The following is a 144,179-nucleotide window of genomic DNA, read 5'->3' on the forward strand; positions in this document are numbered from 1 at the left end:
ACCAGGCAGATCTGTTGAGTCCTATAGCCAATTCAAAACTTTGTTTTCAAAAGATGACTGATAATTAGTTTATAATTAATTCCCAATGATGTATTTCACAGAGTAGGCACTGTATCTTTATGGTTAACTCTAGGGAAGAGAAAACACAGCATTGTCAAGCATGACATTAATATGATAAAATGACCTCAGGAAACCGGAATTCTAAACAATGACTACAGAAGAATAAAAAAATCTAGAAAATTGCAGTTATTTAATTTAATGGTATACATTGGCTATGATTACGATATGTAATTTATGTAAAGCATATTTTTAAAAAACTAGTTTCAATTGATCTTTATATGTATGTTAAAACTGAGTGCATCAGCCTGGAGACTTGTCAAGTTTGTTGTTTTATCTGCATTTACCAGGCTCCGGTGCTGCTCATCCGTGGACTGTAGCCCCCAAGGGCAGATGCCATGCTTCTGTTCATTCCTGTCACTTAGCATTTGGTCTATTCTCAACCAGTGTTAGTTGAATGAAAAAATGGACTTTTACCTCCTTGCCATAATCCTAAAGCATGCCAAGAGGGCATGAGCCTCAGCTTTTCAGAAAGAACAGACTTGAGTGTTAGCGAATATGTTCTGGAAAACGTTTGTCATACTGATACATCCAGGAGAGAAAGGACAAAGAATTTCTTCTTTTGTCCCTCTTTCAGGAAATCCTCACGGAGATTTTATTAATACCTTGATTACTTTTAATAGCTTGGTTAATTTTATGATAACTCGATTCAAAGTGTGCCTTCACATACATTTGTACACATCTCAGTGCAGCCACAAGAATCCTTGTAACCCGAGAGTAGAATTTATATTATAGCTCATGTGTGTTTTTTTCCTTTGCAAATTCTCTCATCTATTCTGTTTCTGAGAAAATTCTTTTAGTAGCCCCTTTTATGGCCCAAATTTACATCTTACCAGGTAGATATTTCTTTGGGCTTTAGTGAAACTCATCTGGGAAATAACAGGAAAAAAAAATACACCTCTGAAAGTGAGCTACCCCCAAGGAATAAGGTTCAGAAATGAAATGTGATCTCATGGAATGCAACTACCTAAGTAGCTGTAATTCAACCTGTTTTGTTTTCAGAGTAGCACACACCAATCAAGTGGTTGCATATCTCAAAAAACTACAGAATTTATAATTTTAGAAATACGAAAGAGAATTTGCAATGTGATCTCAGTGGCTGGGTCACTTCTCCTTGTCAAGATTTTTATCTGATTATAAAACAAACAACCTACTTCTTCAAGGTATATCAGGGCCATGAAATCATGCTCCACCTTTGCCCTCTTTCATCATGTCACCAGGAGCTGGAGTCTGGTATAAGAGAGGCCATGACAGAGAGTTAATTTCTGCCAATGCTCTCTGGCCTTCACTGCAAGAGATGGTTATTTAATTTTCTTCTGGGCATTTACGTAGAACCTTGATGGTGCTTCTTACCATATTACTGGGTCTGCATGACCGCTTTACGGTGAATCTGAAACCATTGGGAAAATGGTCTCAGAGTCCCTGACCTTTGCTGGATCCTAAAATTATAGTTTGGAAGCTGTGAGAATGTTGGTGAATAAAAAGAAGCATGTGTCTTTTGCATGAATTAATTTTGGGTGAGATTGCAGGATAAAATGATGCTTGCTCAGGAAGTGCCAGTGCCCACCTACCCACCCTGACCTCGGGGAGCAGCGCTCAGCCTGACATGCCAAGAACAGAGCTTTGTTCCCGTGTCTCAGGTGACTGAAATTCTGCCTTCTGCCCAGAGCCCCTGCTGGGGCTTCAACCAGCAAAGCAAAGGCTTAGGAAACATTTGCTCCCATCAGCCCTGATGGTTGTACCTAAGATGGAATTTCAGATAGCCTCTTGTTTATTTATTTATTTATTTTAACAAGGTGACCACTTAGGGGACCCAGGTTAAGCCCGTCAACAGAACTATCCTGAAGAGCAAAAGTAGCAAATGACAGGCTATGACTAGGGATTGAATTTGGGGAAGGCTGGATTTGTGAAATGAGAGCCAAAAAAGTTTTCACCTTCTAGCCCACAGGTTAAGTTACTGAAAATCAATCATCACCATTTCTACCCACTTGTATGTTTCTCCTACTCTGGAGAGTAATCTAACTCATCATTTGCAATTAGGGCCTCTGAGTTCTGTTTGTGTTTGCTTTTGCTCTTCGCTTTGCTACTTGTCCGGCCGTTTGCCTTCGCATCTGACATCTGTTGGTAATAGAAGCCTTTGTCTTCGGCGGGCCCGCCCCAGTCCTCTTGGCTCTCACCCTCTGTGGCGTAGGAGAAACCCTCCTCCACTGAGAAGGGGTCATCCACGTCGTAGCGTTGGTACGTGCTTTGGTGCAGGGCCTCTTCTCGAGCGCTGATTTCCAGGGTGCTGTTCCAGATGCCATATCCAAAATAAATGAGTAGACCTGTTGGGCGAGGGGAAAGGTACAGGTGAATAAGCAATTGCTTTGGGATCCTGGGACTAGCAGAGAGATCACCTTCCATGATGAAATCAAAGCTGGGGGAGCGGGGATGTATTTTCTTTGGTTTATGTGGTGTTTTGAAAATACTTGAATTAGATACCTTTTAAAAATTGGGAGATCTTGCGTTAAGCAACCCATATTAACAGTTTTTCCTAAAAAAGTCAAAAGATTTGATAACACTGCATCCACATTTCTACATGGTGATTTTTGGCTGGTGGTGAGAACTAGCTGCCTCTTTAGACAGGATACGGGGTCTCTAGTTAACCTCAGTCCCCACCTCCCCTGCTGACATCCAGCTCATTACACTCATATAGCTGCCAGCCAGGAATTTGCATTTTCTACCCTGGGTGAAATATTTATAGATCAACAGTTTATTCCCAGCCTTCTTATAAGATTTTGTTATTCTCTGCCTCCACTTAGGGACTCCATCTCTTGTTTCACCTCTTAGCAGCATGCATATATTATCCTGTGATTTACCTTGCCGTTTTACACTCACTAAAGGCGTAATATATCATGGCCACTTCAAGCTCCCTGCTTTCTTCTGTGTGATCTTCGAGTGTCTAGTGCATGCTATTATTATGTCCCTTAGAACATCTGTTGTGTGATTATCTGCACAGGGTCATTTCTGTTTTATAGACTGCAGAAAATTGGCACTTAATGTTTGTTGAATGAATGAGTGAGAACTCCTGACAAGCATGAAAGGTCCAGTGCGACCTCTGTGTTGATGTCATCCCAATCAAGGGAAAGAAACTTCCCCCCTCGTTAATATGTAGCATTCATATATGCTAATGTTTCATTTCTATGATTAAGAAACATACATAAAAGTCGTTTATGAGTTCCCATTTTCTTTTCCTTTTCTTTTCTTTTTTTTTTTTTTTTTTGAGACAGGGTCTCACTGTTGTCCAGGCTGGAGAGCAGTGGCATGATCTCAGCTCACTACAATCTCTGCCTCCTGGGCTCAAGCCATTCTCCTGCCTTGGCCTCTTGAGTAGTTGGGACCACAGGCATATGCTACCACGCCCAGCTAATTTTTGTATTTTTGTAGAGATGGGGTTTCACCATGTTGCCCAGGCTGGTCTCAAACTTTTGGACTCAAGTGATCCGCCTGCTTCTACTTCCCAATGTGCTGGGATTATAGGCATGAGCCATCAGGCCTGGCTTGAGTCCCCATTTTCTATCTTGAATAGACTCTGAAGGTTCAGGGCCTGGAAGTCTGAGAATCATAACCTTGGAGTCCAAAGAACATGATAAGTAAGAGTGTGGGCTCTGTGTTCAAATCCTGCCTTCATCACTATTAGCTGTGTAACCCTGGTCCCATTAGCCTCTCTGTTCCTCAGCATTCTCTGTAAAACCTTGAGAGCTATAGCAACCTTCTTAACATGGGAGTGCCTGAGGATGAAATGAGGTACTTCTCAGGTGGTTCTCAACCCTGGCTTACTGCACTTGAAAGCTACCCGGGGGCGTTTTTTGAACCACTCTGATACCCTAGCCCCATCCTGGAGATTCTGATTTAATTAGTCTGCAGTGTAACCCAAGCATAGGTATGTTTTTAAAACTCCACAGGTGATTCCAATGGTCAGAGTGTCCCTGAGATAATGAACTATGCCTGATGCATGTGTTCCACTGCCCACTCAGCCCACATTATGGCCTAGCCACTGGGGTCCACACAGTATGCAACCTCCTTCCCGGGCCCTAACATCCTCCTCTGAGTAGCACCAGTCTCTTTGACTTTGCTAACCCTGCAGGCATCTGCTGGGCTGGTTTGCTTAGAACCGCAAGTCAAGCCTGCTTTGCTGCTGTGGTGCTTGAGAAATCTTGCTCTCTTTTGAATTTGAAGTGTGCCTTTTTAAGCTTGAGTTTCTCCCTCCTTGTCTCAAATGACTTTGTCCCCACTCCCTCCCACACTCCCCAGTGAAATCAACTTTCCAGGAGCCAAAGTAAGCAGAGATTTATGGTCCTAATTGGTAATAAATCCTGGAGTTAATTATTTGCAGCTGTAGCTATTAGTGCTCAAATAGTGATTTCATCTTTTAAAAGCAGGGTATTTACTCTTTCTTGTCTGTAGGTGGGGGTGGCCATGGGGGATAGTTATTATCCTTGTGTAGAACAGGGTATCACATTAAGGCCTCTTCTAAGAGTGCCAGTGTGCTGGTTCTTGGAGAATGCCTCTGTCTGAAGCATGTTTGGGATCTGAGAATGGATTTCAGGTGACCAAGCAGGATCTGTGCACACCTCCTTTTGCACAGCTTTGCTTTTTTTTGCCATATTTTCTTCTAGACATCCAGGCAGATGCCAAATATTGCCTCCTACTAGTGCTTGGTACCTATTTTGCCAGTTCTTTCCTTTCTGATGCCTTTCTCTGCCTTTACTTATAGATGAGTCATTTCCCTACTGAACTTAATACAATCTTTTTCTTTTCCCTTTACCCCAAACGTCTCTCCTCTGCCACCACACAGGTCATTGCTCAGTCACTGGTTTGATGTCACTCATCACTGGTTTGTTGATTTCAACAGACCTGTATGTTGATTCCAACCTACCCTGCCCCCACGAGGTATTTGGGTGTCAGGTAGATTCATATTATGAGAATTCTCTAAAAACCTTGACTCACAGATATTTAGAGCTGGAAAAGATGCTATAGATCACCTATGCATTCTAAAACCTTCATTTTACATTAGAAGAAACAGAAGCTGGGAAAGAATGAGTGACTTGCCTGGGTCTGAGAAGCAGAGGAACCAGCTTTATAGATAGAGGGAGAAAAGTCTCTGGCGTGTCTAGTCCTTCACACCTCCTTTCCCCTCCCCCAGGCTAGTTTACAGACTGTGCTTACTGCAGGAAATACGTGGTAAGAGCTTAGGTTTACATTTGTTCTTTGAAAGTGGCCAGGCCTGGAAGGAACAGGTGTGTGTGTGTGTGTGTGTGTGTGTGTGTGTGTGTGTGTGTGTGTGTGTCTGTGCGTCTCACATATTGACTGTGGTTACTTTTTACTTTGTGAAGACAATCCATGGAAACTTGCCACATAAATATTTATGGGTCTTTTCATGTTTGCCCTGAACCCCCTGGAGTTTCAAAGGTGTGTCACTCTCTTCAAAAATGCATTTCAAATGTGAGTACTGTGAAACAAGAAGCAACCATGTGCATGCAGCCTGGTAGAGTAAATAGTAGCTGCAAAGCCATTCCCCTGGGCTTGGCATTCTGTGTGTCTGTCTTTCTTGCTGGCCCTTGAGTCAATTCAGGAAAAGTGGTGTGAAGCTGAGAAGGATTGGAGAAAAGAAAAATGGAGGGGGACAAAGAAACAGAGGGGACCAGATGAAGGGAGGGAGGGAGAGAGAGAGAAGAGAAGAGAAACGTATTACCATCTGTCCCACATAAACAAGGGCTTTGTGTCGGAGAAGTAAACAGAGCCGCTCCACGCCTCCTGTGTGGAAGCAGGGTGTTTTGTTTCTGCTCCTGTTTTTTAGTTGGCTTAGAGAACGAAGAAGGAGGTAGTTTCTGAAAAATCTGTGGGGATTCTGGGAATCCTGAATCATCTAAACTAAACTTCACAAAACACCTGTGTGTGCTGGGTTAGGACAGTGATGGATCATTGATGTTGCACCTTTCTCTCAAGGAGCTCAAAATGTTACGCAAACAGTATCTTGTTTAACCTGTCCGGGAAGGTGTGTGCATGTGTGTGTGTGTGTGTGTGTGTGTGTGTGTGTGTATGTGTGTGTGATTATGTGCACAGCACACTTCACAGAAAACGAGGGAAGGTCCACAGCCACACAGGGAGCAGGTGGACAGTGAATCTTTCCAGGTCTCGCCACGCCCTAATCCAGGGCGCTTCTCTCTCTCTTACATCTCCCGTCTACCAGGGATGGAAAACAATTTGGCTTAACGTTTTATTTTGAAGAACATATACAAAAGTGGAGTGAATAGGATCATGAATCACCAGCTCCCCTCACACTCCTTCCCCTGGCCCCTTCTCTACAGATCGTTTTGAAATAAATCCCTTCTATCATAGGTTTACTTTGTAAATATTTAAGTGTGCATCTCTAAAAAACAGTATTATCACATTTAAAAATTAATAATAATTTCTTAATATTATCTGATATCCAGCAGTATTAAAATTTATGTAAATTATTACCTGTGTGTGGAAAACTCTTCACCTTCTGAGGCTACACATGTATTCCCATGATGCCATCATTGCTTCAAGTAGTTTTTGGCCACTGCTAATCAAGATGGTCACTGGGAATGGCATCATATTCTTTTGTAAACTCTTACAGAGGGCAATCTTATATCTTTTGAGGGTGGATTTGATTTTGCCATAAGCCAGAAGTCATTTGAAACCAAGCCTCAAGAATAAGATGGCTAATTCATAAATAATACTATTTATTCTATTTGGATATTTAATTTTGCTGTACCTTAAAAGCAGATAACTTAGATCCATTGCTGCTAAAAGCAGGTGTGATGTTAAAAATCAGAGGGCGTCAGCCTCTGTGCTGCAGCAGTGTCTCCGAGGCTCCTCTGTGGGGCTGGATTTTTTTTTTTTTTTTTCGAGTTGATGGGTTATGGTGGGGGTGCCTGGTGTGTTCAGGAAAGTGACTAGTTAGCAGTAAACACAGAAATGTTTCAATATTCTGGCTGGGCATGGTGGCTCACTCCTGTAATCCTAGCACTTTGGGAGGCTGAGACAGGTGGATCACCTGAGATCAGGAGTTAGAATCCAGCCTGGCCAACATGGTGAAACCCTGTCTCTACTAAAAAACAAAACAAAACAAAACAAAAACAAAAAAACAAAAATTAGCTTGGCATGGCAGCAGGCACCTGTAATCCCAGCTATGCGGTAGGCTGAGGCAGGAGAATTGCTTGAACCCAGGAGGTGGAGGTTGCAGTGAGCTGAGATCGTGCTATTGCACTCCGGCCTGGGCGACACAGCAAGACTCCATTTCCAACAACAACAACAACAACAACAACAAGTGTTTCAATATTTTAACAACAGACACAGTCGGACTGGGGCACGTGGGCTGCATGCTTGCCCTGGTCAAAGGTAATGGTGGTTCGTCTTGTGAAAGTCTGTTTGCAGTGATGGGAAATGTTCAAAGGGAGGCTTTGGCTTCTTTTCTAGACAGAAGGTCCCCGGTGGAATATGTGCCTATGAGAAGTCCAGGCTAGACAAGATCAAGAATCATGCCTTTAGCAATTGAATGGGCTTTCTTTATGATATTAAACACTTTGTGGTTATAATGCACTTCATAAAAAAAAAAAAAAGCACTTTCTCATCCATCATTCCAGGGAAGTTAAGAACCGTGTGATAAATCAGTAATTGAAACAGCACTGGGACTCATATCTCTTAACTCTAACCCGAGGGCTGTTCCTGTCCCACCCAGGTGCCTCCAGGGAAGGTTTACAAAAGCTAAGCTTGCCTTCATATACTAGCATACCTTGGCATCAGCAGATGACATCACTGCTCACCTACCTGTGCTTATCTATCCTGTGCAAATTAAGCAAATGACCCCAAACCTACAAGTAAGAGAGGTGGGAAAGCGGGGGGGGTTCTTGATCATATAGGAGAAATCCTAGAACAAAAACTCAACTCTGAAAAGACTGGGTAATGCAAACAATAACAGCATATTTCCAACTCTGAGGGCACACACTTTGGTTGCAGACCAGGTACCCTATCTCCAGAGTCCCTGGGAACTCCCTGTCCTCTCCATGAAGCTCCATACTCAGGACCAAGAGAGGTGGGCCACCTGACCTCAGGCTGGGTGGAGCTGCCTCTTCCTGGGGTGCACTTTCCAGCAGGAAGCTCTGCCCACTGCAGATAGCGGAGGCACTTTGTTATACCCAGAGGGCTTTTATTTTGACTACTCTGGGATCAACATTCCAAAAAAGACATTTGCCAAAGCAGAAAGGGAGACTGGATGGTAATGAGAAGGCATCCTTCCCACCCATCTCAATCCCCACCAACTCCCACTATTGCTGATTGTTTTTTAAAATACCACCATGAGCCTGTTGACTATAATAACAACAGGGCTTGTTTAATATGGTGTGGCCAGGAAGAGCAGGCTTAGGATGACGCTGGGCGGAGATTCTCTCCATGACCCTGCAGCTGATCTAATGGGAAGTCATGCGACTTTATGTCTCAGTTTCCCATCTGCAAAATGGGGTTGGGGATGCTTGTTTTATTTGAGGTATATAATGGCCATGAGAAGTAATGCAATCTTGTTAAAGAATATGAAAAAACCTAGTAGTCTGAGCCAGTAGTTCTAACTCAACAGAAACCCAAGAGATACGTGTCCACGTGTCCACCAAAAACATGTACAAGAATGTTCACAGCATCTCTGTTTGTAACAGCCCTAAACTAGAAACAACCCAAATGTCCCTGGACACTAGAATGAATAATATATTGTGGTATATTAACACAGTGGGAGACTAGACAGCCACAAGAACGAACAAACTGAAACTACAAGCAGCAATGGGTGTGAATCTCACAAACACAATGTCGAGGGAAAGAAGGCAAACATCCCCTCTGTTGTGGCTTGAATTCTGTTCCAGGTAAGCTGTGCATGCCAGCTCTGTGCCCTCCACCTCTTCATTCTTTGGGCTCACAGGAGAGCCAGTGTCTCAGCTGCCACTGGTTGCAGAGCCGTGTGAGTGCTCTGCCCCCTCTGCGTCCGGCAGCGCACCTGTGCCAGCAGACAGCCTCACGGTTGCATGACCTACCTCCACACTCTACCTTCACCCTCCCTCCATGGAATCCCACCAGCCCTGGTGCCATCCTCATCCTGGCCTTCAGGATTATTCTTGCTCGTCTGAGCACAATTTTGACATTGGAAGAGCCAGTCGTTTTTTCCTCTACCTCCAAGGAGAATTTCAAGCTTATTTATGGGACATGTCATCAAGAATTTAGCTATCAGGTCCCAATTCATCGCTCTTTCCTTCCTTCCTCTTCTCTTTCTCACATGGCTGCTTTGGGTCAATTTCCAGTTGGATTTCAGATAATAGCTCAGGTATAGACCATAAGGTGTGTCTTCTCTTTGGGATATTTCTATTCTGAGATAGGATTCATGAGGTCCATCGTCCGTATCACAAGTCCTGTCCTCTAAATCTGTAGACAAGAATTTGTTTTCCTCAGAGAGACTGAAAAAATTCCTACATGACAACATGGCAACTCCCACGGTAAGGGCAAGCTATTCTAACAGGCGATTACTTTATAATAAAAACCCACAGGGAACAGCAGGCTGGAAGATGCCCTGGAAGATACTGTGGTGCAGCATTCTCACTGAGCCCCTGTTAGTTCCATGTTCCCTGAGACTCTGCCTGACCCCTTGAGAGGTTCTTTCACAAAACCGCATCAGCTAAAAGGAAGATGAAGGCTGCTTTGTGCTCACTTTGCTGGGATTAATACACATTTGCTGTTTGTATTCCTTTTCTTGTCTGAAGGAAAAGAAACATGTGCTGGATAATCTTGTTGGGGCTTGTGCCTCATTTTACCATCTGAGTTGTGCTCTTCTGAAGGTCAAAAGCTTAGCAAAACATTGTTACAAAAATGCCGTAATTAAGATTCGTTTAGAAAAGCTTGGATAAAAAAATGTGTCTAAGAAGATTATCAAGTTATGACTCAGCCTAATCATGTAAATCTTCAGTTTCATAAGAGACTCCATTTAAAAATATCTCTACTGTTCTGCCCCAGAAAGTTACACTATGTATAGAGAGATTAAGAAAAATCTGATATCTTGGAGGCTCCGAAGTTCAGAGGTGACATATTTATCTTATAAGACCATTAAGGATTTTATAGCCAATTTGGGATTGTGAGTTGGATATATTTTATATATGCAAAAAATTGTTTTTGGAAAACAAGTCTTTGTAATTTAATTAAATCATCTGCCCTGCTTGATAAAACTCTTCTCCCCTTAGAGTAGTGGCATGCATTTGAGTCAGCTGGAGGGGGGCTTGCTAAACCCTAAATTGCTCTCAGAGATTCTGATTCAGTAGACTTGGGATAGAGTTCAAAATCACATTTCTTTCTTTCTTTCTTTTTTTTTTTTTTTTTTTGAGACAGAGTCTTGCTCTGTTGCCTAGGCTGGAGTGCAGTGGCATGATCTTGGCTCACTGTAACCTCCGCCTCCCGGGTTCAAGAGATTCTCCTGCCTCAGCCTCCCGAGTAGCTGGGAACTACAGGTGCCAGCCACCACGCCCAGCTAATTTTTGCATTTTTGGTAGAGACGGAGTTTCACCATGTTGGCCAGGCTGGTCTCGAACTCCTGACCTCAGGTGATCTGCCTGCCTTGGCCTCCCAAAGTGCTGGGATTACAGGCATGAGCCACCACACCCAGCCTCAAAATCACATTTCTAACTAGTTCCCCGATAACATTGGTGCTGCTGGTCTGGGGTCACACTTTGAGGACCATTGATCTAGATCATTGTCAACTTGGCTGCCTATTAAAATTGCCTGGGGAACTTAAAAAAAATTCCTCAACACTTGGCCACCAGACCAATTGAATCAGAAAATCTCTGTTGTGGGAGCCTGGGCTTAGAATGTTTCAGAAGCAACCCAGGGTGATACTGATGTGTAGCTAGAGTTGAGAATCTTTGTTCTGGGTGAAACTTAGTCATATGACCGCCTTCACAAATCATGATACTAAAGCAGTTAGCAGCAGGTGCCCAGAAATACTAGCAGTCCTTCCCAAATGTGGTTTGCGGGCTGTGCATCGCAATCACCAGGTGCTTGTTGAACTGCAGACTTCTCTGCCCTCTGGCTGGCCAGTCCCACTCTGCAGGGTGGCATTCTTCTGAGTCGGTGAGTAGCAGTTTCTGGAGGGAGTTTGGAGTTTGTGCTATCAGCAAGATTATAAAAGGCGCTCAGGGAGTTTTCCTCTGCCTGATAGCTGGAAGGGCAGCCTGAGTCGCTGCAGGTTCACATCGTGCTTTGGCATATGATAGCCAGTCTGTCCATACTTGTGGACAATGAATCATTTTAGATTTTTGAAAGAAAGGCAGGAAATACATGTTTCTTATTGTTTTTCTCAACATTTTCTCATTTAAGCCCCAAAGAATAACCAGGTCAAGGCTGATTAAATTATCTGCTTTTTTACAGATAAGTAAACTGAGGCCCAAAGAAGTTAAGTAAATTTCCCAAAGTTATAAGACAAAGGGGGGGCGGAGCTGTGATTTGAAGTTGGTGTCGTTTGACTCCAAAGGTGAGGACCTCTGCCACCTGACTGTTTTTGCAAAATGCCTCTGGTGCTTCAGGAGCCATAAATATTCTGCAGAACTGGCTGTAGAGTTTTCAATGCAAAATGAAAACCTGGGTCCTCTTGTTCAGAAATTTTTAAGAATTCAAGATGGCAGCAGCAGAGCATTAAACCAAGCATGAGACCTTGTGCACAGCTGTGTGCCCATGAGGCCAGTTCCGATGCTATGTGTTAGGCTCTATCGAACGTTCTAATGAAATGAGTCTGCTCAGAGCCACCCTGGTGGGGTAGTAGGAGCCCCAGATTTGAGCATGGGTATGCTGAGTTTTAGTAATAGCTCTTTGAATAACTTCCTGTTGACTTTGAGCATGTTATTTAACTTCTTGGAGGTTCAGTGTAGTCATCCATAAAATGGAGAGGGGGAGAAGTGGGAAGGTGGTGGACTACATCCATATTTCTCCAACTCCAGTTATTTATATACCATATTTTTAGTATATAACCATTTAGGCTATAACCATGGCCTCTGGCCCCACACTTCCTGAGTTCTAATCTTGCCTCTGCTATATTCTAGCTATGTAACCTCAGGCAAGTGCCTCAGTTTCCTCATCTGTCAAATAGAGATTGTTGTGAGGATTAAATAAGTAAAATAAGTAAATAAAGTAAAGCCCTAAATGGCTGATATGTGATGAGTGCGATGCAAGCACTAATTACTACTATTCCTATGAGTCATATGGTACTTATACTAGTAGTACTAATGTTTTTTTCTTTAATATGACTCACATTTTAAATTTAAAAAGTCATCTATCATCTCTTTCCAAGTAATAGTATTTGTGAAATCACCAGATTAATGTGTATGTGTGGTTTTTCTAACCCAGGTGAAAATGTAAAATAACTATACAATATTTTTAAGAGCTCATTCAAATGCTTTTGAATATCAGCTGAAAATATTACCGGTGGGATGGGCACCACACTGTGGGTAGCATCGTACTAGACACTGAAGGCCCTTTTCAGCTTTAATAGTCTATGAATAAATAAGTCTGTGTGTATTTGTGTCTGTGTCTTGAATAATTTGACAAATACACGACTAAAATATTTCTACCCACTTCCATCACTTCTATCCACAGTAGAATCTGCATTGGCTAGCTACATGTTCCAGTGGGAAAATGTTTAGAGATAAGAGATTTTTTTTTCAATTTTTTTAAAAATTAAAAATTTATTTTTTATTTTTTTGAAATAGAGTCTCGCTCTGTCTCCCAGGCTGGAGTGCAGCGGCACGATCTCAGCTCACTACAACCTCCACCTCCTGGGTTCAAGCGATTTTCCTGTCTCAGTCTCCTGAGTAGCTGGGATTACAGGCGCTCGCCACCATGCCCAGCTAATTTTTTTATTTTTAGTAGAGATGGGGTTTTGCCATGTTGGCCAGGCTAGCCTCGAACTCCTAAACTCAAGTGATCTGCCCTCCTCAGCCTCCCAAAGTGCTGGGATTACAGGCGTGAGCCACCATGCCTGGCCAAGAGATTGTAAATAGGTTATAAAAAATGGTTAAAATCTTGATGAGTCAGTGGGGTCCTCTCAAGAAATCCTCCTAAAGTCTAACCAGGGGGACTTAGAATAGTGAAAAATTGGGACAAAATGCTTACAGGAAGCCATAGATCAGCCTTCAGAAGCAAGGAGTCAGGCCTCTGGGGAAGATACATGCCCTTTCCATTGGTTGCTATGTTTTTCCCCACTTCTTTCTATCTATATCTTAACTTATAGGGCTACTTCGAATTCTAACCCCTCCAAGTTTTTTTCTGGCAATTCTGACTGGAAGTTTTCCTTTTTCCCCTTTGAAGAGTACTTTGTAATCATTTAAGAAGTATTTTTGAGCACATACTGTGGGCACCCTGCTCCAGGCACAGAGGACACACGTTGAACAACTGTATTCCTGACCTCTAGGAGCGGATGCACCGCCGCTCATCACTAAGAGTCTCTGTGGGCTGGGTGCAGTGGCTCATGCCTGTAATCCGAGCGCTTTGGGAGGCCGAGGCGGGCAGATCACGAGGTTGAGAGTTCGAAACCAGCCTGGCAAACATGGTGAAACCCCGTCTCTACTAAAAATACAAAAATTAGCCGGGCATGGTGGTGCTCGCCTGTAATCCCAGCTACTCGGGGGGCTGAGGCAGGAGAATTCCTTGAACCCGGGAGGCAGAGGTTGCAGTGGGCCATGATCAAACCACTGTACTCCAGCCTGGGTGACACAGCAAGACTCCACCTCAACAACAACAACAACAACAACAAAAAGAGTCTCTGTGGCCTTGCTCGGGCTAAGTGACTCATGTGTGTTTGTCTTGCCTCTCCTTTAGGCAGGGTTTACTCTTGTATTCCCCAGAGCTTCTAAAGATCCTCTTTAGTTAAGAATTTGTTATCCAAAACCTCCAGGGTTACCAAGTTGTACAGGGGACATACAAATAGTGACTAGGGAACTTTAAAATGGGTCTCTTCTTACACCTCTCAAGTTGTTACTAGCATCGATCCCCAGCCACCTCATGAACATCAGAGATTGTCCTACATGATAAACATGTACTGCAAATACAATAGAAATGGGTCACAAAGTAAAATCAGAAATCTTAGAAAAGGTACAGGGCTTCTTGAAGTCCATGAAAGTGAGTTGAGAGAAAAATTTGAATTCACACCCAAAATTGTGGACAATTGAGGACCTAACAGAGTCGTATTCGTTATTAACAGCAGGAGAGAGAAAATCAGTAAGGATGGTGGCATGATGGGTACTTCCCAAGTGAATGATCTGAATGTCAAGGGATGAAGAAAGGACCTTGGGAAATATGAGAAACTTTTGAAGATTTTACAAAAGTCAGTATGAAGTGAGAGATGTTAAATGATGCCATGATTCAGTTTTGTCAGAAAAATGATGCCAAAAAATCCACACTTAATTCACACTTTGTTCATTTAAAAATGAGAGCGTAATTGCTATTTTAATTTAATTTTGTGAAATCTAAGATAAATACTTTTTGTATTTTTCAGTTTACAATTCTTAGTTTCTACAATAAAATTCCAATCAAATGCCCTGACCCCAATTATACTATGCTATTTTTATCCCCTTAAAAATGTGGATTCACTTTAAGTGGACTTTTTATGGTATTAATTATCCTAATATAGGAAGAACTTTCAGTAATTCAGTAAGGCGATGAATTAATCAACATCATTTTTCCAGAACCGATGACCAAGACCATTACAGGCAGAAAGGGGACAACTGGCTTTATTGACTCTCAGGCAGAACACAAAGGTCCATAGAACCAGCCAGATTTCTCTAGGAATGGAGTTGCCTAGTCCAGCTAGGAGGTAATTTTGGGATAAGCATGCTTAAGACCTTAAAAGGGAGCTCTCAAGGCTGCAAAAGAAGTTGCTTACCCACAAAGCACCAGACCGCAAACCGGATCCATGTGATGGTGGAGAGCTTTAGCATGAGATAGATGTTCACCAGCATGGCAAAGGCAGGCACAAAGGGGAGGCAAGGGGCCATGTAGGGCAGCTTCTTGGGGTTCTCTGGCTGCTGCAGGATCACAAACACCAGGGTGCTGATCAGCAGCACCATTAGAACAACCAGAAGGATGGCCCACCAGCTCTGCTCTGAGATGTAGTCAGAACCAAAGATGATGAAGGAGCAGAAGATGAACATGAGGATGAAGAGCAGGAGCACACAGATGGTCACTGTGTGCCCAGTTGCTGCTGTGGGCCGGTCCATTTTGCCTGGAAGGCCCAGCCGGATTCTCAAGGTGTAATAATGAGGCCCGATCAGCTTCTTTAACTTGATAAGATAAATATTTTCGGATTCATCAGCTTCTATGCCTGTGGTCATGTCCACGGTGCCGTAATTGGGGTGGTTGATGTTGTAGGTTGACTTGTCTGATTTCCCTATGAGCATCTCATTGTCTCCCAAGGATGGTAAGTTCTTGGCCCCACATGTGTTGGTGGCTGGGCCAGAAAACTCATCCCCTTCACTCACAGGAGAACAAGCTTCCTTCTCACAGTCAGCCAGAATGCCCTCCTTCTTCTTGGTGTGCTCCTCAGACAAGAACTTGACAAAACCATCAATGTCACTCTCGGGTTGGTATCGAAGAAGCAAGACACAAACAGAGACCAAGGTGTAGGCCAGGAGCGTGCCGATAGACATCATCTCTATCAGGTCTCTCAAGCTGACCAACAGTGCGAGGAGCGCCGCCAGGAACCCCGACACGATGCAGGCCACAACTGGCGTCTCTGTGTAGGAGCTGACATGAGCCAGGAACCTGGAGGGGCCGTGCAAACAGAGGGTTAATGGTGGGCTACAGTGACCGATTCCAGTGCAGCCAACACAGGGAGCTAGAACTATCAATAGGCTGGTGTGATTAACTCCTCCTGGTCCTGCTCCACCAATTTACTTCTGCATTCACTACTTTAAACCCAGCTGCGATTCCTACCCCAGGATTTAGTGTATAATTAAAAGAGAATTCACTTTATTTTATTTCATTATTATTATTTATTTTTTTGGTGAGATGGAGTCTCACTCTGTCCCCCAGGCTGGAGTGCAGTGGCATGATCTCAGCTCACTGTAACCTCTGCCTCCCGGGTTCAAGCGATTCTCCTTCCTCAGCCTCCTGAGTAGCTGGGATTACAGGTGTGCACCACTACACCTGGCTAATTTTTGTATTTTTAGTAGAGATGGGGTTTCACTATGTTGGCCAGGCTGGTCTCAAACTCCTGACCTCATGATTCACCCAACTTGGCCTCCCAAAGTGTTGGGATTACAGGCGTGAGCCACCGCACCCGGCCTAATTCTTTGATTTTAAGGCAAACTTCATTAGTAAAGTTCCTAATTATTATGTAATGGAAGGGCTGATTGAACCTAGGAGGTCTGTCTTTCAGAAATCTAGATTGAAGCCCAGGCTCTGCGTGAAAAAGTGATGGTTAGAGGAAGTCATGGACCTGCTTGGGGGTCCTCCTGACCTGTGAACTAGCATCTTAGCATCCTCTTGGAGCTTGTTGGAAATGTATATTCTCAGGTTTCACCCAAGACCTACTATACCAGAATCATAGTGGGGTGAGGCCTGCCAAACTGCTTTAAAAGACCTCCAGAGGATTCTGATTTATGCCAAAGCTCTAGACACCACCTATGACAAAAGTTGGCAAAATAGCACAGTAATTGAGAAACTGTGCTCACAGATACAGGTTTATGTCCAGCTAGTTACTGACTGAAGAAGAGACCAAGAAGAGCGACTGAATGGCACGTGCAGTAGGCTCCTCTCCCCTCCTCTCTCCTCATGGTCCCTTATTTTTATGATTCACACAAGACTGCAAATGTGCTTGAAGCCCCAGTATCTTTCCTCTTAGTTTCTTTGACAGCAGAAAAACCTTTTGGATGTGTGAAGTTGCCACACCTCCATCACCCTAGGGCCCTCTTGATCTGTTCAGCACCCTAAACATAGCAGCTCTGACCTGGTGATGGCTTCAGAGGGTATGCAGGGGAAATGAGTCAGAAGATGATGGCTGCAGAGACAAAGTCCCTGAACCAGCCCCCTCTGCACACCTGAGGGCTCCTTGGCCTCTATGGTTTACTCCTTGCTTTGTGCACTTGAAGAATGCCTTCTCAAGCAGGCCCCTCATGCTGGAAACAAAGGGCTGAGGCCACATCCCCTTTGTACCATGGGCAGATGAGCCACTTCATGGCCAACGTAGGGGGCAAGGACTGCCAATATACTGGTGTGGTGAAAAGTCTGGCTTGTGCACATGTACCCTAGAACTTAAAGTATATAAAAAAGAAAAAAAAAGTCTGGTTTTTGGAGTTGGATGTTCTGGGATCAAATCCTGACCTGCCACTCAGTAGCTGAGGGATTTGTGGCAATTTTGTTTCACCTCTCTGAGTCCTAGTAGATGTCTTCATATGCAAAATAGAGTTATTGTGAGGACTAAATGGGATACTGTATACACAGTATACAATAAATGGCCACTGGTGGTGCTGCTATTGTTAGGTTCTGTTCAGATGGTCTTATCTACTCTTCGTTGATTTTTTTTTTTTTTTATTTCAGAGGGGCTGTGGAAAGAGGGGCAGTTACCAGGCCTCAATGTGAGGGCAGGCCTAAGATGTCCCTGGTATGGTTCTTCCTTCTGGAAGCCACCCAGTACAGCAATTTGGCACCCATCATCTTCACAAAGGAGCAAGCAATGTCAACTGGAAGGAGGAGGACAGTGGGGCAGGGGGGGCACACATCAGCTTGTGCTGGACTGAGGGACCACAGAGTTAAACTGAGGGGCTGCTTCAGGGCCTGAGCTCTGTTCACTCACTTTTTCTCCAGGATACATGACAAGGTCCACAGTCCATGTGAAAGGCACTGACATAAAAATCACAGTCAGGCTGACAGTGGGTAGACGTTCTCCCTGGATAGACACGGCAGAGCAGGATAAATTTCACGGAGGGTAGCCCTTACCTGAAAAGGAGCCCATCACCAGCCATGGCATAAATGACCCTCGGCATCGGGAAGAGGGACCCCAGCAAACTGACTGTCAGTCCTGCAACGGACCCAATGGCCACTACGAATTTTGCAGCATAGAATCCATGAGCCACAAACATCTCCATGAGTGGGGATTCCGTGTCAATGGCGTAATATGGCACCATCAGAGTCAAGATCATGCTCACCTGTTAAAACAAGAGAAGACAGGGCTGGAGGTACAGGGGAAGAACGCATGGCTGGAGGCCCCACGGGAGAGGAAAGAGCCCTGTCCCTGGAGGCAGAGGCTTGCATGGCAGCTTGGATCCACCACTTGCTGGCATGTGCCTTTACTGTAGACCAGTCATCTGGCCTCTAGGCCTTTCTCAATGTTTTCTCCCCACATGTGAATTTAGTGGAATGGGCCAGAAACTCTCTATCTCTCTGGTCCTTTGATATCTGAGGAGTAAGACGGCAGGTATTTCAGCCCCATGAAAGCAGAGCTATGCCGACAGTTCCGTGGAGAGCAGATATTTCCAGAAGGAAGGAGCTGCAGCCAATGCCCTGCAACCAGGCCTGGCAGGGACCATGGGCACCCTGCCCACGTGGATAAGGCTCTCATTTCTCTTATGCTTTCTGGTCCTCAGGGTCTTATCCATGCTCCCTCTCACTGTGAAACACCAGAGATAAAATCTCCAAAGATAAGTGATGAAGAGGCCTATAGCCTGTTAACTATTGGGACCCAGATAAGGACTCATATTTCTATTTCTTCTCTCTAGCTTAGTCCTAGGAGCCAGGCAGGCCAACAAATAAATGATGGCATCAGGACAGAATCAATCCTACTGATTATATGGCTGTCAGGCAACTATGGCTTTGCTTAATCAGGAATCATTTACTGTGTGTGCTATAAGGGTCCACCCCCAGAGAAGAGGGAGATGTGAGGGAGGAGCAGAAGAGGAAATAGAGAGCAGAATGTCTTTGCTCTTCCCTCTACCCTACCACCCCTCCCTCAACACTCTACCTATGGGGAGAAATCGGGGTATGGACAGGACAAAGCCACTGGTATGCGTGTGCATCAGGGAGGCAATAAGCACTTAACTGGGGGCTCCCAGGACCTACTCCCCTCACATATTATTGATCTGCCCGACAACCCCGCCTTCAGAATTGGCCATAGGCAACGGAGCCACCAGTCATATGGCCAGATATGTCCCCTGTCCCCTCCCCCTCTCCGCCCAGTCTATGAAGGCCAAATTGACATCAAGAAAGGAATTCAAAGCCTGAAGGTCATATGTAGACCATTTCTTTGCCTATTCCTTTGGAGCCAAGGTCCTCCAGCAGAGCCAAGGGCCACCAGGGAGGACAGGATGTCCTAGCACAGCCCAGCAACCTCGTTCTTCTCATGGTGGTAGAGGGGCTTGCCTGCTGGCCAGTACAAGACCAAACAACTCCTAGGGCGTGTTTAAGGCCCGTGCAGTATGAAAGAGAACGTTTCTCAGTAACACAACCACTTGCAATATCCCCTTTGGGGATGGGGCAGGGTGGGCTGGAGGAGAGTGGGACTGAGCCTTCTCCAGCCTCAGGGAGTCTCCTGAGTTAGATCAGGATGGGTAAAAAGTTGGTGGATGCATAGAAGTACTCTGTGGTCTATAAAGTGCTATTCTAAGGCAGGCACTGCAATGATTGACTTTATTGTGTGTGTTGTAAAGGCCTACTCCTGGAGGAAGGGCAGGAATGAAGGAGGAGTAAAAGGAGAAATGCAGAGTGCCCCTGCTGTTCCTTCTGTCCCGCAACCCCTCCCTCAACATTCTGCCCACAGGGATAATCATGGTATGGACAGGATGAAGCCCCTTGCGTGTGTGTGCATAGCGGGAGGCGATAATTGAGGCAACCATAAAACCTCTGGGTAGGCAGCTGAATGTCTGTAAACGACCCCCAAGTTTGCTCTGTGTTTTTCTCTGGCTTCTAGAACAATCCTGTTTTGCAGCTTGCCTTAATGATCAATCAGTCTGGCTTCCTTAGCTAGTTGCTAAAGATGTCTTTTTGGGAAAGAGAAACAGCAAGGCTGATCAGCGGCAGCAACCCTCCCATCCCCCCGACCCCCCACCAGCTCTTTCCTAATTGTGGTGACCCAAGTGAGTCCGCCCCTCAGGACCTGAGAATGTTTGTGGAACCACACACTGATTGGCCTGTGAGCCACTTCTCTCCATTGCCAGGGGCAGAGGGGGATGTTGGATGCAGCTGGGCCATTTCTGTGATAGAAATTCTGGGATGGGAGCTGAGAGAGCAAGCATCAAAGCGTGAGGAGTGTCGCGGGGCGTGATCCTGAAAAAGACAAGGCTGAAGCCTTTATTCTGGGACTCCCCTAGTTAGGGAAACCTGAAGGTGAGTTTAAGCTGGTGTAACAAGAGAGAGCAACGGCTGAAAGAAATGACACTTTCCTCCCCAGATTTAAGGGGAAGAGAGTTTGTAGAGGACAATGTATTCTCTCTCCCCGCTGTGCAGGGAGCCTCGCCTCTTTGCTGCCGGGAAGCTCCCAGAAGACAGAAGAGCATTGAGGAAAGTGCACAGAGGCCCACAATGCCTTTGCTCGCACACCCACCCGTTACTGCCAGCCTATGACCTGAGCTCCTTGGACGGCAGCCTATTCCCTGCACACCAGCCCCTGGGGCAGCAGCAGACACCGAGAGCTTGTGAGGATGGAGGGGTGGGAATGAAGGCCAAGGCTGAAGTGAAGGCCTGGGGCTTCTCCTCTTCTTCAGTTTGGAATCCTAATTTTTTTCTTGTCATGGGGAGTGGGGAATGGGACTACAGGGGATAAAAGACAGGTACACAGACACCAAGAAGACATAGGAAAGGACTCCTTCCTGACAGAGAAGGGAGCTCGGTGCCAGAGCCACATCATGAGGAGAGTCCCGCAAGCATCTGGTACTTACAGACACATATGCTGTCAGGCAGATGACCAGGGAGGCGGTGATAGCATAAGGGATAGACGTGTTGGGATTCTTGGCTTCCTCTCCAGTGGTGGCGATGATGTCAAAGCCAATGAAAGCGTAGAAGCATGTTGCTGCTCCTTGCAGCACCTGTGTGGATGATGGCATTTGTCAGACTCAGAAGGTCAGGGTGGCACCAGGGCCTTAAATGTGGAAACTGCCCTATGCCCTATGCCCTGCAGACATGACTGAGTGGCTGAGGGAGTAACATGGCGGAACTCGTGCTAAACACGCAAGTTTTGATCTCCTACGCTTTCTAGCTGTGTGGTTGTGGTCGATTCTCTTACGCTGTGTAAATAGAGACAAGAAGAATTGGCAGGTGTGGTGGCTCACACCTGTAATCCCAGCACTTTGAGAGGCCTAGGTGGGTGGATCATGAGGTCGGGAGTTCGAGACCACCTTACCAACATGGTGAAACCCTGTCTCTACTAAAAATACAAAAATTAGCTGGGCATGGTGACACGCACCTGTAATCTCAGCTATTCAGGAGGCTGAGGCAGGAGAATTGCTTGAACCCGGGAGGCAGAGGTTGTAGTGAGCCGAGATCACACCATTGCACTCCAGCCTTGGTGACAGAGGGAGACTCCATCTCAAAAAAAAAAAAAAAAAAAAAAAAAGGCTTCTGCCTTTTAGTGTAGGGGATTCAGACACTTCTGCATAAGGAAGAGTTATCCTACCTAAATTACTGTTAGTACCCCTGACAGATCAGCTCTATAGTAACTTCCAGATCTGAAATGATATAAAAGATTTTCAGATCTTCAGATATTCTATTGTCTTCACTGGGAAGACAGGGTAAAGACAGTTTATTTGTTGCTCCTTTTGGGACTTGAATGACCTAGTTGGGCATGAGGCAGGAGGTCAGAGTAAAGCTAGGGGATAGTATCCAGTCACGTCTGCTGGCAGTCTGTCTGCCAGGAGTCCACATGGCTCTAGGGGTGTTTGGGAATGTATTATATATGTCAAAATGTCAGTGAAAACCTTCCATTGAAGAGTGGCTACTTTCTCTGAAAGAACCTATTGAAGTTTAAATGAGGGTTACCCACCTTGGTATTTTCATTGTTAGCTTTAAGTAAAAAAAGGGCCTCTTTGAACGCTTGGGGATGTCCTTTTAGAAGGTGAGAGATGTTTTTGGACTTGTGTGTATGCGATGAGGGAAAAAAATGCAAGCCCTAGTCAGTGGTCCAGGAGGTGAGACCCATTGTAGACTGGACCATTTTATTTTTCTTTTCTCCACATTCAGTTTATAAATGATGAAAATCAAAATGTGTGCCAAACTGACACTTGTCCAAAATTTTCACTCTTAACTTCCTCATTGACTTCTCAATAAGACAAAATACGAAATACCAGAACCTGTAAGGTACACCACAGAATCAAAGATCTTCTCAAACCTTCAGAAGCAAACTTTGTTTATCTATAAAATGAGCTGGTGTTTCCTACAGTTTCTCTCAGCTAGGATTCTAATGTTTCAACCCTCTACTCCCAGGTTCTTATCCTGGAGGCCATGGAATTCAGGGCATCTATAAATTTTGCTGGCAAAGAATTACATATGTTTTTTCACTACCTTCTAGTTGAATTAGCATTTTTTTCTGTTATGAATGTAGGTGTCAAACTAGCAATACCTGTGCCTGTGTCACCAATAGCAATCAGATATTTTCATTTCATATGAGAATTGTTGTAGAGATCTTGAAATATCACTTATGCTTATTACTACCTTCAAATTATGATAATTATTAGACATAGATGTTAACATATAAATCCCAATAGAGAAGCACATTGTTACTAGATTATAATTTAAAAATAAAATAAAATTAAAAATACTTAATACTACATTTCAACATAATTGATTTCCTTTGAATTCCTATGTAATTAGGCTATTCCTTTAAAAACACAATTCTCATAAGGGATCTACAGGCTTCATCGGACATCCAGGTGGTCCATGGCACAAGAAAATTTAAGAACTCCTGGTCTGTTCTAATAAGCCAGGTAGAAAGAACTTCTCAAACATAAGTGGTTCCATCTCTAGATGGCTACTTTCCAGAAGAGAAGAGACCTCCTGCTTTCCCTACAGCAAAATTTTTCATACAAGGGTGTGGAAAATGTCTTTGGCCTCCAGACAAAGAGAGAAAATAGATCTCACCTCATCATACATGGAGGTTCACAGGCTTGGAAATGTGCTTGTTTTCACTTATCTAGAAAATATTACTGGTCTTCAAGGATGAACGGATGCTAGACTGCAGGCTCACTAAGTAGTCCTGATCAAGAAAAGCCTCACTTTAAGATAGGTCCTTCATTTTTGACAAAGGTGCCAAGAACATACACTGGGGGAAAGACAGTCTCTTCAGTAGATAGTGCTGAGAAAACTGGATATCCATATACAGAAGAATGAAACTAGACTGTTATCTCTCATCATCTACAAATATCAAATCAAAATGGATGGAAGACTTAAATCTAAGACCTCAAACTATAAAACTACCACAAGAAAACATTGGGGGAAAGTCTTCAGGACATTGGTCTGGGCAAAAATTTCTTGAGCAATACCCCACAAGCACAGGCAACCCAATAAAAACAGAGTTATTCTACACATTCAAGTCCTCTGTGGAAATAAGCGGGGTTACAAATAAATCAATATATTGGCTATCTCTATGTCTTAAGGAACTCATTTACCTTTTTGTACTTTGTTTTCATCCAGCATTTTCAACCGCAATCATAGGCTGTAAGACTACCCCTAGGGGATGTTTGGAAAGATGTTTGGAAAATCTCCAGGACATTAGTCTGGGCAAAAATTTCTTGAGCAATACCCAACAAGCACAGGCAACCAAAGCAAAAATGGACAAATGGGATCACATCAAGTTAAAAAGCTTCTGCATAGCCGAGGATACAATCAACAAAGTGAAGAGACAACCCACAGAATAGGAGAAAATATCTGTAAACTACCCATCTGACAAGGAATTAATAACCAGAATATATAAGGAGCTCAAACAACTCTATAGCAAAAAATCTAGTAATCTGATAAAAAAAAAAAAGGGCAAAAGATTTGAATAGACATTGCTCAAAAGAAGACATACAGATGGCAGACAGGCATTGACAATCAGATAAATGAAAATCACAACTACAATCACATATTATCTCACCTCACTTAAAATGGTTTATATCCAAAAGACAGGCAATAATAAATGCTGGCAAGGATGTGGAGAAAGAGGAACACTTGTACAATGTTTTTGGGAATGTAAATTAGTACAGACACTATGGAGAAGAGTTTAGAGGTTCCTCAAAAAACTAAAAATTGGGCTACCATATGATCCAGCAATCCCACTGCTGGGTATATACCCAAAAGAAAGGAAATCAGCATATTGAAGAGATAGCTGCATTCCTATGTTTGTTGCAACACTGTTTACAATAGCTAAGATTTGGAAGCAACCTAAGTGTCCATCAACAGATGAATGGATAAGGAAAATGTGGTACATATACACAATTGAGTATATGCAGCCATAAGAAAGAATGAGATCCAGTCATTTCCAGCAACATAGATGGAACTGAAGATCATTATGTTAAGCAAAATAAGCCAGGCATGGAAAGACAAACATTGCATGTTCTCACTTATTTGTGGGATCTAAAAATAAAAACAATTGAGCTCAGACATAGAGAGTAGAAGGATGGTTACCAGAGGCTGGGAAGGATAGTTGGGGGCTGGAGGTGGGGAGGTGGGGATGGTTAACGGGTACAAAAAAAGTAGAAAGAATGAGTAAGACCTACGTTAGAAAACACAACGGGGTGACTACAGTCAATAATAATTGTACATTTTAAAATAAAGAGTGTAATTGGATTGTTTGTAACTTGAAGAATAAATGCTTGAGGAGATGGACACCCCATTCTCCATGATGTGCTTATTTCACATTGCATGCCTGCATCAAAACATCTCATGTACCCCATAAATATATACACCTACTAAGTACCCACAAAAAAACACCCAGAAAAACAGGTCCTGCTTTCTCTTCCTTTAACATCCATTCTTCCCTTCTACACACACAGACACATATATGTACAAACACAAACATGCACACACATACACAAATACATATAAACACACATACACATGCAAACACATATACATACATATATATGCATTACATACACTCCTCTTGTAAATCATTTAGTGACCTGGCACAACAACCGTATAAATTTGGGCAAAGCAATCTTAGAAAAAGGTGAGAGGTTTGTGAACCATGCCATGTAAGGAAGAACTGGGGACCTGGGGATGTTTAATTTGAAGAGCAGAAGACTCAGTGGAAGATGCAGAGGACACCATTAAATATGTGCAGTACTGGCAGTTGGAGTCAATGTGACGCCCACTGTAGGCTTCAGAGGAAATCCTAGAGCCACGCACATGGGCGTGATTGGCTTTGGTTAGGAGCATAGACTTTGTAGATTGTCAGGCCCAGGTTGATTCTGCCACATATTAGCTTGGTGACCTAGAGTAAGTTCTTAACTTCTGGGAGCCTAAGTTTCATTGTTACTTAAATGGAGATAATAATAGCACTTGGCTCATAGTATTGTTACAAGGATAAAATAAGCTAATAGAGTAAACTGCAGTCCATAATAGAGTAGGTGCTCAATAAATATTAGCTCTTACCACCAGTATTATTATGACAATTCTAAGTTTTTCTAGAGCAGTTGACACCCAAGAGCACAAACTCCTCCTCCTTCTCCTTCTCCTTCTCTCCTCCCTCTACTCCCCCACCTTCCTCCTTTTAGAACTTGACTTGTGTATACTAAGTGCTACCATGTGCCAGGCACTGTGCTCAGTGATGGGATATAGTCATGAGCAAAAAGTACGCAGCTTGATTTTATGGAGATTGAGTGTAGAGGATACTGCAAGATCCCAAATGCAGTCTTGATTATGGTAACAAACTGAACAAGATTAATAAGCATCTGTATTATTTATAAAATACAAATGCTACTTTCCTCTAAATGAATGAGAGAAGGGATGGCAATTACTGAAAATGATTAGCTATCAGAAAGTTAACTATGACCAAGTAGGGAAAAGAGGAAGTAAACTTGCAAAGAGGATGTCTCTTAGCCTGCATTTGCATACGTAGAACTAGAAAGCAAGTCTAGTTGAAGAAAGACTGGACAGATCAAAGGCAGGACATGTGGAGGTTCTACCACATTAGGCAGTCAAGAGAATTTATTAATAACTCAGATGATTCAAACAAAATTTCAGTAAGGGACTATAGGCAGGTCTGGGGAGTATTTAGGCGGGGTTAAGGGAACTGACTAGGGATTTGAAGTATCAGAGACTTAGCAACACTGAGAAGTTGTCATCCCGAGGCCTAAGTGTAGGGGGTGGAATGGTGTCCTGGAGTCCGGCAGGAGCCGGAGCTATGGGTCAGAGATTCCTAGAAGGACCTGCCTTGTGGAGGCACAGCCAGTGTGGTGTGCAGCAAGGAAGAAATACTCTGGCCTTGCTTTCTTCTCACCTTCTGACCTGATAATATTTCCCATTGGCTAAATTCAACAGGAAGCAACCTGCAGCAGAGAACAGGTCATGAAGGGTGGAGAATAGGTCTGGGGAGTGGAGGCAAATGGAGAAGAAAGATCAGCACACCTACCAAGGTCAAACCGAACTTGGCCTAACACGACATAGATGAAATAAACAATTACTAAAGAGAAGATAATAAAATTAGCAAAAAGGGTCATCTTTTTCCTTGAGTTAGTTTGAATGAACTTTTCTTCCTTGCAAGCAAACGGTCCCTGATTGGTAAATGCAAAGACTCATGAAATGAAACTGTATATGGGTGCCACTGAAACTGTTTTCCATGTCACTCTGTCCAGATCTCAGATCTGACCACTGGTGTCTATAATTAGGATAGACTTCCATGCATAAAAGCACATGTGCGGTACCTGAGGGTGAGCATCTGTGAATAAAATTGGTGGGTGAAATGTGTTTATGTGTGTTTGTGTGCAAGTGTATGTGTATTTCTGGGTTTATTGGTATGTTATCCTAACTCTTTGCTTTAATGTTTTGCAAAATTAAAAAATAGTATTGAAAAAAATTAGCTGGGTGTGGTTGTGTGCACCTATAGTTCCAGTTACTTGGGAGGCTGAGGTGGGAAGATTAGAGAGGCTGAGGTGGGAAGCCCGGGAAGTTGAGGCTGCAGTGAGCTGTGATGGCGCCACTGCACTCCAGCCTGGGCAACAGAGTGAGACTCTGTCTAAAAAAAAAAGTATTGACCTTTTTATTTGATGATATAGCTGAGATTGTTGTTTGAAGTCAACCTGATATAAAAACTCAGCCGGCTGATCCAGAACAGAGTTCACCCCTCTAGAATGGGGTTGTGGGAAAGCAGCACGTGCCTCAGTTGCTGGAGGGCTTCCGCTTAGTTAGTTGTCAAAAGTAATGTCATTAGTGGCCTGCTACTCAGTATGTGAGGTCCGTAAAAACTGGCCCCCTGCATCTTGCTGATATTTGAGAGGCATTCAGATGAGGCAGCCTTCACACGTTCTGCCTCGGCCAGTCTCCAGATGCCTGGGAGATAATTAGGCGCCTTTATATTATTCACTCTCTAGGCAACAAGATGAAATTCCAACTTTTCATAGCATTTTCTACCACCCTCATGCCCCAGCTCTATTAGCAGCCTGTCCCCAGTGACAGTGGAATGTACTGATAGGTTCCCACAGATGGATTCAGATGTGGAGAACATGAAAAACAACTTTTCCTTTGTTTGGAGGCTGTCAGGATTCCCCACAAATGATTGCTATGGACCATTTTCGTGGGAGCTATTTGTGCTGTTAGAGTGTCTTATTTGCTTTAAGAAAAACCATAAGATAGTATCAAGAACAAATAACATGAAGGGAACACACATCCAACAATGTTCAAGGGCTGACGAACTGCAGATGGAAGCAGGGGTTCAGCTGAAGGCCAGAGTTACTTGATACAGGGAAAAATGTTTGTTGTTCTTAAACTCTTCAAGACCAAAGAAGCATTTGACCCAGAACCTGTAAGTGAGTAAACCATTCCGTAAACTATTTTCTTTGGAAGGAAGTGTTTGGAGCAGGGGAAAGAGTAGGTTTATAAGGGGTCCATGGTTAGAGGATGGATTGATTGTTCATTAACTCTTTCAAAGTCTTTGAGAATTGTGTGGAAAGTCATGTCATGCTATTCTTATACATCATCTCCTACACAATGGTTTCCTCCATTCCATCCTACCTAAAGCAATTGAAGAATAAAGTGGGTTGGACCTCTGCACTAGTCCCCTAGTCAGGGGTAGAGGTAAGTGTTTTGCTAAGGAGTGAAGAAGTTCATGTATCTGTTGACGAGGAAACACACTTTTGTAGACAATTGTTAGGTAACAGAGTAAGGAGTGTGTGTATTACCTTGGTGTATGACATGCTCATGAGACAGTGTCAGACCTTAAAAAATCGAGTCAGAATTCAAAATGACTTTGCTGGACTTCGGAAAAATCACCTGAAACCAAAGGTGAGAAATAACAGGTACAGGCCCATTCACTAGGAAGGAAATGTACTATGTAGAAATCCAAGGCCAGGCAGAGTGTGGAGAGGATGAATCAGTAACATCTTCACACTGGGCTGTCCTTTGTTCTCAGATGATACTTTTAGGCACATTCACTAGGACATACATCATCCCCAAATTTCCTTTAGGGATAATGGAATTGCAGCAAAACATTTACAATCCCAGCCAAGCTTTTTTCTTGACCAATGACAAAACTACTCAAGGCAGTAAGCTTGGATTGGAATGAGGACAGTGAACAGAAGTGCAAAAGAAGATAACCAGTTCCATGGCCCCAAACCCAGGTGGCAGTGGGGTAAATAAGTACTTTGGCCCATCCAGGACTGGGATCTAATTTCAGCTCTATTACTTACTGTCTAGATCTGTGACTTTAACTTTTCTAAGCTTCAGTTATTTGTATGTAAAAGTGGAGATCTCTGTACTTATTTTGCAGGGCTGCTGTGAAGATTAAATTTAAAGTGTGCATGAAAGAGTTTGTCACAAAGAAAATGTTCAATGTTAGGAAAAGCATCCTTCATTTCCTTCTTATGCCTGACTTCTGATCGTCTGTTAGGAAAGTTAGTCAGAACCCAGGATGTATAAGTGGGGAACCCCAAGGCTGGCATGATGAGCTCCTTCCTTGATGAAGTGGGCTCCTGATTGAGGAAGGATATGGAGCCCCTGAGAAGGAAAGGGAGACCCCCAAAGAGAATAAACGCCCCAGAACAAAACACAAGGCTAAAAGCAATGCTAAAATGTGCCTCCATCTTCTTCAGGATGGGTAAAGAACATTTACACAGAGGATATTAACTCTTTCCAGTCTTTAAGTGGGGTCTAAACTAAAGGGTGTGCCATTTGGGTGAGCTAATAGGAGGATTTTGAAAATTAAATATCAATCAAGTAGTTAAGAAGAGTTTTAGAATTGCATTGACAGGATGTCTTCATAAACAATGCATACGCAGCCTGGGTCAGTTGAACTGTATTCCATCTGAAGATAAGAAAAGAAACTAGACTATCTCTCAATGTTCCTCCAAGATTCTATGACTTCATGAAAGTTTAAAGGAAATATAACATGTCAGATTTATTACCTTACTACTTACTAAAGAAAGCTCAGAGAGAATGATAATGATACACAAGGTACTCCGTTGGTAGAAAGGGTTTTGGAGTCACACAGATCTGTGCAGAAACCCCAGCCCTGGAGCTGACTAGCTAAGTGATGTCAGGTCAGTTTCCCAGCCTCTACGAAGATTCTCCAATTTTAAGTTAGGGATAACAGCACCGCTTAAAAGTTTTGTTTTAAGAGTGAGATACTATTAATGGAATCCGATGCCAGGAACTTAACAGGTAGTCAATAAATACTAGTTCCTTCCTCGTGTAGTTTTAACTATTGCCAACCATAACAAGCTGCACATAAAAACATCTAAGATGTTGCTGTTTTTTGCAAACATGTGGTGCAATTAGTTTTGCTACATAATAGATGAGAAAGACTGAAAGCACAGAAGTTAATTGATGGCCAAAGTCTTACAGTAAGTCCATGACCCAATAATTTCTTGTATTGTCAAGAAAATGATGAGGACATTTTCCTGCTACAATGAAAATGCAATTGAGGACCAAGAAGCAGCTTCTCAGCTCCTTCTGGCATCTCTGCCTGGTCCAGCCCACCTGCCTCCACTCCTGCCTCCACCATGTCCATCAGGGTGACCCAGAAGTCCTAACAGGTGTCCACCTCTGGCCTCCAGGCCTTCAGCAGCTGCTTCTACACAAGTGGGCCTGGTGCCTGCATCAGCTCCTCAAGCCTCTCCCGAGTGGGCAGCAGCAGCTTCTGGGGTGGCCTGGGCGGAGGCTATGGTGGGGCCAGCAGCATAGGAGGCATCACCGCTGTCACGTTCAACCAGAGCCTGCTGAGCCCTGTTAACCTGAAGGTGGACCTCAATATCCAGGCCATGCACACCTAGGAGAAGGAGCAGATCAAGACCCTCAACAAGTTTGCCTCCTTCATCGACAAGATACAGTTCCCGGAACAGCAGAACAAGATGCTGGGGACCAAGTGGAGCCTCCTGCAGCAGCAGAAGACAGCTGGGATCAACATGGACAACATGTTTGAGAGCTACATCAACAACCTTAGGCGGCACCTGGAGACTCTGAGTCAGGAGAAGCTGAAGCTGGAGACGGAGCTTGGCAATATGCAGGGGCTGGTGGAGGACTTCAAGAACAAGTATGAGGATGAGATCAATAAGCGTACAGAGATGGAGAATGAATTTGTCCTCATCAAGAAGGATGTGGATGAAGCTTACATGAACAAGGTAGAGTTGGAGTCTTGCCTGGAAGGGCTGACTGATGAGATCAGCTTCCTCAGGCAGCTGTTTGAAGAGGAGATCCAGGAGCTGCAGTCCCAGATCTCAGACACGTCTGTGGTGCTGTCCATGGACAACAGCCACTCCCTGGACATGGACAGCATCATCGCTGAGGTAAAGGCGCAGTACAAGGAGACTGCCCACCACAGCCAGGCTGAGGCTGAGAGCTTGTACCAGATCAAGAATGCGGAGCTGCAGACGCTGGCTGGGAAGCATGGAGATGACCAGCGGTGTACAAAGACTGACATCTCTGAGATGAACCAGAACAGCAGCCGGCTCCAGGCTGAGATTGAGGGCCTCAAAGGCCAGAGGGCTTCCCTGGAGGTCACCATCACAGATGCCAAGCAGCGTGGGGAGCTGGCCGTTAAGGATGGCAACGCCAAGCTGTCCGAGCTGGAGGCTGCCCTGCAGCGGGCCAAGCAGGACATGGCATGGCAGCTGCGTGAGTACCAGGAGCTGATGAACGTCAAGCTGGCCCTGGACATCGAGATCGCCACCTATAGGAAGCTGCTGGAGGGTGAGGAGAGCCGGCTGGAGTCTGGGATGCAGAACACAAGTATCCATATGAAGACCACCAGTAGCTATGCAAGTGGTCTGAGCTTGGCCTATGGGGGCCTCACAAGTCCTGGCCTCAGTTATGGCCTAGGCTCCAGCTCTGGCTCTGTCGCGAGCTCCAGCTCCTTCAGCTGCATCAGCTCCACCAGCTCCACCAGGGCCATGGTTGTGAAGGAGATTGAGACCCGTGATGGGAAGCTGGTGTCCAAGTCCTCTGACGTCCTGCCCAAGTGAAGAGCTGCCGCAGCCCCTCCCAGCCTGCCCCTATTGTGGCTTCCCCAGAGCCTGGGAGGGAGGCTGCTGTGCAGGGGAGCACAGGGAACAGGAGACCCACCTGAGGCTCAGCCCCAGCTCTCAGCCCACCCGCGGGGGAGTTTACCACTTGGGGACCCCTCTTGCCCATGCCTCCAGCTACAAAACAATTCAATTGCTTTATTTATAATGCCCAAAATAAAATCTCAGCTAACTCTGCCAAAAAAAAAAAAAAAAAAAAAAAAGTAAAGAAAAGAAAATGCAACTGAGTTCCAGGAAAACATTCCTTCTTTTCACTCTTGTAATTTATTGTTTCTCTTATATGATAGGAAAGGAACAGTTTGTATCATAAGATAATACAGATCTGGGGGTCCAGAATGGGGCCAACAGTGTTTCTTTGTCTCTTCTTTTGGGTTTAAGCAGTTTCAGTATTTCTTCATTTCAAAGAGGAAGGATGAACTTTGCAGTTCTGTGGAATTCTTATAGATAAGGAGAAGACTAGGAATCTTGGCTTAAATTGCTTCCTTGCTTATTTCTCTGCATTGAACGGCATAGCATGGTTCAGAATAAACAGAAGTGATTTTGAGTGTTCTCCAAGAAACATCTCTGATCCCTGGACATGTTGGAGAAAAACCAGTCTAAGCAAAAGCTACAAAAGCAAAGTGGGTGGAATCCTGGACTTGCTTTCTGTCATCAGTTCTAGGCAGACTTGCCTCTCTCGACCTTAGATTGTTCATCTGTTAAATGAATGGATAGAACCAGGTAACCTCTAAGGTCCCTGACAGCTCAAAATTCTCTGATTTATGTTCTACCATGAAAAAAAGGTGGGCTAGTGAATTTCACCAACAAATCCACAACGTAAGTATTTTTAGTCATCCTAGAGAAAGAAACCAGGTGCAACTCACAGCCACTTGTCAGTATAAAGAATTTGCCACTCTGACCTTCCTATTTTTCTCTAGCATAAACCACACTAGCCAGATCATGGAATGAGATCTGAAAATGTCCTTTTGGTCCGGCCCACCCTCTTGCTAACCCCTAGACCACACCAGGTAAACCCGCCTGTCATGAACTATGCCTTTGGAATGGGACTTATAGCACAGCCCTCCATTAGGCCAGCTCAACTGTCCTCTGACCCCAGTGGGACTCTCCTCCTAGAGTCAAATGCTGACATTGCAATTAAAAACTGTTATTTTCCTAGTTTCATACCCAGGCAAAACTCATCCCTTCCCTACTCTCCCCTTTCCCTGGCCTCCTTTATTGCCTTGTGTATTTTTGTTCTTGTTATCTCCCTTAGTAGATTGTAGAGATAATTCTATAGAACTGAGCTGTTCTTGCACAGACTTTGGAGTCAGGCAGGCCTGGCTGACTGGGTTCTGCCACTTCCATTGTGTGTTTAACAGCAAGCCATTTGAACTCTCTGAATGGAAGTTTTTTTTTGTTTTGTTTTGTTTTGTTTTCATCTTTAAGAGCAGAATGTAAATATCTTCCTCACAAGATTATCAGGATGATTAAATGAGTTAGTACATGCAATGCCACTTAGCACAATTTTAGGCAATTGCAGGTTGCCGAAACATTGAATCTATTATTGTTATTTGTATAAAATAGGATCTTAACAAATGCTTGTGAAACAAAACAAACCAAACAAACACACACACACAAGAACCACTTCTTCAGGATATTCCAACTAAATTCAGATCCAAAGGTGATAAAGAGGGTGCTGTGGTAATTATGGAACAGAACAGCATTTTCTTGAAAATATGTCTTAGGCTGGTCACAGGGTAGAAGGCAGAGTGTGTGACAGGCACACCAGGTGTTTGGAATAAACTTACCCCTGACCAGCCGTGGGGCAAGAACTGGCCCTCTGCCCAGTATTTCCCATTGATGAAGAAGAGGCCTGCGATCATGATGAACACCCACACCGCCAGGTTCAACACATTGAGAACATTGTTGAAGCCTACGGAATTTTTCACCCCCAGGGCAACAACGATGGTCACGATGACTGCGATCAACAGAGCCAGAAGGTCTGGGTATGATTCTTCACCTTTCCCTAGAGAGGAAAGACATGATTTGACATTGTCTGGAGGGAAGAAAGGGCCATGCAAACTCCTGGTCCTACCCCAGTGCATCCGCACTCAGCTTTAAGAAGGGCAGTGAGTCTGTAAAAGGAACTGTGTGTGTGTGTGTGTGTGTGTGTGTGCGCACCTACACATGCCTATGCTGTAGTCCACAAGCAGATACAAGTGTCTATTTGCAAATGAGCAGAATTTGGTAGATAGGTAAGATGATCTGATATCCTGGACCAAAAATTGGGCTATATGGTGTGACATTACACAGCGCCTATGGAAGCATGGCACAGAACATTTGAAGTGGGAACCGACCTGGGATATTTGGGATGCATATTTAGGTCTAACATGTTATTTGAAAATTGTTTTTATCTTCATTATTGTTAATTTTACAGTCAGTAAAATTTCCATCCCATTCCCAAACCTTTTCTTTATCAACACATTGAAGAATGTGTGTCTTTGAAAATGATGGGAACAGGGGTTTTCTTTCCTTTTGTGTATATGTGGTTGCAGAGAAAAAAATAACCAGTGAACACGCCCTGCCTGCTTGGTTTTGCCCAACGGCCAGTGGACTCCTGCCCTCTATAGAGTGGAAAAGGCACTGACTCAGCTGTCAGGGGTCTTGAATTTCAGCTGTACTTTTGCCCATAGCCAGATGTGTGGCCTTGGGCAAGTTGACTTATCTCTCTGGACCTCATTTGTAAAGCGATGGACATGAATGACCTGATTTTGGAGGACTCTTTTAGACCTAAAATTCTATACAATCAGTACACTGAACAGGTTTGTTCTTTATATTTTTATCTTGTCATGGTACTTGGGTGCTCAGCATTTTTGTCAGTTCTTTTGAGATAGGAACACCGAAGTCAGATGACTTGACACAGCCACAGGATCATTCCTTGGAAGTTCTGAGGCAAGATTCCAGAGCTTTCTCAGCTATTGTTCAGCTTTCCTCGAATTTGAGTTTATCAGGCATCAAGATGGAGAGTGGCTGGGCGCAGTGGCTCAGGCCTGTAATTCTAGCACTTTGGGAGGCCAAGGTGGGTGGATCACAAGGTCAGGAGTTCGACACCAGCCTGGCCAACATGGTGAAACCCCGTCTCTACTAAAAATACAAAAATTAGCTGAGCATGGTAGCTGAGTAGTAATCCCAGCTACTGAGGAGGCTGAGGCAGGAGAATTGCTTGAACCAGGGAGATGGAGGTTGCAGTGAGCCGAGATCATGCCATTGCACTCCAGCCTGGGCAACAGAGCAAGACTCTGTCGCAAAAATAATAATTAAAAAAAGAGAGTGGATGGCAAATGATGGATGGAGCCTGAGGTCTCATGGTATTTGTTACATGAGCTTCTGATGGTTTAGCATTCACTATTATATTACCCCTTCCTGACCTCTTCTAGGCTGGAACCCTTTTTACTCATTAATTTTTTTTCATTGAAATTTGGAAAAAAAATCTGATGAAACCACTGGAGAAATTGCTGACAGTTCTTTTTTTTCTGCATTGGTTTTATTTTTATATAGCTATTGACATGCACATGTATGGTTTGTATCCTTTGACATATGATATTACATTAAAACATAATCCATGTTATTACAAGTTTCCCTAATCATCCTTTTAATTGCTAGCTACATAGTATTTGTCTGCAATTTACTTAGTCATTTGCCCACTGTAGAATATTTAGGCTGTCTCTAACTTTTTGTTATTGTAAATAAGGATGTGATGAGCATCTTTTTGTATAATGCTTCCATGGACATTAGAATTATTTTTTAAGGATAGATTCATAGAGAAAGGATTACTTTGCAAAAAAAAAAAAAAAAAAAAAAAAAGAAAGAAAAGAGATATACTTAAGGCTTTTGATACATTTTGCCAAATTGCTTTCTGAAAGGAGAACTCATTTATGGGGCTTGGTAAGTTTGCATGTTGAGGGTAGGAGGATGTGGCAGTCTCACCCAGGCCATTGAGGGTTCCCACGCTGTCTGCCATCCAGCGGCTGATGGTGTGGTTGGCCAGTGAGTCAAACATGCTGCTCAGAGCACTGGCTCCGGCCGCAGTGCCAATCAGGTACTCCAGGATCAGGTTCCAGCCAATGAAAAATGCCACAAATTCCCCAACAGTGACATAGCTGTAGGTGTAGGCAGATCCTGTGGTCTTGGGGACTCGAACTCCAAACTCTGCATAGCAGACGCCTGCAAGGGACAGACATACACAGATGGTGGACTTCAGGAGAAAAGCTGACATCCTGTGGCTAACCATCTTGGGTAGAGAACATACTGAGACTCTCTAGGATCTCAGAACAAACACACAAAGTTTTATGTATGTGAATCGACTCAAAGCCAACTCTTACCTCTTCCAACCTCACTTCTGAAAAATGCGAACTTGAATGACTAGCAAGGCAATAAGAACTAATTCTACTGAACTGTTGTAAACCGTTCTTTATTTAGAAAATATTCCACTTGTGTGTGTCTCTGTCATGTTCCTTAGGTGTCAGATATCTGGTGTGAACATGGGCCCAACTCATTACGACCCCCACACTTGATGGCACCAGGGTGATATTATGCACAAACTTCTTCTCTTTTGGTTTTTACATATTATAGAAAGTGCTCCTCATTTGACAGTGATACTTTGAGCAGTCTGTGAAAATGGCGTACTATATCTAGGGGGTAGATAAAAGATGCAAATATAAATAAATTTCTAATTATTAACAAGGAAATTTAGCACGTGCACAAAAGGTAATTTAACAAACACTTCTAGAGTCCTACCATGTGCATGGCAGGGTGTGAAGCACTGGGTATAAAAAAGACAAATGGCATATGCCCCTGCCCTTAAGGGGAGAGAGGCCATCAGTGCCCATTGTAGGCTGTGTAAGCTTGACAATCTAAAAATGTATAACAATAACAGGAGAGATGTGAGACATGTACTTAGAGGGTTTTGAGGCATATGTAGGGATTAATTGGATGAAGAAGGTGGAACATGAGGCAAAGACATGGCAGAGAGAGACAGTATGAAGTATTTGAGGGGAGGGGAGTGTGCACCGAGGTATTAGGAGGAGACGAGGCTGGCCAGGTAAGCAGAGCCACGTGTTTTACAAAGTGGGTTCAGGGCCCACTTCCACCAGAATCATCTATTGAATCCTAATTTCAGGAGATAGGAATCAGGATGCTGCATTTTATCCAGCTCCCCAGGTAATGCATGTGCCAACTTGTATCTGAAATGCACTGGAATATTGCTTCATTCTTTGATGTAATTAGATAATAAATTAGAAAGAGATTGAGAACATATCAAACTTCTGGGAGTTGGGAGAATTTCCTATTTTGTGCTAGGAATGCTGGGTGTGGGCCAGTGAGTAGGGCAACGAGTTGGAGGACAGACATAGGACAGCTTGGAGGAAACATACCAGGGGTGGGATGTAGGAGGATGTAGGAGGGAACTCAAAGTCAACTTTACCTTCAGTCCCAATTTTGTTAAGGGCCAACCCTGAGGTTCTCTCATCACAAACCAGGGAACAATAGTTCACACTTTTGTGAATAAAGAGAGCAGGTTTCTTCTCCTTTGGAAGGGGATGAAATCAATGCAAAGAAGCAAAAACAGAGATGTCAAAAGCAATGGCATAATAAATGATTCCATGCGATGTACTATCTCTTCCTTCCCCTCCATTGCTTCAGTTGTAGGGTGTCTACATGGAAGAAGCACTGGACCAGTTATGCTGGGCTCCTGTTTCTACTCCACCGCTATAGATTCAGCATCCTTGTTTTTAAAATAAAAGTGCTACACCAAAGACTCTCTTAAGGATCTCCTAACTCTGACACTCTAGGATTCTATCTGTTATACTGAATTTTGTAATATTTTGCTGCAAAATCTATTGAGCACAACTTAGCTTTTCTTTTACATCAGCTACAGTATTGTTCGGTGTTATGGAGATGCTCTCAGGGATAGTGAAGCTGTTTGTCTCTACATATAAACAGTCCAGGCTGTTATTTATTTTGAGTTCCGATGTCAGCCCTCCTCCCCTTGCTTTGTAAATATAGCTTTCCATCTTCCTTGATGTCAGACTGTCAGTTGTTACTTCTTGTTGCTGTCCCAGTGCTTACCTGGAGCAGTCAGACCACCTCTTTTCTAAATTGCTACTTCCAACGCCTGATATTTAAATTGTTAGAGTGAGTCTAAAATTAAGAGGAAATGGTCTTTGAAGAAAGGCCTGAAGAACTCTTCCATGGGGAAAGTATAGAGTGTGCATGCATTAAATATAAGAACCTGATGATATTTTCTTGAATGCCGTGTGTTTTCAGGGTTCTCGGGAGTTGAGTTTGCACGTATGGATTAAGTTGCTCTTTTAGTGCTGTGTGAGGAAGGAAGTGAAGAGGCAACTCACTTCTCTGCTTTGGTATTGAAGCCACAGCATTACCCAATAATTCCTGCATTCTATGAGCTTATTCTCATCACCCAACTTTACCACCTGATATTATACAAGATTTATAAGTAAAATCTTTTCCAGATGATGCTTTTGAAGTAGGCATTGATTTGATTGCAAATTTAATTTGGAGAGCCAATATTGTGGAGTCTGTGCAATCAAACATTCTCTCCATAACATTAGATCAACAAATTAAATTTAAAAATACCCATTTTGCCACCAGAATACACTTGCCAAGGGTAATTAGCAAATAGCCAAGTCTTCCTTAGGTCTTGTGAACGGACCAGTCCGTTGCTGTCTGAATCAGAGAAAGAGGCCCTGGCTGTGCATGGTATAAGGAGCATTTGGAAACTTAGTCATTTCCCAAGGTCCTGCTGGGGTCCTGATGACTATAGTTTGGGGAGAACAGTGGGAAAATCAACCAGGCACTAACCATACAAGACAATTTCTGCTCCAAGAAATCATTGTTTTGGACACATTGTAAAAGATCTTATAGTATTTTAAAATCTTTTTGATTTGTTTGTATGGAGAAATTCAGACTTAGAGTGGGCACTAGAGAGAGTCTAGCCTGGCTTTGAAGTTCACTGGTGAGAACTGAATGTTTACAGCCTCATATATCCTGAGAAAAATGTTCTCGTTCATTCAACTTTTTCAAAATATCTGGTATGTAAGAGAAACACATTCAAGAGTATCTTTCTAATTTCACTAAGAAATTAAAAGCATGGAAACGGAAACCTTTTTTTTTTTTTTTTTTTTTTGAGATGGAGTTTCACTCTGTTGCCCAGGCTAGAGTGCAGTGGTGTGATCTTGGATCACTGCAACCTCCACCTGTTGGGTTCAGGCCATTCTCCTGCCTCAGCCCCCCAAGTAGCTGGGACTACAGGCATGCACCACTATGTCTGGCTAATTTTTGTATTTTTAGTGGAGATGGGGTTTCTCCATGTTGTCCAGGCTGGTCTTGAACTCCTGACCTCAAGTTATCCGCCTGTCTCAGCCTTCCAAAGTACTGGGATTACAGCATGAGCCACCGTGCCCAGGGAAACCTTGGTTTTTATCCTAGATTATCTAGGGTCCTAGGTTACTGAGTATTGAGGGGCCAGTTACCCTCCTATGGATGAAATGAGGCGGCCAATTAGATATGGTTTAGGATCCCTTCTGGTGCATCACTCTTTGGTTTTACAGCTAAAGTCAACTCTTAATCATCTATTTAGTGAGGGAAGCCCTGTAGAAAATACTGTATGAACCAATGGTTCTCAGTAAAGGTGGTGTTGACTCCTAGGGGAATTTTGGAAATATGTGGGAGTGTCTATGGTTCTCATGATGAGTGTGAGCACTTGTGGCATTAAGTGGACAGGGGCCTGGGCTGTTCGTCATTCTGCAATGTGACTGACTCACAGAATGAAGCTTTGTCTTGTATCATACATGACTGCTGATGGCCCCAGTGGACATTCATTTAAGTACAAACCTGTTTATAATTTTTGAACTTGAATTTGTCTCCATTTTACATATACACACAAAGCATTTTTTCTGCATGGCTTTTTAGACATTGAATTTTCCAGGACTGCAACAGCTGGGTAAATTGAGAGACAGTTGTCATTTGTTTGGTTTGGAATTTACCGAGTTGATCATCATTTTGGAAGACCATCATCAACAACAACGTTATTCATGGTCTTTGAGCATCGAATGACAGACCTATATGAGTCTACATTTGTGGCTGTTATACTCACAGTGGTTCTACAAATGACTGCAAACATCTGACGACTTCCTCGCATCTCCTAATGTACGCATACCCCAGCATTCACATGTTGGAATAAATATTGATTTTATTCAAAGTTACTTTCATTTGATTTATCTTTCATACTCAGGACATATTTAGTTTTTAAAAAATTAAGTGCATAGGAAGGTAACCATCTCTAGCTTTCATCCAGAATAGTAGAGGAAGCATTACAAAGTATTTATTACCAAAAATGAATCTGGGTGTACTAGGGTAGAGAATCACTGTTTTAAATGAGAGATCAATTGCCGGGCGCGGTGGCTCATGCCTGTAATCCCAGCACTTTGGGAGGGCGAGGCAGGTGGATCCCCTGAGGTCAAGAGTTTGAGACCAGCCCGGTCAACATGGTGAAACCCTATCTCTACTAAAATTACAAAAAAAATGAGCCAGACGTGGTGGCGGACGCCTGTAGTCCCAGCTACTCTGGAGGCTGAGGCAGGAGAATCGCTGGAACCCAGGAGGCGGAGGTGGCAGTGAACTGAGATTGTGCCATTGCACTCCAGTGGGGACAACAGAGCAAGACTCTGTGTCAAAAAAAAAAAAAAAGATTAATGTATAAATAATATTGACTTAATTTTGTGAATCCATTAAAAAATTTTGTCCCTGAGTTACCTTTCTAATCATATTTGCCTTATGCTATTATCAGAGTGATTTTACATTTTGTGGTCATCCACCAAGTGATTAGAGGGAGAGGCATATTGATTTCAAAAGTACTTATTCATATAGCTAGAGATAATCAATATGAAATCCAATGTTTAGTGCAGGCAGCCATCAGTGAGTGGCAGAATGTTGCAGACCACATGATGGCGATTTTCCCTTAGTGTTAGTCAGAGATGGGAAGGAAGTCTAGGTCTCTGAGAAATATAAAGGATTTATTTCAGCAGGACAAGAGGTAAGAAGCCTGCAAGTCTGACACCTTTTCAGTTACCCATCATATAAATCTATTGTAAACATATTCCTATTTATATTTTGTCCCATTTCTAGTGTTTTATATTTCTGTACCCAGAACTATTTGTGGTTAAATTCATAATTTGCCAGGCTAAAAATCAGTTAGACTTGGAGAGAACTTCCACATTGAAAAGTGGGTTGGGACAAGGTACCAGGAGATTCTCGATTTGCAATATTCCTTTTAATCCTCTTATGTGTATCCCAGATGATGTGTGATTTGGGGTTTCAGAAAAATATAGTCCTTTTCAATGTGATTTTGCTTTCAAGTTAGAGCCTATGATTCTATCATATATATATGTGAAGAGCCAGCCTTAGGTTTAGTACTTTCAGACAACCTACATACAATGTTGACCTTTCCAAACTATGCTTAACATAGCACAACCCAACAGCAAAGAGAATCATGACATGCTTCTCCCTCTCTAATTCTGTTGAGTCACTTGCAGCCTACCTGGATTCCCTATAACCCTTTTAGAACCAGGAGGCAAAGCTTCTCCTTCTTAAGAGAGTAAAGGAGAAAGACCCAGCTGGGAGTAGGCAAAAGGAGGTAAATCCATTTTTAAGTGGAGAAGTTTTTCCACTTAAGGGGGAAGTTATTGGAGGTACAGTTTCCATAATATGATGAATTCAATGATTATCTTGCCTGATCATAAGTGGAGAAAGGCTTCTCCACTTAAGACATGAATTTCCCTCTGCATTCCAGCAAAGAAAGCCATTAGATAAATAAGTACTTTTAAATAAGTGTACTTTCACCTGGAAGGATTAAATCTAGGGGTTATTCACACTTGAATGCCAATTACTCTACTCAGATAGACAGATTTTCCCATTAATACGTAGCTTATCTTACTTTGACTATTCCCTAACATACTTAGCCGTTAATTTAAGAGTTTCCCAAATAACTTTTGACTTTCTAATTTCCTTCCTTCATTCCACACACATTAAGTGTCTACGAAATGAGGCACTGTAATGAATGACAGAGACACAAACGGTGAGACAGATTTCCTGATCTTGAGGCATCTATATTTCAGTCAGGAAAGAGTTTAATAAACAAACAGCTGATTCCACGCAGCCAGCATTTCATACTATCGAGCATTTATGAGGTGTTCTTGGAGCCCAGTGCGGTGAGCGTGCTTCTTAGGGAGCAGGGTTCTTTGGTTGCTATGGAAGCAGGGAGACTGGGGGAGGGAGCCTTTTAAGCTACTTCTTGGAGGGTGAGCTGGGCTTTGCCAGTCGAAAAAAACAGAGGAAAGGGTGGTTTCAAGCAGAGGAAAGGTGTAGCTGGGCTGACACATGCAGGCTACTTTGGAGATTGTGGAAGATGAACCTGCAGAGGTGGACTGAGATCGAGTGATTGAGGGGGTGGGACCTTTTTGATAGACGGGAGGACTAGCTGAAAAGGACTGTACTTGTTCATCTTCTTGTATAGTTTAAAGCTCTTTCTTAGTTGTAGAACTTTTTTTCACACACAGTCTTATTTGAGAGCCCAATACATAAATAGGTGAAAGCAGGTGGTTCCTTTTGAAGGGGTGGGAGAATGGAGGTTGGTCTGCTCAAGGTCTCCTTCATCCCATACCTGCCCAAAGCCCCTGACCCTCCTCTGTGGACCCCCAGGGCTGTACTGAGCATGGGAATGGGAAGGGGTGTCAGTTGCTCATCAGAGTTGTTTTTTTATATTATAGATGATGCATTTGAGCCCCAGATCTGAAGCTGTGTATTCCATTAATGGCAGAGTTTGGGCTAGAACTGAGGTCTCCTGATACCCAGCCTTAGGAGCTTTCTAATTCACTTATCCATTTATCCCATGCACTGGTAAGGTATCATCTCTATGCATCTATATCAGCTTTTAAGGATTCAAAGGTGAACAGGAAGAATATAGTCTCTTTTTTGTGGGCCTTATAGTATCATGGAGGAAACAGACCAGAAAACTCACCAGCCAGAAGGACTGTCCAAAGGGAAAGAGGCTATCAGAAATTATGAGAGGGAGTGGAGGCAGGTGTCCAAGAAAACAATTTGCCAACTTTACAGTTTCATTCAGGCCTCTGGGATCAGCAACAACTGGAGTGTTGCTCAGAGATTCGGTCAGGCTGCCTTGAGTGGACCATAGGTCACTGATACCAGGCCCTATTAGGTTTTGCACATACTGTGTCTTATACTTCACACTGGGTAGGCAGGAAGGTTGGGGTGGGCTGATCTAGGAAATGGACGAGGTCAGTGATTTCTCATCCATGAAATCAGTTCTTCCCAAGTACCAGCTATCTGCCATCTGCCAGACACAGGATGGAATCAGCCGTTGGCCCACATTTGTGAAATTCACTACTTAGGCCCAAACATGTCTTTAAGAAAGTCCTCACCAAATATAGCATTTTGCTGAGTTGTTACTTATTTTCTTCTCATTTTCTCACTTTTCTTAAAACATCCCTTTTCCTTTTATAAAGCCACAGCAGGGCTAAGACATGCCATATATGTAGCTACGGTTGCTAGTCCTGCCTAAATGTAGATGGGGAGTAGGGTATGAAGAGGAATCGCAGGACCTCAGAGAGAAATGAAGTGTGAATTCTCTCAGAGACATTTATTTTCTCCATGACACCGAGTTCCATATGGTGGGTAATGCAGTGTCCCCATTATTGCTGTCTTGAGAAGCAGGTTGCTGGGTTAGGAGAAACATCTATCCAGGCCCTGTCATGGTGCGGCTGGACCCAGTGAACCTGCACTGATGTCCTTGGTTAGCCAAGAAAACTGTGGGTTTCTTTTTCAGGGAGTGACTGGTCAGGTGCTCTGTCCCTTCAGCCTCACTGCTACTGTCTCTTCTACTTGAGCAGCCTCGGTCACTCCATCACCTGTCAGGGAAGCCCAGGCAATTTTTATGAATGTGTCTGGAGGAAAAGTAATTTGTCTGGGAATGCCTATGTTTTTTTGTGTCTAAGAAGAGACTTATGATTTCTCTGCCCAAGCAGGCCCCATGTGGACAGTAACCACCTGTGTTTAGGGGACAGGCAGCATCATTAATCAGGGGTATATGACACCATCAGTTATTGAACCTGACAGGGCTCCAATTAAAGTTGGGTAGGGAATAGAGAACTCCCAAGTCCTCCAAAACACAGCACCAATATATCAACATATAAACAGGTAGGAAATAAGTTGTCCTTAGAGTCAGAGAAGTCAGCCCCCCAAACAGGTCAAGGAAGTTTAACAATTTGTTGATTAAATGTAACCAACCGGCTGGGCGCGGTGGGTCACGCCTATAATCCAAGCACTTTGGGAGGCCGAGGTGGGCAGATCACCTGAGGTCGGGAGTTTGAGACCAGCCTGACCAACATGGCAAAACCCTATCTTTACTAAAAATACAAAAATAAGCCCAGTGTGGTGGTGCATGCCTATAATCCCCGCACTTTGGGAGGCCAAGGTGGGTGGATCACCTGAGATCAGGAGTTTGAGAGCAGCCTGCCCAACATGGCAAAATCCCGTCTCTACTAAAAATACAAAAACTAGCTGGGCATTTGGTGGGCACCTGTAATCCCAGCTACTCTGGAGGCTGAGACAGGAGAATCGCTTGAACCCAGGAGGAGGAGGTTGCAGTGAGCCAAGATCATGCCACTGCACTCCAGCCTCAGCGACAGAGCAAGACTGTGTCTCAAAAAAAAAAAAAAAAAAAAAAAGAAAAGGATGTAACCAACCTATCTGTTTACTCTCTTCTCTAGATCTCCCTCTATGAAAATATTTTGGAGGCTATTGAAGGTACAGTCTCTATAATATGAGGAATTCAAGTATTATCTGGTCATGCTGTTGTTAATAATCATCATCAATGTACATTGTTTAACTTGATTGCTTTATCAAATGATAATGATGATGGTAATTGATGATGATGGTGATGATGTTGCTCATGTGGTTACTTTCAACTAAACAATCCACAGGGTTATCTGTGCCCCAAGCCCGTCTTCTGGCCCAGATTGGTCCTTCTTCATTGTCGAAGTGGCAAGTGGGCTGGAACTGTCCTTTTCTCTGCTCCTAACATTTTTATGTGGGTGGCTTCAGGTTATCATCAAAGGCCACCTTGGAAGGAAAAAGTCACTACAAAAGGGAAAGGCGAAGGCACGTGTTTTCTTGGCATCTACCTATGCTAGACTCACTGTACTTGGTTTCACATTTGATGCTTAGACAACCTGGGAGAGAATGCTAAGGCCAGCATCAGCAGCCCCTCCTCTCCTTTAGGAGAGGGAGTGAGGTGTCATAGAATTCACACAGCCTCTGGAGAAAGACCCAGAGAGCGGTTATGACAATGAAGTAAGATGTTGCACACAGATCACTTTGCCCAGTGCCTGGGCATACTAAGTAAGGACAAATAGGCTGGGTGCAGTGGCTCACGCTTGTAATCCCAGGTCTTTGGGAGGCAGAGGCAAGTGGGTCACCTGAGGTTGGGAGTTCGAGACCAGCCTGACCAACATGGAGAAACCCCATCTCCAAAAAAAATACAAAATTAACCAGGTATGGTGGTACATGCCTGTAATCCCAGCTACTTGGGAGGCTGAGGCAGGAGAATCGCTTGAACCTGGGAGGTGGAGGTTGCGGTGAGCCAAGATCGTGCCATTGCACTCCAGCCTGGGCAACAGAGCGAAACTCCATCTCAAAAAAAAAAAAAAAAAAAAAAGGACAAATAAAATTATTGCTATCTGTGGTCTGGAGCCGGTCAGCCAATTTCATTGACCCTGTTTCCCTACCTGGAAAATGGTGATGGTGATACCTACTATACAGGTTGCTATAGGTCATCAAAGGACATGTGTTATAGTTCCTGACATATGGTAGGTACTCCTTCAGTGGGAGCTTAGGGCTATTATTCATTGACGAGGAAGAGGAATCCCAGAGAGCTTTACTTAGCAGTAGTCTGTGGAGTATTTATACAGGAGCCTTTGCCTCAGAGTGGGATAAAACAGGTTGGAAGCAAGCATTGTTGGCTGATGGTTTTAGAGTCTCAGAGTTGGTAGGAAAATTAGAAATCATCTAGATTCTAGACCAAGCCCTAGGTGTGCTCAATGCACTTATAAAACAGAACTTGGAGAAATTTCTTCCTAGGTTTGAAATCTTTAATCTAGAAACTTCTTGTTCTGTTCCACAACTGCAGTTAGAAATTGTGAGGGTGAAGAGAAGTTTCCCATTTTCTCACTCAACTTCTCTTTGTGAGACCTACTGCCTCTCATCCAGAGGACTCTTATAAGTGGACTAAAAAGGCTTTGTGCAGAAAAGGAAAGGAGACTTGGAGTTGAAGTGACAACCAGCAATTCTCTCCCACCTGAATATTTCTCAACTCATCACTCTCAGGGAGTAGGCAGTGTCCCATTTCTAAAGCAGGTGAAAGTGGCACCAACAGAGATGACAGATCTCAGAAGATTCTGTGGGGGGTCAGCCATACCCCCTGCCCTGAGAATACAATGAGCTGGGTTCAAGGTGAGTGCTGAGAGGACCCACCTGCGCCCTCGCATGGCTTCCCCAGCCCAGATGAGGAGCAGGTGAATGGGGGTTCCACGGGGAGGGGACAAATTCTCAGAAGATGACCAGGGAAGGGGAGACACAGCAAACCTTTGAAGGGCCTGCACCCGCTCTGTGGGGGGCTGTCCCAAAGCCATGAGAGACCCTTCATGACAGGGATGCCAACGCACAGGGAGGGGAAGAACGGGGCCAGAGACTCCGGATTTAGGAGGCTTGTGGGAGGGAATCTTTTGGTGAGGTGGATGTGGTTACAGTGCCTACTTCTGGTTCTCCCCCATCCTGTGAAACAAATTTCTATCACTTTCACCTCCTTCCTTCTCCTCTCCCCTTTTCTACTCCCCCACCCCTCAGAACTCTAGGTGGATTCAGCCTTCTATAGGGCACATGTGTACAATTTGCATTTTATGGCGTGAGTGTTGCCCCCTGCTGCTGATCCATGAGGATGGAAGGTTGGCGTGCGCTGGGTAAACTGCGGCCACAGTGTCTTCTGTGCACAACTGATAAAGGTGGCAGTTACTGTTCTTCCAAAGAGCCTCACCTACATGGTCCTGATGGATTGTTTATGGCTAAGTAGCTCCTACTGAATGCAACAGCAATGGAGAGTTTTGAGCTAAATTTTGAACAAGAGAACTCCAGTGAATGGAATAGTGACTCCCTTGGATACACTGGGGGGCTTCTTGAAAGAGGCTTTCCCACCAAGGAAAATAGCAAGTGCCCTCGGCTGAGCTTATAGTATTTTGCCACATAAGCACTCTCCTAATTAAAATAATCTTAGAAATGTTTTCAAAGGAGCAGGTGTTTGTATCTATGCTTCACATGTAAGAGAAACTCATTATACTGCTTATTTTTCTTTAAAAAGTCTAAGAAGTGATAAGCTAGGGCATTTATAAACAAACTCTCAAGAGAAATTAATATAGCCAAGGGCTATTGTTGAATTTATTCCAAGTAGGAAATGTCTGAAGAGTTAATAAGATCTACAGATATATTTGTGCAAATATGTGTATATGCATATATATGTAAATGTATACATTATATAAATGTTTTCAATTACTTTGTGAGGGACTTATGGCCAGATCTATGAGAGTGACCAGTGGTGAGGAATAGTATATAAAATGTTTGTGATGCATATTAGCAAATAATTGTTTTTCACATACGTACTCATGACTCTTAAAAAGGCACAGGCACAGGTTGTGTCCAGGACAAATGGATTCCTTGGGTTGTTAAATAAAGGATCCATTCTCTTGCTTGCTGTTTGCTCTTCTCCATGCTAATGCTACCCTTTGCACTGTGGTGTTTGCCTTCATTACACCCCAGAAATTGCCATCTCTAACCCACAAGCTGTCAACAGAATGGCCTTTTATCAGTGTCCCTGCAGCTTGTGATGCAAACACTTATTCCCTCTCTGTTCCCTTGTGTAAGAATCTGTTCTTCCTTTGGTTTCACTCGCTTTCTTCTGCCCACTTCTTTTCTTTTTTCATCATTGCTTCTTATTTATCCATCTCCATCTGTGTGTAGTCATTTAACAAAGTTCTCCCTTCAGTTCTTTCCTCTCCTTGCACCCTTTGCTTTGGTGATCTCACCTCCTTGCCAGGGCAAGTGTCAGGAGCTCTTTGATTCCTTGGGGTGGCTGTGGCTCCTTGTCTGCAGCCTCTGTGAACTAGCAACGTGAGGAGTGGGCCAGAGTGTTCAAAGTAGATGGCCTGGCACATGCAAAGCTCCTGAGCTGCTGTGATTGGCCAGTTAGACTCCACTCAGAAAGTCTACCTGTGCAAACCTCTGAGGGCAAGGGCTGGTGTTTGGCATAACTCCTCTTCATGAGTTTTCATCAACATTCCTGTCTCAGGTGTTTTCTGTGGCCGTTGGCAGGTACCATGCCTTACTTATCTCTGCATCTCTAGCGTCTATTTCAGTGCACCAAGTTGAAGTTGCTTAAGTATCACTTCTTCAGAAAAAGTACTTTGTCATGATACCTTGTTTATTTTCCTTTATAGCACTTGTCACTGTTTGTAATTATTATACATATTTATTTACTTGTTTTGAGGCACGACCTATTAATGTGTTTTAAGGCATAGCCTTGTTAAAGGAGGCTGTTCCTTTAAAGGAAGAGAATTCTTCTTGGACATATACTTTCAGAGTCAAAAGCATAGTCTTTGCACAGGGTTCATCTGGAGGAAAGTGAGTAGGAGGCAAGTCTACCAGTCTTTTTGTGAGGGGCGGACTGAGGACCTTCAGCACTGGCACCAGGACTACTCATTTGCATTAAGAACCTAGCCTTGTCAGGTTGGAAACTGGCCAGTAGTCTTGGTAGTGGTGATAATAATAATACAAACATTACCGAGCATTTACTATGTGCATGGGCATATTAAGCACTTTACATACAAAATCTTAATCTTCACAAGATGGTTACAATGCAGAAACTAATAAAATTTCCGTTTGCAGATGATGAGTCCAAGATCTCAACAGGTTATCAGGACTTCTCAACCTTTTCCACATCGCATAACCCACCTTGAAGATAATATTTGGGCTAAGCATGGTGGCTCATGCCTGTAATCCCAGCACTTTGGGAGGCCGAGGCGGGCGGATCACCTGAGGTAAGAGTTCTAGACCAGCCTGGCCAACACAGCAAAACCCCATCTCTACTAAAAATACAAAAATTATTCCTGCATGGTGGTGTATGCCTCTAATCCCAGCTACCCAGGAGGCTGAGGCAGGAGAATCGCTGGAACCCCGGAGGCAGAGGCTGCTGTGAGCTGAGATCATGCCATTGTGCTCCATCCTGGGTGACAGAGTGAGACTCTGTCTCAATCTACATATATATTTGTATGGATATGGAAAGGAGGTAATGTATAAAAGGGTGAGGCTGCTCACTAGCCTGGGGCCTATAGCACTTTCCAGGTGTCCTAAAGCTGAAGGATTCATATTTTGGCACACCTCCAAGTTTCAGCAACCTGTTTGGAAAGCTCTAGGGTTAAGTGTATTTCCCAAGTCATACAAGGAGAAAATGGCAAAGCAGGTCTTGAACAGAGGCAGTTCAGCTACAGGGACTAATTGCATCTGGCTCCCAGATGCTAGCTGGGGTTAGGACGTGTGTTGGGTTGCAGGGGAGTTGAGACAATAGGCCCTTCTTTACAAATCTTTCCCCTCCCTGGGTCGTTTTTCATGCAAACTAATGAGACAGGCAATCTAATTCAAACTCTTCATTTATCAGCGGAGGAAACTGAGATCAGGTCATGTGAATGACTTACCTGAGGGCCCTGAACTGCTGAGGATGAGAGTTGGAATTAGACCTCAGGTGTCCCAACTTCTGACCAGGCCTGATTGTCTCTTGCAGCACTCACAATTATTTCACGTGTGTGTGTCTTGTTTCTTCATATCGATATCAAGCCCTTTGTCTCAGAGTTCTTTCCCATGTTCTGCAGCATCTCCTGCTATGCCGGGCCCAGAGAAGGTGGTCAGTCCCTCCCACAGCCATGCTACGTGCTCATGGCATGCACTGTCCACGCTACTAGGTGCTGCAGAAGATGTAAAAGAAGCCCAGGTTTTCCTGGCTTTGCTGGAGGAAACTCATTATCACCATCAACAATCTGAGAAACTTGCAAATTTCTATTAAAATGTGCTCACCTTCTCTGAATTGGTAACTGACATCCTTCCTACAGGGCTGTCAATTGATCCCTATATAGAAGAGCGACATGAACTTTACAACACCTTTCTCCTCACTGCTGACAGGTGACAGAAAGATGCTGAGCTTACAAATTATCTTCATGATCTGATTTAGAGAAGTTTTGATCTACAAAAGTGCTCTGCTAATCAATAGGGTAAGGTACAGGGTCTTTTGAAGCCCCAATAAAAGTGAGGGTTCCTTGATTCATTTGGTTCTCTTTGGTGAGTTTTTAAATTTAGGGGTGGGCCAGGCATGGTGGCTCACACCTGTAATCCCAGCACTTTGGGAAGCTGAGACAGGAAGGTAGCTTGAGGCCAGGAGTTTGAGACCAGTCTAGGTAACATAGCGACATCTGTCTCTACAAAAAAAAAAAAAAAAAAAAAGAAGAAGAAGAAGAAGAAAGAAGAAAATTAGTTGGGTGTGATGATGCACACCTATAGTCTCAGCTACTGAGGAGGCTGAGGTGGGAGGATTCCTCGAGCCCAGGAGTCTGAGGCGGCAGTGAGCCATGATCATGCCACTGCACTACAGCTTGGAGGACAGAGTGAAATCCTATCTCAAAAATAAATAAATAAATAAATAAATAATAAATTTGGAAGTTTGTGTCTGTATGGAGCATGGGGGTCATGGTCTCTGGAATCAGGCTGAATCATATTTAGACCCAGCCTTTGCCACTGACCACCTTGTAGCTCTGGACAAGTCACCTAACCTCTCTGAGCCTCAGTTTTGTCATCTGCAAAATGAATATAATAATGGCATTTATTTTGTAGGGTTTGTTGGGATGATGCAAATTTTTTCAGCTAGTGTGAGGCACAGCAAAACTGCTCTGGTTTAGTTTTATGACGAGTCACAAAATTGAGACCTTAATATCCACGTGATAGGAAGATTGAGAGAATTAAATGAGACAATGTATGCACAGTGCCTGGTGCACAGTATTTGCCTAATAACAATAAAACTGATAGTAATAATAACATGAACTAACATTTATCATGTGCTTGCTAAATTATATCTTAGAGACTTTATAAGCATCAGGAGTGGCTGCATCATTATTATGATTTTGACCTATGGCTGTGTATTTGGACATTTGAGAGAGCTAGTCTTTCAGAGATTTGAGGACTGGCATGCATTTGTTCATCTTTGCATTTCCTTCCCGTCCTCACAATATCCTGCCTCTTCCACTCCCCGGTGTTGTTAACAGCAGTTTCCAGAGGTGTTTCGGGGAACAAACAAATGCAAGTTGTGGAATGAATGACTAGTCCTAGATCATGGAGGAGTTGCAAAGGACCAACCCTCCTATTTCACCTCTCAAGGCTGTCTTCAATTTCAGGAGGGAAAATCGTTTATTGTTCTGAAAGATAAAACAGGGGAACTTGTCAGACTATCTATATAGACTGAGTCTTTAGAAATCTTTCTTTGATCATGAAACTCAAACCCAAGATGAATACTGGGATGGGGAGCCTACATTTGAGCTTTGCAAGAACCCACCCGGGAGGAGGTTGGGAACCTGTGGAGAGACATCTGCTCAACAGGGCTCCGCTCTCTTACCTCCTCCCCAGGGATTCCATTACCATGAGCTTGCCTGATGATGGATCACGAGGTGCCAAAGATCAAATGAGGATGGCAGGAAACACAGATTATAAACCCTAATGCCAAATCATAAACTAAGGCTGCCAAGAAAATTACTGCTCAGTGTGATGACCCTTCATTGCCTTTCAGACACAATCAATGGGAATTGATCACAATTAATTCACATCTAGTGAGAAAGATTTTCTGGCTTCAAAGATCTCAGAGATAGCTTGCTGAAATGGCAGAGCATGAGCTTTGGAATGCTACAGTCATAGATTTGAGTTCTGGCACAGCACTGAATAGCAGTGGGACTTTCAGGAAGCTCCTTTAACCTCTGACTCTGGCTCCTCGTCTGTAGAGCAGAACAGTCATCCCTCCCTCCACAGGGTTGGTGAGGATGGGAAGGAGGTGCTGCATGAAAGCACCTTCCGCGGTGTGCTACACGCAAAGATGAGTTCTAGACCCCTTGTGGTGTTCTGTGGTGGTCTTCTTTGCTAGAGTTTTCTGTTTCTACTTTCACTTTCTGGCACCAGAACTGCGTTGCAAAATCTATTTTTAATGACATTGTTTCAATAGTTTCTCTATTATATGTCTTTTCTTGGCTAGAAAGAGCCTTTCTTGCTCTCCCTCCTTGTCCTTTATCTACTCATGCCCAAATTCTCTTCATCCTAAGCTTCCTTTTGGCCTTTCAGGGACTAGGGCTTCATATCTCCTGTATGTTTCATGGAATATGTGCATAACAGCTTCCCTACCTCCATTCTCTTTCCACTGTATTACTAAAGTACGTATCTGGTCATGTCACTGAACTTCTCAATGCCTAGAGGATGATACCTAACCTTCCCAGCGTGGCCCCCAAATCCCTCCTTTGAGAACCTTCTTTGTTTAGTGAATTACCTCAATAAATTATTTTGGTTGGGGAAAAGATATTCTTTGGAGAATGACCAAGATGAACTTGGAGGGTGATGAAGAAATAACTGCTTGGTAGGATATGGACAGAGTTTTAGGGCTTGAAAATGAGCAGAGTAGAAGGTGAGGTTATGGGAGAAAGGCCGCCCATCCATAGGTCCAAAAGCTGGTGCCAAGAAGAAGAGAGGGTTGGTGGATATTCCCTAAAGGCAAAGAGAATTGGAGTGTCCTATATTCAAGTGTGAGCTTGCTGTTTGCTAGGATTGACTGTACTATATCTCCCATCTCTGGTCCAAACTTTCCATAAAGTCTATGGCACACACAATCCTGCATTACTGACGCTTTGTTCAGATGAGTTTGATAATAATGATAAAGAAAGGGGACAGCAGGTAAGGAGGTAAAATGCAAAGTGGAAACAGAGACTCTGTAGAAGCAGAGACTTAGAGCCAGAAGAGTGAAGAGGAAGGTCAGCTTCACAACTCCCTACATTTACTGAGGGGGACCTTAGATTTTCACATTGTAAATTGGGAATCAGAACCAATTTTATTTAAATATTGCAGAAAAAATTGACCTTAGCAAACTGGAAGGCTTCAGGATTTTGCATCCATTAGAGATGTGGCAGTGGCAGCCAGTTTTTCCTTTCCTTCCTATCAACAGAATTCTGATATTCTGGAGTTGGCAAAATACCCAGTTAGAAGACTATACTTCTCAGCCTCACTGCTGTGGCCAGATGTCTAAGTTTAGGCCAATGTCAGTGGGAGAAATGCGGAAGGACTTATAAGAAAGATTCTTAAAAAGAGGACAGAAAGGGGCCGGGTGTGGTGGCTCACGCCTGTAATCCCAACACTTAGGGAGGCAAAGGAGGGCAGATCACCTGAAGTCAGGAGTTTGAGACAAGCCTGGCCAACATGGCGAAACTCCGTCTCTACTAAAAATACAAAAATTAGCCAGGCATGGTGGTGGGTGCCTGTAATCCTAGCTACTCGTGAGGCTGAGGCAGGAGACTCACTTGAATTCAGGAGGCGGAGGTTGCAGTGAGCCGAGATTGTGCCACTGCACTCCAGCCTGGGTGGCGGAGCGAGACTCTGTCTCAAAACAAGCAAACAACAACAAAAAAGGGGACAGAAAGGTAAGGAATCACCTGCCCCAACTTTCCATTTTTCTTCCTGCCTTCTGGAACTCAGACATACTGACTGGAGCTTCGTCAGTCATCTTGAGTCTTGAGTTACCTTGCAATGGAAGCCAAATGTCTGACTGGCACAGCAGAAAAATAAAGGGGCCTGTGTCCCCATGTCTGAGAGGCCACAACAGCTGCCTCTCTCCAGGCTTCTTGTACACAGGACAGAAATGAAATTCTCCCTTATTTTGGTGTTCTGCTGTCTGCAATTGAATGTAATGTAATCTGTTAATACAGTAGCAGGGCAGCAGAATGATGAAGAAGTAAGCTCTGGAGTCAGACTGTTTTCACTCCATTCCTCATGCTGTCACCTCTTAAGCAGGAGCCTTAAGCAAATTACCAAACCTTTCAGAATCCTCTGTTTTCTCATCTGGAATATGCAGTAAGTGTAACACTGTTTGTCATATATGGTTGTTGTGAAGATTAAGTAAAATAATGTGTTAAGCACTTAGAACTCTTTTGGTACAAAGTAGGTACTCAATAAGTGGTAGTTGCCACTACGACTATTACATTGTTACGACTATTATTGCCATAGTCAGTTATCAGGTTTGGCATTCATCACCATCAATAAGCAATGGGACCCAATAGCAATGGGTCCTTTGGAAATAGATAAGAGGCAATTTCTTGCCTATTCTTGGTACTGCCCCAGGACTGATACATGGTAGGAACCCAGTACATTTTTACTGAACCTTATCTTATTAGATTTTTGCCAAATATTTCTTATGAGTAGATGACAAAAATTATAAGTACTGTGTTCCAGGGAAAGGACTGATGCTGTGTATGCATACTGTTGTTGAATCCTTACCAATAATGTTTGAGAAATGGGCTTGAAGGGTTACTATAGAAAGTGTAGGAGCTTAGGAGTGATTCAGACCTGTATTCTGTTTGAGGAACAATTTTAATAATGTTAAAAGAGAACTGGACATAAATTTACAAAAAAAGTTAAATCTGCCTCTCTTCCACTACTCATAAGAGTCTCTTGGGGCTTTAAATGACCGGATGTCACTGGCACGATGGCTTTGCTGTGTTTCATCTATAGCCAACTACATTAGAGAACCACTGTAAACCATCCTGCCTCCACCCTTCAGTCTCTCCAAAAGGCTGTAGGTGGGAACCACGAAGAAAAAAACCTATTTCCTCTATCTAGTTTATACAATCTGGAATATACAAAAGGGTTTTTAGGGTTGGCATGGCTATGGGCTCTGGTTGTGGTCTACTGAGCTACTGAAGAGTAGATAAGACCTTTTGGACAAAGCACAAGCTGCTTCCTCTGATAAGTTTTCTTCCACCTGTGACAGGGCAGTGGGCAATCATAATGTTGGGGTGGGACTAGTGGGAGGAGCTTGGCAAGTTGCTATAACTTCCCAGCTTGACAAATTGTAAAGAAAATAGATTGCTCTCTGAGTCAGATTTGTTTCATGTTATAAGCTGGTTTGCATAGCATGGGGAATGGTGCCACAAGGCCAAAAACTCTCTTAAGATTGTGTGGTCCAAATAGTTTCCATTATGTTGGTGCAAAAGTAATTAGAATTAGAATTCCCTGGGGAACTTTAAAAAATTCCAATGCCTAGGCCAATTGAATTAGAAACTCTGGAGGTGGTGTCTGGGCATCAGTAGTTTTAAAAAGAAATAAACAGAAATTGAAAGGCAAGTCACAAACTGGAGAAAGTATGTGACAAAATGCATACCTAATATAGGACTTGTCTCCAGAATATACAAAGAATGCTTAAAAGTTAATAACAAGAAAATAAAAAACCCAATTAAAAAAGGACAAAAGGGTTGGGCGTAGTGGGTCATGCCTGTAAGCCCAGCACTTTGGGAGGCTGAGGTGGGCAGATCATGAGGTCAGGAGTTCGAGACCAGCCTAACCAATATGGTGAAACACCATCTCTACTAAAAATACAAAAATTAGCCAGGTATGGTGGTGTGTGTCTGTAGTCTCAGCTACTCAGGAGGCAGAGGGAGAAGAATCGCTTGAACTCGGGAGGTGGAGCTTGCAGTGAGCCGAGATTGCGCCACTGCCCTCCAGCCTGGACGACAGAGCAAGACTCCATCTCAAAAAAAAAAAAAAAAAAATGGGCAAAAGATTTAAATAGACACTTTACCAAGGAGAGCACATGGGTGACAAACCCATAGAAAGATGTCCAACATCATTAGTAATTAGAGTAATGCAAATTAAAACTACATTGAAATATTGCTATATGTCTTTTAAAATGGCAAACAAACAAACAAAAGCAAACAAAACAATGACAAAAAACAACACTTGACAATTCTGAGTGCTGACAAAGTACTGGAACTTTCACATATTCCTGTGCGAGTCAAAAATAATACAGCTACTTTGGAGAAAAGCTTGGCTGTTTATTCTATAGTTGAGCATTCACTTACCATACAAACTAACAACTTCACTCCTAAGTATTTACTTGAGAAACCACAACTTGTGTTTATATAAAAACCTATACGTAAATATTTGCAGTGAGTTTATTTATATCGGCCACAGACTGGAAACAACCCAGTTGTCCTCCAGCTGGTAAAAGGATAAACAAATGGTGGTTTAGCCATACAATGGGAAGAAAATGGAACAACATTCTGATACACACAACAACATGAATGAATTTCAAATGCATCTTACTAAGTGAAAGAAAGCAAACTTAAAAGGTTATATACTGAATGATTCTATTTACATAATGTTGTGGAAAAGGCAAACCGATAGGGACTGAAAACAAATCAGTGGTTGCCAGGGGCTGGGAGTGGGAGGAGGGCTTAACTATAAAGAGGCAGCATGGAGAAATTATTTTGGGGGTGATGGAGCTCTTCTGCATCTTGATTGTGGTGAAGCTTACATGATTATATGTGTTTATCAAAGCTCATAGAAGTGTATATAAAAAAGGATGCATTTTATGATATGTAATTATAATTCAATAAAACTGAACTCCAAAATCCATTTTTCATTAATACAGAAAAAAAAGTTGCCAAGTGATTTAAACCCATAGCCAGGGTTGAGAGTTGTTGGCATTATCTCTCAACCTATCTATCAACAGATTTGAATGTGGGTTCTGTCATTTAAACTTCGGTTTGCACATTTTCCACATACGTGAAATTGGAGATAATAATCTTTATCTTTAAAGAGATAAAGAGTTTTAAGGGTCATGCTCTCTGGAAAGCACCTAATTTAGGGTTTGGCACAAAATAATAATAAGCACTTATTTAGTGCTATGTGCTCGGCAACATACCAGGCAATTAATATGCATCTCCTTTAGTCTTGACAACAACCTTATGAAGTAGGTATTATTATTTTTAAAGTGGAGAAACTGAAGTTCAGAGAAATTATGGAGCTTGCTCAAGGTCTCATAGCTAGTCAGTGGCTGAACCAGGTTTCAAGTCTAAACTGAATGTTATTGATTGCTATACTACTTCTGAAATCTTTATTTCAAACATCCCACTCTTTTATCATTTCCATCACTTCCTAGCTTTCTATCTCACTTTCCCAGTATTTTTATGGCAATGATATCTTGACCTCATTGACAATTCCAATTTCTACCGATTATACCACTTTTCATGAGTCACCATCACTCTTGTGTTTTCACTTCCCTTCTTAGCCAGCCTAGATTATGTGATTCAGCACAGTTTACTCTTCCTTTGAAAATACCCTTAACCCCATTACTTTTTTCTCCCTCTGCTTGGAAAAAGTTAAATCTAAGTTAATCCCAACTTTCTCTTTACTTCATTCTTGCAACTAAGCAGTGATTATTGCTGGAGATAAATGCACAATTGTGGAGACTGGACTCACCCTCAGGTGAGCCAGGTTTTAATTAAGACCAGGAGAAAAGGACCATGTATTAAAAAGGATGAAGACATAGGGGAGTTTGATTACTGTGGTATGGAGAAGCAGTGGGAAGTTTTGCCAAAGGTGAGGCAATATGTGATGATGATGTGAAAGTGGAAAGAAGACACTTGGAGCCGCACTTCCTTTAGTTTAGTGACCAACAATCACAAGAGTGAGAGGCTTGCTTGAAGAAACCTGCTATAAATATGCTAACATTGGCGTAAGTTATAATGTTTTGGTCCTGGCCTGGCTAGGGGCTCTGGGAGGATTCCAAATGGCCTCAGTGGCTAGATAAGTCAGTCATACAGTACAGAGAAGTGCTATGGATGGGGCAATAGGCGGAGAGGGGGAATCCTGTTTTAGGGAGAGGTAGGGTTTTTTCTTCTTGTGTTTGGTGCTGTGGTGAAGGCCTCAGTTACTGGGCAGGACCAGGGTCTTTAATGGAGGTAGGCTTGTGATGTGCTGGTAAAGGTTTAACAACTGACTCTCTGAACTATGGTAACAACAACAAACACATAGTCCCTTCATAGCTGATTCCAAGTTAACAACATGACATCATTGAATGTAAAGTTGGAAAGAGGTATATGCACAATCAGTACTCTTGGCAGCTGGTGTGAGCTGGCTCCAGCATAACACAGGCTGGGCCAATCTCAGGCTCTCCATGTGAGCAGTGGAAAAGTCTAGATTATATACTGCCCATAAGCACTGTGATGGGGTAAGGGGCAGGCTCTGATTTACAGATGTAATATATCCTGTGAAGAATAAGACACAGGTAATTCATTCACAAAAATCACTGTGGTCTGGGAGACTGGGTCAAAATAGGATGAGATCTATTGAAAACTGTGTAGTCTTCATTAATCTGATGCATCGGCCCTGTGCCTTCCATGGAAACCTCTGAGTATATGGCTGCCTTTTGTCCTACTATCAACATTCTGTTCCACATGATAACACGTTTGGATCTAGAAACTCATGGTGAGTAAATTTCTCTGTCAAAAAAGTTTGGAGGTAATTGCTTTCACAGTAATAGAATTGCAAGTATTTCCAAAATTCATCCATGTGAATAATTTACTTTCATCGATAGGAGAGAAAACCCCTCAATTCTGAAGAAACCTCAACTATTAGGATATTCACGCTTGTGAGAGGATGACTTCAGGAGAGAAGGGGATAAATGGTAAAACCAACAGGAAAGAGAAGACAGGAGGTTAATAAATTCAGCTTATTTTCCTTATCAAATTAAAGAGACGTTAAATACAAACCAGCACACTTTCTGGTTTCATGTTTGTAGTCTGTGTTTTATGTGAAGACTATTCTACATGTATGACATTAATGTAGTGCTTTTCTTATGATGGCACTCATTGGTACACAGAATTCCCAATATAAGTTAGAATTCCTACTTCTCCTGAAATATTTGAAGAGACCAAGACATTCACTGTCAGTACATGGGTTGGCCCACATGATCTGCCACCCTAAAACCCAGAAAAGCCTCATGCTTTTGCAATGCAATCATCAAGAAGCAGGAGGTTTTCCTTTCTCAAGTTGTCCATTGGCCTACTCCAGCAATTCTGGGAAGATATTGTAGATCGCTACTCAAGAGAAGAGGAAGGAAAAGGAAAAGGCAGTAGGAGAGCCATTTCTACAAAGTATAGGCGTGTAAGTCCTGGCACCTTATTTTAAAAAATGAGTTTTATGATTCTTTCTCAAGGGGAGACAAGGAGCTGCTAGTGGACCTGTCACTGTGCAATATAAATCTGTGGAGGTGTTTGTGGTAGATGGCGCACCGTGATTCTCACAAGAGCTTTAAATCTCCTGGCCTGGCTTCCTTCTCCTTGGGGGCTCGATGCCAGTTTGAGGTTTATCAAATCCCAATCATATCAGATTTATTGACCTGTCATTTTGCTGCTCTGCCTATCTTTATTATTTATATCTTAGCTGTATCCTTCCCCTCTCCCTCAAGAGGATTGACCTATCTTCCGGTGTAAAGGAGAGTTAAAATAAAAACAGAGCCATTAGAACATAACAGGGAATGAGAAGCTGGGAGATATATGAGAAGCAGAATAACTCTCTGTATTGAAAAAATAGGCAGGGAGCAGAGGCTAACGCTTGTAATCCGAGCACTTTGGGAGGCTGAGGCGGGCAGATCACCTCAGCCTCCCAAAGTGCGGGGTCAGGGTTACGAGACCAGCCTGGCCAACATGGTGAAACCCTGTCTCTACTACAAGTACAAAAATTAGCCAGGCGTGGTGGCATGCACCTTTAATCCCAGCTACTCAGGAGGCTGAAGCAGAAGAATTGCTTGAACCTGGGAGGTGGAGGTTGTAGTGAGCTGAGATCACACTCCAGTCTGGGCGTCAGAGCAAAACTCTGTGTTTTTTTTGTTTTTGTTTTTGTTTTTAAAAAAACCCAGAAAGCAAAAAACAAAAAACAACAACAAAAAAGAAGGCCAGGCACGGTGGTTCATGCCTGTAATTCCAGCACTTTGGGAGGCCGAGGCAAGTGGATTAGTTGAAGTTAGGAGTTTGAGACCAGTCTGGCCAAAATGGTGAAACCCCGTCTCTACTAAAAATACAAAAATTAGCTGGGCATGGTGGCCGGCGCCTATAATCCCAGCTACTCAGAAGGCTGAAACAGGAGAATTGCTTGAACCCAGGAGGCAGAGGCGGAGGTTGCAGTGAGCTGAGATCACGCCACTGCACTCCAGCCTGGGCAACAGAGCAAGACTCCATCTCAAAAAAAAAAAAAAAAAAAAAAAAAAAAAAAAAGGAAGCTACTATAATTAAGTCAAAAACTGGCCCTAACCTCTCTGGAAGTCAAGGCAAAAAAGAGCATTATGATCCACTTTTCTACCACTTCATACATCTCACCACTAAATACTCTGGAGAAGGGGGATGAGCAGTGACCAGGCTGGTAAGCACATTTTCCACAGTACTTCCTTGCATGGAGACACTTACCTGATAATATGGATGCGACGGCTGCAATGATGAAGGACACGATGACACCAGGTCCTGCCATTTCCTTGGCCACCAGGCCAGAGACCACATACATGCCAGTGCCCACACAGCTGCCAACGCCAAGAGAGATGAGGTCCACTGTGGTGAGCACCTGGGCTAGCTTAGTTCCATGTGCCGTGGTGGCCCCAGTTCCCTCTAGCATGGACTCCACTGGTTTGGTGCGTAGGATCCTGGAGTGCATTGCATACCAGGCAGCCCCCCACTGCACCCGCCGGGGGTCCAGCGAGGCGAGGAAGCCACTCATCTTGAGCGATAGGGGATGCAGTGAAGGCCAGCTGATGGAAGGGGGCTACAAAGCCTTAGTGGATGGTTCTGGAACTCATCTAGTGAACAGGGATCTCCCTTTTAGGAAAGGTCCAGAGGGACCCAGTGCAGCCTTCTCCTGGGCATGAATGTCTGCAGGAAAAACACAAGAAAGCAGAAGATGAGACTGAGTGAGAAACAAACCCTGACTTGGAGGGATGGTTGGAGGTTAATGTCCTGAACTGGTAGAACTGGTCTATCTGTGTGCTCATAACATGAAAGGGTTCCATGGTTCCACTCTCCTTGCTCTTCTCTACAGTCCTAAAGGACTGTCGGCACGTGCACTGTGCTGCACAGTCATCCTGATGAGGATGGTCTGAGTTAGGGCTCTGCTACTTCCTGCTCTGTGGTCTTGGGTAAGCCACGTCTGTGTTTAGGTCTCAACTGTCCAATGGGACAATACAGTCTCTCTCTTAGTGTTGATGTGAAGATTAGATGAGTGACATCCATAAGGAGCTTAAGAAAATGCCTGGCGTATGGAAAGTGCTCGTCCATCTCACCTCTACCTCTTACTTGACTCTGCCAACACTTGGTCTGTGATTCTTGGGCATATTTTGAGGGGACACGATATCTACATTTTTTAACATAAGGATGTAATATTGATCCATGAGGCTCAAGAGGGGCCATGCCACCCCATGGGTTATTTTGGCACTTGGATCCCAAATGAAATAAAAAATGTTTTGGGGATTTTGTTTTAAACTCTCAAACATTGGAATGGTGGGGAGTACTCCTGGCATCTGGGGGGACCCTGAGATGTGAAATGTGTAGGGCATTATCACACAACTTTCAGATATTTTGCTTGACATTCCTGTAGATTAAAATCCTGGTTATGATAATCTGAGCCTGGAACCTCACTCTCTTTTACATATAAACTCATAGGATATTTTGGATAGCCTTAATACACAAGTAAATTGAATTTTCCGGTAATATAACTATAGAATAAATCAAAGGAAGATTATAATGTATTTAGTTTGGAACTTAAGAGGAGTTGTTTGCCCTTTCAGAAAACCAAGGCCCCTGTGGGAATGCCACCCATGGTATTGCATTTCTCACGCCGCACTCTGGAATAGCCTGCCATCTGGAACTGGCACGTTTGCGGTGATTTTTCACATATTACAAGCATCTGACACAGTCATTTGGGTATGCCTGGGTATTTGCACACTGAAATATGTTGTATATAGGTAGATTATCTATAATTTCACTTCAGGATACTAAAAGGAGGTATGACCAAGTGTTTATTATAAAAAGAGGTGTTGGATCTGATAGAGTTGAGAACTACAGTGTTAGGTAATTTCTAAAGTTTAGTAAATTATAAACTGCAAATATATGAAGCTACTTTCTTTGGAAGCCAGAAGCTGGAGGAAATTTATAAAAACTGTATAAAATTTATAAAACTCATAAATGTATAGAAATTTTGAAATATAGCCAGACATTGATTCCAAATACTGTACTGACAAGCTCAGGACATTTACATAATCAGTAAGTACCTGCCTACCTCATCTACTCAAAGTATTAATGAATACTAAGCACTTAATGTAGCACTTGTCTGCTTCTAAAGGCTTTTCAAACACTAATTAGAAGAATCCAGTGAAATGTGGCTGTTTGGTTCACAGGTTTGGGTGACAGCCCTTCTGGTTTAATTTTTTCCTAGCTTTGACAGTGTTGCTTCGTGCTGTGTTTTTATTCTTGACAACACCTTAGATATCACTATAGTTGGATAACACACCAGAGATATTTAACAGGCTAGAGTGTCTGCATTCCTCCCTTCCACCTCCCCTTCCTCCTCTCCTCTTTCTTCTTCTAAAGATTTTTGCATTGGTAAGAAAATATACCATATGTTTACCAGGAAGGCTGCTAGAACAACTGCTTTGGTTAAGGTCTTGTGGGGACATGAATCCATGTATCTATTTATTTCCACTCAGCCAGCATATAAGGAACACCTGTTATGTGCCAAGCATGGCGTGAGGCTTGTAGGTGCAAAGACATGGTCCCTGCTCTCATGGAGCTTGCAGCCTGGGACAAGGGATAGTGGATGCCCACATCACACTGGAAGTGAGAGGGTTTGTTTTTGTTTTTCCCTGAAAAGCTCGGTTTTAATTATTTCTCTTTTTACACAAACATCGCATATCTATTGCAGAAAAGTCAGACAATATAAACAACAAAAAACCACATAAGTAAATAAAATACCACCCAGCTAGCTACAACCTGATTTATATTCTTTCAGACCCTTTTCTATGTAACTACACAACTGTTTGAATGGACCTATATATGTGTGTGTGTGTTTTATATATGTTATTATATCGTTTATTCTGATTTGAAACTTTCTTGTTTTGCTCAACAATATGTTAGGATGTTTTCCCACATCAATAGTTACAGAAACATCATTTTAAATAACTGAATAGTAGCTTCACTATTGTGGCTTCAGTGTTTTTATTCAGAAAATTGGCCTGCTGCTTTAGTTTTAATTCATCTATTCAGGAAACTATACAAAGCATCTTCTCTGTGTCAGCCCAGCCTTATGTAGCAGTTGCTGTGGTAAATGAGACATTCAAGGTCCTGCTGTCATGGTGCTGACGTTTGGTGAGGAGGGAGGAGGCAATACATAGGTTGACAAATAAAATCAGTCAATTTCAGAGAGGGATAAAGACTGTGTTATGGGCTGAATCATGGCCCTCTAAATTAGAATGTTGGAGTCCTAGCCACCACACCTCAGAATGTGACCTTATATGGAAATAATATCATTATAGATGTAATTAGTTGGGGGAGGTCATACCAAAGTAGAATGGGCCCTTAGTCCATATGACTGATGTCTTTATAAAAAGGGGAAATTTGTATACAAAGTCACACACACAGGGAGAACAGACATGGGGGTGATGCCTCTACAAGCAAAGGGAAGCTTCAGATTGCCGTGAAACCACCAGAAGTGAGAAAAGAGGCAGGGAAGCGATTCTTCCTCATAGCCCTAAGAAGCCAACACTGCTGATACCTTGATCTTGGATTTGTAGACTCCAGAATGGTGAGACAATACATTCCTATTGCTTAAGCCACCCGGTCCGTGGTATTAGGTTGGTACAAAAGTAATTGCAGTAAAGCACAAATTGCAAAAACCACAGTTACTTTTGCACCAACACAATACTTTGTTATGGTTGCCCTAGCAAATGTATTCCTCATAGAGCAAGGTAAGGAACAATTGTTTATATAAATATAAATATTCAATAATAAGTAAAATATATCTAAACTAGTATAGGCTTAAAGGAAATAAAATGGGGTGATTAAGGGGTGGGAAGGTCTCTGTGGACATGGCATTGGCTCCTGAGTGGTGCAAAGGGGCCAGTTGTACCAGGTGTCAGGGAAGTGCTCCTCACATTGTGGTTCAAGAGGGTAGAGCAGGTGTTGCATCTGCTGGGATCTAAGTGGGACTGGTATGGGGTAAGGAGGAGGATTTGAGTGTCGTGTGGACTAACTTAATCCTCATAACATAATTGCCTTTACAGATGAGGCAAAGTAGGCCAGGAGAGGGGCAGTCACTTACCCAGAGTCACCAGAGCCAGAGCTTGGCCCTGGGCTCCGCAGGGCTCTCTTGTTTGAGATGCACAGAGGTCAGACTGCCAAGGAGCTGGTCAGCCAAGATAAAAGGGCTGTGATTTTGATATTCAGTGCGGTGAGAAGCCCTCGGAGGCTTTTATTCAGGTGAGCAATATGAGAGGACTTACATTTCTAAAAGCTCATTGTAGCTGTCGCAGAATCTTAGGCCCCAGGACTCTTTAAGGCAGCCTGGGATGGATGTAAAAAGGCGAGGGGTGTGGACCTGCCGCAGCGGGGAGGCGGACAAGTAAGCAGAGATGTACAAGCCAGTGGGACTCTGCAGCCAGGGCAGTGCCTGCACATAGGACACTGTATGCAGGAAGGAGAAAAATTGTCAGCCGGCCCCAGGAGAGCCTCGCAAGCCATGTGCTGCTGGAATCGAGGAGACAGTCCCCATGGCAGGTTGTGGCTGTGGTAAATGCAGGTGGGCTTCATGCCCGCTTTTCAAGGGGTGGTGAATGGGTTTCCCGTCTTGAGACCCCTTGGCAGTGGCTCTCCATCTTGGGTGCACAATGGAAATGCCCAAGGATCTTTCAGCAACGCTGGTGCCTGTGCCCCACCCCAGAAATTCAAATGTAATTTGTCTGAAGTATGGCCTATATACAGGGGTTCTTTAAATGCCCCAGCTTATTCTAGTAACAGCTTATTCTAGCTGTTTTCCACAGGAGGCCACTAGTCTGACAGGTACTTCCTGTTTCCTTCCCTGGGCAGGTTGTGGGCCTCTTAACAGCTCTCCTCAGCAGGCAATGACTATGGATGCGGCACTGTCTGGAGATATCCCCTGGGCTACTTGTCCTGTTCAGCTTCATCAGAAACTCTCACAAGGACACCGAGAAACAAGCCAGCTTTGTCATGAAGGTGATGGCTTCTATTTGCACTTCGTATTCCTGGTAATTAGAAACCGTATTGAAAATGTGGAGAATCAACCAAAAGCAAAGGTTGAGGGTGGCAAGAATGCCCCCCGGTCCTATTCTATTTACGTAATTCCCCTGAGTGCTTGCTTTATTGATGCAAACAGGGAGTTGGGACCATTTCCTTTCTTGGTAGGAAATTTACTGGAGAGAACAAAATATACAGAAGAAAACATGCTTCTAGGTGACTATTGGCAACATCCATATTCATTACCCCCAGATTATGTTAATCAAAGATAGTTTTGGAAGCTCATTGCTGTTGTCTTTCCAAGATGAGCAATAAATGTGTGTTGTGCTTTCTCTAGCACTTTAATTCAGGTTTCTCAAAATACTTCACAGCTATAACTAAGGAAGGCTTACAGGGCCTCTGGGACAAGAGAGTCATCATTGTGCTGCTTGCTGGCATGCCTGAGGGTTCAGTGGGCTCCAAGGATAATGATGGTAAAAGCAGGTTTGTTTCAGGATGCAAATAATTACAGTTTAGTAGTTCACTGAATGAGTAGGATTATCAAATTAGGTTAGAGACTGCCTTTGGAGGTGAGGAGAGGAAGGAAATGAAGGCTAACAAAACAGTAAACAGCCAAAAATCATTCCTGCCTGATTTTGCAAATATGCTAAGGGACTACAAAAATCCCCTCATGACACACCCGATGAGTAGTTGTCCAGCTTTTTCTGGAACATCTGGGCAGCAGGAAACATTGGCTGATAGAAGCAACCCTTTCACATGGTGGGACGGTTAGGATTGCTACAAAATTCTTTTAATTGATGTCCCCAGGAAAAATGAGGCTGCAGTTACAGTAAACATTGCCTATTTTCTGAGCCCCATCTGGTGACTGTGGGATCTGCGGACCCGCCTGAGGTCTCTGCCCACTCCTGTATCTAGGTCTTGGCTAACCCTCTCACCACCTCCCTGCTTTTGTTCCTCTGGGCTGAGCTCCTGGCTCTGGGTTAAGAACACAATTCAGGAACCAGGTTCCCTGCCTGCAAATTCTGGGTCTGCCTTTACTATCTAAGGGACCTTGGGCAAACCTCACTATGCATCAGTTTTGCCATCTGTAAAATGGGATCACAGTGGTATCTAGCTCACAGGGTTGTGGTGAGGAGTGGAAGAGCTAATACGTGTGGAGCTTTTAGTACCATGCCTGGCATATAGTGCATGCTGTGGGAGCATTAGCCAGCATCACCCTGCTGTGGCCCCTGACACCAGGTGTTTTTGTTGTTGTTGTTGTTCCCTACTGCTGACACCCTTCTCACCACCTCCATCTCCTTAGACAGTGCTCAGAGGGCCTCTGGCCTGATGCCAAGTCCTTAATTAGGGCTTTTTTTCTGTTGAACCTCCCCTAGATTTCTCCTGGCTGCAGACTGTACACCCTGGTACTTCCACTCCAAGGGATTCTTATTTACCTTTCTCAAACTTGTGAAGAATGGCTTTTCTCTTTCCTGTTTTCCTTTATCTAAAGGGACCCTCTGGCATATTTGCTTAGGCCTTTGGATGTTATGCCTCCTCTCATTCTTCTATACCTTTGACTTTTTTCCCCAAGATGCACACATACCTTTGGGGTGGCTAGACCATGGTACGTTCACCTTCAGTTACCACCCTATCCCTGAAAACATAACCCCTTCTGACTTTTCTGCCTGTGACTTACTCTGGCTCACTCAGCTAGCGTAAGCTTTGATGGTGGATCCTCTCCTGAAGATCCCTCCTCTCCGCAGATCCCTTGCTTCTGTTGCTCTTCTACTCCTTCCAAGCTCACCGGATATGGCTTTATGTTTGCACCGCAACTGGGGATGTGCTTGCATGTCAGCCGCTCTGACTTTATACTACGTGGCCAGGTACAGGCCAGATGCGTCTTAATCTCAGGGTCTGCTCAGCTCTGACAGAACGCTCTAGTAAACTGAACTGAGATGTGTGTCCCAGTAACTCTCTTCTGTTGTCTGCAGTTTTGCTCTCTGTATCTATACAGATTAGAGTTAATCTGCTTATGGGATAAGTCTTCAAGTTTTTGAGAGCAACTAACATGTATCTTAGAGTCTTATCTTTCCTAGACTAAACATCCTCAATTTCTTCTGTGACCAACAGTGCCTCACATGTTATAGCTTCTAGATCAACCACATTCTGATTTGTACTTATTGAACAGGCTGCAACTTATCATGGTTGACAGTTTTGGACCATGACAGAGTGGTGAAGGAGATGTTTTTGATCCATCTGGCCCAGTGTGTGTGTGTGTATGTGCATGTGCACATGTGCACAAGCACGTGCCTCTTATATCATGCAATGTTGGTGCGTGACAAATTCACTCAGATGTACGATTGGCTTTAAAACCAGGGTTCCTGATTTTCAGATTGCTAATTTTTTCAGTTGTATCTTTGCTAAGTGTTTGATCAAACCCATTTCAAATATTTTTTGATCACCTACCATATTATTTAACGATGTGCTAGCCTGTTTATATTATATGTGGAGTCTCAGACACAACCAACTTTGTTTTACTTGGAATGTCTTTAAAGGGGAGTATGAATCCACAATGACTGCATATTTTAGCTATGCAAATAAGGTTGCACCAATTAAGCCTCCTTTTCATAGCTTGTTGTTTTTTTTTCGTTTGTTTCTAAAATGTTATTGAGTATATTAATCAGCTTTTGCTGTGGTAATAAACAACCGCAAATTTGAATATTACAATGGTGATGTTTGTCTCTTGCTGTGGCTCTACTCCAGACAGTGGATCGACTTTGGATCTTTTCCCCAATCTGGACTAGGGGTCTACTCCACAGGCCTTCTTATTTCCAGGATTCAGGCTGAAGGAGCAATCACTATCTGATGCATGCTGCTCTTTCATGGCACAACTGGTGGAAATGTAAAATGTCTCTACTGCTTCTGCTGGGAACTGGCAGTTCCATTGACTTTCCATTAACTAAAGTAAGTCATACGACCAAGCCCGAAGTTAGTGGGGTGAGTCATAGAAGACAGGTGAGTCACATGGCACAGGGCGAAGCTGTACACTTTTCTTACAAAGGAAGATGTACGTAGTTTTGATTATATATCACTGACCCCTTACTATGCACTAGGCAAAGCAATTATATTTTTCTTCTGAGGCTGTTTTCTCTGAAATGGGCAGGTATCCGTACATCTGAGGTAGAAACTTAAAGACTCTGATGTGTTCATTTCTGTACTTCCACAATTAATTCTTTAAAGATATAAATAATGATTGCCTGTAAATAGGTAAATTAAAAATGCATCTGCTTCCAACACCAAGCAGAACAAAATAAAGGTAACCCGTTTAATTCTGTTTGCTTGAAATAATTCTTTAAAAAAAAGCCTTATGAAAATAATTGACTTTACCTGGTCTGGGACAATATTTCTACTTACACAAATAGTTTCCCATTCTGCTCCCCTGTTTGTCAACACTCCAGGGTTGCGAATACTATCTGTATATATATTTGTTGGAAATTGTGGTGAAAACACTCTCAAGAGCATCTACTTGGAGAAGCAAGGAGGGGCTTGTTCACAGATCGGTTACTCAGCGTTGAGATACCATGTTTCTCCTTCAATGCCCCAATCAGGACGGGCATCACAGTTTGACATCACCTTCTCCTCTCCTTTCCCATGGATCTCAGGTCTGGGGCCTCAGGTCTTTGCTTGGGGCCAGGTATCCTTGCGTGTGTGGCCACAGTCTGACATCACCTTCCACTCTTCTCCTGCGGATCAGGGTCTCCCAGGTCAGGGTCTCAGGTCTCTGCTTGGTGTCATGTGTTATTCATTGTATATATGATAATATGAACAAAACCAGAGTTCAGGAAATGAAAAACGCTTCATTAATCAGCTATTACTGGGAAACCTCTCTGTTAGAAGGGACAAATAACACCAAAAACCGGTTAATCCTTCTATGCCACCATAAAAGATTAAGAATTTGTATTAATCATTGCGAAAGTATTTAATGAGTTCCTAGTGTGTGTTTAGTTCAATGGTAGCTGTTATGGCCATAAAATAAATTACTGTAATCCACAGAATATCAGGAATTTAGGCACAAGACAGCTTCAGAGAGTGCAAGTGTCCTCTGCTTGTCCTTCCAGATCCACCCAGCAGCCCACTGGTTGTGTCCTGGGGAGCTGACAGGCTCTCTTGCCCTCTGGTTGGATTGGTCAATGGGAGGCACCAGCAGGTGATCAGGAGGATGGAAGAGAGGGAGGCCAGGTGTTTGTCCCTAGCTTCACCTTGCCAGGTCACTGTGGGTTAGCTGTGGCTCCAGCCAGGTGGCCCTCTCCACATAGCCCTATCTCTCTCTGGTTCTGATAACTCTTTCTTTATCCTTGCTGTCATTTCAGGTAGAGGGTGGTACTCATGTTTCTAGCCCTTGGAACTGCATTTTGCCTCATGATTTCTCTACCCACTGCCCTTATCTTTATATATATTAACAGTTCTTTTCATTAACTTTCCTCAAAATACCAGACTTGAGTGTGCCATGTGCTTCCTGCTGGGATCCTGACTGATACATGGGTATATTCCAGGGCTGAGAATCATTCAGGAAATCAACCATACTTGCTGTGTCTACAGAGATACTGGGTTTGAAGTCAGAACACTGAGGTCTGGACTTTAACTCTGCTGTGTGACCTTGGGTTTGTATCTTAAAATCCCTGAGTGTCAGTTTTATTATCTGAAGTATAGGAGAAATAATAGTTACCTTGTAAACCTGTCGTGAGGATTTAATGAGATGATGCTTGAGGATGCAGTTTGGAAACCACAAAGCGACCTATAAGGGTAGGCATTGAAAATGTGACCTTGCCCCAAATGTAGCTAAGACACCGTAAGGGACTTGGTATTAGCAGAAGTAGATCATAAACTGTTTGCAATGCTTTGCTTACCAAAGAGGAAGAGGGAACCAGTAAAGTTTAGAAAAACTTTGAATGGAAGACTGATATAACAATAGTTTTTCTGAGGCTCACATTTGGTTAGCCAGAAAAGTTAATTAGTTAGAACGTATTTCCCAAGCCTTCCAGTTGCTTGGGGTTTAACTGCATACAAAAGTTATTGGGAAGTATGATGAGCCCATAGGTCATTTCTAAATACATGCAGATTTCCAAAATTAATACTGTGAAAAGCGAGAACACTCTATCATTCCATGAGTATAGTGGGAATACTCTGTACTCATGAATCAGGAGATTGGAGGTTTTGACCCAGTCCTGTAGGACAAGCTATGATGAGACTTGAGTAAGCCACAGCTTGCTAAGGTTTCTATTTTCTCATTTAGAAAATGTTGATAAGGACTTTTTAATGCAACACTCAAAGTATACTCATGAGAGATGCAGAAGGTGGCTTTTTGCACAAAAATTCTGGTCTCCTCATCCCTAATGTGATTGTAGAGGCCATTCTGAAATGATGAGATCATATAATATTTGTATTGAGCTCATCCAGCCTGGCACCTTCATGCCATGCGTAATCTGAGCCCCCAGAAGACAATCTGCACCCACTCTGGCTGGATGCCCATCTCAGCATGTCCTTACACCCAAGATAGAACACTGACTGGACTCCTAAGATACTGAAGGAAATGGAAGCCTTTCTGGCAAAATAGAGAAATGCTATTACCTATCTCACAGAATTCCCTCCTATATTAGGTTCCTCTAGCTGATGCAACAAATGGCTACAAATTTAGTGGCCAAAAACAACAGATTTGATATTTTATAGCTCTGAGTCTGCAGGACTGTGTACCTTCTGGAAGTCCCAGGGGGCAATCTATTTCCTTGCCTTTTCCAGCTTTTAGAATGTAGAGGTCACCTGCATTCCTTGACTTGTGGTTCTTTCCTTCTTCATAACCAGCGACATAGTATCTTTTCTCCTCTCTGATCCCCTGCTTCCCTCTTCTAAGGATCCTTGTAATTATATCAAATCTACTCTCTAATCCAGGATAATCTCCTCATCTCAAGATTCTTAACTTAATCACATCTGCAGAGTCTCCCTTTGTCATCGTCACAAATTCTGAAGATTAGAACATGGACATCTCTGGGGAGCATTATTCCATCTTCTAAGAACCACTCTTATCTTAGACATGTCTCTCTTCATATTTCTGTACTCTATGGCAAACTGCCACCTCTCTCATCTCTCTTTTCCTGAAAACACTCAGGTGAGCATTTATATGCTTTTGGAAAAATTCTGTCCCTAATTAAATAAAAACTTAACCTGAACTACATATACCTATTGTCTGTCAAGAATACTCATGGTAGAGTCATTCTCTCAGCTGCTTTCAGAGGAGCAGCTTCAGAGCCTGAGCACTGAAGTGGCTTATATGAGGCCGCACCCAAGTGATGGCAGGTGTCCTGACCTCCAAGCCAGTGCTTTCCATACTGCTCCATATTTAAGAAGGTGAATGCAGCAGCCTATATTTTCTCCATATAATGTTATCCCAGGCTTGGGATAATCTCCAGAGGAGAATTAGGCATTTGCCTAGTTGTCTATATGATCCTTCTAAACATATTTTTTCCTTGCAGGATCTGAGGGAAGAAAGATGACATAATCTTGAAAGTCTTCCTAGAGATTTGGCTTTAATAGGAATTTCCTTATCTTGATCTGGAAAAGCCCAATTCTAGCAGGAGTCTCCTAAATGAACTTGTTCACATTAGTATTAACAAGTTGGCCTCCCCAGGGTTGTGCAGGAAAGTCTTTAAGTGGATGCATCCCTGCAGCTACTCACTCTGGATATGCTAAACAGAGTTGTCCATCTGAGATCCTTCCTCCCAAGTCAATAACTGTGATTTGGATGACTGGCTTTGTGCCTCTGGGTTTGGAGCTTACATTTGAAATTACTTTTGCTTTCTCTGTTCTCTGTATCTTAACCCACAGCCAGGCTTCTCTTGTACTTTAGATTTTGCTCTTGTGGGGGCCGGCCACCTGTTTCTTTGAGATTTATTTCATTGCACCCAAAGGAAATTTCTATTATTAAAAGAGTCTGCAGTTTAAGTCCAATAATTCCAACTAGACCCTTCAAAATATCAAGAACTGCCATTTCATGTGATACAACAATAGATGGACAAGTATAACTTTATTTTTGTCGGTATAGGTTATTATACATGCTCCACAAATTTTCAATTCTCAACAAAGCCTGATTCCAACACACCCAGCCTCACTCTACTCTTGGCTTTACTGCTCTCAATACACACCATCTGCAGTGAATTTCTATAAATATGGAGCACCTAGTTAATGTCTGCACTGTGTGTGCAAAATGTAGAGGCAAAAAGAAGAAAAAGATAGCCCCCGTCCTCCAGGAGCTCTCAGGCTGGACTGCGAGATGGACACAAAGTGAGTGACCATCCAGTGTGATACAGGGAGGTCTCCCCACTGACTATAATGATTCCCACTTCTTAGCTCCTCTTTCTGCTTTCCTCACCTTTTTCTCTGAAGCTATTCACATTTCCATGTTCCTTTGGGACTCAGCTTATAACCCATCTCTCATTAAATGTGTGTTAACCACTTGAGCCTCCTCTTCTCTGATTTCCTATAGGACCCTCAACTCAACATGTATTCGTCAACTGCCTTGTGCAGATTGTTAAACACTTGAGAGCTAGGATCTCTTCTTAAAGCTCTCCAATGGCTTTGTATTGCAAATGAAATGAAATCTAAGGTCTTTACAATGTCCTCCAGGGCCCTACATAATCTGATGTCTACTTCATCTCTGAGTTCATCTCCTACCACCCTCCTTCTTGCTTCAGCCACACTGACTTCCTTTCCGTTCTTGAAATACATCAAGCTCTCTCTTGTCTCAGGGCCTTTGTACTTGTTTCCTCTATCTGGAATCTCTTGCCCCAAGTCTTTGCATGACCTACTCTTCATGCTTCCAGTCTCAGCTGACATGTCATATCTGCAGAGAGAGGTCCTCCCGGACCACCTGAGCTAAAAGTGGCCCTGGCCTCTCTGTGGTCTCTTGTACTCTTTTCCTCATTATCTACCTATGTATCTATCTGTGTATCTATCTATGTATCTATCTATCTGTGTATCTATCAGTCATCTATCTATCTATATCTGTTTACCATCTGTATATCCATCTATTCACTTATTTACTTATTCATTTAGTTTTGAGTAATTTATCTTGATTTGACATTTATTTGTTGATATTTTCATGTCTGTCTCTTCCCTCTAGACTGCAAACTCCTTGAAGGTGGGAATTTTGTATCTAATTATATATAAATTATCTCTATTTAAAAAACCCTTTTATATTCATTAAGTTAAGGGAAACACAAATTTAAAATCTACAATATCATATAGTATTTCCCCCTTATCTGCAGGGGCTACATTACAAGACCTCCCCAGCAGATGCTTGAAACTGCATATAGTACTGAATCTTATATATACTGAGTTTTTTCCTATATGTACATACCTGTGATGAAGTTTAATTAATAGATTAGGCACAGTAAGAGATTAACAACGATAACTAATATTAAAATAGGATAACCATAACAGTATTCTAGCATCACTACTATTGTACTTTGGGGCCAGTATTAAGTAAAATAAGGATGACTTGAACGCAAGCCATGTGATACAATGTACAGTCGATCTGATAACTGAGATGGCCACCAAGTGACTAAGTGGTGGGGCGGGGGGTAGTACAGAGTGTGGATATCTTGGACAAAGGAATGATTCATGTCCTGGGTGGGACAGAGTGGGATGGTGTGAGATTTCATTATGCTACTCAGAACAGCATGCAATTTAAAACTTATGAGTTGTTTGTTTCTGGAATTTTCCATCTTATATTTTTGGACCTCAGATGACCATACGTAATTGAAACCATGGAAAGCAAAATTGAGAATAAGGGAGGACTACCATACTATTAAAATATTAAAATTTAGTTAGATTTAGAGCTATACTTATTGATATAGAAGTTCCATGTAGCTCCTGGAGACCTCAGTCTTTTACTCAATCAGAGCAGTGAAAACCTCATAAATCATAGAGGATGCAACATAAAAGGTATATTTTTAATTTTTAGTTTGCTTCTTCTTCTTTTTTTTTTCATCTGGCAGGAAATTAGTTGAGACTTTTGACAGTCTGGGAATTTAAAACGTTTTTGGAAAAATAGAGATTTGCCTTGCCCAGGAGTTCACTGTTCATTTCTAGCTTCTGGTGTCTCCTTTGAGGATGGTGCTGCACAGGCCCTCAGGGTACATTTTGGATCCATGGTCCAGAGAATTCTTCTCCGAGGCAGGTTCCTTTCCTATCATCATGTTTTTCCATTAGGAAATCTGAAAGCTAGGAGAACATCTTTCAGTGCTAACAGCCCTTGCTCACAAAAGAAGGCCAGATGTTGTCTGGTGACTTTTTAAATGAATATCCAGCCTACAAGCTATTCAACTGATGAGTGCTTGCTTCTAAATTGTTTAGTTAAAATTTTTCCAGACTGCAAGCTCTTAAGTTTGAATGTATTCCTCATACAGCAAGGTAAGGAACAATTGTTTATGCAAATATAAATATTCAATAATATGTCAAAATATATCCATTATCACTAATATTCAAGGAAATGCCAAGAAAAGGAGGCGTTTTCACTTATGGACATGGCAAAGATTGAAAAAATAAAAATACTCATTGCTAATGGGATGTCAAAGAAAGGATACATTCACACAGTGATAGTGGGAATATAAACTGATATAAATGTTTTTGGAAAGTAACTACATCATGTGGAAATAATCAGGTGCAGAAAAAGATTTATTTCAAGGGCATTAATTGCAATATTACTCACAGTGGTAAAAGTTGGAGACAACCTACTTTTCTCAATATGGTGACACAGTTAAATGGTTTATGAGGCACTCAAAGAATAAAATATTAAGCAACGGCTAAAATATTGTTTAAAAAGAATACTTATTGGCCTGGTGCAGTGGTTCATGCCTGCAATCCCAGCACTTTGGGAAGCCAAGGTGGGAAGATCACTTGAGGCCAGGAGTTCAAGACCTGCCTGGACAGCATAGCAAGATCCTATCTCTACCAAGATAAAAAAATAAGGTGGCATGGTGACACAACTGTAGTCCTAGGTACTTAGAAGGCTGAGACAGGAGGATTGCTTGAGCCCAAGAGTTTGAGGCTGCAGTGAGCTGTGATTTACACCACTTTACTCAAGCCTGGGTGAAAGAGCAAGACCCTGTCTCTGAAAAAGTAATGTGTAATTACATGAGAAGTTACTCAGGATAAAGTAAAACAACTACAGCAATAAAAAATATGATTTAATTTTATTCTCTTCTAAAGGCAGTATGGTAAAATGTTAAAAATGGGGCATCTATGAGTGGTGGGATTAGGAATGATATCTATTAGGTTGGTGCAAGAGTAATTGCAATTAAAATTGCAAAAAACCGCAATTACTCTTGCACCAACCTAATATTTTTACCTTTTCTGTGGTCAGGATCTATTCCTTTAAAATCAGAAAAGAATTACATAACTAAAACCCCAAACAAAACACATAAGCTCCCAGAATAACGTGCATGCTCCTGTTCCTGACCATGCAGAAATATCCTCGGATTTTGTGGTTATGCTTCTACGCATCTCCATTATGGCGAACTGTTTTAGGGTCTGTACCCTCCACTGAATTAGATTTGCCTACATTATCATCAGCTTTCTTTTCATTTTGGAGATACAATTTTTTAGGCCTAGGGAAAGCTCTTACTTGGTTACAGAATCAGCTTTAAAACAGCAGAATCCAGTCACCGAGAGCCAAAAGACAGGATTCTCCCAGTTGCTACACAAAGCTGGAGCCAACATCCTTACTGGAAAGATGGAATCTGCCCTGAAGCAAAGACCTCAGTTCCCTGACGTTGGTTTCTAATAGCTTGGTTTTCTTTCTCCTCTCATCGACTCTCCCAGAGGCAACTAATTATGTTAATTTCATGGACTGTCCTAAGAATTCTAATTATTCTCAACAGGTCCATCTCCCAAAACTAGCAAGTAAAAGCACCCACCAGCACCAGGCCACACTATAGCTACTCTCTCCCGGACTGTGTCCGCTCTCTCACAGCTTGTCAACCATTGGCCTTCCCCATTCTGCCTCTTGCATGTCCCTTGCCACTACAACTCCTTTTGCTGAAGTCATCAACAGCTTCCATTCTGCTAAATCCAATGAACATATTTCAAGCCTTCATCTCTCTCACTTGGCCCATCTGAAGCACTCAGCAGTGTCGTTCAAGTCCTCCTTCTCAAAAAGATTTGGATTTTGTCTCACAGCAGTGAAAGCCATGGGTTGTGTGTGCATGTCCACATGCAAGGTTGGTGGTGACCTCATATCATTCTTTTAGGAATAAGCTATTCTGATTTTTTCTTCTTTAGTACAATATAAGAAGATTTTAAAAGATCTTCAGAAGGACATGTCCTTTAGAAGATTTTTAATGCTGCTACATTTTCAGTCCTTAACATGGTTTCTACTACTAGATGAAATCACAGAGTGATATTTAGATGTGAGTATGCGGAGGACAGTGTAAGTCATCATCAAGAAACCAGTTTGCCATGATGCCTGGAATGTCTTTATTGAAAAAGTGATTTAGAAGGGAAAAAAAGAGGTTCAACCTGAAAAAGAAATGGGAAACTCTGCTCAACAAACTTGAACAAGAATAAAAATATTCCTCAAGGCAGAGGGCTAGATGGTTTATAAACTTTCAGGTCTAGCTGGACCGTTGGGTCATCTTTGCTCTTTGAGTCACGTGTGGGATTGACCTGTCTGAGACAGTCCCTGTCTCTGAGATCTGAAGCTCAGGTTGATGACATAAAATCCCTGTGCCAAGCCAGTCTGCTGGACCTGCTGCCATTGTTTTACGCCTCCTCCAGAAGAGATGGCCAAGATGCCTGGTGTCTCGAATCAGCCCAAGGAGAGCCCATTTTACTATGCTCTGCGTTAAAGACATCCATGAGGTCATGGCCCCTCTGTCTTTAAGAAGCACAGTCTCCACCGGGCGCGGCTCACACCTGTAATCCCAGCACTTCGGGAGGCTGAGGCGAGCTGATCACCTGAGGTTGGGAGTTCGAGACCAGCCTGACCAACATGGAGAAACCCCATCTCTACTAAAAACACAAAATTATCTGGGCGTGGTGGTGCATGCCTGTAATCTCAGCTAGTTGGGAGGCTGAGGCAGGAGAACTGCTTGAACCCCAGAGGTTGCAGTGAGCCGAGATCGCACCATTACACTCCAGCCTGGGCAACAAGAGTGAAACTCCCATCTCAAAAGAAAAAAAACAAAATCAAAAACAAAAAACAAAACAAAACAAAAACCCACAGTCTCTCCAGGACCAAGAGGGTTAGGAAACGGGATGGGCCAAACTGCATTTTCTTTCTTTTCTTTTCTTTTTTTTTTTGAGATGGAGTCTCACTCTATTGCCCAGGCTGGAGTGCAGTGGCGTGATCTCGGCTTACCACAGCCTCTGTCCCCTGGGTTCAAGTAATTCTCTTGCCTCAGCCTCCCAAGTAGCTGGGACTACAGTCACGTGCCACCATGCCCGGCTAATTTTTGTATTTTTAGTAGAGACGGGATTTCACTATGTTGGCCAGGCTGGTGTCGAACTCCTGACCTTGTGATCCACCCACCTTGGCCCCACAAAGTGCTGGGATTACAGGCGTGAGCCACCATGCCCGGCCCTGCATTTTCTATTTTGACATCTGAAGAGTATTTTAATAAATAAGCCTCCACATTCAGAGTCTAGTATTGAGCGTGCTTAATTTGTATTGCCTGTCATAGGCGAGAGTTGGTAAATCCTCCCTGCCTGTGGTTTGGGTCTGGCCAGGGTCCCCATTCTATTCACTTAGTGAGAAATCTCCAAATAAAAAGGGGTAAACTTCTCTCGGGACACATTACAGGACTGAAACAGCCTCATTATTCTGAACTCTGGGTGTCATTCTGTTACAAGCAGAAAAAAGGTAAAATAGACACACACACACACACACACACACACACACACACAAAAGAGAAGAGCCTCTTTTTGGGAGGCTAAAAACAGAGATTAAATGGCTATATATCTGACATGCAAATTATAGTGCTTAAATAAGTCTAGATAAACCTCACCTAAATAACAGTGTCACTTATATGATGCTTACTATGTACCCGCCATGATTTTAACTGATTTACATGCAGTTCTTGACTTATGATAAAGTACCTGATAAACCCATTGTAAGTTTAAAATATCCCAAGTTCAAAATACGTGACTGACTGGGAGCTGTGGCTCACAGTCACTTCCCAGCATTGTGGGAGAAGTATGGTTTCTATTGAACGTGTATCATATCTGCACCATAAAAGTGGAAACGTCATTAAGTAGAACCATCTTAAGTTAGAGCTGTCTGTATATTCTAACAACAACCCTGTGAGAGAGACACTGTTTTTAACCACTCCCAAGGTAAAGATGAGGAAACTGAGACACAGAGCAGTTAAGACGTTTGTTAAAAGTGACACAGCTGCTGTTAGAGCTGGCATGTGACTCTATTCAGAACAGCTTTAGAGACTGGACTGTAGGGCAGCACTGTCCAATAGACTTTCTGTGATGATGAAAATATTTTCTGTGCTGTCTGATACAGTGGCCACTAGCTACATGTGGCTATTGAACACTTGAAATGTGGCTAGTGCAACTGAAGAGCTGAATTTTAAATTTAAAATTAATTTTAATTAATTGGAATTTAAATAGTTAACATGTGGTCAGTGGTTATTATACTGTACAGCATAGCTGCAGAGTCTGCACTTAATAAATTTCAGAAACAACACCAGAAAGGTGTAGTATCCTTTACAGAAGAGGACATTGGGTGTCAGGCTAGCTGGGGAATTTATCCAAGTCTTTGAAGCTAGCATTGGAAGAGCCAGGATGCCAGCTTCCATGGCCATGTGCTCCGGTCACCAGCAGTGAACGCCTCCCCCAACCCCTCTGCAATCCACTCTTGGCTCTTCATCTCTTTCCAAATAGGATCCGAAAGCCTATCTTTCCTCCTTCACCCTTATCCAGAGTCTTTTTCCCTTCCTCTATTATTAATGTAGTAACAGGAGAACAGTGCTTGGTGATGAACGTCATGCTACATGTGTGGGTGAAGTGGGCTGTCCCTGTAGAGTTTAATTGGCCAAATTGGAACAGCTTAACTTGGTATCAAGTGTGTACTCATTCTTAACATCCTTAAGAGCTTATCCCAAACTACTCTTTGCTGTCTCTTTCTTCCTGATTATCTTTCCCTTCACCGTACCCCAGTTCTCCCATCAGTGGTAACAAAACATATGCCATATAAACAAAAGTGCCTTTGGCTGAAAGTCTTAAAGTTATAGCCACCTCCATCTTTGCTATTTAATTTTAAGTCTTCTCCTGCCAAGAAAACTTTTCAATTAGGTTCACATTCGCTGATATTCTTATTAAAGAAAAGATATATAATTATTTATGGTTTGGGAGACTGTCACTTTTTACTAAGCACAGTTTTGAATAAATCAACTTTATGTTAACTCATAACAAGCTGAGCACAGTGCCTTGTGGCCAGCAGCCTCCCAATAACTGTTAACATTTTATGGAGTTGCCTTCCTCTGCTGCCCTTTAATGACCTAGGACTTATCTGAGCAGGAAACCGTACTTTAACCACTGGACATGAACAGAGAAAACAGAACTGTATCTAACCAAGAAAAACCAAATTGAAATATTGGCCTACCAGGCAATCCTTTTTGGCATTAGAAGAGAAGAAATTCTGTTACTTTGTCAGCTAGCAGGCTGCCCATCTAATCACAAACGGTGATCACATCTCATTTGGAGGTGAAGACTCACCCAGCTCTCAGACACAAGCAGACAGAATCTAATGCTACCTGGTGGAGAGGAGCACACCAGGATTTCCAGTGACCTGGAAAGTAGGAGTCTGTTGGAAAGCAGGTTGAGAAATGACTGAGGGGGACTTTTTTAGGACAGTGAAAAATATGCAGAGAAAGGGCATTTGTGTTAGGGTCTCCTCGATGCTTCCAATTTCCCTGTGACACACCCTGGACTTGGTAGGTCTCAATGGTGATTGGCCTATACTAGTACAGCCAACCTGCTGGTACTAAAACAATCCAGAACGTTGATATAGTGTTTCCATTTCCACTGACTTGTTTAGTGGGGAAAAGTTTATATGGTGGTATGAACAGAGAAGGAGAAAGAGATGAGGGAATTTTATAATTTTTCAAGATATGAAAACTAGCACTGTACTTTTAAACGGAAGTTCTTCCTGCTCCCAAACAATGAGATCTCCAAGCTGCCTCCTGGAGTAATCCCAGTGTCAACCCATGCTGGTTCCCTGTGCTCCGACTTTCAGAGCAATCGACGGGAGGCCCTTCATACTGATGGACAGCTTGCCTTAGAAGGTGATTTGATCAGTCTTTCACAACTCCAGTTATTTTTTTTCTCCCTACAGGGTGCACTTGAATTGGTATTGTTGGTGAGAGCTGTGGCACCATGAACAACATCACATGCAGGTAGATGACGGACAGGTCTCCTTGGTCTGTCAGGCCAGTTTCCAAGGACTCACAGCCCTGATACACATTAGAAACACCCAGGGAGCTTTTAAAAATAATAATATCCAGCCACATTTCCAAGAGATTTATATTGAATTGGTCTGAGTGGGAACCTGGCATCAGAGATATCAGAAGCCTTCCCAGATGATTCTAATGTGTAGCCAGGGCTGGGTCCACCTGGATGGAGATGTAAGACTGTCAAGACACCATCCCCCTTCCCCTCTTTCTCTTCTTTCTTCTCCTTTTCCTCCCTCTTCCTTATCACTCTCTTCACTGCATTCTGCAGATTCTGTAAGCCAAATAGAGTAGTTTCCACTGCCTGAAGTGGAGGGTTTTGTTTTCCTTTATGAACGTAAAAATATATTTTATCTCCTGTAAACAAAAAATATATGCCAATTGTAAACACAGTTGACCCTTGAACAACACTGGGATTAGGGATGCCGATCCCTGTGCAGCCTAAAATCTGCATGTAACTTTTGACTCTCCAAAAACATAACTACTAATAGCCTCCTGTTGACCAGAAGCCTTACCAATACCATAAATGGTCAACACATATTTTGTATGTCATATGTATTATACACTGTATTCTTACAATAAAATAAGCTAGAGAAAAGAAAATGCAATTTTTAAGAAAATAATAAGAAATAGAAAATATATTTTCTATTCAGTGGAAGTGGATCATCACAAATATTTTCATCTTCATGGTCTTCATGCTGAGTAGTCTGAGGAGGAGGAGGAAGAAGAGGGGTTGGTCTTGCTCAGGGGTAGCAAAGGTGGAAGGGGTGAAGGAGGTGGAAGAAATACATATTACAAAACTGAGATATTATTTTATGACCTTTTTAAAACTTAATGTATCTGCGATATCACATATCCAAGAGAGTATATGTCATCTGTGTCATCTTAAACAGCTGCAGGATTGTTCATTTTATGTCCAACAATGGTTTAATTGCCTTTTAATGGAAATTGAAGCTATTCTCATTATTTTTCTCTCATAAGCAATGCTACAGTGGACATATATTTTGCAGACATGTCTGTGTAATTCCTTAGGCTAAGCTCCTTGGAGGGGAGTGACCAAGTTAATGGGCATGCATGTTTTATGTTCTAGTGCCCTTTGCCAGACTGCCCTCTCAAAAGGTTGTGCCAGTTTCACCACTCTTCAATAGAATATGTCTTTGCCCATTTCCATATGAAGAAGGATTAATTTTTCATCAATCTTAGTAATCTCTGAATTTGGCAGCTCCCACAAAATAAAAATGTATGTTTGTGCACTTTGATTTAAGCTATATTTACCAAGTGCCTTATATGTGCTGGGAGCTAAGGATACCAGAACAGATAAGCCAGGACTCTTCCTTCAAGGTTCTTTCAATTCTCCTACCCAGTGCTTCTAGGTATTTTAACAGACACACACACACACAAAAAAAAAAAAAAAAAAAAAAAAAAAATAACACTGGAAGTGGAACATGCGGCTTAAATAAATAAATAAAATCCCACCTGAGAATCTTGTGAATTTCTGCCTCCTTAGATCTAGAATGGGGCCTGAGAGTCTACTAAGAAGCTTCCAGAAGGTGCCTCTACCTGTGCTGCAGTTGGTTTGCATCGAGCAGTAAGGCTCTACCCCACCTCTGGGTCTTCACAGTAGCTGCTTCTGTTTTGTTCTTCCCCACTCTTTGCCTAGCTCAGTTGTTCCCATGCCTGGCTGCACATGAGAATCATCTGGGAAACTTAACAAACTAAAAGCACAGACGCAGCTCCTCAGGCTCTTTCATGGAGCTTCTGAATCCACATCTTTGGGAGTGGGATTCAAGAATCGGTATTTTAAAGAAAACCATTAGACCATATTTTTGCAATTCCTGGTTAGGCTGCTCTGACTAACCCTTCAGGTCTCACTCTGAGCATCACTTCTCATCTATGAATGAGTTTAGACCCTATGTCACCCCTATAAACTTTTATTATAGCACTGCACTTTTCCTTTGGAGCACGTTATATAATAAATAAATTAATTGTGTCATTATTCATTGGAGTCTGTGTCTCTTTTAGTCTCTGAGTTCCATGAAGGCAGAGCTGTGTCTGTTGTAGGCACTGTAGTGTCCCTGATACCAAGTCAGGATCTGCTGGTAAGTAGGTGGCACTTGGGATGTAGAAATGAATAGACATAAAACACTATAAATATTTTCACATTTGATTATCATGAATCTGTAAGGCAGGAAATATAGGCATTAATATCCTCATCTTACAGACACAAAAAGAGAGATTTGGAGAGACAGAAAGTGACTAGTTCAATAATAATTCAGACTGAATCCAGACTGGGACACTGGCCTTCTTTTTGTTTTTGTTTTTTTTTTGAGATGGAGTCTTGCTCTGTTACCAGACTGGAGTGCAGTGACATGATCTTGGCTCACTGCAACCTCTGCTTCCCGGGTTCAAGCAATTCCCTTTCCTCAGCCTCCCAAGTAGCTGGGACTACAGGCGTGTGCCACCACACCTGGCTAATATTTTGTATTTGTGTAGAGACAGGGTTTCACCATGTTGGCCAGGATGGTCTCAATCTCCCGACCTCGTGATCCGCCCACCTCGGCCTCCCAAAGTGCTGGGATTACAGGCTTGAGCCACCGTGGCCAGCCTTTTGAATGGTGGGCCAGTTCCCTCTCTGCAATGCAGGCTGCTCCTCTATAGCTCTTCTATCAGCCCAAGCTGAGGAAGTTTGTTTAAATGTCCCCAGTGTGACACTTATGACCTCAGAAATTAAAAATGCTAACAGTTAGAGCTACCCGATGCCCTGGGGAGAGGCACTTTGCTTGAACAGTGACACTAAGATTGCCTCCTTTGAGAATAAACAATGGTTCCCCAGGTCACCTCCACATTTTACTTTTTTAACATAAGCAGGGGAGAAAACGTATCTAGATCAATCAGCTAAATATCACCTCTCAAACCACGGAGGCATGGGAAAACTGAATGACAGCGAGGATGGAAAGCAATTTAAACTCTTTCCAAGGAAATCTTTATAATTCCAGGGGCAGAGGTCTGATGGGTGAAGCCTTTAGTCTAGGGAAATGCCAAAAGCTGTGGCTGCTGTGGTTTTACCTGTTTGTAATTTTATGTGCAGGGGGGAAAGAGGAAGACCCTGAGCTATAATTAAATGACGGTTGTGACTGGACATGTGTGTGTAATGAAGGAGTGACCTGAAAATAGGTCAGTAGTCCTCAATTCTATTAGCCTTAATGCCACCTTTTTAATAGCACACATTTCATTACAAATATGATGGGGCATTCTGCCCATTTCTATGCTGAAATGAAGTTCATAGATAGTATAACCAACCCACAAACATTATTCAAGAAAAATCAATATAGTACGCTCACTATAATATGAAGAAGAACTAGAAGGCAATTAATTTATAGTAAAAAATGCTCTTTAAACTGTAAATGCACAAGAATGATATAATGAAATACTCAAACTTGCATCTATGCATAGAGTCACTGCAATCGCAATAGCCATAAACCATGATGTGTGGGTGTTGGTGATTCAAATACTACTGGACAGGGTTTGTGGTGAAGTGGTTTTGTGAAATGGTAAATGACTTTTGTAAACTTCCAAACTAGACCTAATGCCATGTGTCCTTGATTTTTTTTTTTTTTTTTTTTTGAGACAGAGTTTCGCTTTTGTTGCCCAGGCTTGTGTGCAATGGTGGGATCTCTGCTCACTGCAACCTCCACCTCCCAGGTTCAAGCGATTCTCCTGCCTTGGCCTCCTGAGTAGCTGAGATTACAGGTGCCTGCCACCATGCCTGAATAATTTTTATATTTTTAGTAGAGACAGGGTTTCACCATGTTGGCCAGGCTGGTCTCGAACTCCTGACCTCAGGTGATCTGCCCGCCTAGGCCTCCCAAAGTGCTGGGATTACAGGTGTGAGCCACTGCAGCCGACCATCTTTCCTTGATTTGTATATTGGTTGCCTTTCTGAAAAATTCAGCACATATAATTTTTAAAAGTGAAGTATAATCCACATACTATAAAATTCATCCTTTTAAAGTGTATATTTAAGTGTTTTTTAATACAGTATATTCACAGAATTGTGAAACTATCACACTGATTTAATTTTAGAACATTTTAATTACCATCTCAAAAATCCCATACCCATGAGCATTGCTCCTCCCCAACTCCTGGCCATCACTAATCTACTTTCTTTCTTTATGGATTTGCTTATTCTGGACATTTCACATGAGTTCAGTAATACAATATGTGGCCTTTTGTATCTGGCTTCTTTCACTTATCATAATGTTGTCAAAGTTCATCCATGTTGTATCACATAGGAGAACTCCATTTCTGTTTTATGGCTGAATAATATTCCATTATATGGCTATACCATATTTTGTTCACTCATTAATAGTATTCAGTTGATACCATTTGGATTGTTTCCACTTTTTGGATATTATGAATAATGTTGCTGTGAGCATTTGTGTACAGATTTTTGTGTGGACATTCGTTTTCAGGTCTCTTGGATATATTCTGGGAGTTGAATTGCTGGATCATATGGCGTCTCAGTGTTTGACATTTTCAGGAACTGCTGGCCTGTGTTCCAAGACAGCAGCACCACTTTGCATTCCCACCAGCAATGGATCAAGATTTCAATTTCTCTACATCTTTCTCAATACGTGTTATTGTTCATCTTTTTAAAATTACAACTATCCTAAAGGGTGTGAAGTTGTATCTCACTGTGGTTTTACTTTTATTTCCCTAATGACTAAAGATCTTGAGCATCTTTATCAGCCATTTGTACGTACCTTTGAAGAAATATCTATTTAAATAATTTGCCCGTTAAAAATGGGTTATTTCTCTTATTGTTGAGTCATAAGATTCTTTATATATTCTGGATTCGAAATCCTTCTCAGATATATGTTTTGCAATATAATACATTCTGTGCTTTTCCTTTTCACTTTCTTAAAGGTTTCATTTGAAATGCAAAAGTTTGTTGGTTTTGAAGTAGTCTAATTTATCTATTTTCCCTTTTATTGTTTATGCTTTTGATATCATATCTAAAAAATGTATTGCCTAATCCAAAATTACAAAGATTTCTGACTATATTTTCTTCCAAGAATTTTATTGTTTCAGCTCTTACATTTTGGTCTTTAATCCATTCTAAGTTAATTTTTGAATAACGACTGAAGAAAGAGGTAAGGGTCCACCTTCATTCTTTTTTTTTTTTTTTTTTTTTTTTTTTTGAGACTGTGTCTTGCTCTGTCTCCTAGGCTGGAGGGCAGTGGCGCAATCTCGGCTCACTGCAAGCTCTGCCTCTTGGCTCACTGCAAGCTCTGCCTCCCGGGTTCACGCCATTCTCTTGCCTCAGCCTCCCGAGTAGCTGGGACTACAGGCACCCGCCACTGCGCCCGGCTAATTTTTTGTATTTTTAGTAGAGACAGGGTTTTCAGTTGAGACGGGATTTCACTGTGGTCTCGATCTTCTGACCTCGTGATCCGCCTGCCTCTGCCTCCCAAAGTGCTGGGATTACAGGCATGAGCCACCGCGCCCAGCCCACCTTCATTCTTTTGCATGTGTGTATCTAGTAGACTCAGCACCATTTGTTGAAAATACCGATCTTTTCCCTATTGAATTGTCTTGGTGTCAAGACAATTTGGTGTCTTAGTGTCAAGACAATTCAACAGGAAAAATGAGAGTCTAGAAATACACTCTTACATTCATAAATTTAATAAAATTGAAAATAAAATAAAATTAAGAGTCCAGAAATACACCCTCACATTGTTGGGCATTGAGATCAGTTGCCCAACAATGTAAGGATGTATTTGTGGACTCTTAATTTTATTCCGTTGATCTATATATCAATCTTTATAGCACATATAAAATTTATACATAGTACTTTATGTTTATATGCAAAATGGAATTATGTTCTGAGCTGCTGAGATCATTACTAACAGGTTTTTGACCTGTATGATTGTCTGGTGGTATATTTGAAAGTGAATTCTTCCTCATATGTGACTGTGCTGCCCATTGCAGTACATCTAACATTATTAGCCTCTGACAACTAAATGACACTGTGTCCCCCAACTGTTTTGATAGTCAAGACATCTCATATATTTCTAGAACATTGCTTAGGAGGAGACATTGAGAGCTTCTTTTCTAAAGTTATCTTCTGCATCCTTTTGCCTATTTTCTTCTCTGCCTTTTCTAGCCCATGTCCCACATGGTTAAAATAGGAATCTGTCTAGGTTATTCCTTGTTTGAAAGATTTCGATGACTCTTTATGGTCTGTAATATGAAGTTCAAACTTCTCAACATGACTTATCAGTTTGGTCACCTTCCAAATCCTTTTCCTGCATGCCACCTAGCCTATGGCTGTGAGATTATTGATCTCCACATGCACTACCCCTCTACCAGGTATTCCTACAGCTCTTTGAAAATCACATTCATCTTTTGGAACTAGCTGCATCAGCTCCTATGAAAGCCTTGCTGTTCTTCTCTTCACCTAGTTGTGCCCTGCCTTGAGCTCCCCAAAGTGCCTTTTGGGGAGTTTCATTCTGGCATTTATCATTCTGAAATGCAAGACTGGATTCTCTTTCTGCCACTGACTGTAAGTGCCCTGTCTTGTTCACCTTGGCATCCCTGGCTCTACCTCAGTCCCAAGCACAGTGCCTAGCATATCATTCAGGTCAGTAAATTTTGGTTGAAAGAGCGAATCTTCAGTATTGCCATATGTTCTTACACCTTAGGAAAGTAACTGTTCTGGTTCTCCTGAGACACTGATTAGTCTTGCAGCTTATAAAGATGTATTGCCATTTGTTTATATACTACATATGCCCTTATCTGAGATGATAGGCAATCTGTATGTGTAATTTTAGGGAGTAAGGGAAACTCCCAGTTCAAAACAGTAACATTATCATCATCATCATCATCATCATCATCATCATCATCATCATCATCGTCATCATTGCAACAATAGAAAGCCTGCCAAATAGCAGGAATTCTTTAATGGAGCAAAACTTTTTTGTGCATAAGGAAAGAGGCAATTTAAAACTCAAATATCCTATGTGAGATGTTCAAGGATGGTGGAAATGTCTGGGAGGATGAGCTGAGGCTATGAACAGATGAAGAAGCCCTAGGACCCAAAAGGAGTCATAGTGCAGGGGCCTCTGAAATGAGAACAGGTGGGAGAATAGGTTTGTCTGAATTGCAGCTGCTATGTTTAAACAACTTGCTTGCCAACATTGGCACTGGAGTCAACCATAAACACCAATGCTCCCATTGCAGCTCTGGTGCCCCAGCCACTGTTAAAAGAACTCTTTTTTTTTTGTTTGCATGATTTGACATTTTAACATTACCTTTTTTCCTCTTTCCAAAATTAATACATATTAATTGGAAAAGTCTTGAGAAACATGGCTAAATAGAAAGAAGCAATACCCATTGCCATGAATTCCACTGCCTACAGATGTCACTATGAATATATCAGTGTGTATATTTCCAGTAGCTTTGTTTCTCTCCATATTTTTAAGACCTCCTTGGTGTGACTCTGATAGTTAGCTGTTAGGGAAAACTGCAAATTGCAGAGCTAAAAAAGAAAAAAAAAATGGGCAAGAGCAAGAAGAGGAGGAAAATAATAAATGTTGAGACATTTGCCAGCTCTTCTTTTCTGTCTGGGAACCATGCTGGGCATGGCTAGGAGTGATTAGAGTATTGATTCTATTACATCTTCCACTGCACAGCCATGATGTCAGTAATGCAATTCAGAATGACCAGAATGAAATTAACCATGAGTCAGATGGCAGCTCCTGGCTTGTTAAGCTAAGGAGAAATAGTTCTTGTAGGAGGTTTATTAATTCACATTTTGTCTTCCATGCCTATGTTTCATTTATTCAGTACAAAGTCCCAGGGGCCATGTCGAAATTGCACTGTAACTGACGTTCAACATTTCCTTTTCCCAGCTGGGTGGCTTCTCCCTCATCTCCACAAACAGCCAGCACTAGGCCTTTGTGATGTCTCTGACACAGTCCCTTTCTCTCTCTCCACAGCATTCACCTGCTGCAGCCTTCATGAGCCACCAGCTGCCCTGACCACTGCAGTCACAGCCTGATTGGCGTCTGCTTTCAGTCCCTTCCTTCCCATTCTCTGCTCCACGGCAGAGGTTCCTCCGAAAGCCCAACTGTGGCTATTATCTCTTTGCTCAGGAGCCTTCAACAACGCCCTGATGCAAAAAGAATGAAGTTTATGTCCTTAGGTTATTTGCCCTCATCTATTTTTCCTTACTTACAGCCCCTTGCTTGAAGATGGCGCCAGTGGAAAGTAATCTATGAAGAGGTTGCCAAGCACTTTTAAAAAAAATATTGCTTATGGGACGGGCGTAGTGGCTCACACCTGTAATCCCAGCACTTTGGGAAGCTGAGGTGAACGGATCACGAGGTCAGGAGTTTGAGAAAAGCCTGGCCAGCATGGTGAAACCCTGTCTCTACTAAAAATACAAAAAATTAGCCGGTCATGGTGGTGCACATCTGTAATCCCAGTTATTTGAGAGGCTGAGGCAGGAGAATTGTTTGAACCTGGGAAGCGGAGGTTGCAGTGAGCTGAGATCGCACCACTGCACTTCAGCCTGGGCGACAGAGCGCGACTTTGTCTCAAAAAAAAAAAAAAAAAAAAAAAAATTGCTTGTTTGGCTCATTATGAAAGTTATACAGCTCATTGTGGACAATTTGGAAAATACAAGGAGCGTGAAGAAGAAAATAATAATCACCATATTCCACTGCCTAGAATTGGCCACTGTTAACATTTTGGTTGAAAACGGTCTGAAATTATTTTCAAACTATATATACAATATTGTATCCTGCTGTTTTCACTTATTATATTAAGAACATTTGTTCAGATGATTAAAATATTCTTATAAAATGTGATCTGAATGCTTGTTCAGTGTTTCACTATATCCAGTCATGCATTTACTTAATGATGGAGCTATGCTTGAGAAAGACTTCCTTAGGCAATTTCATCATTGTGCAAGCACCATAGAATGTACTCACACAAACCCAGATGGCACAGCCTACTATACACCTAGGCTACATGGTACTACCTGTTGCTCCTAGGCTACAGACCTGTATAGCATGTGACTGTACTGAATACTGGAGGCAATGAGAACAGAGTGGTATTTTTGTATCTAAATGTAGAAAAGTTATAGTAAAAATATAGCATTATAATCTCACGGGACCATGGTGTTGTATATGTAGTTTGTTGACTCAAACGTCATTACACAGCACATGACTTTAGTGACATAATTGATATAATTATCTATGTTGGTGTTGTTAGACAGTTTTCTATCAAATTTTTACTATTATAAATAATACTACAGTGAACTTGTTTGCATATAAATCTGACAACATCTTTGATGTTTGCTTAGAAGAGATTCCTAGAAGGAGATGGTGCCTTACAACTCTTCTGCTCATTGCTTTCATAATTGGCATAGTTTCTTTATCTCCCCTACTAAATGTGCAAACTGGCACAAAATTCTGCCCATAGTGGGTGTATCACAATGTTGGTTGTGCTAAAGTATGGTTTACCTCCCTGGGCTTTAGTTTCTTCTTTGGTAAAATGAAGGTGTTGAATTATATCACCTTTTTGCAAAGAGATGCTATGTTTTTTGTACTTTCAGACCTTAGCTAACATGTATCTAAGATATGATACTCGTAAATAGTTGTGATCACAGCCCATTTCTTATATTGCGAACTCATTTTCTGTGGGGCTTAGAATGGCCTGCAACCTGGATAAGGACTGGGGTCTCGCTGTCCAGAGGCAATATGGCAACCTGGATAGGGACTGGGGTCTCACTGTCCAGAGGCAATATGGCGAAGTGGGAAGCCTTTGGCTTTAGCTTTGGCTTTAATATCCTCTGTGCAAACTTGGGTAAGTACCTTAGCTTTTCTAAATTTCAGATCTTCTGTAAATACCATTAATCATGTCTACTTTGCAGATTTGGTGGGAGGACTAAATGGGATGATATATGTAGGGCTCCTTGTAATAGTAGGGTTTCAATGGTCGCAGCTGTTATTGTAAGGTATATCTCAGTAAATCACTTAGGCCTTATGTGGCCTGGATGACAACAAAAATGTTGGATATGCAGGGTTATTCTTTGAGGAGGGCACTGATACTTTTTTCAACATCAGCACAGAGAACATTGAGTTTCTGTAAAAGCCTGTTTTCTGCATGTATATTTTATTAGCAGAAACTCAACACAGGCCCTATTTAGGCATTCCTCAGAAAATCTAGAGGAACTAGGTATTGATTTTTGCCTACCATAGACAGACATAGACACACTGAAGGAAGCCACTTCATTGTTTTTTTTTCATGTGAATTATTTCAAGATCTACATTATTCTTACTAATATATGGCCCATCAGGCTCTGCCCCACTTTCATCACGTTTGTGACAAAAGTAATAATAAATGAATGAATGGAAGTATCTTTAAAAAAGTGGTGCTCATGAGGCTTTTTTGGCCGCTCAAAGAATTCCTTTCTCTTGCACTTATTTCTCAGTCCTAATCAGTCAGAGGGCAGATCAGAGTTCTCAGAGTCGGTTCTTTCCCATGACTTCCAGGTGGGTTATGAAGCACAGTTCTCCTACTGAGTGTATTCTGTGGTAGCTTCCTGCCTTGTTGATTTATTTATTTTTGAATAAATTGGTTGGTCTCATTGGGTATAGGCCATCCAAGACTTTCTAACAGGATGTGTTACGGGGATCCACTGGTAAGGCTATCCTTTGGAATGTGGAGCCCATTTTTTTCCAGAAACCTCACAGCGATGGGCAGTTCTGTTGCCCAGCTGAGCCTGGTCTCCAGAAAGCAAGGTGGGAAGTTGGAGTCGTCCAATTTTGTTACCTAGAGACGTTCAATTCCATTGATAAAACTCTTAATAAATACTGATTCTGTGTCAGGTGCTGTGCCAGAGCAGGAGATAGAAGGGAAGATGTTCCTGCCCTCAGGGATCTCATATTCAGTTGCTTTTAGCTTATGAAGTGAAAATATCATTGAATTGGAAGATGTGGACTGACCGAAAGGAAGCAGTATGACCTAGTGTATAAGAGTGGAGACCTGGCATCCAAACCTTGGTTCAAATCCCAGCTCTTTCACTGAGCAGCTGTGCGATCTTGTTACTTGAGCTCTCCACATCTCGGTTTTATTTTTTTCCTTGTGTAAAATGGGGATAATAATAGTATCTTCCCCAAAAGTATTATTGTAAAGATTCAAGGAGATGCTTTTTGGAATGTACTTGGAAGATGCAGGGTATATAGTAAGCATTTGTAAATAGTGTTTATTATTATTTAGAGGCAAGGACCCTGAATTCTAGTTCTGTTTCCCACTGAATAGTTTAGTGATCTTGAGCAAGACTTATGCCTCCGAATTAAAAGGCAAGGAAAGAGGTAGAAAGGGAGTTACTGTATTTAGGCCAATTGGTCCTGATTATCAAAGGGGAAATTGGGTTACACTACACGCTGGGGGCAAAAAGTCTGTCTGAGACACAGAGATTTCCCTAGGACATCCCAGTACTTCCATGTCTTTTGGTTAAAGTCAGTGGAGGCTGGGCACGGTGGCTCATGCTTGTAATCCCAGCACTTTGGGAAGCCGAGGTGGGTGGATCACTTCAGGTCAGGAGTTCAAGACCAGCCTGGCCAATGTGGCGAAACCCCATCTTTACTAAAAATGCAAAAATTAGCCAGGTGTGGTGGTGCACACCTGTAATCCCAGCTATTCGGGAGGCTGAGACAGGAGAATCACTTGAACATTCTCCTGTTGAACATTCTCCGGGAGGAGGAGGTTGCAGTGAACTGAGATTGTGCCACTGCACTGCAGCCTGGGTTACAGACTGAGACTTCCTTTCAAAAAATGAAATAAACAAACAAATAAAGTCAATGGATCACCGCAACGGCCCGTTTTAGGCAGGACTGCTCTGAACCTTGGTGTTCTCAGTTTAGAAAATAAAAGGGCAGAGTAGAAGGGGTTAACTACTTAAACTGCCTTTCAGGTGTACACTTCTCAAGTTCAAAATCTCTATTCTACTTCTGACTTGCTGTGCTTTGTACACCAAGGTATCTGGGAAAATAGTCAGTTTTATTTTCAGATTACCATGATAGATGTGAGTAGCTCAGTAATAAGACTGTGCAGCTGAAATTCAAATACAAAACACACCTACTTCATATGAAAAATGTCAAATGACAGCGTGAAACAAGATGTTTTTCCTACAATGTCATTCTGAATGGAGAATTACAAAGCTGGATTTCAATGACTGGGCTCTTTTGCTCGCTACAAATGTAAGATTATAGTATAAAAATGGCTTGTTTAAGCTTCTGCTTACACCTAAGCAGAAGAGGTGGTCATTCCTTCCTGTTATAATAATGCCGAGTCCTGATACCAATCGTTTTCCTTGTGTGTGGGCCTGCTTAACTGAAGAAATGTGAGCTGTTGATTTTCATGCAGGTAACCGCCTGGCCAAGTGCTGTGTTGGGAGGTTTATGTAGGAATCCAACTGCATGAAAATCTGCTTCACAAAACCTGCAATACCAGACAGGGCTTTCCAAACTTTTTCCCCACAAAATTATTACTTAATATGTTCCTGTCAATTGCCGCCAGTATTAAACTGATAGAGGACAAGTTAAATAGCACACTTGTGTTTTCAAAGGGTCGTGTCAACTTTTAGATTGTTTCCAGGGGACAAAATATAAAATGTAATTTTCTTCTGTTTCAGAGAGGTGAATTGTTATTAAGTTAAAATTGATTTATTAAGTGATTGTCTTCTAAATATCAGAAAAGATATTTCTCTCAATCAGAAGAGCTAATTGATTTCAGAAATATAATGCTACCTGTTTTCCTTAAAGGTATTGTTACTATAAAATAATAATTGACTATCATTATAGAGAAAATTTATTAAGTGGGAGAAAGATCCATAACATCACTTTAACACACTTACTATTGTATTAGTTTGAAAATATTTTTATATAAGAGATGTGACAGTCACAATGTGATTTTTTGTTCAGTTTCTTTTTCTCTGGCAAATTTATTTTCACCCTTGAACACTCATTAGTTTGCATTATTCAAGAAAAAGATGTTGATTAATCCACGTTCTAATTAAATGCCATAGTTTTTCTTTTAAAGTTATTAATTCTGATACTTGGATTAAAAACTAACCCAATAGACTCAAGTGACATAATACAGTTTACCTGTCACTCTCTTTTCCTCTCCCTCTTTTTTATCTTTCACTTTCTCTTGAATCTGGGAAGTTACACCGCGGTTGGCTTCAGTAAGTGGGACCCCAGTCTCACACAATGTGTAATTAGCAACTAAATAAAACCAAACACTTTCTGTCCACTGGGCTTTCGCAGGAGAGGAGGACTGGATAAGCTTTGCCACCTCTCTAGCCTGGTTGTCTTTACCAAATGTTTTTGGAAGGACACAACATTATTGAATAAAGAAAATCCCATAGCTCTTTTATTTTTGGTAAATTTTTTCTCATCAATAATTTTCTAAAAAATGAGTGACTTAAAGCATAATCCCAGTTAAATTCCCTTTTGAAGCAGACCTGACATTAGCTTTCAGGGGTGGAGAGAAACAGCACAGGAGGTCTATTGCTCAAGTAATTCCATCATTTTAAATTTAAGTTTCTGAAAACCTACCTTCAACAAAAGAAAAATTTCTTTTCTTAAGTTTAGAATTCTGTTAGCAGAGTGGTAAGTGTATTAGTTGTAAATCTTGACACCATAATAAACTGAACTTAAAAGGTAGGGGGAGGAGAGAAAGAAAGAAAAGCCAGAGACCTAGAGAATAATATTCAAAGCATATAATGAACAAAAGATTAGTATAAATAATATGTATTTAAAAATTCCTACAGATTTTTAAGAAAAAAAGCAAACAATATGGCAGAAAAAGGGGAATGGTTACGAGCAAGCAATTCACAGAAAAGGAAGTCCATATGGCCAAAAAACACATGAAAAGTCCTCATGAGTCATCAGAGAGATACAGATTAAACCCATTTGAAGCTACTTCAGACTTATTATTTAAGCAGCAATTTTATTTTATTTTATTTTATTTTATTTTATTTATTTATTTATTTATTTTTTTTTTTGAGACGGAGTCTCGCTCTGTCACCCAGGCTGGACTGCAGTGGCCGGATCTCAGCTCACTGCAAGCTCCGCCTCCCGGGTTTATGCCATTCTCCTACCTCAGCCTCCCGAGTAGCTGGGACTACAGGCGCCCGCCACCTCGCCCGGCTAAGTTTTTGTATTTTTTAGTAGAGACGGGGTTTCACCGTGTCAGCCAGGATGGTCTCGATCTCCTGACCTCGTGATCCGCCCGTCTCGGCCTCCCAAAGTGCTGGGATTACAGGCTTGAGCCACCGCGCCCGGCCTTTAAGCAGCAATTTTAAAGTTTGATAACATTAGGCGCTAGCAAGGATGTGCATAAAAAATAAACATTGCGTATCTATAGACCCCCTCATAATCTGTACGTAGTGGACCAAGATTTTGTTTCATGGAAAACAACAGTGAGAACAAAATGTGGCCCAGCATTTGCAACTCTTCTCAATAACAGAAGAAAATCCTGAGCATAGTTGGACAGTGTTTTTAATTTCCAATGAAAAATTATCTCCAATTAATCTTTGACTTATTTTAATTCAGCCTATGAGTTGCATTGCTGTGGTCACATATATAACCACTTTCACCACGTGTCTGGAACTTACAATAACACATAGCAGAAAAGAAAAGACACCCCTCCTTCCCCACATTAGTACCCTTTCCGGGGTCTTGTAACTCATTCTTCCCCTCACCCTGATTGGGAGCAACCTGCCTCCACTTCTTCCTTCTGACTGTTTCCTCTCCTCATTCTCTGGTTCTAAACTGGTATGACTACTACTTCTGATAATGCATTTTGTGGCCTGAAGTCCCTTCACAGTCTAGGCTCCACCCAGAGCTGTCAGCCCCCTGAGGACATGGCTCATGTTTCAGTCTTTTTCAGGGTTCTATATTGAACCTAGCAAGCTTCTTGCAACAAATATTTTTTAATTGATCCACAGACTCCTCAGCCTGGGTAATTGCTGTGTGTGTACCTTCGTACGAAATATATGTGCAGTTTTCCACTTAAATTGCTTTGGTTGGTGGTGCCTTAAGCCTCAGGTCTATTGGGGTGTCATGAAGAGAGTACTGGATTAGTAGCTACAAGTCCAGACTAATCTGTTGTGGACAAATTGTGTGTCTTTAGACATATCATTCTACCTTTTGGAGCCTCAGTTTCTTTGTCTACAAAATGAGGCTAGAATATCTGCTCTGCTTACCCCACAGGGTTATGACAAGGATTAAATGAAAAATGCTACATGGAAAAGTGGTAAAAACTTTAAAAGGCTACCCATGGGGTATTGTTGATCATGTGTTGTTTGTAGAACAGGACATGGCCGCCGAGTAAACAGACAACCCACAGAGTGGGAGAAAATCTTCACAATCTATACATATGGCAAAGGACTAATATCCAGAATCTGCAACAAACTCAAACAAATTAGCAAGAAAAAAACAAACTATCCCTTCAATAAGTGGACTAAGGACATGAATAGAAAATTCTCAAAAAAAGATATACAAATGGCCAACAGACATACGATAAAATGCTCAACATCATTAATGATCAGGGAAATGCAAATAAAACCACAATGTGATACCACCTCACTCCTGCAAGAATAGCCATAATCAAAAAATAAAAATATAATAGAAGTTGGCATGGATGTGGTGAAAAGGAAACACTTTTACACTGCTGGTAGAAATGTAAACTAGTACAGCCACCATGGAAAACAGTGTGGAGATTCCTTAAAAAACTAAAAGTAGATCTACCGTTTGATCCAGCAATCCACTACTGGGTATCTACCCAGAGGAAGAAAAGTCATTACAGGAAACAGATACTTGCACACGCATATCTAGAGCAGCACAATTCGCCAATTGCAGAAATGTGGAATCAGCCCAAATACCCATCAATCAACAAGTGGATAAAGAAACTGTGGTATATATATACAGTGGAATACTACTCAACCATAAAGAAGATTGAATTCATGGCATTCGCAGCAAACTGGATGGGATTGGAGACCATTATTCTAAGTGACGTAACTCAGGAATGGAAAATGAAACATCATATGTTCTCACTCATAAGTGAGACCTAAGCTATAGGGATGCAAAGGCATAAAAGTGATTCCATGGACTTGGGGGACTCAGTGGGGAGGGTGGGACGGGGGTGAGGGATAAAAGACTACAAATTGGGTTCAGTGTATTTTGCTTGGGTGATGGGTGCAACAAAATCTCATAAATCACCACTAAAGAACTTACTCATGTACTCATACCACCTGTTCCCCCAAAACCTATGGAAATAAAAAATTAAAAAAATATAAATCAGGATAGTAAACCACAGGGGCAGCAATGAGATTTCCCAATGCTTCTGTCATTGTTTAGCTGCAGTCTTGCTACAAGAAATATTATTATTATTATTATTATTCCTTTTTTTTTTTTTTTTGAGACAGAGCCTTTCTCTGTCACCCAGGCTGGAGTTCAGTGGCACGATCTCAGCTCACAGTGACCTCTGCCTCCTGGGTTTAAGCAAGTCTCATAAGTCAGCCTCCTGAGTAGCTGGTATTACAGGCGCACACCACCACACCTGGCTAACTTTTGTATTTTTACTACAGATGGGATTTTGCCATGTTGGCCAGGCTGGTCTCAAACTTCTGGCCTCAAGTCAACTGACCGCCTGGTCTTCCCAAAGTGCTGGGATTACAGGTGTGCATCACTGTGCTGGGCCAAGAAATATTATTCACCTGTAAAACTCCCATTAATGGTTAATGTGCTGACCAAAGGAACCCTACTGATATTCTACATGGTTTAGATGAAGCTTCTTTTTGGTTGTTTAACTTGAATAATTGCATCTCATTCTCTCTTCTCTTAACACCCTTCCATTTAAAAAAAATTCAATATAACATTTGTCACCATGATGCCTTTCTAGGCCTACATCTGCTCTCTCATATCTCACCTTCACCTTCCTCTCCCTCTCTTACTGGTGTGCACCCTGCCCATTTGCAAAGATTTATATTGCTGGGCCTCCTGCTGCAAGAAAGATGCACTCACATCAGTTCAACAAACACTGTTTTTGTTTTTTGAGATGGAGTCTTGTTCTGTCGCTCAGGCTGGAGTGTAATGGTGCAATCTCGGCTCACTGCAACTTCTGCCTCCTGGGTTCAAGCAATTCTTGTGCCTTAGCCTCCCAAGTAGCTGGGATTACAGGCACCAGCCACCATGCCCGGCTAATTTTTGTTTTTTTAGTAGAGATGGGCTTTCACCATGTTGATCAGCCTGGTCTCGAACTCCTGATCTCAGGTGATCCACCCACCTCAGCCTCCCAAAGTGCTGGGATTACAGGCGTGAGCCACCGCTCCCGGTCCAACAAACACTGGTCTTAAAGGTTGTGTGTAAAGCAAATTTTTGCAAACACAGTATCCCGTTTTCACATTAAATAATACATGCACCCTCTTCGGTTTTCATCTGCATTTGGTTAGCTTCGATTCATAGTACATTAGATTTAGTATTTACCTCTCCACCACATTCAGCCTTTGATGAGCTGCGAACACACTACTGATAGGGATCCTGGTGATTTCTTTTATTAAATAATGAATCCTTTTCAGTAAATAATTCCATCATTACTATTATGTTCTAGTGATGGATTTTCATATAAGAGCTATGTGTGGGTGTGTAATATTTATATTTTCTCCCCATTTCACTTTTGAGTCACTACCCCTTTAAACCCATGTGTGACAAGTATGGAGCACAGATCCTCTCTCCAGTGTCGTCAGAGCGTCGTGGAGTGGCGGAGTAATAAAGCAGCAGTGAGTGTTACTTAAGCCAGCCCTGACCAGTGGGGAATTGCGTGATAGAAATTATAGGTTCTCACTGGAGAACAGAAAATAATTCTGAATCATTTCCAGACGCTCTGCAGAAGCACTTCCTGTTGTCAGAGATCTGTTGTGCTGAGGTTAGATTGTAGCTGCTGGTCCCTTGCTTGCCGAGGAGGCATGCAGGGACTAGAACGCACACTCTCCAGTTCTGGAGCTGGAAGAAATAATTGGATCTGACACTCTCATTTCATAGACAAAGAAACTGAAACCCAAGAGATGTGCCCAGGGTCATGCTGCTAGTTAGAGGCAGTAGTCCCAGGACACAGGGGTCTCCCTCCAGTTCACTGATTTGGGTTTTATTTCATGAAGTTTATGTTTCAGCAGTTTATCCTTTTGCAGAGGCAAGGTAGCTTTCTACAAAGCCTCTAGTCTCTGAAGCCAGACAAATCTGTGTTACAGTCCTTGCCCTACCTGTTACAAGTGTATATTCTTTCTAAGCACTGGTTTCTTCATCTAAAAAATGAGGATAATGTCCACCTTGTAGGATTGTTGCCGTAATTTGTGTTAATGTATATGAAATGCCTGGTGCATACTAATTAGAAAGCAAAGTGTTGTCAGCACTCTAGGTGATGGGGGTGGACCAACTGCTACCTCTAATTTTAATGTAACTTGCACTTTCTATAGCACTTGTTTGGCAACTAAGTCTTCCCTGTCTTTCCTGCTTTGGGCTTTATGTGGATTCAGGCCCTGTAGGCCTATTTTGAGAAGTGAGTGGGTTTTTGTTTTGTTTTGTTTTGTTTTAGGACTTCTAGAAATTCAATAATCTGGTTCTGGCTATGGAAACCTTGATTGTTAGAAGGAAATCTCTAGTCTCTTTAGGCTCTGAAGACCAGGATAAATAGATTCTGTGCTCTGCCCTTACTATTTCAAGGCAACTTCAGTTGTTTCACAAGAAAGAGAACCAAGTTGGCATAGGAGGTGAGACCTACAAGCAGTAAGTAGAAATTCCTGGCCTGGCAGGGGTGGGGTAGAGTAGGGTAGCATAGTAGAGGAGACCCTACCTGGGCTCTTCGCTAACTGAGATGAGCAATGCCAGGAGGTGATGGTTAACTGCGGTAGTAGCTAAGGGAACTAGGAAATAAGTGACTAGTCAGGGTGTAGTCCTCTCCTTGGGAGTGGGGCTGCCATGGTTCTGCTGAGCTGCTGGATTTGAGCAGGCTATAGTTAAACAGAGGCAGTTGCAGATAAAAGGCTGGGGGCTGCATGTGTTCATGTGCATGTGTCCATGGTGGTTATTTTCAAGCTAAGCTAGAACAAGAGTTGTGCAAATTGTCTCCCTCTTTGATACTTTTCCTAGGAACAGGGAGTGACAACAGCTACCTTGATAGGTCTGTAGACAGTGAGGAGCAGAGTTGTCTAAACATCCGGAACCCTGCAGCTTGGTGAAGAAAGGAGTGAAAAAAATGTCAGAGGGAGGCTGAGCTTGACTTCCTCTTCTTGCTGGTGTAGGGTTGAGGGTCACCAGCAGAACAGTGTGGGAAAGAGCTGGCTGGCTGGGCCTTGGTTCCTCCTTGTCCTGTGGATAAACAGATGATCTCAGCTTCTTGTCCTATTGAATGACCCCTTCCCTGCCATTACTAGAAAATGAAGAAACAAGTGGAAAAGGGGAAAAATACTGCACCAGAAGAGTAATGGAAAAAAGCAAGAAATGAAGGTAGAAAAATAAAGTGAGGAAAGTTGCCCTTAGGAGCTTTGGCATTTTGTGGAGTGGTTCATACTGGAATTGGATTGAATTGAATATGATTCATGTAATGCATCTTTAAATTAATAATATGCTGCTGATATTATAAATTTTCCAGCCTGAAGGAGCCATGGCAATCATCTATGGTTGCGCTTCTGTTTTACAGAAGAGGAATTTCAGGCCCAGAGAAGCAAAGGGACCTGTGTGAGGTGAGGCTAACACAGTGAGGGAGGGCTGTGCTGAAACCACCGCCCAGCTCCACCCCTCTGGGTGCTTGCTTCCTCGACATTGTTTTGTTTCCAAGCATGCAAAGCTCATCTGGTTTTTCTTCCTCTCTGTACCTCTGCTCATTTCTGCCAACCCTTTTACCGGAAGTGGAGGAGTCCTTCCAGCTGAGAATAAAAGGGGGGGCGATTGGAGTCAGGTGAAGAACTAAGGAGAGGAGAGGCCATCTTTCTCCTTAGTGTTTGAAGCTGGAGCTAAGTTCTCAAACAAGATTTCAGTGACATCGTTAAACATTAGCCAACAAATAGCAAAAATGGACCCTGATTCTACAGCAAAGAAATGTTCTTTTTCGTGCACAATTTTCAGTTCAGTCTCCTGAATTGACTTTCTATTTCCAGCTTCTCTCCTCTGTCTCTTGCTTCTCTCCTGTCGCGTCCATCCCACTCACTGTTGTCAGAACCTTCCATCACTGTCCCGGTCACAACCACCTTTGGTGGCTCCCACTGCCTGTGGCTTAAAGTCTAATCTCCTTACTTCAGCAGTCAAGGTCTGGGAGAGATGAGTTTCACTCATCCTACAGCCACCGAGCTTGTCATAAAATGCTTCTCTAAAAAACTGCAAGAAGCGGAGCCCAAAACAAATTCTGGTGAGGATCACCTTATAGTTCAGTTAAAAAAAAAAAAAAAAAAGAAACAAAATAAACCCCAAAGCCAAGACTTTTGCTTTAACATTTAAAGAAAGGTGAAATAGACCACCCTGAGAGATATGATGCAGTCATGCTACAAGTTACACCTTAAAAATTCATTGACAACTGATATTATCCTACTTTTAAACTTAGAAATTGGCCCTTGCATTCAAGCTGAGATTTCAAGCTGAGATGAAGCTGGTAAATTTATTTTATTTTCTAATGACTGATCCCCTCTTGATTTTTTGGTTTGTTTTTGGTCTTATGCTAGGAAAGGCTTGATGTTCTTTGCCTAAAGAGGGGAAAATCACCTTAAAAGTCCAAATAGTAGGCCAGGCGCAGTGGCTCATGCCAGCACGTTGGGAGGTCAAGGCAGATGACTGCTTGAGCCTAAGAGTTCGAGATCAGCCTAGGCAACATGGCAAAACCCTGTCTTTACAAAAACAAAAAACAAAAATACCCCACAAAAATTAGCCAGGTGTGGTGGCGCATGCCTGTAGTTCCAGCTACTCCGGAGGTGGGAGGATCAGTTGAGCCCCGCTAGGTCAAGGTTGCAGTAAGCCATAATTACAGCACTGTACTTGAGCCTGGGCAACAGAGTGAGGCACGGTCTTAAAAAAAAAAAAAAAAAAAAAAAAAAAAAAAAAAGAGAGAGTCCAAACTCGGCCTCTAGGCTTGGTGTGGTTGGGATCCATTAGTTAATGGCTTAATGATGATATCTCTGGTAAGTGATTTCTGAAAATTGGAAACAAATAAAATGATTCAAAACTGAGAAAGAGGCAACTATTTGTTTATCTGTACTTCTCACTCCCAAGCCCGGACACTGGTAAAGTCTTTCATTGTGGGGAATGAGATGCATTTTCACTTTGTACTGCTCAGCAGATGCCCCCAGGCCTTCTATCCTAACTTTCCCTAGGATAAAAAGTATCTAAAAATGAATGTAATTTCTTTTTTCTTTTTCCCATGCTTTTTCTCCAACCCCCACCCCCAACAATAGCTTTAGGAGTACAAGTGGTTTTGGTTACATGGATAAATTGTGTAGTGGTGAGGTCTGGGCTTTTAGTGCACCCATCACCCAAATAGTGTGCATTGTACCCCCAGGTGATTTTTTTATTCCTCACCCCTTCTTTTATTGTTGACTTAATTTTCTTTTTCATTCTCTCACTCAACATTTCCTTAATATACTCCAGTCCATCATCCAGATTAAACTTTAGTACTCTCTAAAACTAAACAAAATGGCCTTTCAAATTACTTGCCTTCCTTTCAAAACCCCCATTCTGTTTTGCTTAATAAATATCCCTTCTGCCATCAGTTCTCCCATTACAGCTTATTAGTCTCTCTGTGCTATGCCTGTGCTCTTGCTTTGGGATAATCAAACAATCTGAGCCTTCACTGAAAGAAATGAGTTCCTGGCACATGTAGATACATCTTGAACTTCTAGAATATTAATTTAAATCTAGAGATGTAGTGTGTATTGCTGATAGTTTAGGGTAAATCTGTCTTTCACAAACCACTCACAGGAGCCTTGAGGATCTAGGCCTTTGTTTTTGTAAGCAGTAAGTTATATTATGTTGGCCATTAGGGCCTGTAATTGTGTTTCCTTGTGACAGTTACATGAGACAATTCAAATCACTTCACTGATGAAGAAAACGAAACCAAAACAACAAATCTTGAACATAATCTTCCACATACCTGAGTCAATTGGGACTTCATATTGTTTTTATTTTAGCAACAATATTGTTTTTATTTTAGCAACTATACTCAAGACAATGGTTCCTATCTTTGTTAATGCTTCCTGGTCTGGTTTTCTCCCATTATAGCTTCAGTTTTTAGTATATTTGTTGAATGATTTAATGAATAACTAAATGAATAAAAAGGTATTATTTCTTTCTTAGATGTAGTGACAGTCCTAGAAAAAGTAAGACTTGGCCGGGCGCTGTGGCTCACGCCTGTAATCCCAGCACTTTGGGAGGCTGAAGTGGGTGGATCACAAGGTCATGGGTTTGAGATCAGCCTGGCCAATATAGTGAAACCCCATCTCTACCAAAAACACAAAAAACTAGCTGATCATGGTGGTGCATGCCTGTAGTCCCAGCAACTCGGGAGGCTGAGGCAGGAGAATCTCTTGAACTTGGGAGGTGGAGGTTGCAGTGAGCTGAGATTGTGCCACTGCACTTCAGCCTGGGCAATAGAGGGAGACTCTGTCACAAAAAAAAAAAAAAAAAAAAAAAAGAAAAAAAAGAAAAAAAAAAGAAAAGGAAGAAAGAAAGAAAGAAACAGAAAGAAAGAAAGAAACAAAGAAAGAAAAAGTAGGACTTGTCCAAAGTCCCATACCAAATCTTTGAACTCCTGGACCTAATTCTCTGCTAAGGCAATGAAGATAGACCTGCAAAGTAACTCTCTTATTATCCATGCACTTGTATAAGATCCATTAGGATTGATCAGCTTCTGAGAGAATTTTTAAATTGCAGATGGGCTGTATAGATGGTGAGGATCATGGTGTCAGATGGCATGGTCTTTGAATCTTGACTCTAACCTTCACTGGCTGTGAGAACTTGGGCAAGTCATTCAAATTTTATAATCCTCATCTGTAAAATGAGGATAATAATATCGACTTGATATGATTAAATGAGTAAATGTGATTGCTACTATTATTGTAAGTATTATATTATAGTTGTCTAATTATTCTTGACTTTAAGAAGAGCACTCAATAAGTTGCTATATTGGAATCATATGTGTAAAGAGATGATATCATAGTACTCAAATGACAAGTTTTCTCTAGATTCTTAATGTGTTGTAATGGGATCAGAATATTTATTTATAACTGTAGGTTGAAATAGACTTGGGGGCAGAAAGGAAGAACAGAGGCTATTCACTAAGACAGTATTGAAACAAGGAATTCTTGTTTCTGTTTTGATAGTTAAATTCTCTACTGGCATATTTCAGTTGTCTATATTAGGAATTTATTTCTGGCACGACAGTCTCTACTCATTCAGATATTTTCTTCCTCTGCATTGTGATGCTGGAATAGAAAGTGTGTCAAAAGTCTTTGTGACTAGGACAGAATCTAAAACGAATCCCAAACTGTCTGTGTAGTTTGTTCCTACTCAGTATCAGGATAACCAGTCAGCTCCAGGGGAAAATAAAAATAGTCAAAATGGTTGTTTGGCCTCTTTTAGAGGTAGCAATGTTGCATGATTTTAAAAAAAACCTCTTGGGAGTCTATTCCTTCAGCGTTTTGTAGATGAGTCATAGTCGCCACATGACTGTTTTCTGTAGTGAGAGTGACTAACAGATTCAGTTTCAAATGTCAGGGTCCACACATGGAGATTACTGACAAGGATAAACCAGACTCAGGTGCACTCAGAGCAAGGCAAGATCATAGTGCCCTCTGAAATGACACAAACAGAATTAGTACAAAATACAAGAGATGTGTCCCTTGCAGAAATAACCCAAGCACTCGGATGGTTTATTTATTATTGGTGGTTAATCAGTGGCATCTACCGGAACTCTCTAAAGGAGACCAATAAAAGATCATCACTAATGTAAGATTCAAGTGCCATGCCATCTGAGACCGTGATTCTCACCATCTGTACAGCTCATCCACAATTAAACAACTTTCTCAGAAGCAGACTAATCGTAATGGATCTTATACAAGTACATGAATAATAAGAATGATTTTGCAGGTTTATCTTCATTGCCTTAGCAGAGAATTAGGCCCAGGAGTTCAAAGATTTGGTAAGGGGCTTTGGACAAGATGCCACTGACATAAGTAAGATAGGGTTTGAGTTGAGTATTATAACATGTCTAGAATATTACCCTAAGGAAGATGGGGACTGCATAGAGACTAGATAAATCCATCTTTTACCAAAATAATTTGCCAGTTTCTTCACCACTAGGGAAACAGAGAGAACAAGACCCTTTTTTTGAAGAACACAACTATTCTAGTAACCTGAAAAGTGTTCTTAGGTGGAGTTTGAAAGAATTCTCTTGCCTCTGTTGCAGCCTGGATGGCACATTTCATGAGACTGTCTGTCCAACTCCATTAATCCTGATGTTGTGCCCACAGGTTATCTTTGACCACTCATTTGGTTTTCTCACGATCCCACTGTTAGGAAGGAAATAGCCTGGGCCACACTTAGAAGCATCTTCTATTGTGTGTGGCTAGATTGGCATCTAGCTAACAAATCCGTCTCTTGGGACCTGGGGAGCATGGCTAGATTCTTCAGAGCTGGATCACTCTTGATAAAATGGATACAATTAAGTTTCTGTACCGAATTAGCCCGATCAGCCTGTGAGACAATCGTGACCCTACAAAGCCCTACCTGAGAAGCTAGCTCTGGGGTTTCTTTCCCCTCTTACTTGCTTCTCTTTTCAATATAATCTTTACTGAAATACCATCTGGTTTTGTCTTAAAATGATTCCTGAGAAGTTACATATAAATGGAAAATTTTAGTTCAATTGATTTAAAAAAGTCTTTTATCAATGTGATCTTTGTCTATACTAATGAAATGCATCGTGGTGATCAATCCAGGCAAAATACCCTGCCCCTGAAGCAGAAATGGTTTGGGAGTTGTCTTCTTTCACTTTCTTGGCCACTCCCAATCTTGCTTAAATCCATCTAATTGCCCAATTGCCTGGTCTGTGGGATTATGAATCTAATATCCTGCCACTTACAGTAAACTCTGGGTGAACTTTGCCTCATTCTCAAATGATAGGAGCCATGGACTCTGCCCTCTTTCTTCCTGAGCACACTGTTTTCTACGGTGATCACTACCTGAGTGGTGGCATTGATCATAAATATCTTCTAGACCAGAAAGTATGTCAAACTCTGCCCTAACCAGCCTCTTAATGTGATAGATGGACCAATACAGCATGAAGGATAACAAGTTGTGGGCATTCTAGACAAGGTCCTGGAATGAGCCTCAGAGCACACGCAATCAGTCGTTTCTATCCATCCTGTGGGGTTGTTCAAGGAGTGAGGGAGCCTGAGAGTGGGAAATGCCATGTTATTTATCCTTGGGAAATAGCAGTATTAGTGTGAAGGGCAAAGCACTGGACTGGGAGTCAGGGAATCTAGTCACCATACTGCTTTTAACTGAGCAAACCTGGGCAACTGGCTTCACCTCTCTGGATCTCAGTTTCTATTCTCATCAACTGAATGGATTAGCTTAGATGATTTCTATTAAATGCTTATTGAATGAAGCGTGGAGGAAAAGTGGCTAGAGAGAAAGGGAAGTAAGAAATAACTGATCTCAGAAACCTAAATATACAGAGACTAGATTAACTTGGCTATAAGGTGAAATTTAAGACCATAAGCCTGGATAAATTATTAGGAGCATGTAGATGAGGGAAAAATTCAACCATCTTACGAAGAGGGCTGAAACTCTGGGGTCTGAAATCCTATCTCTTATATGCTCTGTGTGCAGGCGTCTTCATCTTTCTGAAGCCTCCCTCGTCTAGAAAATAGAGAGACTGTGATAATTTATATGCAAGCATGAACAGCATATTATTTACAGAACCACCAGAGATTAAGATGCCTTCTGTTCAGGCTGTGACTCCATAATCTCTGGCAGTTTGAAATGAGGCAGGGGAGGATGTGTGTGGCAGGCAAAGGATGTCATGCTCATGTGTTGGTGTACTGTCTGTCTGTATTTCTGAAGAGTGCTCTCATGTAGAAGCAGCTCAGGGTCTTATCTATCACCTGCTTGTAACAAAGGAACAATGGTATAGCTTCACAGTGAACAATGGAAAACTTGAGCTTCGTGAATATTTAATAGTCACTTTGTGTGTTACATTGGGTTATGCTCAAATGATGGCTAAAATTCCCGAATGCAGCACAGAGCAGGAAAAAACTGAGAACTGAGAGGAGGGACTAGGCTCTAGCTCTTATACTGCCATAAATTTGCTAGCTGACTTTGGGCAAGTCATTCAACATCTCTGGGTTTTAACTACTTCAACTATAAAACATAGGGAAAAGAGAACACTAGGGTGATTTCTGAGATTTCTTCTAGTTGTAAGATTGGACTCCATGAGCCCTGAATTCAAATGACATTCCTAAGATACTCATAAAAATCCTGTTCAAAGGATAAGCCCCTGGCGGAATAAATATATCCACCTGTCTGTATTCAAGTTTCTTCAGTCCTTCCAATATGACCTCCCACCAGCCAGGTAAGCACATCAGCCTTCACGTGTATCATTTCTGTTCACACCTTCAGCATTTGCTTATGCTGGTTGCATTTCTGCAATAGCTTTCTCTCTCATTTATCAGTCTGAAAAAATATTATATGCCATTCAAGATACTGTTCAATTATAATTTCCTCTGCGGAAGTGAATTGTTTCCTGGTGGTCTCTCCTTGGAGGCTCCCTCATAATATGTTACAGCATGTATCATGTTGCATACATAATTAATGGGGATGACATCTGTGGAACTTTCAGATTACTGGTGACTTGAAGCAGGGATTATGTCTCATACCCAGTGCCTAGCTAGGCCAATGCTTGTCATAAAACAAGTGCATATTACAATGTTTCTTCAATAAATTGCAAAGATAGTGGTTTTAGAATCATGATTTGCTGATTTTACATCCCTAAATGCCATCCTTTAGGCCAGCCCTCACATTATAGGCATAGTAACCTGCTGGGAATCCTTGCCCCTGCAGAGGTTGGAGGAGGCTTTTTGTGGAGGCTTCTGAGGGCTAATTTTAAAATCACTGATCTCTGACCCCATTGTTTTGTTTACTGGTGAACTTACTGGAAGTCCGGTCATGCTTCTGAACTACAACTATTACAGATCTCACATGAGCATGGCAGGATTTCATCTGTGGGAGGAGATGAAAAGTAAACTTTCTCTGTCAGTATCAATTGGAGAATTAGGGACCAGGAACAGCACATTACTCTGAGCAATATTTTTCAGTGGGGGTGTAGTGCTATTGGCATTTTGGGCAGGACATTTTTTATGCTGCAGGATTGTTCTGTCTAGTGCAGTATATTTAACATTCTAGATCCCAGTCCACTAAAAGCCAGTAGTAACACCCCTCTCCTCCAGTGTCTGTGCCAATACAAAATACCCCTTATTGAGGTCACATTGCCCCAGGCTGAGGATCATTAATTTAGAAGAAACCAGGAGGCTTCTCCTATTATAAGTGTTATTTTCTAGATTTACAAATTTAGATCCAAGTTCTTCTTAACCTTAAAGACATTGATTTAGCTGTTAACCCTGGTTCAGAATTGGGTATCAACAACTTGAGAGTAATTTCTGACTGGGAAAGACTGAAAGGGTGGCAAATCCATCTCTTTCCTTTGGACACTGTATGGTTAACAAGGAGCTTCAGTGAATGCCATCTCATTGACCCAATTTGTAATGTGAGGGGCAAGATCTATTACCCCTATTTTAAAGGTAAGGAAGTTCAGCCTTGAAGCAGTGAATGGTGCTGGCCCAAGTGTCACAGGTAGTACATTTCAAAGCTGAGTCTGGAAACCAGATCTTCTGACTCCTAGGCCATCCCCCTCCCCACAGAGTAGCTAGAAAACCACAGAGGAAGAAGTAGAGTTATGCATTCTGTAATTGGCCTTGGTGTTGATGGGATATGCAGCTAGTTTAACAAGCCAGAAACTAGAGCTAAAGAAGAAACATATTTGACTACAGTCAGAGCATTCTCAGCTGGCTAGATATACCATATTAAGAGCTAAATGCCCATTTGTATATTCAATACATTGAAATCCACAGTGAAATAGATGGGTACTGTGGTGTACTATATTTATGACTAATTTGTTAATATAGGATTAATGAGAAGAAAAGGATTTTCGCAACATGATTTTGAAAGCTTTAGTCTTAGCCTTGACCCAAGCCTACCTGCAGGAAATGACTCTCTGGGAGCTCTCCCTCTCTACCATAAAAGCTGTCTGGATTGTTACACTGAGTCAAAAACCTAAAGGCAGAAGCTAGAAGACTCTACTGAATAGTGAAGATATGGGGCTGACTTTTATAGCATTAGAAGGTGCTGGATTGATCCTGCATCAACATCCATCTATTTCTGGTGGTGTGGCTAGTCACACATTCTGGGAAGAGGCAGCAGAGTGGTCCTCACCAAATGCAACTGCCTGCAGAGCACCAATATTCAATGCTGAACCATGTAAACAATTGGTCAATGACATCAATTGCAAAAGCACAAGAGCCATCTTACAGAAAGACAATGTGGATTCCCATACACAGGCCTGGAGTTCTATTCACCCTCTTGATTGCTCTTCTAGTAAAAAGTGGAGGTAAAATAGAAATTCTCCAGAGGATTGGCTGGTGTGTCCAGTCGCTATAAATGGCACACATCAGCTATCTGTCTGTCAGATTTGTGGTTTTTATAGAGGCGGTATAGCATGGTAGCACAAACTTGTTACCTGTGTGAATTTGGGCAGGTAATTTAATTACTTTAGTATCCAGGTTTCTCATCTGTAAAATGGCAATGATAACATTACCAACCTTATAAGGTCATAGTAATTGTATAAGTATTAGCTATCATTATCGTTATTGTTACTAGGTAAAGTACTAGCATGAAATTCAGAGCTTCTGATAAGTAATGATGTAAAAATAAGAATCTTGGTTTATGTTCAGTTCTTTGGGCTTAAGGAGGCAAATAATGGATTATTCAAGCTCTTGGCCCTATTTCCTTGAACCATAGAATGTTATGACTTGCAGGATGTTGTACACTATTTAATCCAAATATCTTCTTTTAGGGATGAAGATTAAAAAGGTAAGAAGAGTTAAATCCTTGCCTAAGTTCTTGCAACATGGATGATGCTGAGGTTTTGAATCTTTTCCTCTAGCTCATAGTTCCACCCCTGAAATTTCTACCTGCTGACTGTCCTTGACCAGTAGTTCTTTCACCTGGCGGTACAAAGGGAAATAATCTGAAATCCAAACACATACTCTTTCCTACTCCCTGAATCTTTGATAAAAGATAAACCTGAATCTTTGATAAACTCATCGACTGAACAAGTTTTCATGACTAATGAAATGATGCATGATGTTAAAAAATGCAAAAGAGTGCATTCTATAATTGGCTGAGAGAGAGGAGACTCAAGTCATATTCCTCTGACATTAACTCAGGTGAGTGTTCCTGGGATCAATTTCTCTCTAAAGTGAGAGTTCAGTTATGTGATTGTTATAAAATATTGGCATAATAATATGTTGTATAATCTCTAACAAACAGTTAAGCCTTTCCATTTGTGAAGACCCTTTTGTCATCAGAATGTTTAAACACCTGGGTGGAATTGTTTTTTATTTACTGATTATTTTTAAAACATGGAAAAATTTTTTAAAAATGAAGAGACAATGAGAACCAGCTTGATTATTCGTTGTTCATCGGGTTGGAATATTTTGCCTTTGGCAAATAAGAATCAGTTAATTCTAGGCATTTGCTTATTGACTTGCTAGAATAGAATGAGCTGTTTTTCTTTCATTTTTGTCAGTAATAACCAGTTAAAACTCTTAAAGGGAAGCCTTATTATTCCTGAAAAAGGATAATATTCTGTAAACCATCAGACTGTGATGTTCTCCTCTAATTAATATATGTGCTTTCATTCTAAGCTAAGCTTCTTCTTAATTTAGGAACAATAGCAATTGCCTGCTGCTATTGTGAAGGCCAGCCAAATACTTTCTGAAGGAAATGACAAGTATCCCTTCAAGATAAAAGTGGAAAAGAACACATAACTCCATTTAAGCTTTGAGTTTCTGAAGTTGCCTCATCACAGTGAAATGCAAGGCCTTTGGGCTGATGTATGCTTTGTTTTCTGGATGAAGCAGCAAGACACAATTCTCAGGAGTAGTCTCTTTTGGCCATCACTATTTATGCCCTGAGAAGGGCTAGAAGGGTGGTTATTAGGGTAAAATTTGATATACTGTGTTTGCCTCCTGTTTTATTTGCTAAAGGAAAATGCCATAGGGGATACTGAATTCTAGGTAGAGAGGGTTGGCTAGATGAGTGTATGGCATGAATTAACCTGGAACAATGGTCTGAATTCAACAAATATTTATTGATCATCCACGTGTTCCAAACATCCTTGACCACAGCATTTTCATGTCAATATAGGACATTCTTCAACTATGTTATTGATTAAATGGATGATTGTATGCTAGAAGGATTGGTTTCAAAGCTACACTGTCAGTTCTCTTTATCTCTTGGGATATACAATTAGAGAAATCCTTTAAGCTACAGACAGAGAAAAACTCTTTTCAGCTCCAAGGTTATGGCATTTTCCCCTTTCCAAAATCCAGGCCCTTCCAAGAGGTAAACAAGTCCAATGAAATGAATAAATCATGACATCCAGCAAAATATGTTTATTGTTAAAGCTAGCATCATTTACTAGAAGCCAGAGTTGATAACTTCGCTTATTTTTCCCTCAGTAATATAGTCCCATATGCAACAAAGGCTTGAGGACAGCATGCTTGACCAGAAACAGTGGCTAAGTGTACGTCTCAACTATTTACCTGAGAGAGCATCTTACAAGGTAGTATCTATACCTTCGTCAACTCTTAACAAAGGTAAACTAGATCTCTGGAACTGGAGATAAAATCTCATGCCCTTGGTCATACTCAGCTTGATTCTCAGGTGCTTCATTAATGAATGAATGAATAAATAAAGTGACTTTGTTGAGTTTTCAAGATGATAACAACCTAATAAATGCAGTGAAGAATCATCTGATGGAATAGCTTCATTTCCAGGCTTATTTTCTACAATATCTGAGCACTGTGTTAATCTTTGTGTTATAAGAGAAAAATATTTAAGTATCAAAATGGTGAGCCATTATAGAAGGTATGGCTGCATCTGAAAAGCACTTTTACTTGAAGCATAAATAGCATACACAGATCAAAGTGCAGGAGTAGATCATAGATGCTAGGTTTGGGAATAAATGTTAGCCAGATGCATAAGGTTCTCCTAATGACCCCAACAGATTTCAACTTAGAGAATGAATAAAGACTCGTTATTTAAGGTTAGAATCCCTAATGCAAACTCAATAATTCAGTCAAGTTAATGACTTTCACTTTTATTTTGGTTTAATCAATGCATGAAATAGAATTATTCTTGTTCAATTGATCTATGAAAATGGATAGAAGCTCATTTCAATTTGTAAATAGTAAGAATATATTTTAAAAATTATCCCTCTCATCCACTCACACTGAGGAATATCCATAATCCTTGTATTTTGTTATTTCTGAAGCCCTATTACCTGATGGGATCATTATTGATTATTACTTAAAAACTATTAGTTGAAAGGTAAAAGCTGTTCCAAACAACTTAGACTTCCTAGTTATTTTTTTTTTTAAATCCTGAGAAGAAAATGTTCAGGACCAAATAAACTAAACCACAAGGAATGCACAGTATTTCAATTAATAGAATCTAACAAACCAGAAATTTCAATAACTAATTTTTTTCTTCACCATTCTACTTTTCAGTGAAATAAATGACAACAAAGACAAAAATACAGTCATATCAGGATTAAAACCATTCAGAAATGCATTCAGCCTGAACTACCCTATTTGTACATTGTCTGTACCATATCTATATAAAATAATAAACCATTGCAGATTCAATCATGCTCCTTACAAAGTACTTTCACATGCCTACACTTTGAGTTTCACAATAGTCCTTTGAGGTAGTTACGGCAATTCTCATCAACATCTTACCGATGGAGAAATGGAGCTCTAGAGGGCCTCATAATGTCACCAAGTAGTAAGCGGCACCTATACTACTGACTCCAAGTCTTATATTCTTTGCATGTCTACCATACTATGATTACTAAGACAAGATAAACACACACACATGTTATTACATATCCACATTATCTATAAACTTGGATTTTGAATTGGAACTTTCAGGTTATATCTAAGTCAAAATTCAGGAAACCAGCAAACCTCACTCATGGAATATTTTACTTTATAATAACATAGAATTCATATGAAGCAAACTCAAGAGGCTACCAGCTCCTTAAGTAAGATATGCACACTCCTTCATAGCCTAATTGTCTTAGGTATCTTTGGGCTGTTGGTGATGTATTAGGCATAAGTGGCTTTTTCTGCCTTTCTTGGCAGAAGCTTCAAGGAAGAGTAGGTCCTTACTTCTTCCCAGTTCCTAGTTCTTCGTTGCTGTGAGGGTATGTTTAGTACTGTCTAAAGCAGCATTATTCAACACAACTTTCTTAAATGGTAAAAATTTTCTGATGTCTGCCCTGTCCAATATAGTAATCATTAGCCATATAGAGTTATTGAGCACTTGAAATATGACTAGAGTGACTGGGGGACTAAATTTTTAATTTTTAAAAGTTTAATTAAAATTTAAATATAAATAGCTACATGTGGCTAGCATACCATGTTGGACAGAGTAGTTCTAGACAGTTTAAGGTTCTGGTTCACAGGGCCCAGAGCACCTCAACAATAGCATTCTTGACAGATCACCTAGTGGAGGTACAAAAGAAGTTATGTATTTAATCACAAATTATACCTTAATTGACTCTAGAGAAGATTTGAAGCAGAATGTTGGCATTATCAATAAGGAGGCATATGGGAATTTTAAAATAAGGAATAACAAATGGGGAGAATATGTTTGGTAAATATTAAGAGATGAGAGAGCAAAACAGTGCCATTTGAATTGAATTCGAATTTCTAAATGCTAAGTTTTGGAGCAGGATGGAACTATCAATTAAATACAAAAATCCGATTAATGAAGATGAGATTTCACTATGAGCTGGAAAGAGAAGAAAGAGGAAATGAACAGAATATCAGGTTTCAATGTATGTTAGAGTGAACTAGAACTCTAAGAACATCTTTAATTGAGATACCTACTTGACAGAATTGTGATAATTCAGTAAAATGATTGATGAAGAAACTACGCATAGTGCCTCACATGTGATAAGCATTTCATAGATATTAACACTTATAATGCTCTTTTTAAATAAAAATCCTTAGGTCTTATTAGGGCCTTTTCCAAGTCCCTGTGAGAACATGGGCAGCTGCTTAGGGTAACCAATTTTGGGAAAATTATTTTTTGGAGAATAGGTCATAGAAGAGGAGATATAGACAACATAGAGCAAGTAAAGAAATGCCACACCACCATTCTCATTTCTGCATTGCTGCTGCAGAGAAAACTGTTACTGAGGAAGGTGGGTCATATCTCCCAGGTATGTCGGGTTAGACAACACTGGAATAGTAGGACCAGAGGGGAAAGAGCTGGAAGACAAAGGGGCTGGAAGAAAGGTAAGGGGAATGCTTGTATGTTAAGTGTTTGTATTTTTGGTATGTTCTTTTATATAGTTCACTGATGTTGACGTTTTGTCAAATATAATCAAAGAAGCAATATGGAAGAGTATTTCAGACACCAGGAAATAGTGGGAAAGGCACTGGGCCTGGAATCAGGTTAACTGGGTTCTAATTTTTCAATCATGTCACTTAGACTAATGACCGTCTTTTGGTTTCCAAGTTTTCTTTCACGTAAAACAATGGTGCTAAATGTTATTCAAAGCTATTCTAGTCCTAAAATTCAATAGTATAATTCTTAATATGAAAGTACATGTGGACTCTAGTTCTCCAGACTTCCTGAAACCCTGCTACTCTTCTAGAAAAGCCTGCTGGTTTAGTTCTCTAACTTGTTTCCATAGTATTGGAGCTGAAGTTGTGTGAACGGTGGTATCTCAAGCGACATGCAAAACCAGTTGGGAGGGTGGGAGTGCATGACAGTGAGTGGGTGAACGGATTAAAGAAAAAAGGGTTGGAAGAGAGGAGAGTGTGTGAAAGAGAAGAGCAGGCCTCCCTTCTTTGTCATTCTCCTGCTATAATCCCCAATAATAGCTATTCAGAGCCAAATACCAAAATGAAGTCATGAAAATGGCTTGGACTTTGAGTTAAATAGATCTGAGTTTGAATCCAATCTCTGGAATCAAGTTTCCGTTTCCTTCTCTGTGTGAAACTTATGGTTGGCAGCTATTGTGAAGTATAAATGAAATATTATTACCTAGCCGACAGAGGTATTCAGTACAAACCAGGCCTCCCAAAGTTGGCTCAATCCTTTCCCCATCTTATCTGTAATATAAAAGACTAGCTAAAGAAACAAACATACAGGACTGCTTAGCGATCTTTATCTAAAGCATGTAAATAACATGCAGTGGGGAAAGAAGGGTTCTAAGAAGAGGAAAAAGCTATAACCATGAAGCCCCTCCTTTGTGTAGCCTAACAATTCTCTGATTCCTGAAAGCCACAGAAATGTTTATTATCAAAACAGCATCCCTAACTGCCTTTCAACACTTTACCGACAGGAAGACTCACTGCTCAGGTACAGGAAGTAGAACGAGGAAGCTCCCCAAGTTAGCAAAGCTGGATCCTGAAGTGACACCCGCTTCCTGCACTTCCACCCAGGAAAGCCGAGAACCTTTACCCAGGCGGAGTCCCGGGGAAGCAGAAAACCGGGAAAGGCAAAGCCCCTTCTTTATCTGTTTCTCTAGATCGCTTGCTTAGAACCCTTTACATGGTTCTAACGCAGTTTCTGCTTGCAGGGAATGCGGGTTGCGGCGGTATTAGCACCCAGCCTCCGAGAACTTTCAGCACCGCGGACAGCGCCTTTTCCTGCGCTCGGTCGGAGGAGAGCTACCTTACCCAGGCGCTCTCCTAGACCCTGTACCTAGGGGGAGGCAGGTTGTCATTCTACGGCCCTTGGGCAACTCGAGCCAGTGACGTACCCCGACACTCAGGCGGGGATCCCTTCGCCAGAGCCCGTTCCTTTGAGTCTCTCCTCTCAAAACCTCAAGGAAACGAGCTTCACACAGGTGGGGGAATGAGGAGTGCCAGGAACAGACGCAAGCCCCGCTGCTGCCTTCCTGCATCTCTTCCCTGCCTTTGCTTTGCTCACTCTTCAATTGCAATATAAAATACTCATTTGGGGAGCGGGCGGGGTGACACAGGAGAGAGAAGGAGGATGGGGGCTCCTCCCCGTTGGCCACGGAGCCCTAGCCTGACCCTCTTGGATTAGAGGGGAGCTGATGTGTTTTGGAGTGGGGGAAGAGAGGAGACTGAGGAGTGAAGCAGTGCAGGAGAGCTCCCCTTGCTGGGGCTGTCGGCTCTGGGCAGGGAGCTCCCCTAGACACCGCTCCCGTCACGTTCTCTTTGCCGCCCCCGGGCGAGTCACCACTCTCCGGGGACAGACGCCCCTCGGGGCGCCACCGGCCAGGTCGGGGAGCGGGGCTCGGCGGGAGTCCCTTTGAGGAGTTTGCTCCCAGGCAAAAGGGCAGACGTTGTTCCCGACCTTCCTTCGGTCTGCGGCTGGAAAAGCGTCTCTGTTTCATGGGCTCGGTCCGAGGTGGAGAACGGAGCTGCCCGTGCGGGGTGCGCGCCAAGGCGGGGGACAGGACGGGCCCGGCGTCTGCCGAGACCCAGGCTGCCCGGACGCCGTTCGCGGCTCCCGTTCTGCCTCCCGCTCTGGCGGCGCCGCAGCCGCGCTGGCCCCCGCCCCGCCCGGCAGCTCCTGCGAGTCAGAGCCCAGTGCCCCCAGATTGCGGGCGGTCCGGGCCTCATTCCGGGCCAGAGCCAGAAAGAGCCTGACCCAGCTCCTCCATTCTTCCAGGGAACCCCTTCCCGGAGGGCGCCCTCGGCCTCCGCGCCATATTCTTGGTCCCCCGCTCCCGGTGACTCCGGCTCCCTGGGTCATTCCGGGAGAGGCGGCCATCTCAGTTGCAGGGGTCCCGCTGGGGCGCGGGGGTCGCCGAGGGGGACAAACTGTAGCAAAGGGGGCTGTTCACTCACCCAGTGGGGGCTGGAGGCGACGGGCTGGCTGCCGAGGTTGGTAGCTGGCCGAACTCACTTCCAGCGCGGAGCTGTTTCTCTAGCTGGGATGGGAAGTGGTGGTGGCGGCAAAGGAAGGCAGGAGGCAGCCGCGGCTGCTGAACAGCTCCTCAATTATTCAGATTGCGCCCCCACCTCCGAACCCCTCCCCGCGCCTGCTCGTCCTCCCTCCAGCTCGCCTGTCTCCGCCTCCTTGGAGTCACGTGGGCTGCCCAACCCCTTACATATTGAGCCCAAGCCTGGCACCAGACCCCCTCCCACCTGGCCTGCCGTCCCCCGTCCCCCCCGTCTGCCGGTCACAACTCCTCGCTGGCCTTCTGAGCCTCCAGGTATGACCTCCAGTGTCTTATCTCAGGCTGCGGGGAGGCTGAGGGGGCCGTGTGGGAAAGCAGGGACCAGCAGGACTCTGCAGTGTCTGTGTGTTGGGAAGGCATCTGCCACAGCTTGCCCCTGCTAGACTGGGGTGTCCAGACCTCCTTCCTGCCCTCTGGAAGCTTCCCTCATCCTCTGCGAAGCCTTCCTTGCTCTTAAACTTCCACATCCCTGAGCCCTACTGGAAAGAAAAAATGAGAGAGATTGATTTCTCCTCTCCTCCTAAAGAAGACAAGACCCACCTCCTTCTCCAAAGCTCAAATTTATCTTTGGGTCCACAACATCTTAGGGGTGCAAAGATCATAGACTTGAGATTTGAAGACACATTAGGATTCCAATCTGTATGACCTTGGAGCATTTAACTTTTTAGCTTTTCTTCTCTCATCTGTGAAATAATCACCTTGCAGGATTGTCATGAGATTGAGAAATCATCATGTTTTTAGAATTGCCTAGCCTAGAGTTGGACACATATTTGGAGCTCAATAAAGGAGAGTTCTTTTTCCCCCACTTCCGTTAAAATAAATTTCACAAAGCAAGAAGGAAGTGATGTGTGCTAATGCAGTGAAAGCATCTTTTTAAACATGGAAGGAGGTATCTGTGAGGTCAGGTTAAACAGGTACCAGTCTAAGTGGAGACGAGAGAGAGAAGGCTTATATTTTGTATTGGCTCCTTTAAGATTAGTGTCCCAGAGCCAAGTTATGTCCCAAAAGGATTGGGACTAGATGAGACCAACCCAGGCATGCTTGGCCACATCACTGAATGAATTATTTAATAAGCATTGAGTAGATTGGAAAGTTATCTACATAAATTCTTGCACTTTGGTCCAAGCCCTCAAAACACATGGGAGGCAAAAAAACATAACTCTCCTACCCTTGGAAATAAATTCACTGATCTTGTGTTTGGGGATAATACTGGCTGATTGACACTCCTTCTCTAGGGTGGAGCAATTCCAATCTAGCTCTATGTTGTGGGTCTGCCACGGGTTCTTCCCAGAAAGTTGCTTGATCAGTGCCAGGACAGTCTTGGTTAAGTCCACCTACCTCAAGTTAATTACTGCCTTCAATGAGCATCTAAGCCTGATAATATCCCCATATTTTAAGCTTTCAATAGTTCTGCAGGATATATTAGACCTCCTGGGATCACCAAGAAGCTGTGAGACATGGTAGGAAAAGTGTAAAGTTAAAAAATCAGAAATTTGGAAACTTAGTGCAGGCTCTGCCAGCTACTTATCATATGATCTTTCACAAATCACTTAAATTCTCAGACTCTCATCTTCAGAATGGGAAAGGAATGTCTACCTGCCTTCTATATAAGAGGGTTGTGATGTTTAGATGGGATAGTGCATGAGAAGTCACTGTAAAAGGTAAGGAGTATTAATATTACAGACTGAAGAAAACCCTGAGTCTATTCTAGTCCAAATGAACTATGAGGGTGATGACATGGGAAGATGTGATTTGTCACAGAATACACAGCTCCTAAAATGTTGGTGTGTTTCTTTTCTTTTCTTTTTTTTTTTTGAGACGGAGTCTCGCTCTGTCCCCCAGGCTGGAGTGCAGTGGCGAGATCTTGGCTCACTGCAAGCTCTGCCTCCCAGGTTCATGCAGTTCTTCTGCCTAAGCCTCCCGAGTAGCTGGGACTACAGGTGTCTGCCACCACGCTTGGCTAATTTTTTTTTTTTTTTTTTGCATTTTTAGTAGATATGGGGTTTCACCGTGTTCGCCAGGATGGTCTCGATCTCCTGACCTCGTGATCCGCCCGCCTCCGCCTCCCAAAGTGGTTGGTGTGTTTCTTTAAGTCTGCATGTATGCCTGTAGCTCAGGGGATGTGATTATTGAACTGTGTTCTTTGTTTCACCTTTTTCTGTGATAAATTTCTGACTTAAATCTCCATTTTTCCCTGGTCTTTCATTTTTAGAACACCAGTCACAATCACAATAGTTATGAATATTTACTATCTGAGAGAAGTTTGTGCCTATATTTCAAGACAGCAGGGTTTAGACTTTTCTGCCTTTGCTAGGTAAAACTGACTTGGGTTGGTCATTCAAAAGGGCTTGATTTCAAAGAAAAAACATTTGGAGTCTAGGAACGAACTCTAGACATTTATCAGCAGCTTGAATGATGATATGTGTTTCTAATCCACTGCCAATAAGCTCAATGAAATCCTCACACGAACCAGGAACTCCTGGAACCCCCCAACCTTAAGCAGATTCCAGTCCTATCTCCCGGTGTACTTCCCTTTAATATTCTTTGGAAATTGCCAATCTGGACCTCTTTGTATTTAGGGAGGCTAAAAGACCAGAAAGTGTCAACCATGCTCCTATCTATACCACTGAAAAAATTGTCTGGGCTAGGTAAAATGCTGCTTCTGACTCCTACCTACCTCTCCACTGACATCAAGAAACATGAGAAAGGGAAAAATAAGCATGGAATCATTTGATTTGGCCATCATGCCTTTATGAGCAGTTACCTAGACAAGCATAAATTTCAGAAAATTTTGGACAGTTTCACCAGAAATTGCTCAAGGAGTCTGAATATATATTTTTTCAAAGCAGTTTTAAGTGTCCAAGTCAACTTTATCCATGAAGAGCAGAAAAGGAAGCTTAGAGAACAGATCTTGCATAGGTTGCAGTAGAAAGTTATACCCTAGCAATGATTTCTTGTAAAGGTTCATCTTGGGTCCTCCCTTACTTATAAGCTCTTGTCTTTTGCATGATGATTGTTGACTTTATCATAAGTCACTGCAAACACTTTCCAACTGTAAGTAGAGCATTAATGAACAAAGAAATAGAATGCAGCAGACAAAAATTTGTATTTAGAGCCATGCACGGCCGCAACAATTGGTGAAAATCTCAGTTCCAGAGTTCAACAATGATCTTACAAAGTGACTACTAACTAGATCTTTAAAGTACACATCCTCATTTTCTTATTCATACAGTTGGAATGTGGAAGTGTTGATTCATGTACTCAACATATTCTAGACACTTAGGATACAGCTGTGAACAATGCAGAAATGGTTCTGCTCTCCTTGAGCTTACAGTCTAGAGCAGGGGATCAGACCATAAACAAGTAAACAAAGCAGTGGAGTTAAGTATCATGATGGAAATACAACAGAGCAATATAATGAAGAATAAAGGGGCACCACTTAAGTGATAGAGAACTAACATAAGCAAATGTGGAGCTCAGAGACAAAAACGATTACTCTCCAGGGAAACAGCAGAGCACTCTTATCTAGGGCCTTTTGCCAAAATAGGGTCATGAAAAGGGTAATGACTACAATCCCTCATGACTGACCTGCTTGAATGGATGGTGGTTAGGCCATGAGGGAATTGGCCAGATGCCTTAAAAACAATTCTCCATTTTTGTCTCATGATTAATGAAAATGAGTACCTGATGCTTTCTTCTAAAAGGACCCCAAGCTCATCAGTACCCCTGACTCTTGCCTCTGAGCAGATTCAGAAGCTGAGAAACCAAAGACACTGTGATAGCCTGACTAGAGGCTGGTCTGGAACTTTTCAAAAGGAGCAGTACCTTTGAGCAGCAGGAAGACAGAAAATAAGGCACACAACCAGAACCTAGCGTTACCATAGGCACACCATAAAGATCTATTAAACAAACAACCTGCTGCTACAATCCTACCAATTGGACTGGAAATTTATAAGCAAATTATCTATGAGTAAATTATCCTCTAAGTATTTAAATTTCAAAAGGAAGAAGGAGAATGTTGACCTAAGAATGCTCATTTTATTCCTAAATTTACACTTTCCCCACCCCTACCCCATGCAGAGTAAATAAAGTTGCCTAATCAGTGAAACTATGGAGGCAAGACAGAGGTCAGGATTGTCAAACCAATGGAGTTCCTTTACACGGAAGGAATCACTAAAGCAAAGAGTTCTTCCCATTTATTATGTGTTTCTTTCCCTTAATTACATTCACTTTTCTAAATTAATTTATTTTAAAGAGGTTTTCATCACTACCTTAAATAGAAAACTGGTATCAGTTGCCATGAATACAAGGCAACCATTTAAACAAACACAATGAGAATAAAACAATGCTGTTATAGTCAAGATAAATACCTTTGCCTACCCAGGAACCTAAGGCTTGCTTTCTCCTTGTTAAAAAGGATATTAGCAGCTGTTAGCAAGGTGTTAAAGATATTGACATCAAACTTTCTCCATAAAGTAACCAAAAAGTTGAATGATAACTGGAAAAGGAATAACCTTCCCACTATGTGATTACAGGCCATTTAATGTTGAGTCCTAGTACCATCTAAATGATTATTTCTCTAACTCTAATGTGCATAGAAATTATCTAGGGGATCTTGTTAAAAATGCATAATTAGATTCAGTAGGACTGGGGTGGGACTCAAGAGCTTGCATTTCCAGCACAATCCCAGTGATACTGATGCTGCTGATTATTGGACTACTCTTTGAGTAGCAAGGATCTTTGAGTGGCAAGTGCCTTTGATGATATATTTTCCATCTTTTGGGAGATACTAGCTCTTATTTTAAAGATGAGAAAAGTTAGGACTCAGAGGGTTTGACTAACCTCAGTAGTTTTCTTGTTCTAACAATTGGAATATGGGAGTGTTGATTCATTTATTCAACATATTTTAGATACTTGGGATACAGCCATGAACAATACAGAAATGGTTCTGTATTAGAACCATTTAGTCAGTAGATGAGCCAGAGCTAAAACTCACATTTCACAGATCTGTCTCCCAGTCTGGGTGCTGCTTCCTAAAAGATCTGTAAAATATCTTGTTTACTAAGGCCAAAAACCCACCCCTTTTCAAGAGGCCACAACATGAAAATCAAGGCTTAGACTGCTATATTCTATAGATTATTCTCTGTCAATACAAAATGAAAGCCAATGATTGGACTGTTATATTCAATCTGTTATTCTGTGGTAATGTACATGCTCGAACTTACAGTAGTTTGAAATAACAAAAGTGTATTTACTGTTCACATTATGTACCCATTGTCGGTCCCGCTCCATATAGTCAATCAATACTATTTTATGATGTCCTGTCTCAACATAACACTTCAGACTTCACCTTGGGTGGCAAGACCAGGGCTGAAGGACCTTGCACCAGCAACTAAATGCTCTGTGCTGGAAGTGATGCAACATCACCATGGCCCACAACTCATAGTCCAGGATGACTCACATGACCCCACTGCAATCACAAGGTGAGTAGGGAGGAATAATACTTTCTTCTACATGGAATGAGAGTAGAATCAGATAAAGCAAATGGTAAGAGTCTCTACCATATAGGTTTTTTTTTTTCCATCACTAACAATCCTTGATTCTGTCATCTCAATTACTCTTCTCTTTATCTTTCCTAACTAAGTTCCCCAGAACAACGGGCCACCATTAGTCCATTCTTACCCGAGTTCTCATCATACATAGGGAAAAGGCAGGCAAATAGCAGAGGGAATGCAGAATGTCACTTTGGTGACAGCAGGGGCATCAAAAGAGGTAGGTCAGTAAGGGAAAGTGATCGGGGTGATTGCAGGGGAGAGGGAGCAGAGAAAAAGGGAAGAAAAGAAAGCTATCACTTCTTGAGGGCCTACTAAGTGTTAGACCCTGTATTAAGACATTTAAATCATTTTGTACTCATAATATTCTTGTCAGGTTGTTATTATCCTGCTTTACACACAAGGAAACAGAGGCTCAGAGGGCTTATATAATTTGTTAAGGTCACAATAGAGAATAAATCATGATCAACGCCAGACTACAAATTTAGAGTCTCTCCCAGGAAGTCTAAGAAAGGGAGCCAGGTAGCACTGGCTCTGGAGAATGGGCCACTTGTTCACACTGACACTGGAATTCCTGAGATTTAGCTTTGCTGTATTAGGCATGTGCAGACAAACAGCTGAAACATCCAAATCCTATAGTGGCTACTACATGAGATGCCACAGTCTTCCACTGAGGAGAGATGTATACATGAGTTCCCATCATGCTACAAGTTGATTCCACTCCCCATTCTTTTACACCACATGAAAACATCTCTTATGTCAGTATATCTGACATAAGAGCAATGGTTGCAGTAAATAATCTAAGGATATGATGAAGCACGCATTCTATAATAAACATTAGGAAAAACTTTGCAGTATATTAAGAGACCTATCTCACAATATAGAAGGGGATTGATGCTTGGAAGTTTACCCTGTCTGGGCTGTAGGAGGATATGACAGTCACAGCTAGCATGGGTGCTGGGGAATCGTTCTCTGGAGCCTGAGAGTGGTGGGGTCTAGAATTGTCCCATATACTGCTGAGATCATGGTGGGAAGGAGCAGGGACTCAAACTGACCTAGGTTTGTATCCAAACTCAACTATGAATTAATGATGTGTTATTTGGCAAACCATTCAAGTTTTCTGAGGCTTAATGTACCAACCTCTGAGAGGGCATAATAATGCCTGACTGTAGAATTGTGAAGTTTGGAAACAATATGCATAAAGTGCCTGGTGGTTATCATTGTTCAATATTGATGACTATTCTTTGTGTTGTTAACAATAAGAAGATGGATATGAAGGGGACTAAAGAGGCTCAGCCACTACCTACTTGAGTGAGCTCAGCCATGGCAGCTCCCCATGCTCCTCCCATTTATTCTTCACAAAAATGAGGGAATAGGAACAGGTTTCTTCAAACAGTTTTTCCACTGACTCAACACTACAATCCAAGAGTTGTGTGGTTTTCCTGGGGCAGGGTAGGGAGTAGTTCTGGTGAGTGGCCACACTGAGTGCAGCAATGAGGAGAGTGCCAGCTCATGCTGAATAAAGGAGACCCTGGGCCCACTGGCAGAGTTCCCGAGCCTCAGGTGTAGCAAACTTCATTTTCTTGCCATTGCCACCAGCCAATGACTCATTACAACAAGAGACGATGAGGAAATGACCACAGGTCAAGGAGTAGCCTTTTAAGCCAACTTTGCATGTACAAAAGTTTACATTGTTGAGGCAGCATTCACAGCAACAGCTTTGAATACAAAACAAAAATGTCAACAAGCACAGAGAGAATTGGAGGGAAAGAAATGATGCTCACTCTAATGGGATTGTTAGCTTGCTCCAGTCTCAGCAGTCCATGTGATTGCCACCAAGTGCGTAATGGATTATACTGGTAGTGGGCCAATTATGCCTGCAGCAAATTCCCTTTATGAGATGGGCAAGCAAACCACTACCCTCTGAGTAAGCATCCATCGTGTAAAACAGTGATTATTTTATTGTCAGCCTTTTAAGGATATGTATTCACCTGCTGTGTATAAGCTTTCTCCTATTTAATTCAATGACTTTTAGAAAATGAGAGTATTTTATCTATTTACTCATTTCTTAAAGCTCTTAAGAAGACCAAAGACTCTGCAAAGTGTTCCAGTACATTAGATGAAAATGATGAGACAATTTAGAAACAGGAATTAAGTTCCAGCCTTTATCTCCTCCAGGTCCCAGCTGGGGAAGACCTAAATCATCAACCAAGATGTCTCCTTCCAGAATCCTCAGGGAGGGAGAGTTCACAGCTTGGCTGCCCTACTCCCCCTCCTTCCACAAAATGTTGTAGTGTTGAATCATCTTTGCCTTAAGGTTTCCTAAGTCTTATTGTTTCAGGTACCAAGAGTGCCTTTAAGATGACTGAGGGCGAAAACCACTGTGTTCTGCTGCGAGGATTCAGTCATTCCACCTGAGTAGCTGCTCCCTGCAGCCATTTGTCTTCAGATTGGCCAGTCATTCTGGACTTTGACCCCTAGCTCTGTGGTCAACTTGGCTCAGGTCATCTTCCCCATGTGGCTTGGAGGAGTTTCTAGCAAACTCCTGGATTTTGAAACATGACTTGGCTTCTTTGACCAAGTCCTGAACCAGACACCAGCTCACTGCCTTCCAGGTCTGACCCTGCAGATTCCACATTTAATCCTGCAGCCAAGCCCTGTGTTATTGTAGAGGAGGCACATTGAATTTTTTTCTTATTTCAATCTATTTTTATATACTGGTATTCAATCGAGGCTTTATCTATTAAATTGGTGATCAAATAGGAGGCACTTATTTCATGGATTATGCTGTTATAAGAAATAAGGATGGCTTCACTTACACTTACTGTCCGATAATCATCATTGCAATAGCTTGCTTCATCCACAAGGTCTGCTTCCAGTGTTGTGCTTCTCTGTGTGTTCTTTTGGATCTCCACCTTCTGATTTGAAGATATGGTGAGGATGGTGATCCATTGTTATTGCAATAACAATGCCTATGGCTTCCTTCTCACTCCTCATTCCCTAATGCCCGTACCCTGGCTTTATTGACTGCTGCTGTGTTCACTATGTTTAATGTTGGGAACATTTGTATCAATTAAGCTATCATTGGAAGTACTTTAAACTATAATGGGAAATGAAGCAAACTTAATCCTGTCTCACAATAGCTTAAAGGCTGTCATTGTTTTGTCCAGAACAGATGCTGACAATGACTGGTTTAACAAGCAAATGGCCATCTCCTTTGAATTCTATAAGTAAGATTTGCCATCCCTGATTCTTTATTAAATGAACTCTGCATAAAACTTGGGTCATCTCTCACATGCTAACGCTTTCAGCTTGTTGGGAATCCTCATCAAACAAGAGAAATTGGGTCAGTGTGAAAGAGAGCAATGATAGAATGTTTGCCTTATTCAGAAAGGTGACATGACCTCTGGCTTTGAAAAGGGAGTGTGTCTATCAAGGGAGTAGCATTGAATATGTTTGAGAATTGGGCCTTTTTTCATATCTGGTAAGTGAATTACAAGATAAAGGAATGTCAAATTATATATATTGTGTATATGTTGGTTTAGGTTGGAGGAGTGATGGCAAAATAACCACCAATGATGTGAAAAATGGAAATAATTGCTGTGGCCAGAGGCCTCCCCTGATTAGGCTAGGGCTGGTTTAGGATCTTTGTGGAGGAAATGCTTATGTGAACAAATGGAAAAAGATGCAAATTAAAAAGCATTTCTTTCTTTTTTTTTTTTTTTGGTGCATGTTATTTCAGCCTCAATAGGAAGGCTAGAAGACTTAATTTTAAAATAATTTTATTGTAGTAAAATATATATAACATAAAGTTTACCATTTTTAATCATGTTTAAGGATACAATTCAGTGGCATTAACTATAGTCATATTATTGTGAAACCGTCACTACTATCCATCTCTAAAAATTCATCCCAAACTGAAATTCTGTACCTATTAAATAAAAACTTTTCCATACCCTTCTCTCCCAGTCCCTGGTAACTAGCATTTTACTTTCTGTCTCTACGAATTTGACTGCTTTAGGTCCCTCATATTAGTGTAATCATACAGTATTTGTCCTTTTGTAGTGGGCTTGCTTTACTTACCATATTATTTTCAAGGTTCATCTATGTTTGTAGCATGTGTCAGAATTTTCTTCCTTTTAAAACTGAATAATATTCCATGTGTGCATATAGCATATTTTGTTTATCCATTTTTCTGTTGGTGGGCACTTGACTTGCTTTCACACTTTAGCTATTGTGAATGGTGCTGCTATGCACATAGGCGTACACATACCTCTTTGAGATCCTGCTTTCAATTCTTTTGGGTATATACCAAAAAGTGGGATGACTGAATCGTATGATTATTCTATGGTTAATATTTTGAGAAACTGTCATATTCTTTTCCACACTGGCTGCACCATTTTACGATTCTCCCAGCAATGCCCAAGGATTCCAGTGTCTCCTTATCATTGCCAACACTTATTTTTTTTAATAGCCATCCTAAATGGTATCAAGCCAAAGACTTTAAAAACAAAAATTATACAGCTAACACTTATTGGGTGCTCACTAGGTGAGAAATGCTCTTCAGGATGGTCATAGATCTCAGTCATTTGTTGACTAAGCCAAAATAAACTCTGAATGACCAAATTAAAGATAGAATCTGACCTATGTATTCTCCAGAGAGAAATTCTCAACAGTTGTCCTGTGGCTATTTGTTCAACAGACATCAAACAAACATTTCCTGAGAGCCTACTATGTGTGTGTTGGCCAGGCTGAGCCTTTGCAATAAAAGAAACAAGAGGAGGAGTAGAACTACCTAAAATTGTGAGTTGTTTAATAGAACTGAGAAATTATTCCGTGGTGTAGGCTTTGGGGTTGTGTGTATGAATGAAGGGTACACAGAGCTGGGAGGACGATTGGTGTCCAGCAGTTTGCCAGTCTTAATGTGGTCTATAATTGAGTGGGCAGTAAGGGGAATGTGGCTGTGACATGGACTTTTTAGTCTTCCCTGGAAATGGTCCTCTAAATTGGAGGCACATGTAATGGAAAGGTCAGGGACTTCAAGCACAGCTGTGTCCAGGTGCTGAAAGAGCATGGTTAGGTATCTGCCTTCATCTCTCAGCTCTGTTTGTTTCTGAGTTAGCTTCATCCTTAGTCAAACTCTCCTCTAAGGTGGCAAATGGCTCTGGGCTCACTTAAAAAAACAACCAGATTAACACCTCCAGTGGAAGGAGAGTACCTCTTTTCTGACAGTTCTAGCACAAGTCCAGAGCTGACTTTCATTGAACTGACTGGGGTCATTTGCCCATTCCTTAAGCACTCACTAAGTTCAGGGAAATGGAATATGATAATTGTCTGTTTTATATCCTGTGCCCACCAAAGTTCTGGGAGGTGGGGTTAGTGTCACGTAAACCACATGGAGTGGGAGTGGGGTTGGGACATGTTACCAGAAGAAGGAGGAAAAGATCCTAATCAGGTGAAAACATTCTCCAAACTTTATTGACCATGGAATCCTTTTTATTGAGGTTACTATCCAATTGAATGCAGTCGTAAGTTACCCAATTCCCGAAACATTTTGCATAATAATCATGGTCTTGTGCTTAGAGATTCTTACCTGACCCCATTAATGTTATATGTAAATAAGGACAAAAAGTGTATTGCCTGATTTTTGACACCCCTAAGAACTGTCATATTGATAATAATAATGAATAATTTTTTCTTATAGCACCACTCTGCATTTCTTCAGTGCTTTATACTTTATCGAGTTTTTCTCCTGCATACGATCTTATTAGCTCTTAGATGACATCAACTGGAGTCAATTATACAATAACCTTAGCTAACAGACATCAGTTTTCTTGTCATTAGTTGACAAAATATCATACCTGATTCCCAACTCCCCTTAGCTCAACCTGCCACCTTGCTGGAGTACAAAACTCTTAATGAAGATGTTAAGTGTCCTAATTAATTTTGTCTTTGTGAAAAGGTTTTTATTTTAGTGCTATAAAAAAAGAAAAAAGAAGAAAAAAAGTTCCCAGCAAACATCTTCTCCACTCTCTTTTGCCTGGACTAGGTTATATACCCCCTCCTAACCAAAAGCTCTAACTAGATGTTTGAATTATGCTGATTAGGAGTCTACCTACCCCTGAAGGCAGACAGGGGATTCGTTTCCTCTAAAACATATGGGTAGTGAGTCAAATGGACTATTTACCAAGGAATGGGAGTTGGATAAGGAGGAGGCAACTTCAAGCAAAGTCCACCGGAGTAGGTTAGTATTACTGTATTCTCCTTCTTTTTCTTATCTTCTTTGAGATAGTATCTATTTATCCTCATTCTACAAGAGATTTCAGGCAGGCATGGGCCATCAGTAGGAGGATGTTAGGCATAACAGAAAGATTATTGGATTTAGAATTCAGGGTTTAAGGCATGGGTCTGCCATATCCCATCTCCGTGACCTTGGGGAAGTTCCACATCTCATATCTGAAACTCAGTGTCTCTCATCAGATAAATGGAAATAATATTTACCCTATCTACATCACAAGGTTGTTACGATCAAAGAAAAGAACATGAATTTAGTAGCATTTTTCTAGTTTATAATGAAAGTGTAAGTTATTACTATTTTTTTCATGGCCAACATAATTTAATGAGGAATAGAGATTTCAGAGCAATCCCTCAGAACAGTAGATTTGCTTAGGAAAAACCTCCAGTTGCAGAAAACGCAGCAGCAGTGGCTTTTAGATATATGGTGCTGAGTACAAGAAACAATGACTTTGGAATAGCTGGAGAAAGACCAGATGGATGCCTTTGTGATCAAAGGAGTTATTTTTAGAAACATTTTCAGTATCCCAGGACAGTGTCATGTGGGGAGAGATTATGCTCTGCAGTGTAATGCACTGCACTAGTTATTCCGCTTGGAATATCCAGAGGTAAGAAGTGTGGGCTTTGGAACAGACAGATACCAATTTGCCATGCAACCTTGAGCTAATCATTAACCTCTTTGATCCTCAGGTTTCTCATATGACAAACGGGATAATAACAATGATCTCATAATATCTGGGGGATGGTTATATAAGTTGGTATCTACCCAGTGCTCAGTGATGCCTGTCACACAGTATCTGCTTACTAAGTGGTAACTTGCTTGGCTACCTATAGTAACTAGTAAAACAATTGGACAATAATAGGAACACCTTATCTCGGAAGCTTTCTTTATGCTTCATACATACATAAACACTTTGAATAGAGTTCTTTATATGCTTAAAGAAAATTCGGAGATGGCATTAAGATATTTAAAACCAGACAGTGATTTCTGAACCTATGTAAGTGTCTTAGCATGCTTGTTTTTATGTTTTAAAATTGATTTCTATTACCAGAATAATTTGGATATAAAATACAAACAAGTAGTCATCCATTTAGCTATCAATATGTTAATTTATCAATGCAGTCTTTACCTTTTAAGATTTTATAAGACATCTTTTTAGAAATATAGCTATGCTTCATTTTTTTTATTAAGTATAATTTTAATAGTTATATTTATTTATTTATTTATTTTTTATTTATTTATTTTTTAAAATTTATTTATTATTATTATACTTTAAGTTGTAGGGTACATGTACACAACGTGCAGGTTTGTTACATATGTATACTTGTGCCATGTTGGTGTGCTGCACCCATCAACCCGTCATTTACATCAGGTATAACTCCCAATGCAATCCCTCCCCCCTCCCCACTCCCCACGACAGGCCCCGGTGTGTGATGTTCCCCTTCCTGAGTCCAAGTGATCTCATTGTTCAGTTCCCACCTATGAGTGAGAACATGCGGTGTTTGGTTTTCTGTTCTTGTGATAGTTTGCTAAGAATGATGGTTTCCAGCTGCATCCATGTCCCTACAAAGGACACAAACTCATCCTTTTTTATGGCTGCATAGTATTCCATGGTGTATATGTGCCACATTTTCTTAATCCAGTCTGTCACTGATGGACATTTGGGTTGATTCCAAGTCTTTGCTATTGTGAATAGTGCTGCAATAAACATACGTGTGCATGTGTCTTTATAGCAGCATAATTTATAATCCTTTGGGTATATACCCAGTAATGGGATGGCTGGGTCATATGGTACATCTAGTTCTAGATCCTTGAGGAATCGCCATACTGTTTTCCATAATGGTTGAACTAGTTTACAATCCCACCAACAGCGTAAAAGTGTTCCTATTTCTCCACATCCTCTCCAGCACCTGTTGTTTCCTGACTTTTTAATGATCGCCATTCTAACTGGTGTGAGATGGTATCTCATTGTGGTTTTGATTTGCATTTCTCTGATGGCCAGTGATGATGAGCATTTTTTCATGTGTCTGTTGGCTGTATGAATGTCTTCTTTTGAGAAATGTCTGTTCATATCCTTTGCCCACTTTTTGATGGGGTTGTTTGTTTTTTTCTTGTAAATTTGTTTGAGTTCTTTGTAGGTTCTGGATATTAGCCCTTTGTCAGATGAGTAGATTGCAAAAATTTTCTCCCATTCTGTAGGTTGCCTGTTCACTCTGATGGTAGTTTCTTTTGCTGTGCAGAAGCTCTTTAGTTTAATGAGATCCCATTTGTCAATTTTGGCTTTTGCTGCTGTTGCTTTTGGTGTTTTAGACATGAAGTCTTTGCCCATGCCTATGTCCTGAATGGTACTACCTAGGTTTTCCTCTAGGATTTTTATGGTATTAGGTCTAACATTTAAGTCTCTAATCCATCTTGAATTAATTTTCGTATAAGGAGTAAGGAAAGGATCCAGTTTCAGCTTTCTACTTATGGCTAGCCAATTTTCCCAGCACCATTTATTAAATAGGGAATCCTTTCCCAATTTATTGTTTCTCTCAGGTTTGTCAAAGATCAGATGGCTGTAGATGTGTGGTATTATTTCTGAGGACTCTGTTCTGTTCCATTGGTCTATATCTCTATTTTGGTACCAGTACCATGCTGTTTTGGTTACTGTAGCCTTGTAGTATAGTTTGAAGTCAGGTAGCGTGATGCCTCCAGCTTTGTTCTTTTGACTTAGGATTGTCTTGGAGATGCAGGCTCTTTTTTGGTTCCATATGAACTTTAAAGCAGTTTTTTCCAATTCTGTGAAGAAACTCATTGGTAGCTTGATGGGGATGGCATTGAATCTATCAATAACCTTGGGCAGTATGGCCATTTTCACGATATTGATTCTTCCTATCCATGAGCATGGTATGTTCTTCCATTTGTTTGTGTCCTCTTTTATTTCACTGAGCAGTGGTTTGTAGTTCTCCTTGAAGAGGTCCTTTACATCCCTTGTAAGTTGGATTCCTAGGTATTTGATTCTCTTTGAAGCAATTGTGAATGGAAGTTCATTCATGATTTGGCTCTCTGTTTGTCTGTTACTGGTGTATAAGAATGCTTGTGATTTTTGCACATTAATTTTGTATCCTGAGACTTTGCTGAAGTTGCTTATCAGCTTAAGGAGATTTTGGGCTGAGACAATGGGGTTTTCTAAATATACAATCATGTCATCTGCAAACAGGGACAATTTGACTTCTTCTTTTCCTAACTGAATACCCTTGATTTCTTTCTCTTGCCTAATTGCCCTAGCCAGAACTTCCAACACTATGTTGAATAGGAGTGGTGAGAGAGGGCATCCTTGTCTTGTGCCAGTTTTCAAAGGGAATTTTTCCAGTTTTTGCCCATTCAGTATGATATTGGCTGTGGGTTTGTCATAAATAGCTGTTATTATTTTGAGGTACGTTCCATCAATACCGAATTTATTGAGCGTTTTTAGCATGAAGGGCTGTTGCATTTTGTCAAAAGCCTTTTCTGCATCTATTGAGATAATCATGTGGTTCTTGTCTTTGGTTCTGTTTATATGCTGGATTATGTTTATTGATTTGCGAATGTTGAACCAGCCTTGCATCCCAGGGATGAAGCCCACTTGATCATGGTGGATAAGCTTTTTGATGTGTTGCTGAATCCGGTTTGCCAGTATTTTATTGAGGAGTTTTGCATCGATGTTCATCAGGGATATTTGTCTAAAACTCTCTTTTTTTGTTGTGTCTCTGCCAGGCTTTGGTAACAGGATGATGTTGGCCTCATAAAATGAGTTAGGGAGGATTCCCTCTTTTTCTATTGTTGGAATAGTTTCAGAAGGAATGGTACCAACTCCTCCTTGTACCTCTGGTAGAATTCAGCTGTGAATCCATCTGGTCCTGGACTTTTTTTGGTTGGTAGGCTATTAATTATTGCCTCAATTTCAGAGCCTGCTATTGGTCTATTCAGGGATTCAACTTCTTAACTTCTTCCTGGTTTAGTCTTGGAAGAGTGTAAGTGTCCAGGAAATTATCCATTTCTTCTAGATTTTCCAGTTTATTTGCATAGAGGTGTTTATAGTATTCTCTGATGGTAGTTTGTATTTCTGTGGGGTCGGTGGTGATATCCCCTTTATCATTTTTAATTGCATCGATTTGATTCTTCTCTCTTTTCTTCTTTATTAGTCTTGCTAGTGGTCTGTCAATTTTGTTGATCTTTTCAAAAAACCAACTCCTGGATTCATTGATTTTTTGGAGGGTTTTTGTGTCTCTATCTCCTTCAGTTCTGCTCTGATCTTAGTTATTTCTTGCCTTCTGCTAGCTTTCAAATGTGTTTGCTCTTGCTTCTCTAGTTCTTTTAATTGCGATGTTAGAGTGTCAATTTTAGATCTTTCCTGCTTTCTCTTGTGGGCATTTAGTGCTATAAATTTCCCTCTACACACTGCTTTAAATGTGTCCCAGAGATTCTGGTATGTTGTATCTTTGTTCTCATTGGTTTCAAAGAACATCTTTATTTCTGCCTTCATTTTGTTATGTACCCAGTAGTCATTCAGGAGCAGGTTGTTCAGTTTCCATGTAGTTGAGCGGTTTTGATTGAGTTTCTTCGTCCTGAGTTCTAGTTTGATTGCACTGTGGTCTGAGAGACAGTTTGTTATAATTTCTGTTCTTGTACATTTGCTGAGGAGTGCTTTACTTCCAATTACGTGGTCGATTTTGGAGTAAGTACGATGTGGTGCCGAGAAGAATGTATATTCTGTTGATTTGGGGTGGAGAGTTCTATAGATGTCTATTAGGTCTGCTTGCTGCAGAGATGAGTTCAATTCCTGGATATCCTTGTTAACTTTCTGTCTCGTTGATCTGTCTAATGTTGACAGTGGAGTGTTGAAGTCTCCCATTATTATTGTATGGGAGTCTAAGTCTCTTTGTAAGTCTCTAAGGACTTGCTTTATGAATCTGGGTGCACCTGTATTGGGTGCATATATATTTAGGATAGTTAGCTCTTCCTGTTGAATTGATCCTTTTACCATTATATAATGGCCTTCTTTGTCTCTTTTGATCTTTGATGGTTTAAAGTCTGTTTTATCAGAGACTAGTATTGCAACCCCCGCTTTTTTTTGTTCTCCATTTGCTTGGTAAATCTTTCTCCATCCCTTTATTTTGAGCCTATGTATGTCTCTGCATGTGAGATGGGTCTCCTGAATACAGCAGACTGATGGGTCTTGACTCTTTATCCAGTTTGCCAGTCTATGTCTTTTAATTGGAGCATTTAGTCCATTTACATTTAAGGTTAAGATTGTTATGTGTGAACTTGATCCTGCCATTATGATATTAACTGGTTATTTTGCTTGTTAGTTGATGCAGTTTCTTCCTAGCCTCGATGGTCTTTACATTTTGGCATGTTTTTGCAATGGCTGGTACCGGTTGTTCCTTTCCATGTTTAGTGCTTCCTGCAGGGTCTCTTGTAAGGCAGGCCTGGTGGTGACAAAATCTCTAAGCATTTGCTTATCTGTAATGGATTTTATTTCTCCTTCACTTATGAAACTTAGTTTGGCTGGATATGAAATTCTGGGTTTAAAATTCTTTTCTTTAAGAATGTTGAATATTGGCCCCCACTCTCTTCTGGCTTGGAGAGTTTCTGCAGAGAGATCTGCTGTTAGTCTGATGGGCTTCCCTTTGTGGGTAACCTGACCTTTCTCTCTGGCTGCCCTTAAGATTTTTTCCTTCATTTCAACTTTGGTGAATCTGACAATTATGTGTCTTGGAGTTGCTCTTCTCGAGGAGTATCTTTGTGGCGTTCTCTGTATTTCCTGGATTTGAATGTTGGCATGCCCTACTAGGTTGGGGAAGTTCTCCTGGATGATATTCTGAAGAGTGTTTTCCAACTTGGTTCCATTTTCCCCCTCACTTTCAGGCACCCCAATCAGACGTAGATTTGGTCTTTTTACATAATCCCATACTTCTTGCAGGCTTTGTTCATTTCTTTTTCTTCTTTTTTCTTTTGGTTTCTCTTCTCGCTTCATTTCATTCATTTGATCCTCAATCGCTGATACTCTTTCTTCCAGTTGATCGAGTCGGTTACTGAAGCTTGTGCATTTGTCACGTATTTCTCATGTCATGGTTTTCATCTCTTTCATTTCGTTTATGACCTTCTCTGCATTAATTACTCTAGCCATCAATTCTCCCACTTTTTTTCCAAGATTTTTAGTTTCTTTGTGCTGGGTACGTAATTCCTCCTTTAGCTCTGAGAAATTTGATGGACTGAAGCCTTCTTCTCTCATCTCATCAAAGTCATTCTCTGTCCAGCTTTGATCCGTTGCTGGCGATGAGCTGCGCTCCTTTGCCGGGGGAGATGCGCTCTTATTTTTTGAATTTCCAGCTTTTCTGCCCTGCTTTTTCCCCATCTTTTTGGTTTTATCTGCCTCTGGTCTTTGATGATGGTGATGTACTGATGGGGTTTTGGTGTAAGTGTCCTTCCTGTTTGATAGTTTTCCTTCTAACAGTCAGGACCCTCAGCTGTAGGTCTGTTGGAGATTGCTTGAGGTCCACTCCAGACTCTGTTTGCCTGGGTGTCAGCAGCAGAGGCTGCAGAAGATAGAATATTTCTGAACAGCGAGTGTACCTGTCTGATTCTTGCTTTGGAGGCTTCCTCTCAGGGGTGTACTCCACCCTGTGAGGTGTGGGGTGTCAGACTGCCCCTAGTGGGAGATGTCTCCCAGTTAGGCTACTCAGGGTTCAGGGACCCACTTGAGCAGGGAGTCTGTCCCTTCTCAGATCTCAACCTCCGTGTTGGGAGATCCACTGCTCTCTTCAAAGCTGTCAGACAGAGTCGTTTGCATCTGCAGAGGTTTTTGCTGTGTTTGTTATTGTTTACTGTGCCCTGTCCCCAGAGGTGGAGTCTACAGAGACAGGCAGGTTTCCTTGAGCTGCTGTGAGCTCCACCCAGTTGGAGCTTCCCAGCAGCTTTGTTTACCTACTTAAGCCTCAGCAATGGCGGGCGCCCCTCCCCCAGCCTCACTGCTGCCTTTCCGCGAGATCGCAGACTGCTGTGCTAGCAATGAGGGAGGCTCCGTGGGTGTGGGACCCTCCCGGCCAGGTGTGGGATATGATCTCCTGGTGTGCCTGTTTGCTTAAAGCGCAGTATTGGGGTGGGAGTTACCCGATTTTCCAGGTGTTGTGTGTCTCAGTTCCCCTGGCTAGGAAAAGGGATTCCCTTCCCCCTTGCGCTTCCCAGGTGAGGCAATGCCTCCCTCTGCTTCAGCTCTCGCTGGTCGGGCTGCAGCAGCTGACCAACACCGATCGTCTGGCACTCCCCAGTGAGACGAACCCAGTACCTCAGTTGAAAATGCAGAAATCACCGGTCTTCTGTGTCGCTCGCGCTGGGAGTTGGAGACTGGAGCTGTTCCTATTCGGCCATCTTGCTCCGCCCCCGCTTCATTTTTAAAATAAAAAAATTTAATGGTTCTTAGAAATCTGGAAAATCAATTTTGGTCTTTATATGCCAATTTTTGTTTTTATTTGTACTTGCCAGTGTATTCATAAATTAATAGTTCAGTGTTAGCATCTATAATGATGATTTTTCAAAACAGAGCAAGTGTCTCTGAATCACTGGACCTAGGCTGAGTAACATTCATCTTACATTCATACATAGCTTTAGTACTAAATATATTTTGTTCTATTTGAATTCTTTGAAATCTGTATTCATGGCATAAACTCTACCTTACAATTAGACATTTTTATAGGTTGAAATTGAGAACTTTGTTTCCGGACCTGGAAATATTATAGAAATGTCAATCCACTTGGGAATTCCAAGTAGACTTTGTACTCTAATAAAAACTGTAGTTACTGTGCAAATGAATGAAAGTTTACATTTAATGATGATTGTAATCATTTATAAACAGTGGTAATTACCCAATACTGTGGTTTAGTATAATAGAAAGATCACAGGCCAAGAGTTAGATGTAGGTTCTAAATGCTAAGTTATCTTCATTACCTTGGGCAAATCACTTAACCTTCCTGCCTTCAACTTCTTTTTTTGTGAAATAAGGGAGCTGTATTTGATGATTATTGAGTCGACATTAAGTTTTAACATTTTACATTTCTACCCTCATATATAACATATAGTGTGTGTTTTGAATAAAGAATAAAATCAGGTTACAGTTGGAAAACAGAATAGCTTGTAGCAAATTTATTAACATTTACTGCCCAAATGTTATTTTTAAGTTTAGGTAAGACATTCTTCCTTTATAAAGAAATAGTCATTGTTTAAAACTATTGAGTAAGGACAGACTTCAGAGAACAAACTCCAAACATGTAATTTATGATTTTGTCTGAGGTTAAAGTACATTTTTTATATAGGTAGTTATGACTATAGCAAACTATATTGATAACTGAGATGTAAGGAGGTTCGTTTTGAGTAAATGTGATAATGTTCTTTACTTTTACAAATATTACATCGAACGCTTTCTTCCGTCTTGATGTAAATGAATAACTTTAATTATAGACATTATTATCTATTTATGCATGTTCTGTTATAGCAAATGACCATCAACTGGATAAAATTCATTAATAATCCCATCAATATTTGTCCATTTGTTGACACATGTGCTTACGTTCTCTAATGGCCTGTTCTTTACTTAACTATTGATCACAAAAATACTTAGCACAGCCAAAAAAAAGCTTTAAAAGTTCAATAATGATAAGCATTGGTATCAACAAATGTTGTTGGATGTGTAAACAGCCATCAGTAAAGACAGCTTGTGTACAATTCTGAAAACGCAGTCATTGATGGATGTTAACCTATTGGTGGACTTTGGCCATGGCATGTTTACTCAAGTTGCAATAGTATTTATGATACAAACTCCCCTCAAATGTAGCAGCATCAATTTCAGCCGATTAGATTGCTTCCATAAATATGCACAATAAAGTAACAATTTCAGGAGACAACTGACATGCTGCAGGAGCCAGAGATCAGCCACAGTGAGAAATATATTCAGGCTTAAGCAATGGGACATCAAGAGATGCCTGATCTGTGTCAAGCAGCAAGGCTGGCATGATTGTTGAGGTAGAGAAGACATGCTGTGACCTTTACTATGATACCAGGCTTTGGTAGAGAAAGAAAACATGGCTTTTTGTGAAAACAGAGAAAAAGAGGAAACTTTAATTATAGTTACTATGGTGAATAGCTAAATATGGAAGTATCCTTAAGGTTAGTCTAAATTCAAACAAGAACTTGTTGTTACTTACATGGCCTTTTTAATGATACTTTCAAGTGCTGTCAGGCCCTAGGATGTTAGTAGAATGGCTTCCACTATGGAAAGAATGTGGACGCAGGATGTTGGAGGCAACCAAGCAGGAACCAGTGTCAAACCAGGTGTGTCTGAAAAACCGACAACAACAATAAGAACCACCAAACCGAAATCATCCTAAACAATAGGAAAATTTACCTGGAATCCAGAGGTAAGGTAGACCACTATGTTAATTTATTTTATTTTATTATTTTTTTAAAATTTTTTTGAGACGCAGTCTCGCTCTGTCGCCCAGGCTGGAGTGCAGTGGCGCCATCTCGGCTCACTGCAAGCTCCGCCTCCTGGGTTCACGCCATTCTACTGCTTCAGCCTCCTGAGTAGCTGGCATTACAGGTGCCCGCCACCACGCCCTGCTAATTTTTGTATTTTCAGTAGAGACGGGGTTTCACCATGTTGACCTCGATCTCCTGACCTCGTGATCCACCCCGCCTTGGCTTCCAAAGTGTTGGGATTACAGACGTGAGCCGCTGCACGCAGCCGCCATTTTCTTATTCTCTCCTTCTTGTATGTTGTTTACATGGGTGATATTGAAGGGTTGCCCTAGAATGAGACCTCATACCTACTAATAAGATAATTGAGGGAGTTAAAATATTACTTCTGGGGATTTCTTCTGAGAAGATCAAAGAAAACTTCCAGAAGCCATGGAAAAAACCCTTCTGTGTCTAATTGACTCATTTGACTTCATGTTACTGGTCTGGAGCTCATTATAGCAAAGGAGATGGGATGGCCTTTAAATGAATCAAGCCCGTCTCTGGGGGTAGATGTGTCAATAGCTTTGACTCTGTGTGTAGGAGAAGTGAATACCTGAAGAAAATCAAAGTTGTTTTAGGATGACAGAAGAGAGAAATGAATGGATGCCTGTGAAAATTTTCTGGAATGTATCATTACCAGTTTTTTTGAGGTTGGGCAAGACAGTCAGACACTTTGGGCTTTATTTTCCTTGTCCATATAATGGGGGCTACTCAGGTACTTGATATTAATTTTCTCTTTCCTTAGTAACAATACTTCCTTTTTGTTCTGGTTGGAAAAGTGCCAGCTAAAGTCTACACTTCTTAGTCTACTTGGCCTCTAGGGCTTTTGGGAAATCTGCTTAAAAGATGAACTGACAGCTGTGTGACTTTTTGGTCTTTACCTGTTTTATCTTGAATTTGGATATGATCATTAGAGCCCAGTCGGCCATTTTGGGTGAGACGGTGATTTGGGAATGGAGACCATGAGCCAAGGATGGTGGAGGAGAAAGATAGAAGGGCTCTGGGTCCTTCATGAGTCTAGGGTTGCCAGTTCAGCCCTGGGCTTCTTACCTGGAGCCTTCCTTTATGTGTGAGAAAAATTAACTTATAAATTCCTTAAGCCACTGTTAGGTATGTTTCACCAGCAGCAGAATACTCAAATGGTTGTCTCCAACCATCAGTGTTTATTTGTTAGTAAAGTTGACATTATCATGGCAAGTCATGGCCACTTAGATGGGTGACCTGTCAAAGCTTTCATATGGCCATGCAATAAATTGTTCTCTTTCAATGCAGATATTTAGTGAAATAAAATAAAAATTTGATCAAATTAAATTATGCTTTTCATTCATTGCACAGATGAGTAGTTGAAAAGTAAGATCATGCATGAGAAACTGACTTTCTGAAAAATGAGTGGAATTTCTTTTCCATATTGCTTCACTCTGCAACAGTATGCATCAGAGCTTATGAATCATTAGATACTTCAGCATCAACTTTTTTCATGGAAAAGTGCATCATTTTGGAACAGAGCACTTCTGTGTTGTTGTAAAACCAAGTGAACAGTTCTTTAAATATCTTATGTCATATTAAATTTGAACTGCTGTTAAATTATGTCTGGAGCCACTCAGTGATGGCAGAAATGACTAAGTTCTTTGATTAGAAATTGTCTGTGTTGAAAACCAAACACCGCATGTTCTCACTCATAGGTAGGAACTGAACAATGAGATCACTTGGACTCGGGAAGGGGAACATCATACACTGGGGCCTATCATGGGGAGGGCGGAGGGGAGAGGGATTGCATTGGGAGTTATACCTGATGTAAATGACGAGTTGATGGGTGCTGATGAGTTGATGGGTGCAGCACACCAACATGGCACAAGTATACATATGTAACAAACCTGCATGTTATGCACATGTACCCTAGAACTTAAAGTATAATAATAAAAAAAATTAAAAAAAATTGTCTGTGTTTATGCTAGGGGTTATTTATGAATTTTATTTTGGAAAATTACACTAAGAAAGATTTGTATTCACTTTATCTTAAACTATCTTGATATGCAGCATCCACAAAGGGAGCATGAATTGCTCTCTCCTTCATGCCTCCATGTTAAAAGATAATGACTTTCACTTATGCTTGCTCTTGCTTTCATCTTACCCACTTTAAATCTTTACTCTGTACTCTGACTTCAATGCCTGCTTATGGCCCCTTTGGCTTTGGATGATCTCCTGGCATTTTTCACTGAGCTCTCTTGCATGCTTTTGTTTCTTTCCCTGATATTTCTTTTGACTTTGGGAGTTGACATTACCTTGAGTGAGATCATTCCCCTTTAGCCCCTGTCTCATAGAACTTCCTTTCCCATCCCTTCAGCCATGCTTAGCTCCTAGATAATATTTTTGGATGCATAAAAATAGCTTTATTCTTCTTCTTTTGATTTAAGATGGTAACCTGAGTGAATGGGATGGGAGAGGCTTGGAGTTGGTGAGGATGCCAAGGGAGGAATGAGAAAGTGATAGTATAATTTCCCCCTTGATTTTAGTTCTGAAGCTTAATACATCCTCTAGGTTTTTATTTAGACTTATCATCAGCTTCTACATATCACTTATTTAAGCAACCATTTATACAGCCTTTATGTGCCCAGTGCAAGATGCAAGTTGCTAGGAATGATCAAGTAGAAGTTGTAACCTCTGCCTTCCAGGAGCTTATTGTCTAATGGGGGATGCAGAGAAGTTATCAAAAAAATTACAGTTCTTTGCGGTAGGTGCTACTGGAACACTAAGAGAATCGGGGATTGCTTAAAACAACTATTAGTGTTTATGGCTTTCATTTCATGAGCTGGCCTGAAAATAACACAGGGGTTGGTCAATTTGGCAGGAATAATCAGACAATATTTATGAGACCCTTTTTCCCAGCTGAAGACATTTTCCTTAAACGTGGTACAGTTCTTAGAATGGTATGTTTTCCCACTCATGCAACCAAGAAATGGAGGGCTTCTGTCCTTGGTGCTGAAACAGATATTTTCAGGTGGGAAAAGTGGATTTTGTAAACAGCACTGGTTTCTAAAATTGGTGATGAGGGGCAGAGAAGAAATCATTTATCTAGAGGACAGATTGGACAGAGGGTGAGCAGGCTCCATTTTGACAAGTGAGGATGGCAATGCTGATGAGCAGTCAGCACAGAGACAGAGCATCAGTCCTTCTTAGTCTAATCCATTTTATAATTAATTGGCTCCAAGGAAGGCTCCCCACACAAGTATGGGGGCAGCACAGTGAGTAGAGGTGCTCTCCATCCCCATGTCCTGATGCAGCAGATGCCATGGCTATGTGTAGGCAGTAAGTGGTGGGTGTCTGAAAACATGCAGTATAGCAGCTGCTCATGGCCCCACTTTCCTAGTGGCTGCTGGCAGGGTTGTGGCCAAGACCATCTTCATAAATGCATCAATTCTGGAGACAGACTTAGAAAAATATTGCTTAAACATGGGCTTCTTTGCATCCCCTAGTAATCCTAGTTTGAGAGGCCTAGGTGGGTAGATCACTTGAGACCAGGAGCTCAAGAACAGTCTCGGCGACATGGCAAAAACCCATCTCTGCAAAAAATACAAAAATTAGCCAGGTGTGGTGGCATGTGCTTGTAGTTCCAGCTACTTGAGAGGCTAAGGTGGGACAGTCATCTAAGCCTGGGGAGGATCAAGCCAATGATGGGTAGCTTTTTGACATTATCATGTAAAGCTGCTCACATGTTGGTAAATAAGGGTAAGGGAAATGTATATCTATGCATGTAAGCTGTTCCAAAAGCAAGTTAAGTTCTCTCTTCTTTTCCTAAAAACTTAAAAAAAATCATAAATAGGTGTTGAATTTATTAAATAACTTTTTGATGTCTGCTGAGATAATTACTTACATGTAGTGCTACACACATGATAATATTACAGATTTTTAAATGTTCACTGCATTTCTGTGTTAAATCCTACTTGAGCATTATGACATTCTATTTAATATGCGATTTAGTTAGCTAAAGTAGTAGGTGCTTTTGCGTCCTGCTCATGCTGACTTGGTATGGACCATTTCTGTGCGTGACAAACTGACTAACAGCATCTGTGATTCTTGGCCTCAGAGTTTTCTGTGGTCACTGGGCCTCCCCTGCCTGTGTGCATGCCAGACTGTACGTACCAGACAAATAACACTTCTTCTATCTCAGGAGTAGCCATCAACGAATGACTGATATATTGGGAGAATAAAGGACCCAGTTTCCGTGTTCTTCAGGAAGAATAACACCGAAGCATGTGTTCTACACTGGCTTTCAGTTTAACTCAATAGATTAAACTCAAGTTACTCACAGTGGTAACTTGTTTGAAAATGCATTTGCTTCCTTCCTTTTACTCTCTCACCTCTTCACTCACTCACTGGTGTTTCCTTGTGTCACCTTCCAAATAAAATCATTGCCCATGAATCCTTATAATAGGATCTGCTTTGAGGAATCTCAAACTAAGACAGTTAGCATTTTTTTGGCTTTTGTATTTTTGTTCAAAAGTGAAATTGGCCTGTAAATTTTCAAATCTTGTGGTGCCCTTTTCCAGTTTAATTACCAAGATTATACAATCCTAATAAAGCCAGTTGAACAGCTTTTCCTTTTTACTTCTTAAACAACTTATATCAGAGAGTGATTATCTCACTCAAACTTTGATAGTACTCATAATATGAAATCATCTGGGTGTGATTCTTTTTTGGAGGAAAGAGGGAGCTTTGATTAAAATTACAACTTCTTGAATGGTAATTGGCTTATACAAGTTTCTGATTTCTCCTCATGTTGATTTTGTCATTTTAAAATAATATTGTAAGAAAACTATTCATTTAAACTGATTTAAAATGTTGTGGTTTATAGCTATTCATAATAGTCTTATAAGTGGTGTGGTGGAGCTGGTTAATATTGGCTCATGAGGGCTGATGGTTGTTAAAGTTTTAAGAAACTCATGAGTAGTTGATTCCACACTGGGAACTTAACATTGGCCATAGTTGAATTATTTACATCATGGAAATTTGTAAGCTCTATATATTGAGATTTTTTTTTTTTCTGATGAACTGGATGTTATAAAGTTACCAGCAAACCATTGACTATTCTTATACCTCACTAATCCCTCCTCCATATCCTTTGCTGCTGATTTCTCCTCTTTTTCCTAACCTCTTAACATTTCAGTGTCCCATTGCACAGTTCTTGATTCTGTTTTCTGTCTACACTGACTCTCCACCCTCAACCCTGGCAATCTAATTTTTTCTCAGGGCTTTAAAAACCATCCATATGCTATGAATTCCAAATATTTATCTCTAGCCTGAACCTTTCTCCTAAGTGCTACTCACATATCCAGCTGCTAACTCAACATCCTTTCCTGGGTGTCTCAAATTTAACATGATCAGAGCTGACCTCTTGATATACTCTGTAAAACCTGCTTCTTTGCAGTATTCCTACCCACACTGATGACCACTTCATATTCCAGTTGCTCAGACTAAAAAATCATATACATCATGATATCTGTCTTTCTCTCATACCCCATATCCAATCC

General features: G+C 41.8%; 1 protein-coding gene and 1 pseudogene across 2 annotated transcripts; one reads left to right on the top strand and one right to left on the bottom strand.

Moving 5' to 3' along the window:
• Positions 1-1,207: 1,207 nt before the first annotated feature.
• On the bottom strand, positions 1,208-117,299 carry SLC7A14 (solute carrier family 7 member 14). The gene is given in 8 exon segments (NM_001257912.1): positions 1,208-2,441; positions 15,080-15,957; positions 18,133-18,341; positions 21,066-21,212; positions 33,620-33,837; positions 35,799-36,035; positions 60,539-60,994; positions 117,155-117,299. Coding segments are annotated over 7 exon segments (2,316 nt in total). The 5' UTR covers positions 60,843-60,994; positions 117,155-117,299; the 3' UTR covers positions 1,208-2,118.
• On the top strand, positions 27,187-32,049 carry LOC106997007 (keratin, type II cytoskeletal 8 pseudogene; annotated as a pseudogene). Its single transcript, XR_013413652.1, has one exon. The product of XR_013413652.1 is annotated as a keratin, type II cytoskeletal 8 pseudogene (transcript).
• Positions 117,300-144,179: the final 26,880 nt, after the last annotated feature.

The sequence above is a fragment of the Macaca mulatta genome, chromosome 2, assembly GCF_049350105.2.
Source record: "Macaca mulatta isolate MMU2019108-1 chromosome 2, T2T-MMU8v2.0, whole genome shotgun sequence".
Lineage (NCBI taxonomy): Eukaryota > Metazoa > Chordata > Mammalia > Primates > Cercopithecidae > Macaca > Macaca mulatta.